A 144,179-nucleotide genomic window follows, 5' to 3' on the forward strand; every position below is an offset into this window, starting at 1 on the left:
CTGCTTTCCCCTCATCCACAGACCCAGTTATCTCCTCATAGAAGGCAATTGGGTTAGTCAGGCATGACTTGCCCTTGGTGAATCTATGCTGACTGTTCCTGATCACTTTCCTCTCCTCTAAGTGTTTCAGAATTGATTCCTTGAGTACCTGCTCCATGATTTTTCCAGGGACTGAGGTGAGGCTGACTGGCCTGTAGTTCCCCAGATCCTCCTCCTTCCCTTTTTTAAAGATGGGCACTATACATTAGCCTTTATCCAGTCATCTGAGACCTCCCCCAATCACCATGAGTTTTCAAAGATAATGGACAATGGCTCTGCAATCACATCCGCCAATTCCTTTAGCACCCTCAGATGCAGCGCATCCGGCCCCATGGACTTGTGCTCGTCCAGTTTTTCTAAATAGTCCCGAACCACTTCTTTCTCCACAGAGGGCTGGTCACCTCCTCCCCATACTGTGCTGCCCAATGCAGCAGTCTGGGAGCTGACCTTGTTTGTGAAGACAGAGGCAAAAAAAGCATTGAGTACATTAGCTTTTTCCACATCCTCTGTCACTAGGTTGCCTCCCTCATTCAGTAAGGGGTCCACACTTTCCTTGACCTTCTTCTTGTTGCTAACATACGTGAAGAAACCCTTCTTGTTACTCTTTACATCTCTTGCTAGCTGCAACTCCAAGTGTGATTTGGCCTTCCTGATTTCACTCCTGCATGCCTGAGCAATATTTTTATACTCCTTCCTGGTCATTTGTCCAATCTTCCACTTCTTGTAAGCTTCTTTTTTGTGTTTAAGATCAGCAAGGATTTCACTGTTAAGCCAAGCTGGTTGCCTGCCATATTTACTATTCTTTCTACACATTGGGATGGTTTGCTCCTGCATGGTCTCTTATATCCTTCTCTGCTAAAAACTATTACCTTTTCCCCCTTCTTCCACCAGAGGGAGCTGTGACTCTCATGCGCTTTTTGAAGCCACAGTACCATTTTAGCGAATAGATTTCATTGTAAGCATGTATTGTTGCTGTTCTCATCAGAAGCAGTCTATTTTTCAACAAAAGTGTAATGTTTTCACTGCACTGAAGCTGATCCCATGCCTGAGAGTTACAGGGATTTATATGAATTATCTTGAGCACAATATTTGTCTTAAGTGGTGATTCTGTCCTGCCTGATGGAACAGACTCAGTTTCTGCTATTGCAGTGCCGGGAGATGAATGAATTTTGTGAACTCCATTGTTTCCTAAGCCATGCTCTTATTTACTGGATGGGTCATAAAGACCTTGAACCAGCAACTAAGGCTCTGGCTTAAGCCCTCTGTTTACAACCAGTTAATTAAAGTGACACATCTCTGGAATCGAATAGTGGTGACTGTTGGAGAGAGTGATCCTAGTATCCAATTTTTTTAGCATGGCGCTATTTCTTTTTTGTTGAAGCAAGTGAGGTTATTGATTTTTTTTATTTGTTCAGAATTGTTCACAGCCCTTCATTAACGAGCAGCATTCATTCTACTGTACAATTTATACTTCAGTGCTTCAGTTCACACTGATGACGTCCAAAACATTTCACTTAGTAAACAAGACCAAATTATCCCTCCTGCCTGCACTGCCCCACATGGTCTTTATAATCAGGACTGTTCCAGCAAACAAGCATGTGCAGCTCTAATTTGAGAGAACAATCATTTTCTTTCAGGCACCTGAAATGGATGAAATCCACTTCAAATTAGGCATAATGTTAATTTCTTTTACGTGCCCCTGCTGTTTACATTCCATGAAGCGTAGTTCCTGCGGTTGGTCAGAACTGCATTTGTAACATGGGAACTAGGTCACAATTTAAAAAACTCATTTACATCATAATGTATGAAGCTGATCAGGCCAGAGAATGAATTACAAAGACTTTGTCAGAGTCAGGGATGGAGGCAAATGACTAGTTTCAATTTAGTTCATCAGCTGTCAGGTGATGAAAAATCTTAATCTCGTAATAGTTTATGAAATCCATATCTACAGTGAAACTCCCATTTATAGTGAAATAGAAGGAAAGTTCCATGTTTTTAATTGTGAATTATAATAATGAATAATTGTTCTTAGCCCTTCATCATTGTACATTGCTATACAAGCACTAAGGATGGTAACTGAACAATGTGCAGCTAGCCAAGTGTTAGAGATGGTACTTTCCCTATATAACATGACACTCGTTAAGTGATTTGCCTAAACCCACTTACTGTCTGTATCAGAAGCATGATGAGCAGTTGGAAATTTACTCCTAGTTCTGTATTCAACTTCCTAGGAAATGAGCCAAGTATGGCAAATAGCATTTCAAATGTAATTATATTGAATGATCCCCAATGACCATGTTCATTGGCATGAGTATCACAGGAAGCAACACAAACATTGTTTGAGCTTAGGGAAGAGCTTGCACCAAAGGAATGTGAAATACCCTCAGGAGGTTTGGCTGGAATCTTGTTTTGGGAGGGCATTGACTCCGGGGACGTGGATTCCATTTTGGAAGGACTCGACCTGAAACTAACTGTGGAGGACCTGGCTAGACTGTTTAATCAGTTTCAAAGAGACAGTTGGCTCTTGACATGGTTTGAGCCTCACCCCATGTGGTTAATGCTGGCTCAGTACCAGTGGTAGCTGATAGTGTTTTACCCTTGAAAGGAGGGCTTTGGAGCAGAGCCTGGAGCAGTGCTGGAGCAGTGGAGTTGCAGGTTTTTGCCTGGAGCTGGAGCACAGCTCCAAGGCCCTGCTTGAAAGCAGCCTACTCTAGCCCAGGGTTTTCTTCTTCTAATGAATTTTGTACACTTTACTGGAGTCATGGCAGAACCCCTATGCTGTAATTGTCTTCTTGGTTTGCCTTCATCCCACTTCAGTTTGGCCTAGCTCATTGTGCATTAACCTCCATTCAGCTCCATAGCTCTAGCTACGCTAGACCCATCTGCGGCAATATGGCCAACTTGTCCCAGAAGGAAATGCTACCACCCCACTCTGGCACTGTGGAGGATGGGACAGTATAACCTATGGTTCAGTTTATGGAAAAAAGCTGCTCTGTGACTACAACTGTTTATAGCCATTGCAGCAGAGGCAAGTGTCACAGCCCACTTACCAGAACCCAGCAAATGAAAGTTTAAAAGTTAAGGGTGACTTGAGCCAACATAGTTACACAGAAGGTCACAGGTTGGAAATTGTGGAGCAGATCAAGCATGGTGGGGAGACAAATCTGGGTTTTCCACAGCCCACGTAAATGGGCTGGCAATTGGGTATTCTGGCCCATCTTTTGTACAGGTAGAGCATGCCTCCTGGCTTAGGCTCCACAAGTGAGATAAGCAATGAGCCATTCTACTTTGCGACTCCACCAGGGCTTAGGTATGAGCTAGACTTCTGAGCAGCTCAATAGTGGTGGGGTAGTGGCAGGCCTTAGGTGGCTTTGTGGAGGCTCACTGGGGCAACTGTAGGCGCGTACAGGGTGAGGCAGCTAAGCGGTTTGGTAAATATCAGTGCGATTTAATATACAGCTAGCGCCCAGATCCTCAAAGGAATTCAAGCACCTAACTCCCCTTCCCTTGAAAAGCCCAATAGGCACCTGAGTGAATCTTTAGGCTCCTCATCGCTTTGAGACTCCATCTGTAAAATGGGGATAATAGCACTGCCCTACCCTCATATGGGTAAAGAAAGGTGATGCTAAAGAAAGCAAGGTGCTCAGCTACTACAGTAATTGTGTGTGTGGGGAGGGGGAAGGAGGTGGAACCCCCCACAGAAAAGCTATTTATTAGAAAGCTGTGCCTTCTTCCTCAGTCCCACAGCCTTTGGGGTGGAGGGGGTGTTTCTTGTCCCTGCTTGAGGGTGGAGATTACAATAGGGTTTAAGCTGTTGTGCATTTAGATCTTTTGCACTCATCAAACTGGTGTGATTAGCATCAACTGTAGCTACACCCTGGGAGGTGTCACAGCCTTATCCAAAACGTGCCACTGTTAGACCGTGAAAATGAGTGAATGAAATGCAAGGTGAAGGGTTTTCTGATTGCAATCGTGATTTAGACCAGTATCCACTTCTGAACATGAACACCTGTACCCCACCCAAAAAAGCACCCCCTAGCTATGCTATGAGCTCCACAAACACAGAAGCTGGCTTTTGTAATGTCATAGTGGTGCCAATTTGGCCAGACCTGTACTGACATTTTTGCATCACATGAGCCCCTAAAATAGTTTCCTCCTTAGTTTTCATGCAGGAATGGGAGCTGTGGTCAGGCTGCATAAGACAGTTAGGGCCACAAACAGGCGTTACTATTTGAAATGTATCATTCCCACAGCTTGGCCATACACTAGCCTATCAAAGGGCAGGTCAGCTTGTCTAAATAGTTACAGTCCCTCTCATCATCATTGTTACTCTGTTTACTTTTACTCCCTTTTCTATTAACTTGGAAATACTGAACTGGGCTCAGCTGTTGACTCCTATGGTATGTACATGCTATTTCTGTATAATGCTCTAAGCAGATGCACCAGTAACTTTACTAGGTAGAAGTTTAGTGACCACACTAGGGCCATATCCTCCCCACTCCCAGCATTGGGCCAACTGCCTCTCATCAGTCTCCTGCTTGCTTGTATTGTTATTGCTGGGCAATCTGCTGTGGATTGGGGGTTGTCTATGCACCTGCCTTTGCAGGCTCAGTCCTGGCCCAGCATTCGAAATAAATTGCCCTGAGTTTCAGAAGTACTGAGAACCCCGGAATTCCCACAGACATCGGGGGAACCGCAGGTGCTCAGCAGCTCTGAAAAGCAGGCCCAGAGTGACACTGACGCCTCTGCCCTGGGCCAGAGCTCTCCGAGTAAGGGGCTTCAGCAGCAATTGGTGTGGGGCAGAGTAAAGCAACCAGGACGGTCATGACGGATGCTGGAACTCTGGCCTCGCCTCACACCTGTGGGGAAGACAGGCCTTCAGACACCCCCCTCCCGCCTGCATTGCACTTTCCAGCCCAGGAGCAAAGAACCATTTCACACCTTAGCGCTGGGGGGAACTGAAGCCCAGAACGGGGAAGTAACTCATCCAGTGAGTTGGTGCCAGGGTGGAGAATGGAAGCCAGATACCGACTTTGCTCTGATCCCCAAAACAGCCCTTTCCAGCTCCATGGGGGGGGAGGAGGGGGCAGGAGGGACTCTAGCCACGTGCAGGAGACCCAAGGCTATTTATTTTCATTAAATATGTAGACTAAATAATGAAATTAATAAATTTTCAAGCCAAACGTGTATTAATTCTAATGAACAATGCCACATTATGCAGTATTCATTTTTGAAAGTTTATAATAAGCGATGCTCTGGGGGGAGGGGTGGGGGTGCCGCAAGGTGGAAGTTTCGCCTAAGGCACAAAATATCCTTGCACCGGTCCTGTAACCAGTGATGTCACAGGGATAACTAGTGGGCATGAAATGACTCGAGGGGATTAGCTACTGCTACAGCTACACTTTGCTCATTGTATTAGTATGGTGCTGTGATTTTTCTGCCCAGCGGTTAGCCTTCCTCAGTGGGCAATAATTCCCGGGGGCAGGCCACTCCCTGGGGACAGCTGAACAAAGCATTCTGCTTGTGCCACCTCCTCAGGCCCTGCTGCCGATGTGCCCCCTGCACCCAGGGCTGTGCTGGCGTTACGCTCACTGGGGAACTCTGCTATGGGCAATGAATCCTGAACAGGGAAGTTAGGGGGTGGTGCACAGCACATGAATGGTGCAAGGGAGCGCAGGAGGGGGATGGGGAAGAGCTTCTGACCCCCACAGCCAGGGGTCAACACATGCTAAAAACATACTGCGCTCCACCACTATCTTACAGCCCAGCAAAGGGTAACCATAGCTGGCCGATGAGTCCATTATGCCACTTGCCTTGTGGGCCAGGCCAGAGGCTAGACTATTTGCCCTGCATGCTCTACCTGCAGGGACGTTATTAAAACAACTCCCCGCACCTCTAGGTTGCCTGCCATACGCACCACTATTGGCCAAAAGGCAAAACTTCAAATGTGTTTGTGTATGCACTGGACCGTGACCGGCAACTATCTGCTGAAGACACCAAACCACTCCTACAACCAAGTCAACAGGGAACTGGAAACAGACATTTGTGAATGGTGCCTTGTGTAGCTTGTCGCACGTTATACCCCGGGTTACAGTTGCTCTGGGTTTTGGCTCAAAGCTAGTGTAACCCCCACACCTTCTGGGTGTGGTGTTCTGGCCCATCTAGTGGCACCGAGACCACTCAAAGAGAGAGAGTTAAATGAGTCTGCTCTATGGCCTTAGCTAAGAGCCAGTTGGCTTTTAGCTCATGCTGTGGAGGTTCATGCACTAAGCTCCAGAGGTGCCCGGTTTGATCCCGCCTGCTGACGACTGGGGTCTGTCGGCTTTACACTAGCACTTCTAGACACAAAACTCCTCCTGATAGCTCCATTGAGCACTGCAGTGCTGGCACCTTGGCAGAGCACAGCTTTTGTCTGGCTGCAAGGCATGCACTGGTGCAGCCAACAGCAGCAGGGAGGCAGTACAAGGAGTCTAGTCTCAGCACATCAGGGCAGAGTTGCCCTCTGGAACATCAGCTGATCGTTACAGGATGACTGACCTCCTGCACCATGGCACCAATGCCACTGCCCTGTAGGAGCCACACAGCCACTGGTCCCCTTTGAACTGCTGCACAAGGAGTCGTGCCAAACCCTGCCCCCTCCTATGCAGAAGAACAGCATCAGAACTGCCATGATTGCGATGAGAGGAAGCCAAGCCTCTGCATCCCTGAGTGTTTTAAGCCTCCTGGAGCCTGAAGAGAGGCTAGTCACTGCACCAGGCTTGGGGTTCCTAGACACCACCTGCTGTCTCCTGCCTGAGAGCTGCCACCTGTTGCTCTCTGGCTGCCTAGCCCCTGGTGCAGTGTTGACCTTTCAGCCATCCCCTGGCACTTAGGGTATGGCTGCATAGCTGCTAGGAGGTGGAATTCCCAGCATGGGCCAACATACACATGCTAGTGCCTAAAAATAGCCGTGGTGGCATGGGGGTGGGGGCTAGCTTGGGCTAGCTGCCCAGGTACATATTGGTGTGACATGGTGACCATCCATACGTTCATGATACAGCAGTTTTCATATGAGCAACTCTGTAATATTACCACAATTTGTACAGCCATCTCCCCCCAAATTCTCACAGAGAACTGGTCCCCTTCTTCGCCTCCCACCCCACCCCAGCCACAAGCCTGGCCCCACCTCCTCTCCTGACTCCCTACTGCTCGGTTCTCACAAATGAGTCATTCAGGAAGATCTCTGCAACCACAGCTTCCACCGATGCTGACAGCCTGCGATTTGCAGAGCTGCAGCAATCCCTGCTCAGCTATTTTTAGTAGTGTCTCTTGGAGCCCTTCAGCATTTCCATTAGAGCAGGGGGCAGGGGGCTGTAAACATCCTCAAGACGAGTTGTTTATGGTGAGAAAAATCAGTGCTGCTGTTTAAATAGGCAGGGGGAAAAAAATCAAAAGGGGATGCCTGGGACCATGCCCCATTTCCAGAGGGAAAAGCAAGTCAAACCAATGAAAATCATTTGTTTGTGCTTTTTCCTGGCACATTTCCTGCCGTTGACTAGCTCGCATGAGCTGTTCAGGGCAAAGTGACAGAGTCAGCAACACAGACCGGAACAGTGGCAGCTGTACTGTCTTGTATGTATTTTCCGCCGCCAAAGGCCTGTTGCAACATTCATATTGGGCCAACGTTGCAGCAGTCAGATAGAATAGCTTAAACCCTGTGGTAAGGACACGGACAGGAACCTTCAGTCTCTAAAAACCATCAGCCATTTGGTACCAAAAGCAGGGGCGGCTCTATGTTTTTTGCTGCCCCATGCACGGCTTTTGGCGGTGCGCCTGCGGACGGTCCGCTGGTCACGCAGATTCGGCGGCATGCCTGCGGGAGGTCCGCCGGTGCCACGCCTTCGGCGCCCCGCCACCAAATTACCGCCGAAACCACAGCACCAGCGGACCTCCCGCTGCCCTCACAGCAACTGGCAGGCCGCTCCCCGCGGCTTGGCGCCTCAGGCACGTGCTTGCTGTGCTGGTGCCTGGAGCTGCCCCTGACCAAAAGCACAGGCCATTACCCCACCGCTCATGGAAGAAGACTGCGCTTGTAAGTACCAGGCTGTTCTAGCCTCTTGCATAACACAGGATTCCCCCAGGATGCCCCTCCATTTAGCAATATGGGAATGCCGGGCTGGTTGCCACAACTGTGTCCCACGCACCCAGTTGAGAACCCCTGCACTAAGCCGACATGGGACATTTTCAGCAGTCACCATGGCTGCAATTGCTTTTTTGGATTTACCTAAATGTAGAGCTCTGCTTATAAGGGTCTAAAACTGATCCATTTATGCTTACAAGAGTTAAAAGCAGGAGCCTCCCAAAAACGCATTTGCTGTAGGGAATGCCAGGGAAATACTGGACGATACTGATATCATATATGCACAACAGTTTTATTTTTTTAATATAAAAAAAGATTCTAAAGACTGCAGAACACCTGGGTCCTAGTTTTTTACACAACTGCTTCCAACACCCCGTTTAAGCTAATTTTCCCCTAAAGACTTGCAATGGCAAGGTCTCCCCTGAATTTGGCCTAGTCACCTCGTCTACTGGTATATGTCTGAAGCTGCAATATGGCACTTGTTTCGCTGAGCTGGAGGGTTTAAGGTCTCCAAAAAGCTGGGGTATGAAGAGTTCCGCACCTCTCAGAGTCAATGAGCCCAGGAGCATGTCTTTGTGTCCAGGAATCATACAGCACATGCCCTGCTGAGCCACTTGTCTTTACTGTGCAAATAACAGCCTTCTGTCAATGATCAGTCTTGCTTTAAAGGTATTCTCCACTGAAAAGGATTCCAGCTTCAATTCAGGAAGCAGCAACAAAGTCAAGCAATTGTCCACAGCACTCCAGTTCTGGTTGCGTCAGATTTCTCATATGCAGTCAATCAATTGTGCCATTATAGGACTTACTTAGCTTGTTGAATGTGAAATCTAAGCTATGCGTAGAAATAGGCTTTCGGTAAAGAGGATTGGATGCCTAAAAAAAAATCAAACAGAAAAGAATATGAATGACAGTAACACTGATACGAAACCACATTTGCTCAGAGATAAATCTCCATTTGGTTTCCTCTGGAATGTGTTATTCAAATACAAAGAGAAACTGGGTTGCTGTGGTGTCTTCATAGGAAACCTGGTAGCAGACTGCACCAGTGTTCCATCTAATTCAGTAGCCTGTCTCCTTATTCTAGGAGAATTTCCTAGAACCTAGAGGAGATAAGGTTCAAAGATAAGGCAAAGCAGCGTGCCCAGGAAAACCTGCAGAAGCCGTTTCCTTATTGACATCTCCAATTGGCAAAGCTAAACAGGATGGGGCAGAATCACCACAAAAACCATCTTATAGTTTCGTCAAAAAGACAATGTAAATTTTAAGTAACAGGATAATCTTCAATGCAACTATAATGGGCTTGCTCAAAGTTAGTACTTCTAGTCTGCAATGGGTAGTTACAATCTAGACTGTAAATTCTGTCTCCTAATGTGTGAGTGTACAAAATCTAAGACAACAGAGCCCTGATCTCAGCTGGGGCATCTACTACTGTAATATCAATATTAAAATTGAAGACTGAACAAAATATTGCTGAGTATTTGGATTATTCCCTTATGCAGGGTGCAGCATTATTCCCTTATAAGGAGCTGCAATTAACCAGAGTAAGAGCACACACAGCTCAATGGGGCCAGACTGCCCCAGCCCCACCCTGCAGCACACCTGCGTGAAGCAGGGCACAGTTTTGCCAATAGCATCTTCATATCAAGTCAGACAAGTCTTCCTTTAAGTCTGACATCCTCATCATGAGCCTCTATGTGCCTTATGGCCCCCCATCCCCAATCCATGAACCTTCTCCTACCCTACCCCATGCAGCCCCCCTCACCATTTCATATCTCGCCCGGGAGCGTTCGCTTTGGAATCTGGCAAACTCCCGTCTGTCGTGAATGGTGACAAGCAGCTTCCAGACAACCAGAAGTACAATTCCTATCAGTAAGATGCTGCCCACCACGGACAGCAAGATGGTCAGGGCGTTGGGTGCAGAGCCACACTCTAGTGAGGAAAAAAAGAAAATTAGCTTTGATGAGGGACATGCCCTAACATGGGCTGTGCACTGGGTAACATTAGACCATTCAGATGCGGGGAGCAGAGAGAGTGAGAACGCCACGGACTCTGATGGAATCGCTCCTGATTTACACTGCTGTCACAAGAGGTTTACCTTGGCGTTGTCCTTTCTAGCTGAAGTTTTAAAGAGATTTTCTCCAACACAAATAGGGGAAATCCTGCCCCATTGACATAAATTACAAAACTCCCATTGACTTCAATGGGGCGAGAATTTCACCCAACATTTGTTTACGATCTACTGCACTGCTGCCAGCAACACCAGCCATGTTTCTGTAATGCAGGAGGACCCAGTGCAAGCACAGAGGGTTAAGGGCTTAGTACAACTGACAAAGTGCCAGGGGCAAGTGGCTATTTCAGCTCCTGGACATCCCTGAGCATGAAAATAGGAGCTCATTAGAATCATTAAGTGAGTCTATTGAATAATGGCTCTGCTATTTCAGTCAGGCATAAGATGCTGCAAGTGCAAAATTTGCAGTCTCTTGAGGCCAGGTCCAGAATGGCTTATGCCACAGGAGACATGTGCAGACTTGCTATTGTGCCAATCTGATCGGTTCATTTCACAACACCACAAGGGTGCTTGTTTGGGAAAATGGCTTGCAGCTTATTAAAGTAATAAACGCTTCACATGCCAGAAACACAGCTGCCTTCAGCCATGGTCTAGAGAGACCAGCAGGATCACATGCTAGTGGACACATATACATTATACGCTACTTGGGCTAGGATCAGTGTTTGGAAATAGAAAAAAAAATCGATAGTTGCTGTGGTTTATGAACAGGAGTTTATGAGCAGGAACACTGAGAATCTCACAATTAATTCAGCTGGCAGGTGACTGTATAGGGCTATATTTGGAAACTCAATACACTGGATGCTTTTTAGATATGACAATAGATATTTCTGATTTCTTCAGCCAGGTTTGTGATAAAGTTTTGCAGTCATCTAATGCCAATATTAGAGAGGAGCACGGGCCATGAAATTCAGCATTTCGATCAGGGGTGTTGGTTCTCTAGCCCAGAAGCGAGTTCCCTGGCCGGGGAGGCTAATCCCCGGCCCCTCCCCTGTTGTCCCTCCTCCCCCGCAGCCTCAGCTCGCTGTGCCGCCAGCGCTCTGGGCAGCGGGGCTGTGAGCTCCTGCCGGGCAGCGCAGCTGTAAGAGCCATAGGCCTGCCCCGGTGCTCTAGACTGCATGGCAGTGTGGCTAGCTCCAGCTGGGCAGCGCGGCTGCCAGTCCCTCTGAACGGCATGGTAAGGGGGCGGGGAGTGCGGGTGTTGGATAAGGGGCAGGGGGTCACGGGAGGCAGTCAGGGGACAGACAGCAGTTGGATGGGGAGGAGGTGCTGGGTGGGAGGGCGGTCAGGGGACGGGGAACGGGGGGTTTGGATAGGCGTGGGAGTCCCAGGGGGCCTGTCAGGGGGCAGGGATGTGGATAGAGGGTGAGGCAGTCAGGGGACAGGGAGATGGGGGGGTTGGATAGGGGGTAGGGTCCCAGGGGGAGTGGTTAGGGGCGGGGAGTCCTGGGAGGGGGTGGTCAGGGGACAAGGAGCAGGGGGGGTTGGATGGGTGGAGGGTTCTGAGGGGGGCAGTCAGGGGGCGGGAAGTGGGAGGGAGCAGATAGGGGGCGGGGGCCAGGCTGTTTGGGGAGGAACAGCCTTCCCTACCTGCCCCTCCATACAGTTTCGGAACCCTGATGGGGCCCTCAGGCCAAAAAGTTTGCCCACCCCTGCTCTAGTCAATGCATTTTAAATCATCCAGATTCCTTTGCTCTCTTCAGGACTGGCTTTCAGCCCAACCAGTTCAAGCAGCTGTTTGGGGACCCACACAGTTAGGGGCTTTGTACCAGCTCGGCTGACAGGTTGCACCAATTTCCTGCCTCTTCCCCCCACACTGTGGAACTAGAGACTGAAGTGACTCACCTCACCTCCACTCTGATACCACAATGGAGTCACTCGCCCAAAATGATTGTGACCCTTCAGTGCTCCTCAACTGTCCCCCACTGCTGTGTCTCCCCTTTCCCTTCACTGTCTCGTGCTCTGTTTCACATTTGGGAGGGAAATCTCTGTCACATGTGCCCTCTCAGACTCCCCCCTCTCCTCAGTGGTGTCTCTCCCAGAACCCACCTCACTCTTCCTTTTGGTGCCATATCTTCCGAGTACCCCTGTTACCCCAGTTCAAAAACACACCCCATCATGTCACAAGGAGGCCGACACTATGTCTAGGGACAGGCAGAAACAAGGCAGCACGCACACACAATGCCACCCTAGAGCCTCTCTCTACCCCATCTTGGTGGCCTTGTGACAGATTTATGTTGTAACAGCCTCCCTACTGTGGGAGAATTTAACAGCAGGACCTGGAAAATGGCCTTATGTGGGACAGTAGAGATATATGGGCTTAGGACCAGAGGCGGCGGCACTGACATCCTGATTTTCCGCTCCCCATCTAACCCAGTTTAGAGTTCCATGAACCGTAAGGTCAGCCCGGACTCAGTTTCCCCAAACATCGATCTTAGTTTCCTTAAAAGCCTGTTTCGGAGGAGGGCTCCAAGCTTTCTCCTTACCCAGAATCTGCTAAGGCCGCAATTACTGGAGAGCGCTTAGCCTTTCTGACGAACAGACACATTCAGCAGCAGCCTAGCACCTCTCAGGAGCTGGCATCTTATATCAAAACAAAAAACAAATGCAGAAACAACCTGGCTTTTTGAGGACGGTGAGATTGGACTTTCCACTGGGAAGTTCCGAGTAGGTGAACTTCATCACACAGTCATTCATGGGGTAGACACACAGGACCGAGTGCTGGTCATCTGTTTCTGGAATGAAATGAAGAACATTCCTGAGGTTCTGTTAGCAGTGTGAGAGAGCCCAGTGCATCTCAAACACACGTTAAACAGTGAAGACATTCTGTAGCATTTGCTGGTATGGCATCTCCACACGGTGATATAATGTTCAGACATTTGTTGTTCAGCTGTTTTCTTTCTGCAGGAAGAAAAGCCTCTACCATTCAAAGATCTGGCCTCAGAGCTGGATGTGTTTTCTGGAATTCTATAACTCTGGGGACTTTGAATTCCTTTAAATACGAGGAGCTTCCTGTTGGTACATATGGTGCACATTACGGAACAATTCAAATAGCTGAAATAGAAGAAACCATTAACACTAGAGGGAAGAAAAAAAACCCACAACCCAACCACGGTACCTTAGCTTTGTATCTATCATCTGGACACTCTTCTATGAATACAAGTAAATGGCAGTGAAGGAAATGTCTGGGTGGGTTTAGCCTACTTCATACAAAGAGAGAAATTAATATGGGTCTCTGAAAGAAGGTCAAGCAAATCAGAACCTTTGAAAAATCCCTTTGCAAGTTCAGCAGCACTTCCCTTCACATACTGGAGGAGTCGGGAGAAAATACAAAACAAAGAGAGCCTGGAAATGAGCGCAATGTGATTATGATTTGTGGGGAAGGCTGAGGTTTAAATAGAACAACAACAGAGCACTAGCAAACATGAAGATCTGGAGAGATGAAAATACTCAGTACTGACATCCTTCAGTGACGGGCAGTCTACAGATACCCAGATCACCACATCAGGGAGCCAGTGTGGTCTGGTGGGCAGGGCACCAGCTTAAGCATCAGGAAAATGGGGTTCTAATCCCCTACCTACTGCATGACTTTGGGCAAGGCACTTCCCCTCCCAGCTTTTGCCCTATTTAGGCTGTAAGAGATGGTCCTTGCCCTGAAGAGCTCACTATGGGTATGTTCACCCTGCAAATCAGAGGTGTGATTGCAGCTCGAGTAGGCATGCCCATGCTAGCTTTAATCTAGCTAGTGTGGCTAAAAAGCAGCAGTGAAGATGCAGAGGCACAGACCCCCGCATGGCTAGGAACACGAGTATATACCCAGGGTTCCAGGCAGGCTTGTACAGCCATGCTGATGCCTCTGCCACCATTCACTCTTTTTAGCCACATTAGCTAGATTAAAGGCAGGGCGCGTATCCCAAGCTGCAATCACACCTCTGACTGCAAGGCAAACATACCCTGGGTGTTTCTACAGTGCTTTGGCTGGGATTTCTAGGCACAAGCGTAACACAAGTAATAATTAACGATCATGCACACGAACATTTTGAAGAGGTTAAACTTGCACTCAGTGGTGCATGTAACAGTAAGATACTCAGGGCAAATATAAACGCTTGTCTTTCGACAGTACCATCCTATGCAGGTCAAAAAGGCAGCCATTTTTCTTTTCCTTTCTCTTGCTCTTAAATTTGGAAAGCTGTGGATAAAGTGATGGATATCGGTCCATTTTATGAGGAAAGCAGTGAACTGTTGACATAAATGAGGATGTTATTAAAACCACAATCCATCGCTCGACTTGCATTCCAAATGTGCTGAATTGTTTTATCTCCGGAAATAATCAGGAGGTTTATTTTTTCAAGACCGAGACGGAAGTGGGGAGTGGGGGAGGAATAAGTTGAGGGAGAAAAGGTGAAAGTGGAGGAGTGGCAGGAAATTAGAAGACTTGTTTGAAGTAGGAATTTGTTTTGTTTTTTGAATGTGCCATAGAAGACAGAGCAAGCTGTTTGTGCTACTGCTGCTGTTCTAACTAAAAGCTCTGTCCGTGGTTTCTTTGGAAATCTTGTCATTGCAGGGAAGTTATAATGTGGGTGCAAAACCATCAGTTTGATTTCAAATGTGCTGCCCTGGCCAGTCTCAGTTCCAAGTAGAGCTTTGTAGCGTTTAAAGCAGAGGGCTGAATTCCATGTAGAATTAAGATCGGTGAGCTGGGGTACAAATTTCAGAGTATTCACGGTTCCCCCTCAATCCCCACTGGGGTCAGTGCGACGTTTGCACCATCATCAAGGGGAGAATACGGCCTTTGTGTACCGACTAAGCTTGTAGGCTGGGATTTGCAAATGAGCCTAAGGGAGTTAGACACCCACATCCCATTAATTTGAAATGAGAGCAGGACAGCTAACTTGCTTAGGCACCTTGAAAATCCAGGCCACAGTTACCATTGCTCGTAGTAGCTGCTGAGTGCCTTACTCAGATTCAGTATCAGTGGGAAAATGATCACATTTATGAGCCTGCTACTTCACCCTATTATTTTTCGTCCTTCTGCATTTCCTCTGTCTCCCTTTTCCTTTCTGACTTTGACCTGGCCTCACTAGAGAAATGATTACCCCTCCGTTACAGTAACTGCTGCTAACCGTGCAGTGATACAGCTGCATCCATGTTAACAACACTAGTGTAAGTAAATCTCAACATTCCAGCCTTTAACAAGCATCTATAATGTGCACTATATAGCGTGAATATACTGTCAGCCAGGTTTTGGTCTCAGTCTTAACAGGCTTCAGATCCTCTAGTACTTGAAATTAAAAAAAACAAAACAAAACAAAACAAAACACAGCTCCCGGCCAAAACAAGAAAGTTTAAAACTAAACCTTGGCTGTTAGTTCCCCTGCCCCATCTTCCAAAACAGCAGGGGAGCTTGCAAACCACAGGCATGATTCTGTGCTTCTACCCAGCGCCATCTCACAGGGTACAAGTCAGCACAAAAATGTGGCCATGTGTGTTGCAAGACTTAGGCTATGTCTACACTACAGAATTAGGTCGGATTTATAGAAGCCGGTTTTATAGAAACCGGTTGTATGCAGCCGATTGTGTGTGTCCCCACCTAAAATGCTCTAAGTGCATGAAGTCGGCGGACCGCGTCCACAGTACCGAGGCTAGCGTCGACTTCCGGCGCATTGCACTATGGTACCTATCCCACAGTTCCCGGAGCCTCCGGCGCCCATTGGAATTATGGGTTGAGATCGCAATGCCCGGATGATGCAAAGCAGTGCCGCGAGGGGTTCTGGGTACATTGCGTCAGGCCCCTCCCCCGCCGTCACAGCAACGGCAGACAATAGATTCGCGCCTTTTTACCTGGGTTACCTGTGCAGACAACATACCACGCCAAGCATTGAGCCCGCTCAGCTCAGCTTACCGTCACCATATCTCTTCCGGGTGCCGGCAAACGTGGGACTGCATTGCTAAACAGCAGCAGCAGCTTACTGCCTTTTGGCGGTAGACGGTGCAGCATGACTGGTAGCCTTCATTGGCGATCTGGGTGCAGGCAGCTGTGGGGCTGGCAGCCGTGGTGCTGCATTGCACCAGCCCCTTGCCTTTTGGTAGAAGATGGTTTATTACGACTGGTATCCGTCGTCGTCGTACTGCAGCGGCTGTCGATCATGGGCACCCGGGCAGACAATGATGGTTATCAGTCGTAGTATGCTATTTTCTGCCAGGCGCCCTGTTGGCTCATTGCACGTTAGCAGAGTCGTAGCATGCTATTTTCTGCCAAGTGCCCAGTATTGTCTGCTAAGCACCCAGAAGAGGCCGATGGCGATCTGGGTGCTGGCAGACATGGGGCTGGCAGACGTGGGGCTAGATTGCTACACAGCAGCAACCCCTTGCCTTTTGGGCAGTAGATAGCATATTACGATTGGTACCCATCATTGTCATATTGCAGTGGGAATCAGATCGTGCAATAGACCTGAAGGCTTACTGCCAAGCGCCCAGTATTTGCTGCCAAGCACCCAGAAAATGCCAAGGGCTATCAGTCATGCTGCACCGTCGTCTTAAGATGTAAAAAATAGATTTATTCTCCATTCATTTGCTTCCCCCCTCCCTCCTGCTAAACCCAGGCTTTTGAGTTCAATCTTGGGGGGGGGGGCATTCTGTGTGCCAGTTGTTTGTGTTTCTCCCTGATGCAAAGCCACCTTTCTTGATTTTAATTCCCTGTACCTGTACGCGGTGTCACTCGCCCCTCCCTCCCTCTCTCCCTCCCTCCCTTCTTCCCCTGGTCCGTCAGATACTACTTTCGCGCCTTTTTTCAGACCAGACGCCATAGCCAGCACTGGGATCATGGAGCCCGCTCAGATCACCGCGGCAATTCTGAGCACTATGAACACCACGCGCATTGTCCTGGAAAACATGCAGAGCCTCCTGGACATGCCAAAGCCAAACCAGGACCAGCTGAGGAGGAGGCGATTGCAGCGCGGCGACGATAGTGATGAGGAAATTGACATGGACCTCTCACAAGGCACAGGCCCCAGCAATGTGGAAATCTTGGTGTTACTGGGGCAGGTTCATGCCGTGGACCGCCGATTCTGGGCCCGGGAAACAAGCACAGAGTGGTGGGACCGCATCGTGTTGCAGGTCTGGGACGATGCCCAGTGGCTGCGAAACTTTCGCATGCGTAAGGGCACTTTCATGGAACTTTGTGACTTGCTTTCCCCTGCCCTGAAGCGCCAGAATACCAGGATGAGAGCAGCCCTCACAGTGGAGAAGCGAGTGGCGATAGCCCTGTGGAAGCTTGCAACGCCAGACAGCTACCGGTCAGTCGGGAATCAATTTGGCGTGGGCAAATCTACTGTGGGGGCTGCTGTGATCCAAGTTGCCAGGGCAATGAGAGACCTGGTGATATCAAGGGTAGTGACTCTGGGAAACGTGCAGACCATAGTGGATGGCTTTGCTGCAATGGGATTCCCAAACTGTGGTGGGGCCATAGACGGAACCCATATCCCTATCTTGGCACCGGCGCACCAAGCCGCCGACTACATAAACCGCAAGGGGTACTTTTCAATGCTGCTGCAAGCCCTGGTGGATCACAAGGGACGTTTCACCGACATCAACGTGGGCTGGCCGGGAAGGGTACATGATGCTCGCGTCTTCAGGCAGTCTCTTCTGTTTCGAAAGCTGGAGGAAGGGACTTTCTTCCCGGACCAGAAAATAACCATTGGGGATGTTGAAATGCCTATCGTGATCCTTGGGGACCCAGCCTACCCCTTAATGCCATGGCTCATGAAGCCGTACACAGGCAGCCTGGACAGTAGTCAGGACCTGTTCAACTACAGGCTGAGCAAGTGCCGAATGGTGGTGGAATGTGCATTTGGCCGTTTAAAAGCGCGCTGGCGCAGCTTACTGACTCGCTCAGACCTTAGCGAAAAGAATCTCCCCATTGTTATTGCCGCTTGCTGTGCGCTCCACAATATATGTGAAAGTAAGGGGGAGACATTTATGGCGGGGTGGGAGGTTGAGGCAAATCGCCTGGCCGCTGATTACGCGCAGCCAGACACCAGGGCGGTTAGAGGAGCACAGCAGGGCGCGGTGCGCATCAGAGAAGCGTTGAAAACCAGTTTTGTGACTGGCCAGGCTACGGAGTGAAACTTCTGTTTGTTGCTCCTTGATGAACCCTCTGACCCTCCCCCACCACCCTGTTAACTCTACTTCCCTGCAAACCAACCACCCCACCCTCCCCTACTACCCTCCCCCCTTCGAGCACCACTTGCAGAGGCAATAAAGTCATTGTTGCTTCACATTCATGCATTCTTTATTACTTCAGCACACAACTAGGGGGATAATTGGAAAGGTAGCCCGGGATGGGTGGGGGAGGAGGGAAGGAACAGGACACACTCCAATTTAAAACTTTAAAACTTATTGCACTGGAAATCATCTAGGGTGGAGTGAGTGGGTGGCCGAAGGCCCCCCCACCGTGTTCTTGGGCGTCTGGGTGAGGAGGCAATGGGACTTGGGGAAGGCTGCTGGTTACAGAGGGGCTGTAGCGGCGTTCTCTGCTCCTGCTGCCTTTCCTGCAGCTCAACCATACGCAGGAGCATATCACTTTGATGCTCCAGCAGCCGGAGCATCGACTCTTGCTTTCTGATTACAAGTTGACGCCACCTCTCCTCTTCAGCCCGCGTTTCAGCACGCAACTTCTCCTCTTGAGCACGCAACTTCTCCTCTTCAGCCCGCGATTCAGCACGCCACCTCTCCTCTCGCTCATATTGGGCTTTTTTAAAATCAGTCATTGACTGCCTCCACGCATTCAGCTGTGCTCTGTCAGCGTGGGAGGCAGTCTGAAGTTCAGTAAACATTTCGTCACGTGTCCTTCGCTTCCTTCTTCGAATATTCACTAGCCTCTGCGAAGGAGTAAGATTTGCAGCTGGTGGAGAAGGGAGAGGTTGTTAAAAAAGATACATTTTAGAGAACAATGGGTAGACTCTTTCACGTTAGATTTTGCTGTTCACAACATCACACAGCACATGTGCTTTCGTTACAAGGTCGCATTTTTCCTCTTATATTGAGAGTCTCCTGGTTTGGTGTGAGAGATCACTCACGCAGTGCCAGGACACAGATTTCAGCTTGCAGGCAGCCATGGTAAGACATATAGTCTTTGGGCTTTTTTAACCTTCTTAACATGTGGGGATGGTTTCAAACAGTTCTGCCCTCATTTCCCATACCAAGCACCCGTGCCATTTAAAATGGGTTTGCAATGTAAAAGGAGGGGCTGCGATTTCAGGTTTAACATGCAGCACAAACCCAACTAACTCCCCTCCCCCTCACACCCAATTCTCTGGGATGGTCACTTCACCCCTCCCCCCCACCGCGTGGTTAACAGCGGGGAATATTTCTGTTCAGCAGAGCAGGAAGGGGCACCTCTGAATGTCCCCTTAATAAAATTGCCCCATTTCAACCAGGTGACCGTGAATGATATCACTCTCCTGAGGATAACAAAGAGCGATAAGGAATGGATGTTGTCTGCATGCCAGCAAACACCGGGACCATACGCTGCCATGCTTTGTTATGCAATGATTCCAGACTACGTGCTACTGGCCTGGCGTGGTAAAGTGTCCTACCATGGCGGACGGGATAAGGCAGCCCTCCCCAGAAACCTTTTGCAAAGGCTTTGGGAGTACATGAAGGAGAGCTTTCTGGAGATGTCCCTGGAGGATTTCCGCTCCATCCCCATACACGTTAACAGACTTTTCCAGTAGCTGTACTGGCCGCGATTGCCAGGGCAAATTAATCATTAATCATTAAACACGCTTGTTTTTAAACCATGTGTAATTTTTGCAAAGGTACACTCACCAGAGGTCCCCTGTGTGCCCTCAGGGTCTTGGGTCAGTTCGGGGGTTACTGTTTCCAGGTCCAGGGTGACAAACATATCCTGGCTGTTGGGGTAACTGGTTTCTCCGCTTCCTTGCTGCTGTGAGCTATCTATGTTCTCTCCATCCTCATCTTCCTCGTCCGCCGAACCCGCTTCCCCGTTTGCAGAGAGGGACTCATAGAACACGCTTGGGCTAGTGGTGGCTGCACGCCCTAGAATGGCATGCAGCTCCGCGTAGTAGCGGCATGTTTGCGGCTCTGCCCCGGACCTTCCGTTTGCGTCTCTGACTTTGTGGTAGGCTTGCCTTAGCTCCTTAATTTTCACGCGGCACTGCCGCGCGTCCCTGTTATGGCCTCTGTCCTTCATGGCCTTGGAGATCTTTTCTAATGTTTTGCCGTTTCTTTTACTGTTTCGGAGTTCGGCGAGCACTGCTTCATCTCCCCAGATGGCGATCAGATCCTGTACCTCCCGTTCGGTCCAGGCTGGAGCTCTTCTGCGATCCTGGGACTGGGACTGGGACTCCATCATGGTTACCTGTGCTGATGGGCTCTGCATGGTCACCTGTGCTCTCCACGCTGAGCAAACAGGAAATGAAATTCAAACGTTCGCGGGGCTTTTCCTGTCTACCTGGCCAGTGCATCTGAGATGAGAGTGCTGTCCAGAGCGGTCACAATGAAGCACTGTGGGATAGCTCCCGGAGGCCAGTAATGTCGAATTCCGTCCACACTAACCCAATTCCGACCCCCTAAGGCCGATTTTATCGCTAATCCCCTTGTCGAGGTGGTGTTAGGAAACCGGTTTAAAGGGCCCTTTAAGTCGACAGAAAGGGCTTCGTAGTGTAAACGTGTCCAGGCTTAAGTCGATTTAACGCGGCTAAAGTCGACCTAAACTCGTAGTGTAGACCAGGCCTTAGGCATGAGAGTGGAACTTCAACCTACACCCCTGCATTTTCAGCCTTCAAACAGACACCAGACTAGTCACGTGAAAGTAGCTTTTTGTGAAGCTCTCTGTGAAGAGGCTGGAGGGATTTAAAGTGGCCTGATGACCTTGCAGCTTTTGCAGTGAGCTGTTATTAAATGTGGTGTCACAGACCCACTGTTTGAATCTCTTGGTGCTTGTAACAAGGCTGGAAATAATACGGGAAAAGGTAGGAACCCCACTGCTCACGTTGTTTAAAACTAGCTCAAAGCATGTGAGAAGGAAATAGACCCCGGATGGCAGATTGGGAGGAAGCTGGAAAAGGACAAGGTTACCTATCACATTTTCACCACAAATTGCTGATTCTACAAGCGGGGTAGGGGGGGAAAGAACAGTAAAAAAAGTTACAAATCTGAAAGGTTAGAGACGACTTAATTTATCTGCGCATTCAGAAAAGGCCGTCCGTTCCACCCCAATGTCCTCATCTTTCTATGCCAAGACCCTCCCTTAAAGCTCACTTCTTCCAAGAGGCCTAGAAAACAGCCCACCTCGATGAAGTGTTCATGTTACAGACACAAGGAGGGAGTGTGCCAGAAAAAAAAAACCAAACACAAAAATGCTGCTCTAACAAGATACTTGCTAACTCTTCCTGCTCAATCACTTTCCATTGGGTTGCATCCTGTTCCCCTTACTTCCTGTATTAACTATAGCCAAAAAGTACATAACATAACTCAGGTGGTCTTCATATTCTTTACTCCTAGGTCATTTGTGCACTAGGGTAGCCCCGGACAGTGTAACTTCATGGCTGCCCTAAATATTGCTGTCTGTTAACAGTTCTTCAGGGCAAGGATCTTGTCTTCTTACCTATCTATAATGGGCCTAGACATCCTTGGTATTATGTATATAAAAATATCTTTTAAAGTAATTTTTGCTTCATTACATGGCCAAAGCTTCTGAATCATGATTAATTTCTCCTGCTGAAGGATTTATTTGACTGGGATCTTGGCAAGTTTTGGCAGTGCAGACTGGTATGGGTGCATCACTTAACCAAGACAGCTTCCTATTAACTCTATGGATCACAATGTAACCAGGCATGCGAGTTTTGCATTGTCCCTGTCGTCATAAACTCTCCCATTTACTCCTGCCTCTGTAACAAAGCAGAGAAAAATCTAGGTGTATCTCTAAGACCTTCTAGAGGGAAGAAAGAGTGTAGACTCCCACAAGGCAATTAATTGAGTATGAAATTTTACTTAATAAAACGTTGATTCAGAAGATAGAGCCAAGATAGCAGCAATCCTCAAAAAGAAAGCTGACAGCAAAAGTGCAACCAGTCTGACTTACATAAATATCTGGAAGAGATAAAACCAAACAGAGAAACCTATTTGATTAACAAAAATGGTTCTTCACTATTAAGAGACTAGGTAGAAAACTGGTTGATTTTACTTTTAAAAACAAATCAGTTGCATGCTCATAACGTACCACGTGAAGTGAAATGTAGTGTTTAGATTCTGAATTCCAGATCTAATCTGAATCTAGTAACATTTACTGTGTCAAGATTACAAGTGTTATGTGTAGCTGATATGGATAAGAGAATAAACCCAGCATATGGTAAATAGTTGGATGTGGGGTGTATGTTGTAACAGTGAAGAGATTATAACCTGGAGGCAGGAAAATGGATTAGCCTTTCTAAATCCAGATTTTTATTTGTGACCTACTTTATGGAAAAGCTTCGATGCCAATCAGGGTAAATACAATTCTTTGCAAAGACCAGTTAAATCTAGCCAGTTGCAACAGCCTCATGCCTGAAGTTCCCATATGATTCTGCTGTACATTACTTACTGAGGACATCCACACGTGTAATGATCTCATCCTTGCAGTGTTTTGGGCAGGTTTGGTTATCAGCCAGTCCTCCTGAGTTATGTAACATGCACTCAATGCAGTCCCTTCAGGAGGGAGACACAAAGAGAAAGACCAAACATCTTTGAAACCACAGGAACATTCAGACTTGCCACACAAACTGTTTGCCAAAGGGAATCTTGACCTGTTAATCCAGAGTCAGGGGCATGCGCAGGAATTTAAATGTTACTGCCTGGGAGTGGGGGGTGGATTGTGTGGGGGCACAGAACTCCTCTGGTTGGGGGAGACAGCAAACTCCCCCTTCTCCTGGGCTGCGGGGGGAGAGCTCCTCAACACAGCCCAGGAGCAGGAGGAGTTCTGCATCCCCCACCAGCTATTGGGGGGGGAGTGCCCCTGCTTGCCCCCCTTGTGCATGCCCCCGCACAGAGTCACACATCTGCATCATAAAAGAAATAGAAACCTTTTGGCCAAGCGTCTCCAAATTAAGGACAGATTAACCCTGGAGGTGGGGCTGAATTGCAAAGTTCCCTGGTTGTCTGGGTGTGTTTGTATTTGAAACTTTGGTGTAATCCGCTACAGAGATGGATGTTGGCTGTTAAATTTGGATCCAGCCCTGAATGTTCTCTCATTTCAGGCATTTGGGGATCTAGATTTCTTGTGTGGGACCATCTCGGAAATGGCTGAAAGCGGAAAAGACAGACATCATAAATATTTGTTGTGGGGCTACAAGCATTTAAATGATCAAAGTGGCTTTTCCAGTGTATTTTCAATCTCTTAAATCATACCCATTCCCTGGCATCCTAGTGCTGTCTCCGTACTACATAGCAAGATGCATTGAAATGAAGCGGATCTGGCTGCCAGTAATTACCCAGTAGAACCTCCATTAGAACAAAGCATGAAATGACCTGTATTGGTCACTTTCTGCCAGGCTCAGACTGGTTTGCAGGAAAATTTCCCAAAGAGGCATCTGGACACCTCCAGCCACATACTAACAATCCCCCAGTGCCTTCCCATAATTCCCTGTGTGTGCCCAAAAGGACAGGCAAATTCTCCCACAATTAATTGGAAAAGACTCACAAGAAGTGCAGCATACTGCTGCACAAAGGACCATGGGAGCCCTCAGACGTCCTAGTGACACACACATGGGGGAACACAGGGCAGACACTGCTCACACCTGGGCTAGGCTAAGCCAGGTGCCATCTCTGCAGTGAAGGCCTACCCTCAGGCAGCCAGTCCAACCTGAAGCAGTGATAGAGGCCCCTTATTTGAAGGACTTCTGAAATCAAACACTATTTCCCTTCATGATGCAGAGTGAGCCATTCATGGGCACGGTTGGTGAGGTACCTTTTAGTGCTGCAGGCACCTGGGCAGGTAGGACATTTCTCGCACGTCTCTCCAAAGGCTCCGGGCTCGGTGCATTGGCATTTCCCACAGACACAGTTGCCTCTGCCGCTGCACATCTGACTGTCATTCGAAATGCAACCGTTAGTCTCCGTCGAGCAGTTGCAGTTGTCTCCGATGTAACCAGCATGGCACTTGCACTCCCCACAGTGACACTCTCCATGGCCTAAAGATAAGCGATAACAAGCACAAACAGGAGACTTCAGTGCAAGTGAACAGACGGGCTAGCTGGGGTTGGGATGCAGTGACAGTGTGCTGGAGGTAAAAAGGAACAGAGACGCATCAGTAACATTCTTGATGTTACCGAGCTGAAGGGAGGGAGGTTAAAAGGATAAAAAGATGAATGCAAGACAAGTGCTTAAGTATCAAGTTACTTGGGGCCTTAGATAGAAAGTTCTTAGTGTCTAGTTATTGTTCTTTCTATTGTAACACACAGACTGACCTGCAGTGGCAAAATCAGTCTGAACTTTTACAGCCCAGTGACAGTACACCTCTACCCCGATATAACGTGACCCGATATAACATGAATTCGGATATAATGCGGTAAAGCAGTGCTTCGGGGGGAGAGGGGGGGAGAGCGGCGCACTCCGGTGGATCAAAGCAAGTTCGATATAACACGGTTTCACCTATAACGCGGTAAGTTTTTTTGGCTCCCGAGGACAGCCTTTTCCAGCTTCCTCCCAATCTGCCATCCGGGGTCTTTTTCTATTATAACCTTCCTCTCCAGCCAACATATGACTGGCTACTACAGATTTTATGCTGCAGCCAGAGCAATCAGAATTTGGCTAAAGCAGGGGTCTCAAATACACGGCCCGTGGGGTTCTTTCGTGCGGCCCGCCAAGCTCCCCAAGGCCCCGCCTACCCCGTGCCGCCGCGAGCCCCGCACTGTTCCCTGAAGCGGCTGAACTACTGCATGTCCCTGCAGCCCCGGGCAGGGGGGTGGGAGGCGAGTAGAGGGCTCCGTGCTCATGCAGCTCCCATTGGCCGGGAACTGGGAACCGCGGCCAATGGGAGCTTTGGGGGAGGTACCTGGAGGAGCAGCAAGAGCAGCACATGGTGCCGTTTCCCCCCCCCACCCCGGGACTCCGGCTGCTTCCTGGAGTGGAGCGGGGCCAGGGCCAGGGCAGGCAGGCAGGGAGCCTGCCCTGGCCGCAGTGCGCAGCGCTGCCACCCTGGATCCGCTCTAGGTAAGCGGCGCCGGGCCAGAACCCATACCCCGCACGCCTTCTGCACCCCAACTCCCTGCCCGGAGCCCCCTGCTGCATCCCACACCCCTCCTGCACCGCAACTCCCTGCCCTGAGCCCCCTGCCACACCCTGCACCCCTCACCCCTCCTGCAACCCAACCCCCTGCCTGGAGCCCCTTGCCACACACTGCACCCCAACCCTCTGCCGCACCCCTCCCACACCCCAACTCCCTGCCCTGAGCCCCCTGCCGCACCCTGCACACCTCCTGCACTCCCTGCCCTGAGCCCCCGCTGCACCCTGCACACTTCTTGCACCCCACACCCCAATTCCCTGCCGTACCCTGCACATCTCCTGCACCTCAACTCCCTGCCCTGAGCCCCCGCCACACCCCACACCCTTCCTGCGCCCCCTGGGGGCAGGGAGGGGGCAAAGTTGGGGTGAGGACTTCAGGGAAGGGGTTGGAATGGGGGCAGGGAAGGGGCGGGGCAGGGGCGGGGCCTCATGGAAGGGGTGGAGTGGGGGCAGGGCCAGAGGCAGCAAGTGGGAGGTGTCAGTGATGCGGCCCTCGGGCCAATGCACTAGTCCTCATGCGGCCCTCGAGGTCATCTGAGTTTGAGACCCCTGGCCTAAAGCATGGTTGCTGTTTTCTCTGGATTAACATTTCGGATTCCTAGAGCCCCTTTAAAGTGTTACTCCACCTATTCTATTGACATTAAAGTGCAAACGAAGCCCTGATAGAACCTTTCAGCAACAACTCATTGCAGGAATAAAATATTCTTCACTGCTGCAAAGGGGTCAATATATACTTTGCTGTGCCCGTTACTATACATTTCAGATATTCAGGATTCAAGGCTTTCAATGCCGTGCAGAATGGGCCTAGCAGATTTCCTCTTTCCTCTTCTATTTTTGTAAGAAAAATTTCAGTAGTAGCCTAAAGTTTGTTGCTGTGTGAAGACTCCAGCCAAGCGAAATGGAGAATTGTTACCCCCTGGTTTAGCATTAGGATTTCTGCTGTTATTGGATCAGTTTAAAAAAAGGGGGGAAAAAACCCTCAGATAATTTAAAGCTGAGGACAGCTAGAGGTGAAGTTCTTTCAGCATGCAGAGTTCTTCATTGTTCCAGCCTGGTAAAAGAAAGATGCTAATAAAGGATACATTTGTTTATATATCTGCAGAGGGCTTTCTAAATGGCCTGAGAATTTCAATGTAAATCCAGCTCTCCCGGTTTACCACAGAGGGAAGCAAAGAAAACCTACCCTGACAGTGATTTAAAGCAGAAGGGCCTGAAAAGTAGCAAAAGAGCAGCTGAGCCTTTGATTCTTCACACCCACCTTCCCTGCTGAAAGCTGGCAAAGGTTCTGAAACAACACCTTTAGGAATATTGCTTTTTAACCCAGATGTGGCTACGTCTCAGCTGCCCAGAAGACGATGTTTAACAGATACATACTGCTGGGTGCTGGAGAGCTACGGTATGGTCAATATAATCTCGATACTCACTGTAGTTAACCAGTGGAAGCTGAAGCAGATACAGAAAAAACAGAGTTTGTGGTCACTTCTCTACAGTCTTCTTAGTATAACATCAGATTTTCCTAATGTACCCAGTGTGGCAATCAATGGAACTGCCCTCGTTGGGTTTTATGCCTGGCCTCCTCTTGTCCACATGGCTCAGAAAGAAGAGCTTTCTCTCTCCACCTTTCCCCAAGCTCCTTCTGTCCCTCAGGTGTAGGACTCAGCTTTATTGTAGAGTGATCAAAAGTTGTTAGAGTGCTTTTTACAGCACTTTCCTGTTTAATGAACAAGGTATGTGCCATAATAATCAGGCTCCCTGATGAACTACTGGACACTCACTTCCTATGCTACCTTTTCTAGGCAGATCCCTAGCTAGATTCAGATGGGTTCCCTACCTCAGAAGGATGTTGGGAGGACAAATGTATTAGATTGTCAGGTGCTCTGATACTCAGGTGAGGGGCGCCCAGATAAATACCACAGATAGAGTCACTGTGTGCATTTTAAAAACCAAACAATTGTTTTACCCTGAAGTTTGGGATGAATTTAGGATTGCTGGAAATTAGTGAGTACAGCATTGGTCCACACCAGGCACAGAGTGGGCAGCTGCTGTTCAAATGCTTCCTCCTCCCCCTAGTCTCTGCAATGGGTTGTGATAAATCCAAATGCCTAGGGTTCAGTCTTTCATGTGACTGGTCCTGGTTTTGAACCTAGGTCTGAGCAGCGAAAGGCTACTGGATTAACCATTTCATAAGCCAGTTCATCATCCCTCCCTCCCCTCTCCTTTAACAGATGGAAATATCTACGGGCTTCTTTGGGAGAGTTTTCCCACACTACAATACACAGAGGGAGGAAATGCATCAGAATAAGCCCTGCCCGCCCCCCAAATAAATCCAGTACCTGAAGATTTATTTGCCAAAAAATTATCCACTTAACTACAAGTTACATTCCTGTTTCTTAGACACTGTCATTGATGGTCCTTTGTCAACTCCAAGGAGAAGCAGCTGCACCTGCCACTGAAAATACCTCTCAGACTCAAAGCACCTTGCTCATCAAACAATGCAGTAGATCTGGCAGCAGTCCCTCGGGTTTGTGGGCATTAGACAAGAGTTCCAATCGTTATCGATAAACGGAGAATGCAATACAGTGGTGCAGCTACTGTAGCTGTGGGACTTGGAGACAGCCTGAAAAGTCAATCATCTCAAAGGCTTTCAGTTATTGAAAGTGGAGCGTCAAGTTGTCAAGTGTGCGGTTTCATGAATCAGCTCCCTGGAAATAACGCTGGGATTCTAAACTACTTCACCCCAGGAGGAGGTCGCTTTCAAATGCATATTTTATAATGCCAAACAGTTTGAGTATATGCTCATCAGCAAATTAATTACAGCTTCAGTCTCCCCACTGGAAACAGTCTCATGTTTCTCAGACAAGACTGCTAAAAAAATATATGCAGATTCTTCTCTTCACCACAAGCACTCTGATTTCTCTGGCTTTCCACGACTCCTGCATTGGCAGAGGTGCCACAGCACATCTCAAATACAGGCGCGGGAAAACAGGAATGTCTTTTATTTTACTAGCCACCTCATTTGCCCCAAAGCCTCATAAGGAGCATTCACACAGCCCCATCATTTCCTTGGGACCAAACTTGCTACTTCAAACTATTACAAGCCATAGGGTGTTCGCACGTTTATACTCTCTCCAAATGCAACCTTCTTCCTCTCCTGTACCTGATATTGATAAGTAATCTGTTATCCAGGAAGGGCAGAATTTCTGAAACCTTGGAATTCTGCATGGTATTTGCATTTCATAGGAAAAAGGTTTGTATGCTTCCAGCCTTATCTGCCTCACTGACATAGGTTAAGTGGCCAAGGAGTTATTACTGTACATAAGATAATGTCTATGGCAAATTATTCCAGGACCCCGGCTCTAAAGATAAACCAAGGAATGGTACTGCTCATCAGGAAAGGGTCTCACTTCCAAACTGGGAATGTAATCTCAGACTAAGAGAGGAAGGTGTATTTTAATACACCTCCGAGCTAATCAAGTATCATGGTGAGTTTTAATGTGTACAGTATTTTAAAAAAATCTTTGTTTGGTTTTGAATGTAATCTACTAGGGCTGGTCTGTATAGCCAAAGAGATTAATTGGATTTTCCAGACATAAAAAGATAATTTTCCTCTGTTCCATCCCTGAAATTAAATTATCTTAGACTCTTTAAGTCTCCAGATAAGACTAGGAAATGAAATGTTCTCTCTGAATTTGCCCTTAAACACCAGAGATTATTAACTGGAAACCTCCATTAAATGTCCCTGAATAAAGCTGTCTAGCTGATCCGTGTGCTTGACAAACCCCGCTGCAGTCGAAAGAGAAATCCAGACAAATAAAAGTCTTTAACTTGTCAAAATACCCCTATTCTGCATCTCTGTAGGATTCAGCACCAGCTCCTGTCAAGCTGTGTCATAGATCGGAGACTGGGAACAGAACAGCATAGGCAGTTTGTTAGAGAGGAGACGCGGTGCACAGTGCTGTTTAGGGAACCCCAGCATGCTTCACTTAATGCTGCAAAGAGGCAAGTTGTACGGCCTGATCTTTAAAGATGCTGAGCACCCACAGCTCTCAGGAAAGTCTAAGATGCAGGTGCTCTGCACTTCTGAAAGCCATCCAGTCCTGCTTTGTGTGTGCTGCACTAACATCAGCCATGCTCAGATCGGGGTTGCACAGTCGTCTCCTGCTGTTACTTAAACTTTTGGCAGAACATCTATTTGTCCTCATTTCACCCACCCACCCCCTTTCTGGGATTCTTGATGAGCAAACAAGGGCCATCCAGAAGGCTCCCCCACCCCCACCCCTGGCTTCTCCTTTTCACGCTGGTGGCAAGAGCACAGAACAAATTAGAAGAATTGGCAGGGTGAGGCTCGGGTCTCTGTGCTGCTGCTGCTTTGGGCTGCAAAGTAACATGTTCACAGGAACACATGCCGTTCTTCTTTGGAGAGTGTCTGGGTTGTACAAGAGACCCCTGAAGGGGTTGTAGCAATTAGATTAACAGATATTAGAGATCAAAAAGACTTCCTGGGTCATCTAGGATATGCAAACACACATGCATATGGAGGCCAGTGCAGGATTGTTCCCTTCCCTACATCAGATTTTCCTGTACTTTGTTCAGTTTAATGTTAGAAGCTTCCACCATTTCCCATGGGAAGTTATTCCACCAATCAAGTACCTCTCTGCAGGACCTTTCGCCCAAAATCCATCCTATATTTTCCTTTGATTAATTTCATCCCATGATTCCTAGTAACACTCCCCCTCATACTCTAGTTGCCACCATTTACAATTCTCCAAAAGGTTGTGGTAACTCATAGACTTTAAGGCTAGAAGAGACCATCATGATCATCTAGTCTGACTTCCGGCACATCGCAGGCCACAGAACCTCGCCCACCCGCTCCTATAATAGACCCATAACCTCTGGCTGAGATACTGAAGTCCTCAAATCGTGATTTAAAGACTTCAAGTTACAGAGAATCTGCCATTTACACTAGTTTAAACCTGCAAGTGACCCATGCCCCTTGCTGCAGAGGAAAGCAAAAAAACCCCCCATGGTTTCTGCCAATCTGACATTGGGGAATATTTCTTCCCGACCCTAAACATGGCAGTCATTTGGACCCTGAGGATTTCAGTAAGACCCCACAGCCAAACACCTAGGAAAGAATTCTCTGTAGTAACTCAGAGCCCTTCCCATCTAGTGTTCCATCACCGGCCTTTGGGGATATTGTAGGCAGTTTCATCATACCATCATCCCCTCCATAAATTTATCAAGCTCAATCTTGAAGACAGGTTTAATGTGTCCACATTGGCGCTTAACTTAAATAACTCCTCTCCCTCGCTGGTATTTATCCCTCTGACTGATGTATTTATAGAGAGAAATCATATCTCCCCTCAGCCTTCTTTTGGTTAGGCTAAACAAGCCAAGCTCTGAGAGTCTCTTCTCCGAAGGTAGGTTTTCCATTCCTCTCATCCTAGTAGCCCTTCTCTGCACCTGTTCCTGTTTGAATTAATCTTTCTTAAATATGGGAGAACAGAATTGCACACAGTATTCCAGATGAGGTTACACCTGTTGTATAAAATACTGTATACACCTTCCAGAAGAACTTTCAGTTCTTTCTAATGGCTGTATTGATTATCAGGGCCTCAAAAGGTTTGGGGTTCAGATAAGCATCTGGAAGGTTGGTCAGTCTTCCTCATGAGGCCCATCACCTCCAAACAAACTCTGTCAAAAGGGTGTTCTCACCTACAGTTGCCTTGATAGTGTAGGGTGGTTGCTCTCAGAGTCTAGTTACACCACAGAGCTTCTCTAGAAAAATCTGGGATGTGGGAGTGGGTAGGAAGTGCAAGTCCCAATGTCTCAGTACAGAATGGCTGGACATGCCAATGTCAGATTTCAGAGAAGGTTTCTTCTATTAACCAGAATTTTTGTCCAACTATCAAACCCGTCATTTCTCAGCATTGTTTTCCCCATAAAACCTACCCTTTGGGCAGCTAGAACAAATTAATGTTGACAACTCTCAAGTTTTTGCCACAAGTCTCGTGATATTAAGTTTGTTTCTTCACCCTCCCAGATCCTGGAGTCACATGATTATATGAGAATCTCAGCTTTCCCTTAAAATAAATTAACAGTAAGTTTCTAGCCCTCTTGGCTGCAGAGAAAATCTTGAACGCGTGAACCCTAAAGGCTCTAACACCAAAAAGGAAATAAAATGAACCCAAAATGTATTTACTTTTTAAAAGAGCTAATATTTTTAAGCCAATTTCATGATTTTGGGGGCCTGATTTATTTCTTTTGAATGCTTAGGGCTGGCACTGGCATTACTGTGGATTAAAGAGGGTTGGTTATTTTTTTAAGGCAGTACTACATTTAGTTCCTGACAAATCCAGGTGTGTGCTCCTGTGCTGCTATCATAGTGCACATGCACAAACTTTGTCCTTCATAGAATCATAGAAGTGCAGGCCTGGAAGGGACCCTCAAGAGCTCCTCTAAGCCATTCCCCCCCACACCGAGGCAGAATTAAATATACCTAGACCATCCCTGACAGGTGTTTATTCAACCTCCAGAGATGGGGATTTCACAACCTTGCTAAGTAACCTGTTCCAGTGCTTAACTCTCCTTATAGTTAGAATTCCTCACCTGAATCTCCCTTGCTGTAAACTCCTTGTCCTAGAATTGATCACAGTCCTCTTTATAAAAACCTTTTACATATTTGAAGACTGTTTTCAGGTCCCTCCTCAGTCTTCTTTTCTCAAGACTAAACATGCCCAGTTTTTTTAACCTTTCCGTATCCAGGTCAGATTTTTATCATTTTTGTTGCTCTCCTCTGAACTTTCTCCAGTTTGTTCCCATCTTTCTTAAAGTGTGCTGCCCAAAACTGGACACAATATTCCCTCTGAGGCCTCACCAGTGCCAAGTGGGGCAGAATTACCTCCCCTCCCTTACATACGATGCTCCTATTAATACATCCCTGAATGACAACTGCCTTTTTCACAGCAGCACCACACTGTGGACTCAGATTCTATTTGTGATCCACTGTAACCCTCAGATCATTTTTGGCAGCATTTCTGCCTACTTAGTTACTCCCCATTTTGTATATGGGCATTTGATTTTTCCTTCCAAATGTAGTACTTTGCATATGTCTTTATTGAATTTCTATTTACCTTTGTATCTCGCTGGCCTAATTTTCCACCAGCTGATGTTTCGGTGACAAGCAGCTGATGTCCAGGCTGGAAACTAGATCCTTAGGACTATGAAGTGTAAATAAATAGATCATGGGGGCTCCAGGAGATGAATAGTTGAAGGGGAAGAAACGAGGGTGGTGGAAGACGCTCTGAGGCTTTGAACACTTGGAAAACATAGACCTCTATGTTTGGAAAAGAGTTATGGTTAGAAACAGTGTCTGCTTAGGCAAATAAATGAAACCACTTCCCGCTAAACAATTTCCATGACTCAGATGAGCCACAAACTTTAGCTTTTGTCTGAGTTCCAAGGGTGCAGATAACTGAGTTTTATGCAACGCAAGTCAACTAGCGTGCACTGTACTTTGGGTAACAGCAGTCGCTCTGCCAGATGTTTCGCATTGGTCAGAGAGGCAGGGAGAGCTCAGAAGCAGAGGAAGTTTTCAAAAGGAGGAGGGGATTAGTGTTCACTCCCATGAGCACACAATACTACTGGTGCTGCTCCAAAATGGCCTGGCAAAGGGAACATGTAAGGAAGGCTGGCATGAACATTCCAACGGGCTACAAGAGGCTAATGGGAACAGCGGCTTACCTGTTTGATGAAGGTTACTATGTAACCAGCAAATTAAGAGTCAGGGGGTCAAAATTCTCTGCTGGCGTAAATGGGTACAGATCCTTGACTTCAGTGGACTTTTTCCCATTTACACCAGCAGAGAATTTGGCTCATCTTTGCTCATCCACAAGATAGTACTGAAAAAACAAGGCATTAAAAGGCAAATTGTAGGGCATGCGTTTGGTGAAATTAACATAGTCCCCAGGTATATTATAACTTCTAGGAGAGACACCTTCCAGGCATCCTGCCTTTGCACTGATTTCAATGGATTATCAGATCTAAAGAGGCAGCAGAGAGAGGAGATGAGCCCCTCAGTGGTTGTCATTTCAAGACAAGTCACTCATTTCAGTCCCAAAGTTAACTACATTCTGCATAAATATGATGTCCCCTCATTTTTATGTTTGAAAATTATTTACCTCAGAAAGAGTCATATACACTAAAGGAATTAATCCCACAGCCTTCTAAGTTTACAGCATGAATGCTTTGCGTCTCCTCCCTCTTTCTGGGTCTTTATCCCAGGTGTCCCGCATTTGGGTATTGAGAGAGACGCAGCTAATTCTGCACTGTTTTCAAGATCCCAGCTACCAGACACCTGTGGCTGTGAAAGTGACACACTCACCCCATTTCCTCACTTGTTTGGATGCTTTCAGGGGAAATGAGGACTTCACCTAACGCATGTGGCTTCAGAAAATGCTGTCCCATAAAGCCAACTAAGACTTACCTCAGGGCATAGTGGATTGCCATAGCTCCTGCAACAGCTACAACCAGACCTTTCTCATTTTACTTCTCTATCCTCATATGTAACTGAAATTGAAACACTAAATAGCACGTGTGTTCATTCTAACATGCGGCACTTGATAAGCAGAAAGCCAAAACGGACAGGTAGGCTAGATTTCTTAAAATAAAATCCTTTAATAAACTCTTACCACCCTACAGCTCTCCTGACTTTAGCTGACATTCTCTGCTAAGTGAATAGTGTCTCAGCCTAGCCTTGATCTGAACATGGTCTGTTGGTGACAGGTTTAGTGGAGGGGCCTGGGAGCTAGGACTCCTTGGTTCTATTCCTGGCTCTGCTATTGACTCACTGAGTGATCTATGTCTTTGTGCTTCACTTTACTGGTCTGTTTCCTACCCAGGGCCGGCTCCAGGCACCAGCTTCTCAAGCAGGTGCTTGGGGCGGCCGCTCCGGAGAGGGGCGGCAGGTCCGGGTATTCGACGGCAATTCGGCGGACGGTCCCTCACTCCGCCTGGGAGTGAAGGACCTCCCGCCGAATTGCCGCAGCAGATCGCGATCGGGGCTTTTTTGGGGGGGGGGGGGGGTTTGGCTGCTTGGGGCGGCCAAAACCCTGGAGCCGGCCCTGTTCCTACCCTGGTGTGTTTGGGGCTTAATCATTAATGCTTGAAAGCACTTTGAGAACCATACATGGAAGACATTATCCAAGTGCTCACAAGCATTAATATTTTAGCTTTAACCCTTTTGAGGATGGCATAATCTCTCTCCTGGGGGAAGGAGGGGACCCACTTCCTCCCCCGATTTCCTTATCCCTCAATTCCCTGTACACTGAAAAGGGCTCTGTGTCATCGCAGTCCTTCTTATGTAGGTCCATCCTCATTAATGGAGGATTTTCTAACGTGCAATCAGAGAGCCTCAAACTCATCCACATCGCTCCTCAGCTCATCCGGAAGGGGCTGATAGAGAAGCATAAGTGATTCCTAGAGCTCAGGAGTCTGCCTCCATTAGGTGGGTAAATGTCAAATACATTCCCCATGCAGTTCTCCAGCTCCTCCCCCATAATCTTTCCTCTTCATCAGCTCTGAAGGGGAGTCAAGACTGAAGAATAGTTTTATAACTGAAGGTGACCCACACTTTAAAATTAGGGGGACAGACCTCTTACTTAGATCTCAGGCTTCTTTGGTAACCATTTTATGACATTGACTTGGAAATGATTAGTTGCAAAAAGACAATATATGTGCAAAAATTCTTGGGGAGTATGTTGTGCATATGACACCTGCAAAGGTATCTTTTGTGTGTGTGTGTGTGTGTGTGTGTGTGTGTGTGTGTGTGTGTGTGTGTGTGTGTATATATATATATATATATATATAAATATAAAAGGAACCATCTATAAAGAAAGCAGAGGGAACTATCTGCCTACAAAATTCCAGTCTCTTGTAGGGACCATTCGCAAGGAAGCAGAGGGGATTGTCTGCCTGCAAAATTCCAGTCTCTTGCACACTTCATTTTCGAGTGTTGACAAAAGCCAATCCTCTAACCTGGCAGGAGCATTGAAGAATTCCATCTGCAAACACCTAATGAACATGATCCAAAAGGAACTCAGTCTCAGTCACTGAAGCTCACCCCATTTTTTCTTGTACTCCAGTCAGCATGACAAGAAGGCTGCTTGGCAAAGAGCCATTTACATTTGGCTCTTACAGACCCTTCCAAATACAGTGAAACTTCTATGGGGCAATTACAAGTTGTCTCCCCCCTACTTACTCCCTTCCCCACCCCTACCTAGCTCCATTTAGGCTGGCAATAAATTTAATCTTCGCATTGTTGTCATGATCAAGAAACATCTACATTTATGCAGCCAGGACCCTGGGACATATGGTGAACACTCAGTTAGATGAAAGACAGATTGTGGGGCTTGGGAGAGACTACAGAGTTTTAACCCTTTCATTACCACTTATCATGCCATGCCGGTTGGAAGGAAATGCACCTTCACCTTTGTCCAATGTTTGACTGGACTAGCAATGGAACGTCATGGCACAGCCATGGGAAGCTGGCACAGCAGAGATACAGCAATGCAGGGCCATCAGTGATGCTGTTAAATGGGTTAGCTTGAGCGTGCATAGAAAGGGGTAGTTCTCGGTCCCATTCTTTAGCCAAAAGAAGATGCAATTCCAAAGCAAGACTCCAGATCCCAACATCCCTGAACTTGAGGGTCCAAACTTTGTGGCTCAAGCCCATCTTTAATAAAAAAAAAAAGAAGTCAGGAGGAACACTGCTCTCCCAAGGCAGAGGCACTTCATGCCCCCTGGCTGGACCTCATTACGAAGGATCATCCCTAGAGCAGAGAGATTCTTTCTGTGAGAAATCGCAAACCATGGGACACTCACCTGCTTCCACATTTTGATATAAACACAAGAGTCTGGGCCAAGTTTGCAAAAGATTCACAAGGTTTGGCATGGCTCTTGGAATGAGTTAAGGTTTTCATTAAAAAAACAAGACAAACTCCGCAGCTTGGGCTGCACCACTTTAAAAACCAGAGACCAATTGACAGAATGCTTCCACCACTACTGTGGCCAAGCATTTCACCCCTTTTCTCTTTAATCTGCGATGGCGTTTAATGCCTCATTAGCATGCCTTATCGATAACGAAAGGTCTGCTGGAGGACAAGAGGGGGACACCTATGAAAAAGAGGCAGCTGGGGCAGCATTTTCTGCAGCTGGGTTTCCTAGGGAAGGCTGCCAGATTTCAGAAAGGTTACAAGTGGCATCTATACAGATAAGGGTCTGTATGGGGTAAAAGAAAGGATAAACAGGGGAAAGTTTCCCTTCCACACAGGGAGTGGAAACCCTGCCAAGTAAGCTTTGGTCCATTTGGGAAAGAACAAGCAGTCGACTACTGTTCTGTTTTGACAATGAGGAGTCCTTGTGACACTTTAGAGACTAACAAATTTATTTGGGCATAAGCCAAGATCATGCCATTTCAGAGAGCAATGGTGAGATGTTATTCTTCTAGACACACAGAGGACCAGTTAAAAATGAATAAATTATGAACTGAAACAAGGGCAGAAATATGATTAGTTTCCCAGTGGAGACACCATGGAGACACCATGCAAAAGCAATGATAACTATGATATTTATGGCATAGTTCATTTAACCTGAAAGGAAACCTAAGCACTTTATAACCTAACATACAAAACTATATCCAAGATTAATTTTTCCCACCAGTACAATGCAGTCACTTCTGGGGTGAAACATAGCAACTGTTCAACCGAATGCAGCTATACCGCATTCATCTTTGGCCAGAAAGTGAAGACTCCTGGACCCAGCTGAAACTGCAGGTGGAGTAATCACCAGAGGAGTTGAAATACCCTATTTCTGAGAAAAGGTAACATAGGTTCTTTAACGGCCACAGGCGGTGTCTAGGACTGTAAGGTTTACATTTCATCAGAAAGACGATACCTCTAGCAAATCCAGTGATCACATGACGTTTATCATATGTTCAAGGAAAAGATCTATAGAAGCAAAAAAACCATATTGTGACAATTTTGGGTTAGTTAGTCCCATTAAACTCTCCACACGAAGCACAGGAAAATAAAACTGTGTGCTAGTAAAGCAGCATTTGAGTAATTGCACTGTCTGTTTTCAGGGCTAGTCCTCAGCCAAGTTGTCAACCATAATTGTTAGAAGTCAGATAAAGCTGACCTTGACCCACTCTACTGCTGGACTGACAGACAAGCTACTGCCATTCTCTGCTGGGGAAAGAAGCTGGGGGTTGCTAGCTGGCATTCCAGATATGTAAAAAGACCCTGGGAACAAAGGATGAAAAGCTGGAAACTTTGGTTGAATGGGGGAGGCACCATACTAAAACAGAAGGTAGGAGGGTTAAAGGGGAAAAATCCTTCAAGCTGTCATTTCAGTGTACAGTTGCAGGGAGCAAGGCAAGGAGGGTAGCAAGCTGTACTGCCAAAGGATACAAAGTGAATTTGTGACAGAAGGGCCTCTCAGGGTTCAGTTTGGTTAGTTGCCCAAGCTTCTGAGTTCTGCAAAGTTGGGCTGCAAATATTTATCATTCTCATCAATTTAAGCATTTCTGCATATTTAATATTTAGTGCTTCCTCATTCATTTAATTCAATCCCCATTAATCTCTGGAGAACAGGCCCCTGAGATTCCCAGTGCTTCTGTTTCCAGCTGGAAATCCTGGGGGAAAGGGCCTCTTGTGGTACTTCCAGGTCTGGTACAGGCCAAACTCATCGGAACATTTTAGTCTTTTCACAGAGGCCTGTAGTTATGGGGCAGCTGGTCACAAGTTTGAGCCTCTGTGATGCCTGGATGCAGTCGAGCAGACGACCAGGTATACAGGCCAATGTGGGAGGTGAGTATGGGGCCTTGGCCCTGTCATCTGCCCAGTGCCCTTTCCAAGTCCTGTTATTGAAGGGAGAGCAACAGCAAGGAGTCCATGCTCTTCCTAGAGCAGAGGTTGCTGTTGTGAATGTACCCTGCATATCCACATGTGGGGAAGCTTATTGTCCACCCCTCGATGGCTGCACCAGGGCCTCTGCCAGTTGTGTAACCGGGGGAAGCGTCTCCAGTCAGCGAAGCTGTCCATGGACAACCTGACGCCAGCCCAGAGCTAAACGTGATTCATTTTCTTCCTGTGCACAATTCCAGCATGAGACTAATTAAAAAAAAATAAAAATCCACAATCATTTTTATTTCTGAAGCCACTTTGCTGCAAACCGGAGAGGAGGAGCCCCTGGCAGCATGCAGCTGCCAAACCCAGAGGTGCATATTTGTTCTATTTAACACAGAGGCTAGGGCTAGAGAAAGGGAGGTGTCTGATTTGTGCTGCACTGCATTGAACATCCCTGGGCTAAATTAATTCCAGTCGTCCCGTCGCACATACAAAGAAACAAAGGACAGAGGAAGCAAAACTGAGAGGGAGAATGAGGGAGAGAAAACCTTATGTTGTTATTCTACCAATCCAGAGTACGTGCATTGCACAGGAACACACAATGCTGTCAAGCACAAGAGGAGAGACCGAACAAGTTTGCAGAGACAGACTCAGAGGAGGAAAGGTTAAGGGGTAAATAGGAAAAAGAAAAACAAAAATAGGGAGGAGATGTGAAGAGCCAAGAAAATGCTGCTGGATTTTTACTGCACCTTATTCAAACTGGTCTCTGTTAGCCAGGCGGTGCAAGAGCTACAGATCACCATTCCCCAAAGTGGAAATTCTGGCATGACATATTCCTTGATTTTCTTTACTGTGTGAAGCTGCAAACCTCTATGAAGTGTCGTAAGCCACACAGAGCACATGCACCAGCGTAATCAGGCAGGATGCCCTATGCTGCTAGCCCTCTTCATGCAGGATCTCAGCTCAGGAATCCCTTGGGCCTACATGACTTGCAGTCTGAAAGGCTGCAAAAGGACATAAAGCAGAACTGTGCAAATACCCGATTTTTCAGTTCATTAGCGGTTAAAAAAAAATTCATTTCAGATCAACCAAAACGTTTTGTTCAACCCAAAACTAAATGTTTCATTTTTGAGCTTTTAAATTTTTTTTATAAAATTGAAATAATTTTGAAAAATGATGTCACTTTGAATCAAAAAGTTCTGATTTTTTTCAAATCCCCTTCCCCCCAAACCAATTTGACAAAATCAGTATGAATTCACAAAACATTTCAATTAACCCAACTGTATTTTGTGGCAAAAAGAGTACCAGACAAAAAATTCTGCCCAGCACGAATATAAAGCAAAAAGGTGGAGGAAAAGGAAACATGCACTCAGTTACCATTGTGACGAATGCAGTAAAAATACCTGAATTAGATAAGGACAGATTAGATGGATGAAATGTTTCTAAAGGCTGGTTCTTGTGCCCCCAGCAATAAAGACCTTTACCTCAAATTCCCTGTTCAGGTTAAAAAAAATATGTATAGTTGGGAAGCTGACTCCAGACCCATTTTCCTTCACTCTTTTCTTCAACCCAAGAAGCCCAAGAGAGTGACAGCAGCATCCCAAGACACCATCGGCCTGATTACATCAGGAATAAATGTCACCCTACAGATGAAGAGACTTTACCATACGTTAGGCTGAAGCTGCAAAACACATTATACACACCCTTGAGAGGTGTACACTGAATATACAACAAAAGGAAGAGTGGTCAGTGCTATCTGAAAGGCTCTCAGTTGAAGAGTAAGAAAATAGCAACAGCTCTAAAACAGGTTGAGGTCCTACTGCACTGCAACCGCCACCATGTTTTTGTAACACACTCATCTGACTCAATTACACCAATCACAGTTGAGTTGTGTCCCCACAGTAGCCCATCTACCATCACAGTTACATGTTAACCACACATACAGGTCCACACCTCCCCCTGTTGTCCAACTACGGAACATTTCAATCCAAGAAATGAATGTTTTGCAAAGTTATGAGCATATAAAATGGGATTTGCAACAGAGATTGCTTTGCAACCTTAACTACAGTAGGTGCTACTACGGGATGACAACCACAAACAACAGAACAACACTCATCACTACGCAGTTAAGTTGTGTCTCCAGATCTTCTGCAGTTGATAAATCTGCACACCTTGCAGATCAAGTCTGCTACAAAGAGGACTATAGTGAAGTGCAAGCTATACTTGATTTGCTCTACAGCAGCTACAAATAGTGAGAATGAAAATGGAGCAGGTTTGTCAACTGTCTTCCCAAAGCTGGAATTTGAGCATGTTACCCAGTGGGTTGCTCCAGCTTCCTCTTGGGTTGTGGTTCTTTTGTAACATTGCTGAAGACAATCCCATATGGTATTTGTAAACAGCATATTCAATACCAACTAATAAATATTTTAGTGGGAAGAAAATATGTGTCATTGTCTAGACTCTTTGCTTACTATTTTAATAAAACACGTGTTATTTTAAGGATAAATGGTTAACGACTTTCCAAAAAGGCACAAGAGGCACATACAGCAGCCAGAGAAGTTAGCTACCTAAGAGTTGTGAAATTGGAACAGATCTGTAGTCCAACTAGTCCAGTGCCTCTCTTTTACCCTGGCCAGCACCAGATGCTTCAGAAGAAGGTACAAGAAAAGCTCATGGTAAGTAGATATAAGATAATCCGCCCCTCGGGAAGTTCTCTTCCTAATACAGTAATTACAGATTGACTTAAATCCAGAAGAATGAGGTTATATATCTTTTCCAATACTCTTTTGTTAGCACCAATTATCACAACTCTGGCTATTCTTGTTATCCAAAAAAAAATGTCCAATCCCACTTTGCATCTTGCTAAATTCTTGACCTCAACAACATCCCGTGGCAGTAAGTTCCAAAGTCTAATTGCACAGGACGTGAAAATAGATTTCCTTTTACCAGTTTTGTCACTTCTCAATTTTATAGAGCAACCCCTTTCTTTCTGTGTTATGAGAGACTGAGAACAAGCTCCTGATCTACTTTTTCTAGGTAAGAGGAAGAAATTTTTTTCCCCAGCTGAATCTTAAATTGGCTTTATTCTGTGCCACTGAGTACTGCTATTTTCCTGAATCTGAGGAGACTGTTTTGTAAACCTATTGCATGTTGGGTGAGCTCTGCAATAATCTGTTTCAAGAAAGTAGAAATGAATTAGGAAAATATCCCTACTGACATGTGACTCAAGTTTCCCCCTGTATTTAAACACATATACAAAATGTAAAAGTAGAGATGGGGTCACATCACTAATTTTGATACTGACTTTCCTAAAAAAAGTTTGGAGCTGTTTGGAACTGGGATCTTGATTCAGACCTTTGGTTCAAGTCCATCTCAATTTTGATTTTTTCTTAAATTTTGCTTTCTGGGTTTTCTTCCCCTCCCAAAAGGTACATATGTTAGCACTAAAAACACATATATTTTGATAACTCATTCTTCTAGTGAAGGTGAGGTGAATAGGAGGAAAGCAGAGACATCCATATCTAGTTATGACTGTCCCACATCTACTGCTGCAATAAGATGAACCAAGGATTCATTCCAGAGGGAGAGAGAGGATCTAAATCTAATACTATCAAAGTCTGGATGTGAGGGGGGATTTGATAGCAGCCTTCAACTACCTGAAGGGGGGTTCCAAAGAGGATGGAGCTCGGCTGTTCTCAGTGGTGGCAGATGATGGAACAAGAAGCAATGGTCTCAAGCTGCGGTGGGGGAGATCTAGGTTGGATATCAGGAAAAACTATTTCACTAGGAGGGTGGTGAAGCACTGGAATGGGTTACCTAGGGAGGTGGTGGAATCTCCATCCTTAGAGGTTTTTAAGGCCCAGTTTGACAAAGCCTTGGCTGGGATGATTTAGTTGGTGTTGGTCCTGCTTTGAGCAGGGGATTGGACTAGATGACCTCCTGAGGTCTCTTCCAACACTAATATTCTATGATATGCTTAATATTTAGCATTCTCTGTCCCACCCAGATCGTGTTGGCAGGATCTACTTTAATAAGATAAAAGAAATAAATGGACAATTACATGGATGCCAATGGTATCTTTGGGTTCAAATGGGATAAGATGCTTAATTACTGCCATTCCTGTTCACATGAATCATCGATTGCTAAACTGGGGACTGGGGATATATTCATCGACTTTCTCCCCCAGACATATTGGAGGGACCCTCTCTGCTTTATTTTGGCCTTTGCCTGGACACATCATGTAGGGATTGCTCTTTGCAATTATGTGGGTGTCCTCATGTGCTCGATTATGTGCAACAGCTGGAGATTGGGCACCGATGGGTTTTGATCCTTTTCATCTTCTAGATCTATATTTTTCTGTTAAATATTTAGAAGTGTCCCAGAATGTACATCCTTTTTTTTTTTTTTTTTCCAACAAGAAGAAACCAGACGGACCAGGAGTAAACCATAAACAGAACAGAAACCAGATTGAGGAAAAATAAAAACAGAAGAAAATAGAGATATACCTGAGAAAAAACTGACTGTCAAAGAAAGAGGAAATGAACCTTTAAGAGGGCTCTTGTACTTTAGAAAGACTAATGTAAGCAAAACACAGAGTACCTCTAAACATTCCCTAAAAGTCTCAACATAGAAAGAGCATACTTAGTCTGAGTGTCCTCAGAAACTTAAACAGAACTTATAGAGTACCTCTCATACAATATGCATATTGACAGCTATACACTGGACCTGTAAGAATTATTGTATGGAAGGAAAATAAAAGAAGTTTGTAAAAATGAATCTCAGAAATTGCCCAATGTCCACACATATTTGTGCACCTATGCAGCTACAACAGGCATTTAAGACTGGTGAATGGATATCCAGGTATGAATCAAAATAGAATTTGCTGTCATAAGAGCAAGACTTGTAATATAATTAAACTTGACATCCTTGTGGGATGACAATACCAAAGAAGCCCACCAAAGTAGCATTTAACTTCAGAAATGGGAACTATACAAAAATGAGGAATCTAGTTAAAAAGAAATTAAAAGTTACAGTCACAAAAGTGAAATGCCTGCTAGCTGCATGGAAACGTTTTAAAAACACCATAATAGCTCAAATTAAATGTATACCCCCAAATTAAAAAATAGTTAGAGGACCAAAAAAAGTGCCTCCGTGGCTAAACAACAAAGAAAAAGAAGCAATCAGAGGCAAAAATGCATCCTTTAAAAACTGGAAGTCAAATACTACTGAGGAAAATAGAGAGGAACATAAACTCTGGCAAATTAGGTGTAAAAGTATAATTGGGCAGGCCAAAAAAAGAATTTGAAGAGCAAAGGACTCAAAAACGAAACACAAAAATGTTGTTAAACACATCAGGAGCAGGAAGCCTGCCAAACAACCAGTGGGGCCACTGGACAATCGAGGTGCTAAAGGAGCACTCCAGGAAAATAAGGCCATTGTGGAGAAGCTGAATTAATTCTTTGCATTGGTCTTCACTGCAGAGGATATGAGGGAGATGCCCACATCTGAGCTATTCTTTTTAGGTGACAAATCTAATAAACTGCCCCAGATCAAAGTGTCATGACAGACGGCTGCTGCTTCCCACCCCTGAAGTAGCTGCATTTCAGTGATCAATGAAATTAAGCCTATATCTAGGATGTTTGCCAAAGACAGTGGCAACGCTGGTCTGTACTTATTTAAAGTCAATCTCTACTAGAAAACACACATGAAAAAGGGCTACAGAGTAAATGGCAGCTGCACCTGATCTGAGATCGGAGTGTTCTTCTGCAGACAGATCAGCCCAAATGCATGGTCAAACAAGGATCCACAGTTAAACCGGCTACAAATAGAAAGAGCAACCTCACTATGAGTGAAACTAATAATTGGCTGCTGCTTACTCCTGTTCAAATCAGTCCTCATTACATTGGCAAGACCTGTCTGCTCCAGTTGACCTCAACCTTACATTTCCTTACACTAATCCGTGTGACAACAGTAAATGGAACATGCTTAGCCTAATGGTTCTAACTCACTTAGCAAGGGAACAAGACAGGGTTAGTAGGCCCCAAGTTTGGCTCACTTTCTCATCAAATATGTATGCAGAGTGCATGTGAATCCTTATTGGAGCCAAAACATTTCATGAATCAGGGGGAAAAAAATAAAGCTTAAGCATACAAAGATGTAATACCTATAAAAGCTGACGCACGGGGTTAGCCTTTTAAATGGTCATGTCAAACAAGACACAGAGCCCCTCATTCCTTCATTCAGAGCTCACGTGTGTGTAGTCTATGAATCCGAGATTAGGATAGAAGAAGTCTCAATGGGGTTTTGTTTAACTTAATTGGTTTCCTAATCTATTTCTTGTCCTTATTCAGCTAAATTGTTTTTGATTTAACATATGAAATGCTTTGAATCAGGGTTTTGGTTGCTGGGTTTTAGCAGCAATAAAAATTAACATAAAATGGAATTGTGTAGCTGAATTAAGGTTAATATAAACTTATCGACTTATGGACTTTAAGGCCAGAAGGGACCATAATGATTATATAGTCTGACCTCCTGGACATCGCAAGCCACAGAACCTCACCCACCCACTCCTGTAATAGGCCCATAACCTCTGGCTGAGGTACTGAAGTCCTCAAGTCGTGATTTAAAGACTTCAAGTTACAGAGAATCCGCCATTTACACTAGTTTAAACCTGCAAGTGATCCATGTCCCACACTGCAGAGGAAGGCGAAAACCCCCAGGGTCTCTATAGAACTTTAGGAAAATGTGTAGCCTGAACAGAAGGGCTCTCAACTTTTTCAGTGTGGACCACAACTTAATAGAGAGATCCTCACGTGGACGCATCCCCCTGCCTTTACACTTGCATAACATCCCTCTGGCAAACACAGCCATTGCTTACATGGAAAAGTATTAAATTTCATTGAGTCAGGGAGGGATAGCTCAGTGGTTTGAGCATTGGCCTGCTAAACCCAGGGTTGTGAGTTCAATCCTTGAGGGGGCCACTTAGGAATCTGGGGCAAAATCAGTACTTGGTCCTGCTAGTGAAGGCAGGGGGCTGGACTTGATGACCTTTCAAGATCCCTTCCAGTTCTAGGAGATAGGATATCTCCATTAATTTATTTATTTAATTTAGCTAAAATAGATTAAGCAGCTGGAAACAAGGTGGAGGAGCCAGAATCATTAGGACTAGCCATCTCCCTAGCAACTGGCACGGACCACAGTCTGAGACTTGCCACCTTAACAGGAATTGAACGCCATACTTTTAAAATATAAAGACAGATGTTTTATCCACGAGGCCACACAATATTAAATTTGCATCCAGAAGAAGTTAGAAGTTTTTTGGCCACTGGTTTCCTCTCACATTTATCCATACGTCCAACATGAATAAATTGAGAACATACAAATAAAAAGAGGTAATTTTTAAAAGCACTGTAGAATTCAAAGTGTGCTAGAGTTCATGCCAAGATCTCCAAAAATGGAAACTTTCACTAAGTCAGACCTAGCTTACTGCATCTTTATTTGTTGAACAAAAATGTAAGACAGATGAAGGAGAACAGGAATTTTCTCTATGCTGGTTCTATATTTCTCCATACAGAAGGAACTTGCTATCTTTGTATATGATCTTCACAAAGTAACACTGCGACGCTTGGTTTAGTAAATTCAGATTCCACCACCAATTTCAGCCCTGTTTGGAAAATAACAGGACTGTACTTTTTCTACCTTAACACAAGTTGCTGTCACCATTTTCAATTTAGATTTTTTTTTTCATCCCCCAAAAAATTCTCATAACAACATTTTTCTTTAGAACAATTCATGTCTGAAGCTCAAAAGTGAAAAGTACATTTTAAAAGTGGGGAAAGGAAATAAGTTTTTATACAGCACATGATTTGTTTGTGGAACTCATTGTGACAAGGTGTTAATGAAGATTCAAAAAAGGGCTTGGCATTTATAAGGTAAACAAGACTATCTAGAGTGATGATAATAATAACCATTAAAAAATCCCAAGAGCTCTGAAATGGATATAAAGCCTTATGTTTTGAATAGCCTAAGCCAACCTCTCACTACTGGGAGTTAGGAAACAACTGTCCCTGGAGGTAGATTATCCCATAACTGCTACTGCAGGGTTCCTTGCACCTTCCTCTGAGGCCTTTGGTGCCGGCCACTGTCAGAGACAGGACACTGGACTAGATGGAGCTTTAGTCTGATCCACGATGTCAGTTCCTATACTATAGCCTTCAAGAGTAACCCTATCTGAATCAACCAGCAGGCTTGCATGATGAAGAAGGGGAGAAGAGAGGTGCTGCTAGTGGAGGAATCAGTAAGGAAAGCATCTTCCAAGCATATACCACCGTAACGGTGATCTGAATCTAGCTCCTCATCTTCACTTTGCAACCCACATTTCCCATTGTCTCCTGCTGCCATTTGTGGTTCTGCAGCTCAGGGCAGGAGAGAGAGAGAGATCTAGAGAAACCCACAGTACTATAAACCTCCCTAATAAATGCACATCTGACCCAGAGAGTGTTTGAGTTCAACCTTCCCCAACTGCCCTCCCTTCCCCCTAACCCTTATAACCACCACAAACAACCACTGTTTGAATGGCACATCAGGAGCCTTCAAACTGCTGCTAATGATTTGGGCTGTGATCTCTAACCGAACAGCTGGTGTCAAAGGATTGCTCAATAGTCTTGTGACAGTTTAGGAACAACAGTACAGTGACTCTCAGCTTTAATCATCAAACTGAGCCTCAAAAGATTTCATATCATTTGGGTGCTCCTGCTCAGCACTCTATCTTCAACCTCCTGTAATTGCTGCAGAATTACACATAATGTGAAAGTATAGGCTACATATGAACTTCAGTAGCAGCAATTAAAGAGACAGGGCACTTTTTACCCCACAGCTGCATGATTCATCTTTATAGCATGGCATCTGCAGCCACAGCACAATCATAACATTTCGGAATACTTTAAACAATATTCTGTCCGAATCAAAAGACTATTTTTAACTTCTACACCCATGTCTCTAGTAGCCTTTTTGTCTTTCCCAGTTATCTCCAGGTTTTCCATTCAATGCACTGCATTAACCTTGGGACTTTGCTTATACTCTTTTGCAAGAACGAAAAAGGAAAAAAAAAAATGTTGACATGACAAAAACATTAAAAGTGTGGTTTAGGCTTCATTCCCTTATGAATGCCTCTTTCATACACAGGGCGCAGTGTCCCGTTCTGACATGCCCTAAATTGGCTTTGGAAAGCTCCCAAACATCGGAGTCATCAGACGCAAAGTATAAACAAGCTCTCTTGCTTTCCCCTCAAAAATCCCAAACTCATAACCCACACCCTACAAGTTATTACATACAATGTTTACAGTGGCTGTGATTCCTTTTTAAGCCTACCAGAATTCTAGGCTGAAATTTTCAAACTTAATTTTCAAACTAAAATTAGGCCCCTCAGCAAAAGTGGCCTCATTTTCAGAGGTATTGGACACCCAGAGCTGTCAGGAATGAACACGTGTTATTTAGGTAACTTACTTTCAGTGCATGTGCTTAACTTTACACACCCGTGTTTAAAGTATTTAGGTAAAAATAGTCTGAAGCAGGAGTTCTCAATCTTTTTCTTTCTGAGCCCCCCCCCACTTGTGCCACAACTGTTTTTCAGTAGATTAAAAACCAGGGGGTAGCAAGCAGAGCAACTGCCCAGGACCCTATGCCACAGGGGGCTCTGCGAAGCTAAATTGCTTGGGCTTGGGCTTCAGCCCTGGGCAGGAGTGAGTCTAACGCTGGCCCTCCTCTCTGGTTTATTTTGGCAGAACCCCTGAAACCTGCTTGCGGCTCCCCAGGGGCCCCCGGACTCCTGGTTGAGGACTGCTGGTCTGAAGGTTCATTCTGCTTTAGCGAAGAGGTGTGAACATAGGGCAGATGAACTGCCGTCCTGTCTGTATTAATGGAAGCCAATTGTCTGGAATGTCAGAGCTTGGTACCACCTATGTCTTCGCTGATAAAAATGCTGTGCTTTTTTACCTCAGGGTAACTAATGTGCATGAGCTATCCTGGGGTTAAAACACAGTGAGGACAAAGCACTCTAGGTTTATTGTGAAGTAATCTAGGGGTTTGTCTACACTAGGGAGCTTGCAGTGGCACAGCTGTACTGACGGAGCTGCACCCCTGTAAGATCGCTTGTGTCTCTATGCCACCAGGAGAGAGCTCTCCCATCGACATAATAAAACCACCTCCACAAGTGATGGTAGCTACGTCGGTGGGAGAAACACCCCCGCACCCTCCCCCCGTGACATAGCGCTGTCCACACCGGCGCTTCTGTCGATGTAGCTCATGTCGCTCAGGGGTGTGGTTTTTTCATATCCCTGAGCGACATATTATACCAACAAAAGTGGCATTGTAAACAAGCCATGGTGAGGTCAGCCCTATATCCCCGCCTAGGACTGAGCTTGCCTAACTTATCTCACAGTCAACTCACAGAGCCTTGCCTTCACTGTGTTTTTACCTCAGGAAAGCTCACATGCATACATTAGTTATCTTGAGGTAAAAGACACACCCTTGTTAGCAGTGAAGGCAAAGGTCTACAAAAATGCTTATCAAGAGATGTCACTGGAGTTGGGAGTGGGAGTTTGGCAGCTTATATCCAGGATAATTAAGAAGCCTTTCTAAGAGGGAGCCCTGCACTGGAAAATGTATAATGGCATGTTTGAAATTGCAGACTCTGATTTGTAACAGAATGCAGGTTTGGTTTTGACCCAGTAAATCAATGACCTAAAATCAGTGGAATTGCACTATGGTACTTGGATTGTCAGGTCTTTAGAACAGGGAACTTTTTGTTGCTTGTACAGTGCATAGCACAATGGGGTCTTGATGCATGACTGGGGCTCCTAGTGCAACCTCAATACAAATAACCACCCACACCACAATGGATGAATAAGGCTATAGGAAGTGTCTAGGATTGTGGTAATTAGCATGATAGCAGGCCTCACTGCTGGTATCACAATGCCTGCTCCAGGGAAGAAATGCCACCCACAATATCAGTGCCAAGAGCTGGTATTGCAGTGTTTGGCCAACACCTTACCCTCTCTATTGCATAACCAAGGTACCAGGGATAACTGGGATCCCATTCCGAGCTAAGCAGTGCACCTTCCTGTTGGATCTCCTGGAAGGGCCGGGTTAACAAATATCATGGAGCCAGGGATTAGGGCACCAGAAACTGAATTACAGCAACTAGGAGTTAGATTTCTAATTGAAGAGTTTGTTTAAAAACAAAAAATTTGCTTTGCCTGGTTTAAAATGTCTGGGTCACTTCCAGTTCTTCCCTTTTTAATAAAATAAAAAAGAACTCAAAACAAAACATTGCCAAGGATCTGCTGATTCTCAGCACCTCTAAGGATCTAGTCCTTGGGTAGGTGGCTATTGCTGCATCACACACAAAGCCAGCCCCTGTTAGTGGCTAAATACACATGTAATCTGCTGACTTGGATTCCTAAATCACTATTGAAAATGGACCTTTAAGGGCTTTTACATATTTTACCCATGGTGCTTTATTCCCACATACATGGTATCTTCTCACATTGCATCTGCTCTTGAGAGGCAGTGTGGTCTAGTGGTTAGCACACAGAAGTAGAAGTCAGGATTCCTAGTTCGATCCACAGATATATCATTTAACTTCTTTGTGCCTCAGGTTATCAACAATAGTTACAATAATTAAGTTTCACAATAGTTAGGATGGTGTCACCATGATTAATTAATATTAGCAAAATGCTTGATAAACCACAGAGTCTGCTCGACTTTTTTAAAAGGACAGGCTAGACTATAAATTCCTGATCCCACAGGCCCACTAATTCCTCATACGAGTAAGTTCTATGTCAGGTTGTGGGAGAACCAGTTTAGAGTTTATATCAACATTATTCTTCTTCATTTGTACTACATTCCTGCTTAGAGGCGCCGCCCTGTTGTGATAGGCACAGTACAAAGATAACAAAAGAGACGGCCCTTGTCCTGACGGGTTTACAAACTATGTATAAGGTTACAGACAACAGGAAGCTACAACAAACAGACCGGGAGCACGGGATAGCAAGGAACTGATTAAACAGCATGAGTTTGAAGTGATTTTCCATAAAGCTACTACTAAAATACAGCAGACACTGCAAGTAACAGATTAGCGTGGCTATTTAAAAAATCATAGGAATATTCTTTTTCCTTCCCCACATAGCAATCAAAACGTTACAGATCTGAAGAGAGTTGTGCATTTCCCAGCATGATGTGCACCACCGTGCTGTTTTCAGAAAGCTTGTCTATTTTCAGCATCCAGTGACAGATGTCTGTCTAAATCTGTCAGGGCAATATGATGCTCTTTCAAGAGAAGAGCACAAGCAGACCATCAGTGGATTTAGGAAACAGCAACTTCCTGTTTAATCTAGGTGTGGTACATTCCTCATTTCAATAATCAACTGATTCATTTTTCAAGGGAAAAAACAGACTTCCAGTGAAATATTGTTTGTCTGTCTCTTGTGTTTTGGGGACAGCGGCAGTTATACAAAGCATTCTATGCCTCCTCTCCAGGAATCATTCAACTGTGGTTTAAAACAGCTATTCTTGGACTCAGGAAACAGTGGAACAATGTCGCTGGTTTGTAAATAGCTGGAAGCAATCTTAGTCAACAGTTATAGTGCATCATAATGCCAGTGAATTATTTTCGCAGCCATTCTTCAGGGAGACACAGTACTGAACTGCCTCTCAATGGTCTGGCTATTTACAGGAATAGGCATAATATCTTGGGTAATCACATGACTGTCACCTTGTTTAGTGGGGGACATATATTCAGATGCATGAGACAAGCCAGCCTATGATGTTCCAGTTCTACATCTAGAGTAGTGACGTTCTTGTTTCCCTTTAAAATGGGTCCCATCCAACCTCCATATAACTCATCCACTCATTTTGCTGCATGGAAAGAGAACCTACATACACTTCTGTGCCCAGCAGTTTCTGCACTGGAAACGGTGAAAAGAACAGGAGGTGCAACATAGCTCTTTGTAATGACTGAGGAGGAAGCTAAGGGTGTTTCTTAAAGTGAGTTATCCATAGGGAATGAGGCTTTGGCATGCAGGCTCATGGAAGATACTTACAAATGGAGACAGGAGAGAGCTCCCCCACTGACCACAGTATTGAGCTCCGTGCTGTGCAGCTCCCAATCGTCTCAAACTGAGAGACTAAAAGGTCATTTCTTACTAATAGATCCCATTAAAATCTTTGCTGTTTTGTTTACTAGTCATTATTCTATTAAAGTAATAATGAGGAGGAGAGGTGGGCCCAAGCCACAAAGTTTAGATCAAGACATTCATTACCTGAAAGAGTTTGGGGATGTTAGATCCAGGGATACCAGAGATTGTCCCACCGCAAAACTGGGCTGTGACTTCCCCAAAGGTCGGACCTGTTCATTCAAGACTGGGGTTTTCAATCAGGCCCATCCACAGTTTAAAGCGAAAAAGATGTAGAAGTGTCCCAGATTAGTTGCTGGTTGGGATACAGTACTGGAGGGCAGGCAAGTCAGTGAACAGGCCAGTGGAATGGGACTTGACAGACATGGGCTCTATTTCCAGCTCTGCCACTGAACAGGTGTGTGACCTTGAGCAGGTCTCTTCACCTCTCTGCCTCTATTTTCCCTGGTCTTCAGGGCAGGAACTGTCTTTTATTATGTATATGAACAGTGTGTAGCACAATGGGATCCTGATCTCAGTTAGAGCTTTAGACATTACAGCAATACAAATATAATAAAGGTCTGAAGATTTTTATATTTTTAAATCTGTTTTTAGAACTGTTTAAAACCCCACAATCCAAAACCACTTGGCTGCTGGTCGAGATGCCAGAAGCACTTTATAGGCCCATCTCCCTTTGATCTTGTGGTACTTCCTATGGTGCACAAGGGTGCAAAGGATTCCAGAGAGTATGACAGGAGATGACTAAACTGCTGATTGGGGTGAGCCAATATGAGCAAAGCCTGTGAACACAAATATTGGTGGGGGGGGCGGGAACAACCTTTTTTTCCCATTTATCTTTTTAACTTCATTTTTCTAGAGGAAGGTGCCAATGACTCTAATACAAGCACAGGAAAATCTAATAAAAACATAGATTCATAGATTCTAAGGCCAGAAGGAACCAATGTGATCATCTAGTATGACTTCCTGTACAACACAGGGCAGAGAACTTCTCCAAAATAATTCCTGTTTAAACTGGAGCAAGCCTTTTAGAAAAACATCCAATCTTAATTTAAGAATTGCCAGTAATGGAAAATTCACCACAGCCCGTGGTAAATTTTTCCCTTGGTTAATTCCCCTTACTGTTAAAAATGTACGCCTTATTTCCAGTCTGAATTTGTCTGGCTTCAACTTCTTGCCATTGGATCTTGTTATAACTTTGTCTGCTAGACTAAAGAGCCCATTATTAAATATTTGTTCCTCAGGTAGGTATTTACAGACTGTAACCGAGTCTCCAGTTAACCCAGTGTTTCCCAAACGGTGGGTCCTAACCCACCAGTGGATTGCAGTATATATCTAGGCAAGTTCCCTGTCACTGACCCCCCCATGTCACTTTCACACTGTGCATGCTCCGGGAGCGCTCCTGCCCACCAGGGCTGCTTGGGGGAAAGGGTATTGATCCAGCTGCCCCTCCATCATGATGGAGGAGCAGTCGGGCCAAATATGAGTGAATGGTGTTGCGTCCTGGCACGTTGCAGCTCTACTCAGGTTTGGCCCAGCCACCCCTTCATCATGACAGAGAGGCAGCTGGGCCAATCCTGAGTGGTGCTGAGACCCTGTGTGGTAGGTCGCAATGCCTGGAGTGGGGAGCCGGGTTTCAGTTAGGCCTCTCAAACATGAAAGGATCTTTGACTGGCTAATTCTCTCCAGGACAGAGAGAGCCCGGAGGCTCTGTGTTTTCTGGTGTTTTGTTGTAGCCTGTCTTCCACTCTCACTTAAAGGAGTGATGACCTCAAACTACCGGGGAGCAGCAGGCATCAGAGCTCTCTATTCACAGGGGCTGGGAAAGTGAGAACAAGGGCGCTGGAGGGAACTGGGCAGAGGACTTGGGCTGGAGTGCTAGCACTGTGGAAAGCACATAATTTTGTGTTTTTCTTTTTTTCTTTGGTGTTAGAATAAAAAAAAAAAAGTAAATGGTAGTTACACACGCATGCACAATATATAGGTAATGGTGGGTCCCCCCAAAAAGAAAAATGCAATGGGTGGGTCACCTTAGTAAAAAGTTTGGGAACCATTGCCTTGACCTTCTCTTTCCTAAACTACATAGATAGAGTTCTTTGAGTCTAACACTATACAGCATGTTCTCCAATCCAACAAATTGCTAAAAGATCCAAATAACAGTCACGGTCTGAACAGAGTAAAGTGCTGAGCTATCCCGACAATTCAGTGGTTAGACATACAAAGGCATTGGTATGTGAGTTAAAAACCCAAACAAATCCAAGATCCCCAAAGGTGACTGAGCAGAATATGGGGCAGAGTCCATTTTAGAGGCACCAAATTTATTTGCAAACCGCAACGTAAGCTGCGTGCCTTGCATATTCGTAGCCTGCCAATAGTATTGGATCCTGCCACAGGAATAAGTAAGACACCACATGGAAAAACTCAAAGCCAGCTTTCACGCTCCGATCTGAGAAAGCTGCCCAAGAGACTATACACTTCCCACTCAGCCTTTAAATAGCAACCTTAGTCAAAAACAGCAGCGTAAAGACATGATTGCTAGCTAGTTTAGTTTAGCAAGGGAGTCCTGGCTCTACAGCTGAGCCAGATCAGGGAAGCTCTGTGCACTGGAGAAGACCCAGAATAGCATTAGCATAGCCTACAAATAAATAAAGTATGGTAACACTTTGCATTATAGGCTTAATGTGGTGCTGGTGATTGGAACATACATCATGAATGGAGAAAAGCCCCAGCATGATTCTATGGAGGACAGTGTATGCTAATGAAGGTGCTATCTTTTAGAACCAAGACCCCCACACACACACTTTTTGGGGGGGGGGGGGCAGGAAAAGAACATGAGCTACAGTGTCCTGACCAGCTTCTCTGCAATATTGCTAACCCCAAATGTTCAAAAATCATGAGTCAGGCTCACCAAAAATCATGAGGTTGGCTTTAAAATCATGAGGTTGTGTAAAAGAATAGATTTGGTGTTCTTTTCATTTACCTTCCACTTTTTGAGTCATTAGGGTGGACTGGAGTCACATTTTGAAGCTTTTTCCACAGCCATGAGGGCACTTTTTTTTTTTAAAAGACTAAAGGCTCAAATCAGCACATATCTACTTGACTCCAGGAGCTGGAGCTTTAAGGAAAACAATAATTAGCATGAGTCTCATGACAAAACCATGAGAATTGGCAAGACTCTTCTGTTTGGACAATTGTATTCTTCCTATTTAAAACTCCCACTTCAGTTTTGATTGGATACTGTATTCATCTTCCCCGTTGCAGCTGGCAAGATCCCTGAGGCAGGATACTCGGGGGAATAAGTGATTCTCTTTGCGTTGTTTTGTTCTATTCAATAGCAGCTGTGTTCTGATCCAGAGGTAGCTGCATTTCAGTGGAGGATGCCAGGCCCCCAATTGTATATGATACAGTTTGTGAAGTCTTGGGGGCTCCTTTAGGATGAAGATGCCATTGTACACATTGTAGTCAGTAGTCAGCTGAATGGCATGAAGTCGTACCGATTTTTAAAAAATCATAAAGTTAACAGCAATACACAGAGAGATTCATATGAGCTGCTTCTGCTTCTCCCTGCAAAGGGTCTTAACTAAAGAATTCCAGAATGAGAGCAAAGGTCTATAAGCAGAATGTTTCTGTGACAGGGTGAGAGTAGCCTAAGGCTGACTCAACACTCTGTGCACTGTGCAAGGTCCTCATTTGGCCCAGCTGAGGATATAATTAGCAGGCTGATTCAAGCTCCTCAGCTAAGGACAATGAAAAGAGAGACAGGAAGAGATGAGAGAAGCCAGGCTCTCAGGGAGGTGAGATCTCTCACTCTGTGCCTAACTGAACCTCTCACACCAGGTGTGATTCACTGTCTGCAAGAACCGTGTGTAGACATGCACAGAATAGAAGCAATTGCTGATTGCAGTCATAAAGGGGACAGAGCATTTCAAAGACAAAAGGCTGTGCAGGAGAGGAAGTCAAAATGGCTTCTGCTAACCCTCTGGACTAATAAGGGAAAGGCTCAGCTAATCAAAGATGCAAAACCAGCAACAGATGGCCAATCAAAACCAACCCAACTCAACCAACCCAGACTTCTGATTCCCCAGGGATCTTGGAGAAAGTCCCAATTTGGAGAGTACAGTTCGTTCTACCTTCTTTGCCAGTGCCAATGAAAGCCCAGTTCTTATAGACAACACATTCTATTCATTATCACAGTGAGAGTTTCTTTCTAGATCTCATTTTTTAAACAAACCTAGAAGCAGAGATGGCATGATATTTACCAGAGGTCATTTTTACCAGCTAAAACAATGGTTTATGCTGCCCCCGGAAAAACTACGGTACTTAGTCCCAGTTTAAGACAGCTTCTATTTTAAAAACTGTTTTGTTAATACACACCACCTTACACTTAGTTTTAGTTACATATTCAAATTGTGGTTACATACGACAGTTACATATTCAAATTACATACGACAGTAGATTCAGAGATTAATTTAGGGCAGTCCAAACAAAAAGTAAAACTGCGGAATACTAATATATGTAATTATAATACTGAATGTCTGTATACATTTTGGTTTGGTATTTTCTCAAGGAAGTTATATATGTCATGACTCATATCTCGGTTTTCATAATTATATAAGTGAAAGTCGAAAACATTCAATGATATGAAATGGACAATAATGCAGAGTTGTAGGCTTGAAGCATTAAGCAATAAGAGGCATGCAGGGTTTCAGACTATCAGTCCCGGGCCATTTGGCCGTGCAGCATTCTGTAGCAAGAGACCAATTTTGAGGTAGTTGACAGACCGAGTTAATGCTTCAGTTCTGAATGACTACACCTCTACCTCGATATAACGCTGTCCTCGGGAGCCAAAAAAATCTTACCGCATTATAGGTGAAACTGTGTTATATTGAAATTGCTTTGATCCACCAGAGTGCGCAGCCCCGCCCCCCCGGAGCACTGCTTTACCGCGTTATATCCAAATTTGTGTTATATCGGGTGGCGTTATATTGAGGTAGCGGTGTATATCCAAAGTTTGAAAAGATTCATTCTATGCTTGCTAAACAGTGATGCAATTATTTTTTCCAGTTTAAACTGGGTTTAAGCCGGTATTTACCTGCACCCTGTCCTAAACTAGTTTTTCCTGGGAAATTGTCAATCCTGTGTAGAAGGAAGAGCACAAATCTCAACATGGAAAGAACACATGGCAATTTGCAAGTACCAGCCTACGAAGCATGCTGGGGTAATCTAAAATCATTTCTCAGCCAATCAATCACAGGAGATTCAGTAGATGGTAACAGCTTTTGAATGAGAAGAAGTGCAGAGAGGGATGCACACTCACCTGAACAGAGGACACCCTTGTATCTGGCACAGGAGAAGTCATTGCACTCACAGAACAACCCGTAGATCCTTCCAAACTCACTCTTGTAGCAGATGCACTGGTTGCAGCTGCATTCCCCCCTGCCACTGCAGACAGGTTTGCCTTCAGCCTCCCGGCACATGTTCTGATACATGTTCCCGCTCTCTCCCTCTTCACATTCACACTTGGATCCCAAATAGCCTGAGTCACATTCACATAATCCACATGTGTAAGTCCCATTCCCACTGCACTTGCTGCTGTTCCGTTCCATCTGCTTCATACATCCACAAGTGCAGTTGTAAGCAACCTCCACCTCCAGAGTGTCCCGGAACCCAGCTGGCTTTATGGTGAAAGTGTGCGAGGTGTTCTCGGCAGGGCAGCTCCGAGCTTCGACAGACACCTCAAAGGAAACCTAAAGAGGAATATTGAGACATTTAACAAAATAAATAAATAAATAAAAGAATGAATGGGGAGCTTAAATTGTAGCTTTTGAAACATCAAACGGCAGCATGGTCCAGTGGGAGGGGTAGTGGCTTGAAATACTTGAGACCTGGGGTCCCAGCTCTGCCGTGCAACCTTGGGCAAATCACCTCTCCACTGTTTCCCTTTCCAACTCTTTGGTGCTCTTGTCTAGTTAGACTGTACACTTTTCAAGGCAGGGACTGTCTTTTGCCATGTGTATGTACATTGCCTAGTGCAGAGGGGCCCTGATGTTAATTGAGGCCTCTAGATGCTATTGTAATACAAATAATTAACAATTAAAGAGACTAAGAATTTCATGGGTTCTAGAATTCAAAAAACTTTTCAGAACTTAAAAGCAAGATTCTACTTGAAATAAGGACAACCTGGGGAATTACAGACCAGTCAGCTTAACTTCAGTACCATGAAAGATAATGGTGCAAATAATTAAGCAATCAATTTGCAAACATCTAGAAGATAAGAAGATGATGAGTAACAGTCTGCAGGGATTTGTCAAGAACAAATTGTGTCAAACCAACCTAATACTAATAGCTTTCTTTGACAGGGTAACAAGCCTTGTGAATGGGGGGAAGTGGTTGATGTGGTATATCTTGACTTTAGTAAGGCTTTTGATATGGTCTCGCATGATCTCATAAACAAATTTGGGAAATACAACCTAGATGGAGCTACTATAAGGTGGGTGCATAACTGGTTGGAAAACCATTCCCAGAGAGTAGTTATCAGTGGTTCACAGTCAAGCCGGAAGGGCATATGAGGTGGGGTCCTGCAGCAATCAGTTCTGGATCCAATTCTGTTCAATATTTTCATCAATGATTTAGATAATGGCATACAGACTACACTTATAAAATTTACGGACAATACCAAGCTGGGATGGGTTGCAAGTGCTTTGGAGAATAGGATTAAAATTCAAAATGATCTGGACAAGCTGGAGAAATGGTCTGAAGTAAAATAGGATGAAATTCAATAAGGACAAATGCAAAGTACTGTATTTAGGAAGGAACAATCAGTTGTACACATACAACATGGGAAATGACTGCCTAGGAAGGAGTACCGTGTAAAGGGATCTGGGGGTCATAGTGGATCACAAGCTAAATATGAGTCAACAGTGTAACACTGCTGCAAAAAAAAGCAAACATCATTCTGGGATGTATTAGCAGAAGTGTTGTAAGCAAGACATGACAAGTAATTCTTCCACTCTACTCCGTGCTGATTACTCCTCAGCTGGAGTATTGTGTCCAGTTCTGGGCACCACATTTCAGGAAAGATGTGGACAAATTAGAGAAAGTCCAGAGAAGAGCAACAAAAATGATTAACGGTCTAGAAAACATGACCTATGAGGGAAGATTGAAAAAATTGGGTTTGTTTAGTCTGGAGAAGAGAAAACTGAGAGGGGACATGATAACAGTTTTCAAGAACATAAAAGTTTGTTACAAGGAGGAGGGAGAAAAATTGTTCTCCTTAACCTCTGAGGATAGGACAAGAAGCAATGGGCTTAACTTGCAGAAAGGACAGTTTAGGTTGGACATTAGGAAAAACTTCCTAACTGTCAGGGTGGTTAAGCACTGGAATAAATTGCCTAGGGGAGGTTGTGGAATCTCTGTCATTGGAGATTTTTAAGAGCAGGTTACACAAATGCCTGTCAGAGATGGTCTAGATATAATCATACTTAGTCCTCCCACGAGTGCAGGGGACTGGACTAGATGACCTCTCAAGGTCCCTTCCAGTCCTACAGTTCTATGATTCTATCTGAAGACAGAGGATTAAAAACTGGCTTTGAATGGTCCTGTTTATTGTCTGAGTGATTCTGTGTCCAATGTGCTCAAAAGAGGGTTTGTTTTGTTTTTTTAATTTCCAGCCCTGAAACATAATATAGGACAGGGGTAGGCAACCTATCTCACGCGTGCCAAAGGCAGCGTGTAAGCTGATTTTCAGTGGCACTCACACTGCCCAGGTTCTGGCCACTGGTCCGGGGGGCTCTGCATTTTAATTTAATTTTAAATGAAGCTTCTTAAACATTTTGAAAACCTTATTTACTTTACATACAACAATAGTTTAGTTATATCTTATAGACTTATAGAAAGAGACCTTCTAAAAATGTTAAAATGTATGACTGGCATGCGAAACCTTAAATTAGAGTGAATAAATGAAGACTTGGCACACCACTTTTGAAAGGTTGTTGACCCCGATATAGGATCTGAAAGTCCAGCTGGGATCTTTCTGGCTTGTTCATCTAACCAGTTTTAAGATGGATCTTTATAAATGTATGAATGGGATTATATGACAGGATTGCCTTCCACAGCAGGGAATGAACTCAATGACCCAGGAGGTCCCTTCGAGTCCTATGTTCTCATGTTCTTCATCATCACCAGTAATAAAAATACCACCGGCCAAATGCTGCCTTCTCTTACACCTATTCAATCCCACTGCCTTCACTGTGGCCTCGCAGGTGTAACACATGGCAGAATCTGGCCCTGCAATGGGATCCTAGTTAACAATTCTTTTGCTGGAGCATGAGCCAGAACAGACTCAAGCTCTCACTCTCTCATGGTATTGTAGGGTGAACACAGCTAATAGGGGCACAAACCTATTTTTGTCCTGAAGTAAGCAGTTCTGAATTCACACAGGGGCCAGATTAGTTGAGCAAGAAGGTGCAGTTTGTAGATAGTTCCTTTGTCAGGCAGATCTGCACTTTGGGTTTCATTCCAGTGGAGGTAGAAAAGATGTTTGTTTTTATGCCTTTGAAACAGTATTGCAGGTTTCAGTTTTAAAGAGTTTAGTGAGAACACCTGGAGCTGAGAATTGTGATATTGCCAAAGTCCTCTGGGTTCTTGCATCCTGAAATACCATAAACGTCATTCTAGCTTGGTGAGGGAGGTTAAACATATCGTATGATCCAGGTGAAAGGAGCACAAGGATAAAACAGAAATTTAATCTTAGCAAGCTGCACAATATAGATCCCCACAGTAATGTCTATTTTTATTTTAAAAACTCTCCACATGTTTGGGGGACGACAAATAGCTACACCACATTAGCATGTATTGCATTGCCAAAAAAATAAGCTAAAGCCTAACTGCGGAGTGTTTCAGTCTCCTGATAAGTATACAGGTGTCCCTGGGAAGCAACATGCGGTTTAAATATCTTGTTTGCATTACTGTTTGTAACAAAGCAATTTTAAATCTGAACTGAAGCCAGCTCTAACTTCACCTGTTTATCCTGCATTTAGATACAAGAAACGTCACCCACTAACCAAAATGTTTATTTTTTGTGGACAGCTCCTTCTAAAAGAAGCCACAAGTATAAAAGAGAAGATTTGCAATAATATTAAAGTCACCAGCAGTTAGTGGTAATTTTCTTCATTATTGCTCACTCTGGTTTCTGTGAAGTGGGAAGGAGTTTTAACTGGAGCAGCCATTCTATTCTATTTAAAGAATCAATGTAACAATCTGGCAACGGTTAACAAATATTCAGGAATCCAGGGTTGGAGTCAAAACTGCACAGATTCATAATTAATTTGTATTTATAATGTCCACAACTGCATATGGAAATTGGGTATAACAGGTCAGTTGTGAACACAAATTCCTGATTTGCACATGGAATCATGATAGCTGTATATGCAAATTTAGCAAGCATCATATGGCCCAAACTCCTGAGGTTTTGAGAAATCGGTCCTACAATTTTATCAAAGTCTCCACAATGTTATTGGTATTTAGATGTATACTTCTATTATAATTTGTTTCTCTCTCTCTCTCTCTCTATGTAGCACCTCATCATCCCGATTCATTCTGTGATGCTGCAGTCAATGCGAGGGATTTTCTCCTTGAGAACCAAGAAAACCTTACAGCCAATGACTTGGACTATGAAGATTGAAGAAGTCTTGCCCTTTTATAGGCGGCAGGGAGCTGCTATTGTTACTAACAAACACAGAGTGCTGCTTCACATCTCGCAGTCCAGATGGATGCAAGCAGGTGAGGAAAAAATACTTTGAGATCTTTGCATGGAAGGCATTATGTTAGTACAAAGTATTTTCATTCCAGGCCTCTGAATAAACCCTTCTCTTATCTACTACAGTCTCTTGGGTTTATTTTGAAGACACACAACAAAAAGAGAGGGAAAAAAAAGATCCTTCTCCTTTAAAGAGTCACCTTGAGTTCTCGCTGCTATTGGAATACATCTGCTCTGGTCTGTTCTTATTTGCCAAACGGCAGCATGCAAAATGGAATTTCAGCACCCAGTTCCACCTAATGGAAACAGCAGCAATACTGTCCCTTCTTTGGAAAAAGGGGATCGGGGGTGGGAGACTGATTTCCAAGACCTGTAATGATTACAGAGACTAGAAAAAATGCTAAATTACAGAGGAAATCAGATCAGAGAGACTGAGCTAAAGGGATCAGTGAAAAGCCAGCAGGATTACATGGATTGACACCAGTGCTTCTAGGATTAAACCATAGCAGATTAGGACCCCAATACCAGCGTTATCCTCTTTTAAGAAAGTTTCCCTACAGCTTTAAGAGCCAGATCCTGCTGCCTTTGAAGTCAATGGGAATTTTACCATTGACTTTAACTGGGGCAGGATGTAGCCCCAAACATGAATTGAGGGAAATTCCACTGCTACAAAGACCGTTGTTCCCTTTCAAGTTTTCTGCAGAGAGGCAAACTTTACAGCACTAATGGGTCATTGAGAGAAGGCAGAGAAGCATGAAAATTAAAGGTGGCAGAGACCTACCAGCTTATATCCAATCCAACACAGAATTGTGCCTTACAGCAGACCCATTAGTGCTCTGTTCACGTCAGGGGGGCTTCTCATTACTAATCTGCCTGACTCGCTGTCCAGGGTAGGAAATGCTCATGCTGTGCTGCCTGCCGTTTGTAGCTTATCCCCAAAATTATGATGCTTTCTCCTAGTTTCTCTCTCACTTCCTGGGCCAGCAAGGGCTAGCATCTCTGCAGAGAGGTTGTGCACTCAATCGGCAGGGAAGAGAGACCATGTCCACAACCTATGGCTGATACATGGAGCAACCCTGACCATCTCCCCAGAGAGTCACACTCAGCTGGAAACGGACAGTTATTCACTACTTATACACCACTAGACTGCTTACAGGAATTAGCCAGTGCATTGCATTAAGATTGCCAACCCCTGTGCCAAGACAGAGCAACCTTAGTAGTGGCACCATAAAACAGACCCTGGCACACTGCAAACATATACAAATGTATGCCTCAGAGGGTTTTCCTGCCTTTAAGAGTTTACAAGATAAATCCAAAACAAGACACAGGGCAGCAGTTCAAGAAAGGGAGGACATGAAGATTATTGAGGAGGAGGAAGGATTGCTTGAAGGAGTGGGCTTTATGGAGGGTTTCAAGGAGATGACAGAGGGCAGTTGTTGGATGCAGACAAGGAGAGAGTTCTGTGGCAAGGGGCAACAGGAGATAAAAGAAACAGTAAAACGGGAGCAGTGGGAAGACAGAAGGCCACAGTGTGTAGCTGGAGGGTATCAGGAGGTGGAGGGATGAACAGAGGAAAACTTGATGATTCAGAAGACCCCTTCCTGCCTCCCAACTATACTTTGCTGTGAAGTATGTCACTTTCAGACCCAAATGTACGTCCTTGCACAGAAGCCTGGTGTTACCATTCTAACATGCTGCTCTAAAAGCAGGTGCCAGAAAATCCTGTAAATGGCAAAGAAAGGAATCCCACACACCACTGAAAGCTGCGTCCCCTAATGTTTGGAACTCTGTCGCTCACTAAGTCTCAGCAAGTTGAGTGTTATTACTTTCCTTTTACCTTCCTGCACTTATCCAACAAGTCATAACCCATAATGCAAAATGCTTTCTGCAGAGTACTCTGGGGATGAGATGGCAGCTGAAGGGACCTTAACATATGTGCCAAACCATAGTGAGCGTGATCAAGCGTAGTATCAGATGATACACTGGGAGCTCTATCCTTAGCTCTATCTTTGCTAGAGGATGGATTAGATGATCTGATTATCCCATCTCTAACTACCACAATCCGAATAGTTGTCTTCCTGGGTAGCTCCCTACCCAGGAAGACAAGACTATTGATCAGTTTTTCATTTCCCCAGAAAGCCACTAGGTTTGAAAAGGCCCATGTCTCAAGATCCTTAAAATGCCTCAAGAGGTCTTTCCAGGGGTCCTCTTTTGTCTTTCCCAGACTCAATAATGTGCCAACTGTCATGGGCTGGGTGGCAGCAGCTCCATGCCAACTTCTTTAGCTGGGTAACACAAAAGGGAATGGCTGGAGATTGGTACAAAGATGGTATGTGACCTTTTCACAAAAATAATTGGCAAAACAAAAAAACAACTCCAACAAATGGAACAACTTGTTTCTGCCCTTTGCTATGTTTTGACAGTGTTGCGTCTCATATGCAGCTTCAAATTAAAGAGGGAATATTCTCTGTACCTCCCCATCCCTCACTACCCCGTTCTTACAACAGAAATGCCAGTCTGAGTTTGACTACACAGATTTTAGTCACAATGGGCTAAATCCATCTCAGTGTAACTCAGCTGATATTGGCGGAGTTGAATCGGAGATGAATTTTGTCCATTGATTAAAAAAAACAGGTAAATAAGCTAGAAATGCTGAAACTATCCTTTTCATTAACAGTCCAAGTCCCCAAGATTCTTATTTTTTGTAACATCATTCCTGTTTCAAAGCATTTTAACATTCCAAGCACTGATTTACTCTTAACCTCAGGAAAAATCTGTAATTCTTCTAAAATAAGGAAAATAGAGTAATGGCATTCAGCTACTCCATGCATCAGTGCAACAAACATATCACTGAGAGCAAGATTTTCTGCTGGTGTAAGCTGGCCTGGCTCCATTGCCTTCAATGGCTCCATGATGATTTATACCCACTGACAATCTGGCTGTCTGAAGTTCAGCCTTCTGTTTTGCATGCAAGATAGAAATAGACTAATATAGAGTAGCGAGTCCAAGACAACACATGTCTTAAGGGCTGTTTATCCCTTGAAATTTGTGTAGCACGGTACTGAGTCTATCATGTCCAAACAGTATCATAGAATCACAGAAGATTAGGGTTAGAAGAGACCTCAGGAGGTCATCTAGTCCAACCCCCTGCTCAAAGCAGGACCAACCCCAACTAAATCATCCCAGCCAGTGCTTGGTAAAGCCGGGCCTTAACCTCTAAGGATGGAGATTCCACCACCTCCCTAGGTAACCCATTCCAGTGCTTCACCACCCTCCTAGTGAAATAGTGTTTCCTAATATCCAACCTAGTTCTCCCCCACTGCAGCTTGAGACCATTGCTCCTTGTTCTGTCAAGTCATTCTTGGAAAGAATCCAAGAACAATCTCTCGCTACCAGAGGACAATCATTTCCTCAGGAGATGCCATGCTGCAGGCCTTACTGTCCACCCAGGGGATTGTCAATAGGAAAGAAAAAGACCAAAGACCCAACCACTAAATCCTCCTAGGAGAACTGAAAGCTGAAAACAAAACCATCTTCCTGATCTTATCCTGATTTTGGCCCAAAAGTTTCATCCTTTGTCTTTTCTAGTAATTTATCATGTTGCAACATTTCCCTAAATGTCCTGAAAACAGACTTGACATAGTTGATCAACTCATTTATCTTACAAACGTGCAACTTTAAGACAAGCAGAGCTAAACTTTCCTATTTATTAATTAGCGCACAACAGATTCCAATATGGGATAATGTTAGCATTTAGGGGCAAGCTGTGTTTTTACCCTACAGTGTCGTCTTGAGTTATATCTCAGATTCACCAAATGACATAAAAGTGCCATCCACGCGTGAGTAGCTTTTTGTACGCTTCTCACTTTTTGAAATACTGCAGAAGGTTGTTGAAACGGAATACTGGTAGGTGAGTGCGTTTTGGGAGAGACAGAAGACTAAGGATCTCAGATATGATCGCAATAAAATTTGTAATACCTAAGAGATAGAGAGATTTGAGGAAATAAAAGGTAAGAAGATGACACAGATGCCTGGGATCAGAGTCTAATCCTGCCTTTCACAGTCCATAAAATGCTCAAGAAAACTCCATGCATGTGATTGAAAACAAGATGCCTGTTTTCCCCCATTCCAAGGTCAGAGCTGACCTTGAATTGATTTACTTCTCACAAAGCCACCATCTCTTAGCACTTTTGTGGTACTGTCATCAGAGGATTTCAACATTAACTAGGTCTTAATATGTTGCCCAAAGGAGGAAGGCAAGTATTATTATCCACTTAATAGAGGGCAACATTAGGCAAAGAAGAGTGAAGTGACTCCCACAAGATCACAGAGTATCATAACAACCCATCTAATGGAGATGCAAAAATCAAACTTACTGTGTCTCCGATCTGGAGATCTGCACACTTCCTGAGTCCAGGATACAACAAACCGTCTTGGCACGTAGCTGTGAAGGTCAGGCTGACATCCTCAGGATTGTCCCAAACGGTCAGTTCTACTTTAGACCGAATACTCTAGAAATCAGCAGAAAAGAAACCCATCAGATTACTAAAATCAGCAGGAATCTTTCTTGTGCATGTGGTTCTTCTTAGTCTATTGAGGTTCTTATACTGTGCTCAGTGTGGCTGGGCATCTATATATATAATTTTTTTTAAAGAAAACCACGCGTGCAGACACATGTGTAAGTAGCATTATATCAGCTCAGTGTGCTTTTGACCAGCACAGCTAGAATTGTGGGCAGCTATCCATTCACACACATGCACCCACTCCTTCACAGAAAGGCTAGTCATCGTCAAACAGTCACAAAAGGTATTTTCTCCATTGGAAAGTAAAGGACTAATAAAACATGGCTCGTATCCCAAAGTTGGAAGTTTTATGGTGGATCAAGGACAGTACTGTGCATGTGTCCATAATGCTGCATATTCAAATCACAGACTAATATACCTGAGGATTGTTTGTGCACAATGTGACTGGAAGACAGAGATGTGTAATTAGATCTTAAAACAGATATTTCTGTGCCAGGAAGAAAAACTGATCTAGAGTATGAATGGGCTCTGTTATCTACCTCTGAGGAGAAGGTCAGCATCTGCCTGAACATCCATAACTCTCCTGTATAAAATTACTGTTATGAAAATACAGGGCCTGATTCTTCACTCTCTTGCACCCTGAGACGTCATTTACATCTGTGGAAAGGGTGTGGAAAACTTTACCAAGTCAGAATTATCATGCCAGCAATTGTACTGTATTAGCTCACTGATTAACAATGCCGGTCAGAAAACCAACAGTTTTCCAGAGAAAATATTTCTCAGAGGGAAGGGGGGGAAAACAGACAAGCTTTAAAATTTTTCTGTTGAAAGTTGTCAGGTTTTCTATGGGAATTTTTGTTGAGAACTAAAAAGAAAATTTTCATTTTGTTTCATTTCAGAACATTTCAGACTGAAGAACTGTGTTTCTTTTCCATTTTCAGTTTTGAGAGGTTGGCGGAGGGTTCCTCATCCCTCTCTTATACTCTTCTTCCTGCCCTTTCTCCCCCTTTTAAGTCAAACTGAAACCAAACTGTTCATTTCATTTTGAAATACTAATTTGAAACCAAGTTTCTTGTTTTTTTCTGAACAGAAAAAATCTAAATAAAAAAATGTTGTCAAGGAGGTATATTTTGGTGCATACATTTTTTTTTTTTTTTTGATCAGCTCTACTAATGCTCTGGTAGGTTCTCCAACCCAGTCTGGCTTAACACCATGTCCAATCAGTCTGCTAATGAACCCAGTGTTCACACTGAAAGGCAATGCTAGCAAAAGGCTAATACTTTTGGAAAGCATCAGGGAAAAAACTGGTTTAGACCATGCAAATCTAAACAACCCAAGACAAAAAACCCTCACTTCCCATATCTATGTTGTAATACAGGAAACTATTTCCTGTCTGGAGTCTGGATTGTGCTGTCAGGTTCATGGGTTCACATTACAGCCCCTGCAGAGGTTCTACTACTTGGAGTCTGAACACAGTATGTTTCTATAAAGTTCAAATGCACTCCCCCCACATCTGCCAACCCACTCCCCCTAAAACTAATCTCACAAAAATTAACATTGACCTGTCAGAATAATGTGCTCTCTCTTCCTGGTCTGGGCAAATTTCAGCAGCCAGCTGTATCCTAGAAGGGAGACTAACTATCAGTAATGTAAATACACTGAGTTATCACTTGATCAAGACTGAGTCTATTTAATGAGCTGGAGAAAAGCTGTCTTGGCATTTTTCTATCAGCACTTGGAATACTCCAGCCAGCATCCTTTACTAACTATCATTTAACCACTTGGTGCTATCTTACGTACCCAAAAAGCCAGGAAAAGTATACGCTCTATGGTGCCCCCATAGCTACTAGACTCTGATCGTCTCTGAGGATATGTCTACACACTGAGGAGAAAAAAAGTCTATTCTTAGATTAGCTAACTTGGGTTAGAAGAGCAGTGAAGATATGGCAAGTTTGTTTTTAACTTGGGTTAGCAGTTCCAGTTAAAGCCTATAAATGAGCTTGGAGCTCCTAACTCAAGCTACTAACCCCAGTTAAATGCAGAGTTGCCTTGTCTGCACGGCTATTTTAACCCAAGTTAGCTAATGTGGGTTAGCTAAATCGAGTTAAGAACACACCTTTTATTTGCAGTGGAGACATACCCATAAGGGACTGGTGGGAACTCTCAACAGTGTACTCATTTAAAACCAGACTGAACAGAGCACTGAAGTGCAGACTGGGGAGAACAACCCCGCGCTGCTCACAAGATAGCTTAGGGGGTCTTTTCTCTTATTTCTAGGATTCTATGATATCCTTCATCCATCCCCCCTTTTACTATGTATCGTTGTACTGGGGAAACCTCATGGGATATAACTGAGAACTTTTTCAAAGGAAAGTCTTCATCAGACAGGAGACACTGCAACACAAAGGTTTCTAAGAGATTGCCAAGTGAAAACCATCAGGGCTAACAGTAGAAGCATGTTTGAGATACAGCTAGACTTTACCATGATGTTTAGGAAAGTGACTAAAAATAGCGCCTTGTTGCTGTTACTGTTGGGTCACATTCTATCATGTGTATAATTCCTATTGATGTTCATGCTGCATAAACAAGGCTAGAACCTAACACTGTCGATTTTTCCAAGCATGTATCTGTTCAGCTTACCGACAAAGGCATGTTGTTGTTTTTTAAATCAGCAACACTACATAGCTGCTATGGCTATAGAAGAGCCAGCCAAGTTCTATTACACCTCATGCTTCATCAAGGTAACAGACAGATGTGATGGCTGGAGGTGACGTGCAAGGCAGAAAGAACACAGCTGGATTGTGAGACGCCAGATTGAGAGTAGGAAAAGCAGAGCAAGAGGTGGAGGGAATCCAGTTGTGGGAATCCAGTGAGAAATTTTGATATGGAAAATAAACAGGGAAGCACCAGAGAGGGAGAAAGAATTGAGGGAAATCTCACTAATCTTCCTTCTTCCTAGCCATGGCTGACTTTCCCTCAGTTAGGACAGAAGTGCAAGATGCTGGCTTCCCTGGTCTTCCTACTCGAAAGAACTTTGCCTACGCAGGTTTCTCACCTATATTCAGTTCCCAAAGATGTCAACCCCCTCTTGGTTGAAGGACTTATCTTTCTCAGCTCTGTTCCCTTGTGTCTGTCTAATGATAGATGTCAAAATGGCCTTCTGTCTCTGCTTATATCTTCCAAAGTTCAATGACCTTGTTTCAAGTGGCAGGATGACCTCATATTGTTTTTCCCTTCCTGTGGGTTTCCCATCCCCCTGTACGCACATGGGGCTTCCATGGTTTTGATTCTAGGAAGCTTAATTTACATAGGAGACAGGTGTGATGTTCCCTCCTGTCTGGGAGAGACCCATTTCCCCCTTTGTTTGGGCACAGACTGACAAGCCTAATATCCATGAGTATCCATAATTACTGGGATCTACAACCTATCCTGAAGGACGATCCCTCACTCTCACAGACCTTGGGAGACAGGCCAGTCCTCGCTTACAGACAGCCCCTGAAGCAAATACTCACCAGCTACTACACACCACACAACAAAAATACTAACCTGGGAACCAAACCCTGCAACAAACCCCAATGCCAACTCTGTCCGCATATCTATTCAAGGGACACCATCATAGGACCTAACCACATCAGCCACACCATCAGGGGCTCGTTCACCTGCACATCTACCAATGTGATATATGCCATCATGTGCCAGCCACCAAACCGGACAGTCTCTACGCAAAAGAATAAATGGACACAAATCTGACATCAGGAATTATAACATTCAAAAACCAGTTGGAGAACACTTCAATCTCCCTGGTCACTCAATAACAGACTTAAAAGTGGCAATTCTTCAACAAAAAAACTTCTAAAACAGACTCCAATGTGAAACTGCAGAACTGGAATTAATTTGCAAACTGGACATCATCAAATTAGGCCTGAATAAAGACTGGGAGTGGATGGGTCATTACAAAAACTAATTTCCCCATGCTAATTTCCCCCTATTGTTACTCACACCTTCTTGTCAACTGTTTGAAATGGGCCACCCTCATTACCATTACAAAAGTGATTTTTCCTCCTCTACTGTTAATTGAATTGTCTCGTTAGACTGACCCCCCCACTTGGTAAGGCAACTCCCATCTTTTCATGTACTATGTATATATACCTGCTACTGTATTTTCCACTCCATGCATCCCATGAAGTGGGTTCTAGCCCACGAAAGCTTATGCCCAAATAAATGTGTTAGTCTCTAAGGTGCCACAAGGACTCCTCATAATTACTTATGTAGTGTTAATACATACAATTCACAATGACATTAATCACCAGTGTGTCATAGGCATTCATAAAACACCTCACTCGTTATACTTTTATAATACAGAAATATTGTCTACAATCAGTTGATTCAATTGCTCATCACTTGAGGTTCAGGCCCCCTTCCCCCACCTCTTTACAGACCAGTAAAACTTTGCAATGTATTCTTTGAAAAGTAAAACCCAGACCAAGGTGTAGATGCCATGCTATCTCCTCCCCACTGGTTAGCTTGACAGGTTTCGTTTACCTAATATCTAAATGGATCCTCATCGTCTCTGCCTGACAGCTAGGCTGGTCAGAGAAGCAAATACACATTCCTTTGTCTAGGGCAGACTTGTTTATCAACTCCCCCTGACATGCCTGGCTTAAACACAGTTTAGTCAGCATTCCAGCATATATCCATAAAACTCTTAATACACTCCGCCAGGGCTTAAATTCAGCTGGAGCTGTCCGGAGCAGAGCTCTGGTAAATATTTTCAAACCTCTGGGGGGGCCGTGAGCCAGTTTCAGGGGGGCTGCGGGGCTGAAGCCCTGAGCCCTGGGGCTCCGGGAAATACTCTGAGAATTTAAGCCCTGCACACCACATACATACATCACACAAGAATATTAATGATCAGGGAAATATTGGTTTTCCAATGACATGTTACATGACATCTTTTAGATACAAATTGTAACCACAGTGAGTTGGGGCACACTGAATTGGTCAGGCCAGCTGAAACTCATTACCTGATACCAGTGAGCCCTTTGCCCTCTGGCACTAGGATGCTCTGAGCGTCACGGAGCTGGATCAGGCCCACAGTGAGCTGCCTGACAAAGACACACTAGCTAAGATATCACTGGCTTTACCACCATCAGGGTGCTCTGATTTAGGGATAGCAATACTCAGGAAGAGAGAAAGCATGGTCCAGTAGTTAGGAGGCTAGCTTGGTACTTAGGAGATCCAGATTCAATTTCCTGCTCTGCTACAGACTTCCTGTGTGACCTTAGACAAGTTCCTTAGGGCTTGTCTACATGAGTATTTATTTCATGGCAAGCTAGGCTGGGACTTTAGCTTGCTGTGCACTGGCTGTCCATGTTGACCCTGCTGACACATGTTAACAGTTCATTAATGTGCTTTGATTAGTCCTTTTTCAAAGAGCACTAGAATTAGATCAAAGCGCATTAACAAAGTGTTAATGCATGTCAGCAGGGTCAACACGGAGAGTTAGTGCATGGCAGGCTAGTGCGGAGTACAGTCACAGCCCAGCCACGTTCGGGTAGACAAGCCCTTAGTCCCACTGTGCCTCAGTTCTCCATCTGTAAAATGGGGATAAGAGCAGTTCCCTGTCTCACAGGGGTGTTAAGAGGATAAATACATTCAAGATTGTAAGGGGATCAGATACTACAGTAAGGGGCACTGTATAAGTATCTAAGATAGACAGACAGGGCATGAAATCAGCACAAACTACCTCATCCTGAGTCTGACCCAGACACCACAATCCCTGCAGGGTGGGAGGCAGGAGACGGTTCAGAAGAAACCAATTATGGGTGGAGACCACAAGGGAGGAATAAGCAAGTTGAACTGAACTCAGTTTTTACTACACATCAGTTGAAATGTTTAAGTAAAAGAAACTTACATTGTATGCCTTGACTATCAGCTGGATAATGTTGTTGGAGTCTTGATGTAAAATCTCCACTGTCGTTCCGGGAATTAGTGCTGTAAAATTCTTAAAAACAAACACACAAAGATTCATACACTGAAATACAGAGTGTGGGTTAAATTGTGCTCTCAGTTCCACCTGTGCAGCCATTAACGTCAATTGTTGCTTGCATGGGATGGAGGAGACTGTTTTGCCCAGACTCTATTAATTAGAGTACATGATACAGTGTAATTTTAATCTGGAGCGCTTGACAAAGGAAATAGGAGCATTATGGGTCCATAAAATGCTAGTCGAAATCCATAGCCAAAGAAACTGGCCAAATAATGATCAGTAACCCACGCTCAACCAACCAAGACCCACATCCATTAGATGGAGCAAGATCCAGTGGATTTGCACTTGTGTAAATGAGAGCAGAATTTGGCACAAATTCCTGCCATACAGGAAGCCAGCCTTGGATTCCATCAGAGACCGCTCTGGTGGGGATGCTAGTTTGCACTGAAAAGGGTGTGGAGAACGAGATAATAAGCCATTTAGCTCTCCACTGGGTTACTAGAATGATTTTGAAATTACCAACATTTGCTTTAGTGCAAGGGATGAGTTTCTGGGATAAGGTGTTTTTTTTTAAACCTGGATGCAAACATTTATGAGAGCACCTTCCATGCAACCATTTCCCTTCTCCACTTTATTTTTTATGATGAACAGCATGATTTCCTTCTTTAAAAAATAAAAATTAAAAAGGCAGCAGTGGTGGCGGGGACCCACACCCAGTTTGGGTGTGTTTCTAGAAATACTTGAGACTGAGAATAGAAACTCTACAGGTGTTTTAGCCCAGATACTATTTGAAATCCCTCAGAAAAAAATAGTTTTTGCTTCAAAGCTCTGGATTTAGTGATGGAAAAATACAGCTGGGCAGAAATACGGTGCGTTCCTAGGTAATGGGATTAAGTAATAGCAGTGGGATGAACAGGTGTCTGCTCTCTCAGATGGTGAATCGTTGGCAACTTTCCTAAAATCAAGATCAGGCCAGAGTCTATTTTGGGTATTCACATGATCGTAAACGTTTATCTATTTACTTTAAGAAGCTTACGTGCTTTTCACTGAAACGACACTTTGTAAATGAACTGGAAAACTGCAGAGACACAACTGGGTGAGTTCAACTTGTGCAAGAATTTTCATGCTTTCCAGCACAGCATGCATCAGATGCTCTCTCACTCACACAATTAAATTCAGAGTTGTTCCTCCTTTCTTCCCACACCAGCCTGCTTCATTCTATTCATGTAGGAAGGGAGACTATTCCAAGTGGCACTAACGTCTCTTTCCCCCGCAATAAATTCTTGATCACATAAAACCCATCTCCCTGCTGGGTGGTTCAACAGCGCTTACCTTGTAAAGGATATAATGAGCTTTTGTCACAGCAAAAATGAGGTGAATGTTGTTTTCAGCCAGTTTCTCCCCAAGAAGTGCCAGGGAAGGATAATCCTAGGAAAACAGATCCGAAAGACTCATTTGTGACACAGAAACAAAGAGCAATTTAATTTTTATTCTAACTAGAGTAGCAAAATTCCCTATGGAAATGCAGCATGTTTTATTGTTATGCAGCGTCCTTATTGTGTAGTTATAGCCAGAAAAGTGACATCTTCTCTCTTTATATGTATTTCTTACACACCCATCACATTCACGTGCCAACAAAATCAGCTACAGCAAACAACCCGTCTGAAACACTGAACTCCTCACTCTACTTTGCCATCAGTGAGTGCATGGATTTAAATTAGTTGCTATCTTCGAGAAAGGGAGATGAGGCCATTATTTGGGGTTGTCGTCATGGGAAATCTACTGCAGAGAGAGAGATCTGACATTATTTTGCCCTGAAAGTGATGAAATCCATTGTCTGCTCCTTGCGTCTTAGAGTAATGACAAGAAAATAAGCAGATTAACATCAGAGTCTTCACTTTAGACCTGCAAAGCCCACGCAGATGTGGGGAAGTGAGAGGGATTCTATCTGGCCCTGCACACCGTCAGCAGACCATTTGCAGGATCTTCATTGTGTTGATTAAATGAAGAAGGCAGAAAGAGATTGGCTGGAATTTCAGATCCCAGGCTGAGTTTGCAGTTAGGGGGGAAAAACCCACCATCTTTTTACTTGCAAACTGATCAAGTTTAATTTGGAGCCACTGAGATGGAAAACATGGAAGCCCATGGATTCCTTTTTTGCCAATTTCACAACATAACGCCACACCAATACATAGAAAGTAGGAGTGACCAACGGAAATGTAATTTTATTTGTTAAAATTCAAACAGGCAAAACAAAAATTAGTTTGCTTTGAGGACTCCAGCCTATTGTCATGAGACAGCCAGCCAGGAAAGCCTGGCATAATGAGGGTGGGGAACCTTCTATGTACATTCAGGAACACAACAATAATTAGGGTTTGTAAGCAGCAGAATAAAGTGTAGATCTGCAGAACAACTTGATAATTACACAGCAGACAAGGACTCATTCACCCAGGAAGTAACCTGCAGTCTCCTCTGCTGACTCACTTGTAATTTCTGAAAAAAGAAAGGTTAGTTTGTCTATTATCATTTAATATTTATATAACGATCAGACCCAGAAGCCCCAGTCAGGAACAGGGCCACATTGTGCTAGATACTGTACACACAGTCCCTGCACTGAAGAGATGACAGACAATCTATTGCGCATATATTAGAAGAGGAGTACAACATTTTACGTTTTCTTTACACTCTCTGGACGAATCTTGCCATGATTTGGGGTGTCAAATACACCTTTCCTGTGTGCAACTAACCCTGAGGGGTCTGCAAGCTTGAAAGTCTGTTTAGCCATTTTTGGATGCTACAGGAAACAAGGAGGGGACTGGATGGCTCAGGGACTTGGCAGTGCAAGAGGAGTCTTTCACCCGTAGACTGCCGGCTCAAATGAAGCCCCCAGGGTGGTAGGGAGTGAAAGTTGTTGACATATGTCAAAGGGTCCTACAACCTGCAAGAACAGCTCTTTTAATAGGGGTATTTTGAAACCAAATAAATAAATGCAAGGAATTCGCTGACAGTCAAAGGTTCCGAAGCGCCAATAAAAGGGAACCCCAGCACACAGGAGACACTGTGGTTTATTCTCACCAGCTGGTTGGACGCACTGTATTCATTCGCCTCATTCAGGTGACACTGGCCATCATGTGGCTGGACCAGCCCACCTAACTTCCCATCCAGTGCTACGTGTGGCACATCATCCGTCGTGAAGACCAGCAAGTGAGAGGCCTCTTTCCGCCAGCCAATCTTTTCCTGGGTGGAAACAAAACCAGGAGAGAGTCATCAGTCTCCTCTTCTGAGCCAAGTGCTTCTCAGGTTGTGCTGTGTATTGTCCCATCCTCACTCCCATACAACAGAGGAGTCTCTGTTATCACTAATTAAAAGGATACTGCAGGCCTGTCCGCCAACTCCTGACCAGGGGTAAAACTCAGGTGCCATTTTCCAACATTTCTTTCAAGTAAGGTTATTTAAAAAGGCATGAGGAGGTATGTACATAAGTGAACTGTCCACCAGACCCTCTCTGTGCTCCAAGAATAAGTGTTTCAGCTGCTTTTATAGTCAAAGGAGACCTGCCAAATTCCTCCAAACACAGTAAATCTGACCTTGTTTCCTGAGCAACATGGAATTGCCATGCTGCTGCAAACAGCGTGGAGTGATAGTGAGAGCTATGGCATTTTCATTAAATACTGGTCATAAAAAGCTATACTGAGGTGCAATACACTAGATGAGGTCTCTGCCCACGAAGGTATATAGTGCGCGCGCACACACACACACACACACACACACACAAAAACTCAGCGTAGGTTTTCACTTCAGACTTAATCTGGCCTCTTACTTGGTGTTATCTTGGGGCTACAACTTTGTCACAGAGGTCATGGTGGTCAGAGAAATCATGAATTTGAGCAACATTCATGAAATCTTGGCAGTGGCTGTAAAAACACATTTGATTAGGCCCCCAAGCCAAGTGGCGTGGTGATCCTGTGTGCCAGGTCGCAATGTCTGGGGTGGGGAGCCCGGTCCAGCCCCTGGGACAGGAGCGGTCATTATGGGGTGAGTGTGGTACAGGCTTGCTCTCCAGTCCCCTGGCAAACCCAATCCCAGACCTCGCCTGTTGTGTCTGTAGATGTAGTGGAAACTACATTATTTGGTGACCTTTCCATGACTGATCCTTTTCTTCCTGCACCTGTGCTATGAAATTAACTAAAAATGTCCCTGCCAAAATCAGAGCCTTATTTATCCCTAACTGTTATGGACCAGGATGTAGGCGGTCTGGCCTAGTAGTTAGAGCAGGAGTCTGGTCTAGTGGGCAGTGCAGGCAGCCAGGTTGGGGAATAAAGCCAAGGCTCAGCACCAGAGTCAACTGCCAGTTACCAGAGCCAGGGGTCAAACCAGATCAGAATCAGGAATCAAAGTGGAGGGTCAGAGCCAAGGTCAGATGCCAAATGCCAGAGACAAAGGTCAAGCCAAACTCAGGGACAGAAATCAGAGGCCAAGGTTGGAGCCAGGACTGCTCGCTGAAGACTGGAGTCGAGGCATAAGGGCAGGAAGAGAGGCAAGGATTAAGCATGGTGCAGAAGCACGGTGGAAATAGGAGTGAAGATGGGGTAAGGCAGGAGCCAGAAGCAGACCAGGAAAGGGCTGGGTGCAAGAGGCGGACACAAGCATGGTCCAATGGAGCACAGCAGGAAACCACCTTGTTACTCAAACTTCCTATTCCTCCTCCTGGCTTAAATAGCGTACTTGGACCAATCGATGGAGCTGGGTGATCCTCCAATCACAGCTCCTGTGGGTGGTGGCTTGGCTGGGGTATAGCTCTAGTAGCTTCTCAGCCCACCTGGTTCCAGCTGCCATTAGATGGAGGCTAGGATGTGGCAGCTGTCTGGGGATTTTCTTGAACCCAGGCCATCACACTGGGGGGAGGGATAGCTCAGTTGTTTGAGCATTGGCCTGCTAAACCCAGGGTTGTGAGTTCAATCCTTGAGGGAGCCATTTAGGGATCTGGGACAAAAATCTGTCTGGGGATTGGTCCTGCTTTGAGCAGGGGGTTGGACTAGATGACCTCCTGAGGTCCCTTCCAACCCTGGCGCTCTATGAAGTTCTATGAAGTAACTCCTCCTGTCTGCACACAAAACCCTCCCACCCAAGTTTGGTGGTGCTTTACACCCAGGTTAGCTGGCTCATCTGGGGCTGTGGGCTAAAACCCAAGTGATGCTTTCACTTGGGCGGATAACCTGCCCACTTTGCAGTAAGGACAGGGGTCTGGGCTAAACCACCAAGCACTGATAGTCCTCCAGTGCCTTCCCACAATTCCCCCATGTGCCCAAAAGGACAGACATGTTCTCCCACAATTCACAGGGAAAGAATCATAAAGCAGCTCAGCTTACTGTTGCACAAAGGACCATGGGATAGGCCCCCAGAAGCCCTAGTGACACACAGGGGAGAGTGCAGCACTAGTGAAGACACAATAACTTGAGTGGGGCTGTGCAGTGAGCCTGCTCACTACCAGGCTGGGCTATCCCCAGAGGCCAATCATGCACAATCACTCTGCAATGAAGGCACACCCTTCAACAGAGAAATCCTCCTAGCTAGCTAGCTAGCTTCTGGAGAGAATGCTCACTCAGGCCCATACGCTGACTGGCCCAGCTGAGAGCCTGCAGTATGGGCTGGGGAACAGTGCCAGGAGTATCCCTTGCTTCTTATGCATAACGTCCAGGCACAATTACAGTCTGTGCTCAGGAAAGCACAGGGACTGCTCCCTCTGCACTCCCACATGGAGGCAGGGCACTGGGTGGGGAAGTGCTCTACCCTACACGCTCCCATCCTTTGGAGCTCCATGAGGCATCCTTCCTTCATGATGTAAAATGCTTCCCAGTCCTCTCCTAAGGCACTCCAGCTCTGCACTACCCACAAAAGCACCGCTGTGCTTTAAAAAGCACAATCAATGCTTAGATCCCCTTTTTGGGGCACCTGTAAGGCCAGGATGGCATTTTCAAAATTCACTGTTGCTGGTTGTTAATCCATAATGTTACAGCACATTCCACCAATGCTCCAGGATTGCATGGACCCCAGGTTACACGTAGGTGCAATTCAAAGCCCAGATGATTGCACTAACAAGCCCCAGATACACATGATGGGGCAGAACAGTCCCAGAATAGGGCCCTCCACTCTTAGGTTCTCCCTTTGGTGCAGTGGAGTCCAAGGCTGGGATTTTCAAATGCACCTGAGTAGTTTGGGAGCACAAGTTCCCTTGACTTTCATGGACATGTGTTTTCATGAGTGATTTAGGCACTTCTGAAAACCGCAATCCAACTTTGGTGAGCTTCCTGGTAATTTAAATATTTCAATTCAAATCAATCAAAGAAACGATTTCCCAGTTTATATTTCTCCTTTTTGACATGGTTGCTAACCCGAAGTTTCCATAATGGCATTTCTAAAGAGCCACACAATGGATATAAGATTGTAGGAACAAATACTTGCCATTCATGTGACTAATACACCAGTCTCACTCATTCTCTCTCCCATCCCCATTGTCCCAGCACAGGCACATTACATTCCAGCTCATTTTGCAATGTGCATTTTTGATCTGGCAAGCACAAGGCATTGACAGACCTGATCTCTTGGACAAATGGCAAAAAACTTCTCAGCAACATGCAACTCCTCACGTACTGGAGTGAAAAAAACCACTTTAATGTTAAACCATATCAAGAATTGGATATGCAAGCACTTTGCGATACCTCCCTTCTCTATCCCTTTGGGAGGACAAAAGCTGACATAGTTTGTAGGACTGAGTCCAAAACAACCCCAATGAGGTTAGAAGGATTAAGCTAGAGTTTCATTAGCTGTGAAACGTGTGTGCATAGACAGACCTGGCTGCATTTAAAAAGTGGTTCTGAGGCCATTCGAAAGGATGCTGCTTCTATTCATTGGACTATTGAGACCACCTTTAAATCAAGAGCCGACTATCTTTTAACGTATTTTCCCTTATTCTTGTCCTTAAGCCAAATACACGGAAACTTTAAAAAATGACTTTTCTTTAAAAAGGAAAAGAGATTTTGTATTAAGCCAGACAAATCAGACTGGAGATTTCTGGTCCAATTAATAATAAGCAGAGTCCCCTAGAAGAAGAAAACTGGCCCAAGATTTTGTTTGAAGAAAAAAACCAAATGTTGATATTTAACCATTTACCGGTTGCCTTTGTTAGCTAAGGAGAAAAATCTATCACCTGAAAGGGTAGGAGGCTGGGTTAATTTTCAGGCTCACTCATTTTTGTAATTGCAAAAAGCAGGGCTCTGAACAAGTGCCCTCTAGACAACACTAAAGTTTGGCATTGATTTCCCTTCCCTGGCTGCTATCACCTACCCCACCAATTCACCCATCCTTCTCCTGCCAGCTCTTCCTTCAAAAGGACACCATTTTCAGCCTGGTGTGCAGCATCCACAAAGGGCCAAATCCTGAGCAGTATTAAACACCTTCTGGCTCCCACCAATTTCAGTGGCAGTTGAAGGTGCCCAGAACTACTCAAGATGGTGGTTTGGCTCACCATTCACTGGATAGAGAGGACATCTGGGAAAAGTGCAACTCTTGTAGCTACCTACCAGATCTGGCTTTAGTAGCCACGTGCTTCCCAGTTATTCCGGGAATGAAACTAAAGCGTCTCTTTTTAATATATGACTTGTGGTACGGACAGGCAGGGCTAGACCCAAGGTTTGAGGAAGGAAGCCATCAAATACTCCCCAAAGTAGAGGAAGGTCAGGGGAAGTTTAAGCATTGCATATATTAATTTAATATGTTTATTTTGGCACTAACCTTTGACTAAGTTAATGGTGGCAAGGGCATGTGTGGAGCAGAAGAGGAGACTTTCAGGGTGGGGAACGCATAGGAGGGGGATGGAGTGGAAAAACAAATTGCGGCAGGGCTGCCAATACATTGGGTGGAATTACTAGGAACCAGGGAGGACATGTGAAACCTGCACAAGGCCAGCCAACCAAGTGTATGTAACCAGTTCCGAGGAAACCAGCATTTCACACAGCCATAAGCAACTACATCATAAAAGTGCTGAAATATGCAGCCAGTCATTCTTCGGTAGTTAATTTCCATCATGAAATGCAGAACACACTGCTCCGTTTATGATCATAAAAACATCCAACCAGGCTTTAGTTTATTTCTACCCAGCTAAAACTTTGAACAAAAACTTGGAGCTCTATTTGTGGTCCCTCCCTTCCCCCCCCACCTTTAAAAAAAAAAATCTATATCCGCAAGACAGAAGGTGTCCTTACGAAAGACAGGGATACTGGGTCTGATCCCAAGCCAAGTGATGTCAATAGGAACTTTTCCATTGGTTTCAATGGGGTTTGCATCAGGCCCATAACTCCATGAGTAAATAACATTAATAATAATAATATATGGAGATCTACCTATCTCATAGAACTGGAAGGGACCCCGAAAGGTCATTGAGTCCAGCCCCCTGCCTTCACTAGCAGGACCAAGTACTGATTTTTGCTGCAGATCCCTAAGTGGCCCCCTCAAGGATTGAGCTCACAACCCTGGGTTTAGCAGGCCAATGCTCAAACCACTGAGTTATACCTCCCCCCCCCCCCCCCCCTCTTTTTTTTTTTTTCCTTCTAGCAGAACCAAGTACTGTCCTATTTAGGCACCCAAATAAAAGGGGCCTGATTTTCAGATGCAGTGGGCACTCTGAGCCCCCGTGAACACGTGTCGAAAAACAGGCCATTTTATTATTGTAATGTAGGATTTTTAGAAGCACCTATATGATTTAGGAGCACACATCCCAGTGGCTCTCAATGGGACTTGTGCTCCTAAGTCACTTAGGCACTTCTGAAAATATTGCCCTAAAAGTTAGATACCTACAGTGGGATTTTCAGATTATGTGCCAAATGTATAGGCATGAATTGGAGGAGGAATGGAAAGCAATGAGTTGGGGGTTTGTTTCTAAATGATTTGCACTTTGTACTGCTCGAGTGAAAATTTCCAAAGGATATTTTATAACCAAGCAATCTGGACTAATCACTTATTTTCTGCAGCTCACTTCATCGGACGTAGGATTCACAAACTTCTTAGGCATTGACAATATTTGTACTTTTAAAATTAAACACAGCAGGAAGCCAAAAAGCTGCAAGTGGAAAATGTAATTACAGAAGACTGGTTAATATTCCTGTCTAGCCAGTTTAGCCTCAGTATAAAAGCTCTTTGTGCCTGGCTTTTTCATTGCCTAAGACATTTAGCCCATCAGTGTTGATTTTTACCATTATATCTTTCAAAAAGGAGCCAAATGTCGGTACGGTTATTAGTTTGTATTAATTGTACAAATCTTTCCCACTCTAAAAAAAAAAAGAGACAGGCCAAAAGATCAGGGATACAGAACTTCTCAGACAGCTAACTCAGAAAAGCAGCAGTGTACTAAGTATTGAATACACTCAAATATTTAGACAAATTAGATATTCAAAAAGACTAGCATTGCCTCCAAATTTGGGTGTCCAACTTGAAAAAGGGGTCTGATTTTCAGAAATGCCCTTCAGGAAAATTCAGACCCTTTAAAGGTGTTTCAAGTTGGGCACCCAAAAATCAAGGCACCTAAAATCTCTAGTCACTTTTGAAAATCTTGCCCATGTAACTGGGACAACGTTAAGGGAAACACGGGAAGGGCAGGAACCAGAGGCCAAGCAAAACGCCCGCATAAGACATGAAGATACCCATACCGACTGCCAAAGCGACTGCTGATATTGTCTGTATTGTGTCCCTTCACTGTGAGCAGTGGAGGTGCCCTGGAAATCCCAGCCACATAGTGGGAACTTGGCCACTAACACCACAATTTAAGACGGTGCAATGTGTATTGACTTCCCTGGTTGACCTGGTCTCCTGGCTGGCGTGGAAGGGGTTGTCAGTGCCATGCCCCTTCTGTCCCACCTCCAGAAGCAGCCAGTAGTTCCCTTCCCCTTACTCAGGAGGATCTGCAAAGAGCTATCCTTTCCATATGGGGGGGAATAAATATTATCATATTTTAAACAATCATAACAAAACCCCACCTGGGGTCACCAGTGGGAAGTGAAACTGAGGCCATAAGCACCAAAAACACACGCCTCCACTGCTTGAACTAAAGGAAAAAACTCCTTTACCTGTTAGGAATAGTATGCTCTTATCATCTATGTAAACAAATTCCTAGAGGAACGTAACACAGTTACCTAACATGCTACATACTCTCCACATCAGAAGTTTGTTCCAAACCTCAGAGATCCCACAGCAAGTGTCATTACCACTAACCTGACACACTAGTGCCCTGTGGAGGCAGGGATGTAGTGATATTCAGAGGAAATCAGGGTTACAGAATTAAAAACAACAATAAAATATTAGAAAGGAACCAGTCTCATGAGCACTGCAAGCAATGGGTCTCTGGACTATTTGCTAAAACTGGAGAACACACATGGCCTGGGTTATTACAGCTGTTGCATCTCTAACAGTCTGTCTATTCTGCAGCCACTAGGTGTGACTGCAGCTCAAACAGACATACCCAACCTAGCTTGAATCTAGCTAACTCAGGTACCAGAGCAGTGAAGCTGTAGTAACATACTTCACTGTTGGCTCCACAAGCCTGCCCAGAACCCTGGGTAATTACTGGGACTAGCCTGCGATGAAACATGAGCTACATTAGAGCTACCCCAGGTATGTCTACTTAAGCTGCAATCAGGCCTTGTTATTGCAGCATAGACATGCCCCTAGAGTTCAAGTTCCTTGGAGCAGTTGTTGTGTCTCCCTCTACATTTTGTACAGTGTTGAAAGTGTTGTTGGAGCACAACAAATAATACACTATTGTTGGGGTTACTAGGCCTATATATATGAACCAGAGTTCTTCCATGTTTAAACTCTGTCCTTCCATGTTTAACTCTAGTCGACCTCAAGAGCCAAGGACAGGAATTGGAATGTGTAAATAGCCAGTTACCTATTACGACCTTGCTCATAACCAGGTCCTAAGCAATAATGATGAGGTTTGCATGTTTCTAGCTGGAGGAGGGGTGGTAAACTAAGGGTAAATAGAACCAAATGATTGTTTAGAGGAATGTTACTAACAAGCTAGATGTATAGCCCTAGAATGATTTAACGGCTTAAATGTATAAACATGTCTTCGGTAGAGAAGGGAGGGGGAGTAGGGGGTGGTGGTACAGGGGGAGAGAAGGGGGGGCTTAGTTGTAAAGTATAAGAGGAAAGAAGCTGTTTTTACTGATGTGCTCGATTTGAGACTTGCCTGTCTCCTTGCACCACTTTGAGATCTCAAATAAACTTTGATTGTTTCTCCACCCCGGTATGTTTATTGGCGCGAAGCACGCCGGGCAACGAACCCCCCGACTGTTGCTGTCCTCGGGCCTCTGTGCCTGCAACACTATTGATATAATTAATACACTACATTGTTCAGAACTTTAAGCATCTAAAGCACAGGATTTTAACAGCTTGAGTTAAAGGAGTTATGCCATTAGCTAGTAACACTAATTGGCTGTTATCCTCAATGTAGGCCAGGCATTATAAGAAGATATGATTCACTCACACTCAGCAGGTGTGTTACGCACAGATATATATTGCTGGCACTTTAAAGAATTCCATCACTTCACTCAAGCATACAAAATGCAGATTTCTTCCAAGATACTCAATAGGGGCACCCACAGAACTGACAATGGAATCAACTCTTACAGCTCTAAATTCACATCTGCAAGGACTCACATTCTTTATCCCTTTGAACTATGCAAGATACTAATGGTTGTTTTCCATACATAAAGATCTATCAAATAATAATAAAAAACCAACCTCCCCTTTCCACTGTATCTTCGTTAGGTGTAAAAGTTAATGGTGATTTCCAAAAAATCACCACATGCTGGAGGTCTTTTTTCTATTGCAAGAATAGAGTTGAGGAAAGCTCCTGGACCTCCTTTTTGTTGTGCTTTAAAACACAAGCAGCATAAGCAACTAGTGACTCACCTTGCACACAGCAGCCTGCAGGATTGCATCAAAGCCACCTTCTGGAGCATCTCTGTTCCGGGAAACCTTCTGTTTCTGAACTTCTTCATTGAAACGGTCCACTTTATCCGTGAGGGACAAGAGATGGCGGAATCCAAAGGATGGGACACAGTGTGGAAATAACTTGTAACTGGAAGCAGAAATGGAGAAATAGAAATGAAAGGGGTGTGCTTAAGTGGCCTGAGGACAGAATGAGGAGCCAGGAATTGCCAAGTTCTGTTCCCAGGTCTAACACAAGTCCCTCTGGACAAGTCACCCAAACCCAAGCGTTCCAATGCAGCTTCTCAATTTGATAGCCTCCAATTCTGAATGCTCAACTAGAAACACTTCCCAAAGAGCCTGATTTTCTGAGGTGCCAAGCACCTACAGTTCCCAGCAGGAATTGTGATTGCTCAGCACTCCTGGAAAAAGTCAAAAGTTGAGGCACCCAACGTCAGAGGCCACTTTTGAAAACATGGGCTTAGCAGTTAAGTTTTGGCTCCTGCATAATAGGCCTAGGATTGCTTTATCACTTAGGACTGTTTGAATCCACAGCACACTAGCTGCTGCATCATGTAAGTGATATTAGAAAGACAAAACAAAGCCTTAAATGGCTATATTGCAAGCAACGAACCAGAGCTCTGAGCATGATAAACCAGACGGCTCAGGGCTCTGGATCAGCTGAGGTCACAGATTAGCATGATGTCTAGGAAACATTGTGGACTCTTGGTTGAGAACTTCCACCCTGGTGTCTAACATGCTTACAGTACGTGACATTCGTGACACCTAAGCAGTTTTCCAAATTGATAAGCATCCTTATTAGTGATATTGCACTTAAAGCACCACACAGATATGAACTAATTCATCCCTACAGCACCAATGTGAGGCAGGTGAGTAACTATTATCTCGGTTTTCCAGTCCCAGGGTGAGTCAGTGGCAGAGTTGGGATTAGAATGCCCTTCAGCCCCTGTGCCAATTCTACCATGTCACTCTGCTCTTGGCTCCAGCACTAGGCTCTGATTGGAGTTAATGTCTTCAGCCCAGTTGATTGTGTCTCACAAACACATCACGTGTGTGTAAGCACTGCAGTTTTAGCTCTCAACCTCTTTTGCTGGGGTAGGAGATTTTTCACAGTTTAACAACTTCAAACCCAATTAGCTAACATTCTGCAGGCTAAACAGAGTCTTTCTTTTAGTGGTAGGTTAATTAAGTGGAAAAAAACAGTGAATGCACGGGGGCTTGGGAGGGGAGGAAAAAAACCAATGAGTTTAAAGTAAGTGAGGCTAGAGAGTAAGACTTTTACTGATTCATTATTAACTTGTAAAATAACCCAGGAGAACAATTAAAGGCCTTTGATGACAGCTTTATATTCAGGGCACCATTTGGCTTAACATAGCTTAAAAGATTCTTTTAAGAGGCCGAAGATTCTATTTTAACACAACCCACTGAGAATTCAGATTCCTTACTCGCCAGTCATGTACGCAGGTATACAATGTTCAGTCTCTAGGGACCAAGCATAAGCTCGTTTAATTGAACTTCAGGTATTTTTCACACTGCTATGTACATATCCATATAGTAGTGCACTTTATAGCAGTGATTGTATTGTGTGCAATGTCATCTACCTTGGGTACGCTACATACAGAAGGGAACAAATCATCCAGTGCGGTTTCTAGCTACGCTGGGGTTAAAAAAAAAGAACTAGATAAGTTCATGGACGATTGGTCCATCAATGGCTATTAGCCAGGATGGGCAGGGATGGTGTCCATAGCCTCTGTTTGCCAGAAGCTGGGAATGGGTGACAGGAGATGATCACTTGATGACTACCTGTTCTGTTCATTCCCTCTGGGGCACCTGGCATTGGTCACGGTCAGAAGACAGTATATTGGGCTAGATGGACCTTTGGTCTGACCCAGTATGGCGATTCTTATGTTCCTATGTACACATTTGCCTTCTGATTTAAAATGCATGATGGAGAACAAGAAGGATGAAGAAAAGAAAGAGGATATGAACAACAGCTCAGAGGGGCCTGCTACCTGTGGAGGGGATGGCACGGTGTGATCGCTTATGATCAAGCCTTTGCTCAGGGTTCCTATTCACTTATAGGGGCAACTCAAGGTGTTTGTGCTCTTCAAAGTCCTGACTTATCTGTGGCTCAGCAAGAGGCTCCTATTGCTGGCTCTGAGTAAAATGCCTGGGGGGCTGGAAGTCAGATTCTATCAGCTGAGGACCCTCTCACCTTTGAGATCTGCTCGTCTTGGCACTTCACCAGACCCCCAGACTAGTGCACATCAGGGCAGGGAATAGATGCTGATTTAGCACTGGGTGTGTTCGTTCCCCCCCCAACCCACAGTTTTATGGAAATTTACCATATTCACTTGTTGACATGAACCTGACTGATCCAGTGATATGGGCTCTGGACAGCAGCAAAATAAGAAACAGACCATGGAAACAGAAATAAATAGCATATATTCATCATCACAGCATGCTCCTCTAACCTTTACATTGTACATGTCAAGAAATTGTACATGCCAGCTGCATAAAGATGATAGTTTCCTAGGTCCTGTTTTTTTAATACCATCCCTGTGACAATTCAAATCTTCAGGTGAGTGATGCTGGGTTTTTGTTCATAGTCTTAGAGGCCAAATCCTGGATCTTGGGATGTAACCCAAAAGGCGGCACACATTAACACTGCAAAAGCACCAGAGCTTGGACTAGCTCAGGAGAAACGAACAGGAGTACTTGTGGCCCCTTACAGACTAACAAATTTATTAGAGCATAAGCTTTCTCAGGAGCTTACTTACTTACTTACTGACCTACACACACGATCAGAGTTTGGGGGGATTCAGAGCTCATACCCAGCTCAGCACAGTAAGCGCTGAAAGAAACGGGCCACCCACATCAGCTGCAATCTCTAAATCCTGCTCCAGAAACCATCTGCAACTCAGGATCCAGAGAGCCTGCAGAGTGGGAACTCTACTGCTTTTGGGAAGCTAGGAATGGGGCAAAACAGTTGTGCTCCCAGGGTTTCACTCCTGGCTGCAGTTTTTTGGGTGCAGGCAGGCAGAGAGCTCGGGAGCTTTTACATGTGTCTAAAAACAACCAACCAAAAAGACCTAACTCCCTAATAAGCAAACAACCTCTGCTCTGCAAAGCAAACATGGCAATGCAATCCACTTCTATGGCAGCAATCAGGGTACAATGGCGATCCAGAGGAAAACAAATTAATAGACAGAGGAGAAAGAACAACCCTGAAGCAGGCATTCCAGCCAAACCACTCATTTCTCAATTCCTCTTAAATATCTTCCCAACCCCACAGCTGCTGAGGACACCTCATAAAGGCGAAGACCTGGCTAAACCCAAAAGGCATCTGTGTGTGGAGAATGTTATGATATAAAGATAGTCCGATCTAACAGGAATGTGCGCACAATAGGAAAGAAGATGGCAACGGCTTTAGACTGATTTAATTAAAGGACTGCAACAATTTCCAACTTCTCACTGCACACTTAGTTCCCCTTCCTCTTATTCCCCCTTCACCCTCCCAATGTATTTTTCATTTGCACTGCATTTCACTGGATACAATTAATTTAATCGTATCTTATCTGTACCGCAACAAGATCTTGCAGATCTGATTTAAATCCCTTCCCCAGCCTGCCAGAAATGTGAGACAATGGCAGTGAAGATGACTGAGCATGTACGCTCGAGGCAGTGCTCAAATTGCAGGGGGAAAGTAGAAAGCACTGAGTATCCCATATCATCGTGGCAATAAGCCATCCCTATACTCTGGTGCCTTGTCGACTGCAGCAGGTGAGCACAGCATTCAGAAGAATGGGCTTTGACCGAACGACACAGGACAGCCTTCAGAGTGAAAATATTCATCCCCAGAGCCAAGCATTCATCCTTAGCCAGCGTGGTTTTCGCTGCATCAGCATGCCAAAGTTGGCAACACAGGATACTTTACTTTAAGCTAAATTGAATTAAGGCCACTTTAATTCTGAATAAGTGCCTCCACACAGGGGTTTAATGCGGTTTAACTAATCCACTTTAAATTCACATCTTTAGTTAATTTGGATTAATTTTCCAAAGTGTCTCCCTACAGACAAATCTTAAATCTGGTCTAAGGATATTGATGTCAATGGAGTTACACCAACGTTAAATGGGCATGAGAACCAACCTGTCATGGGGTGTATATACCCTATTCTGGCCTGGCAACCCAGGGGCTAATGCAGGAACTGCCAGCCAACCCTGATTGGCAGCCTCACAGCACTTGAGAGAATAAAAGATCTGGAGTGCAGAGAGGTGGGGTGGCTGCCAGAGGGGCAAGCAGGCTGAAGAAGGAAGTTCCAGTCTGCAGGCTACTGAAAAGCTGCCCAGAGAAGGGACAATCACATCTACAGGCTGGAAAAGCGCTACTGAAACCAAGGGAGGTAGGAAGGAGCTCAGGGCACAGTGCGAGGAGTTGCTGAGGCCTGATTCTGCCTGCCTAGTTTAAGGGCCCTGAGCTGGAACCCAGTGGAATTGTCAGGCCTGGTCCCTAACCGATCCTTGGGAGACATAAGAACGGAAGGGGTTTCCAGCTGATCCCACCAATTATAAGGGGGAAACCCACACACCCCAGCAGGCCTGAGGCTAAGACCCTCCATTGACCAAATGGGACTACCACAGAGACTCAGGCAAGAGGAGATGACTGACTGTCCCGCCAGATTGAGTGAACTCTGGTGCAGTGCTCCATCTGGACAAAGGGGGCGCTGTTGCATCGGCACACCCACTCACACAAGCCCATTCAACATGCCTTCAATGACCATCTGACATTACTCCCCCCGAAAGTTTCACTGTTAGAGGCCAGCCAAAACATCTCATCTCATCTTTGAATTGAGGATTGCTGTTCACATTCGAACCCACAGTTCTGAAGCCAGACCTATAATTTTGGTTCCAAATCAAACCAAAAATAGATGGCGACTGTTTTTCAGTTAAGAGTTGGATGGTGCCAAAATCTCACAAGAAATGTTATTCTTTTATGGTCTTTGGCCTAAGATGGCAGAAGCTCATAAGAACAGTTCACCCACTTTGAGTCAACTCCTGGCGCTGAGTGAGATAATCCAGATGTGAACAGCACATCCTCAGACCATCACAATTAATTTGGAAGCTACACATATGAAAACATGTCTACTAATGTAAGGCATTAACCAACCACAAGTTTCCCCAGACGTTGCTGACTCCAGGAACATTTTCATGGTCAAAGGGTCAAGAGTTGCCGTGGGTGGGATTTTCAGAAGTGCTCTGAATTGATCTAACACTACTCCCACTGAAGTAAACAGGAGTTTTATCATTGAGTTTAATGGGAGAGTGTTAGTTTAATGCTGAGCACTTTTGAAAATCTCACCCCACATCTCTAAAGCAGAAGCTTCTGGCCTCTTTCACAATAGCACAACACCACATGTAGCTGGTGCCCCCAAAACAAATGGGGTGGGGGGTTGATGGACAGGGAGCGTTCACATGTCCAGCAAATAAACAAAACTCCTGTGAGAGAATTCACTAACATGCCCCTCCTTTTCTGCCAAGCCAGACTCTCAGGGCCTGATTCTCCTCTCACTTAGACCAGTCTCCCTCTGGTATAATTCTACAGATTTACTCCTAATTTACATTGGTGTAGATGGAGAGGTATCAGGCCCAGAGTCTCTAGGCAGAGCACACCAGAGTGAGGAAGCCTCTGAAATGACTGCAGAGCTAACAACTGAGCTGTATGGATGATGAGCAATAGCTTCTGGAATCCATCCATGCTCTCTCCACCCGCTCCATACCCAGCATCATTAAAGAATGAAAAAAAAAAATAGCAACAGTTTCTAGCCTATTATCTTCAAAATACTTCAGAAGCATATGTTAGTCCTCCTAAGACCAGTACTCCAAATACCCCAGTAAGGTAGGCAAGTATTAATGTGGTCTCCATTTTAAAAATAAGAAAGCTGAGGCAAAGAAGCTGAAGTGATTTGTTCAGGGCCACAGTGAGAGTCAGTGTCAGGGCCGGATTAGAATTCAGAAGTTCCTGCCTCCTGGTCCTTTGCTCCAACCACACCTATGTCTGCTCCTTCACCCAAGCATCCAGCTGCACCAAAGATTCTGTTATAAAGTGGGGGGTTTGCACATCTTGATGTTCTGCTGCTCCTGGGCTGTAAAAAGCTGTCCTGCTTTGTCTAGCACTAGAGCATTACAACAGTGTGGCTGTGGGTGCTCAGCACCTCTGAAAATCTGGACATAAATGTGTGTAATCCAGCTGACTCTAAAACAGCAACAACAAATCAAAGCTTTCAATAATGGTCCAGGAGAACACCACTGAACCTGCAGTGAGAATTATGTAGGTGGGCAACGCACAGAATATTTTTTGGTGGAATTACATAGGGCCTGAGACAAAAAAACGCTCATCAAAGCCAATGGAAAGACTCCTTATATTGTACTTTTCCATAATTGGAGATGTGCCTGAAAGAACGACAGAGCTTAACCACCATGAGGTTGGAGAGGAAGAGGGTGAGTTAAAATCCATATTGGAATTTTGCTGATTGGACCGAGTGCTATCCCTGAATATAAATGCATTGTAAAGAAAAACAATGAGCTGTGTTTGCTTGCTCAGTTCGTAAACAATGCTCAGTATTGTAACCCAAATGGAAAGAAAGGGTGTTATGGAACCATTGTCAAAGAAAAGACAGCAAGAAAACGGCAGCTAGCAACTGATGCATGCTGGTTGAGCAGTTGCCTGCAGTAGTCCCATAATCACCCATAGTAGGCACATCATTTCATCCAGCATGATCACTAACATAGTGCATGCAGCTAGCCAGAGAGCTGTGGCAGGGTGTTATCAATCTTGCAAATGTGAAAGATCACGCAAGTCACCATAAAAAAGGATGCTGCCAACAAGGAAGAAAACTGCCTGGCATCTCTACTCTAGATGACATATGCCAGCCTAATAATAATAAATAATAATACCAACTAGCTCTTATATAGCACTTTTCATCAGTAGAGCTCAAACTGAGGTATGTATTACTACCCCTGTTTTACAGATGGGGAATCTGAGGCACACAGAGGGGGAGTGACTTGCCCTAGGCACCCAGCAAACCAGTAGCAGAGCCAGGAATAGATCCAGGTCTCCCAAGATATAGTCCAGTGCTCTATCCACTGGGAAACACTGCCTCCCCCAGCCTGCATCCTCCCCCCAAAGCCCCACTGAAGCATGCTTCACAACTGGTCAGTGGGGCTCCAGAGAACACTTACCCAATGCAGGGATTGTTTTGATATCGCGGAGCCGTGTAGGAGAAAGGAGAAATATTTTTGTCCACAAATGACCCAAACCCCAGCCGGAAATTGCTGGTGAGCTTCCTCATCTCCTCAGCCAGCTTGGTTCCCAGATTCCGAATGTTATCCAGGTCATCCTTCATGGATAGCGAGAGATCCATCAAGTAATACAAATCCACAGGATAGTCTTCTACCTGACGAACCTGCACTCGGAAGGAGGTCTTGTCACCTGCAGGAGCAGAAGATTAGGAGGCAGTGAAAAGAATTGCATTCTAGAAAGAGTCCCCCACCACAACACACACCCTTTTGAATCTGGGTCCATATTTATTCTGCTTCTAATACCATCAACAGCAATAGACATAAGTATTCATGTTGAAAAGATGAACTGTTCTGCAAAGTTTCCTGTTGCAACGTGAAATTCATATATGCAAAATCCAGACAGCACACTTTTCTTGCTGTAGCCCATTCCTACATGTATACCATTCCTTCCCTAAACTGACCACAGAAATAGCTGGAGATGTGCAAGAAAGGGGAGAGGGAAAGGAGGCTAAACATGTCTTTTTGTAAATCCATTCCCATGTCTGTAAACTGAGAAATGTTACTCTAGTCTGTATCTACATCTAGTTTTGGAGAGGAAGGTGAGGAGTCCTTCATTTTTAGTTTAGGTAGCACCTAAGTATATGCAGCACTGTATATACTGTGTCAAACAAACAACAAAATGCTTATAATCTAGATACACACTTGGGTCCAAAATAATACAGAAAGAAAAGGAAGTAGCGTGGATCACAGAATACATCATGGAATAGAGCAGATTTTTAGAAGGCTATCGAAAGAGGGACCTTGGCAAACCTTGCTTGGCGGTCGGTTCAAAATAGAATGTGCATAGTCAATGAAGGTACAAGGTGGGTATGGACAAAAGAGACAAACAGAATGGTCCAGAAAGAATCTTCGGTGGAGCAGAAGAAGTGAGAAGAGTGTGGGAGGAAAGGAGGGCAAGAGATGTGGACAAGGAGGAGAAAACAAGTCTGGACTTTATGCAGAAGACGAGTCTATAAAGAGATTAAAGAAAGGAGGAGACCTTGCCAGTCTCTCGGATCATGAGAAGGGATCTTGTCAGCAGCATTTTGGATAGACTGGGAGTGGAGGAGAGATGAATTAGAGAGAAGATTGCTGTAAGTCATAAGAGAAACGTATTTACCTGTGGTAACTGGAAGTTCTTCAAGATGTGTGGCCCCTATCTGTATTCCACTGTGGGTGTGTGCATGCACTCCATGCACCCGAAGTTGTAGAATTCTTGCAAGTGGTGTCCGTTGGATCGTGCATGCACTTTTGCCGTCCTCAATGTTGAGGGCATAAAGGGCAGAGCACACCAACCACCTCCCCAGTTAAATCCAATAAAGATCCGAAGCAGAGGAAAAGGAGGGCGGGAAATAGAATACAGACAGGGACCACACATCTCAAAGAACCTCCAGTTGTCACAAGGTAAGTAACTTCCTCTTCTTCTTTGAGTGCTTGTCCCTGTGTGTATTCCACTGTGGATGACTGACAGGCAGTACTCAAGTAGGAGGAGGATGTGAGGATGTAGACAGCAGAGTCATTTGGAGGACCTCTGTCCCAAAGAACGCATCAGTGAAGGAGTTAGGTTGTAGTGCAGAACGTCTCGCAAACATGTGGATGGAACTCCACTTGGTTGCCCTGCAAATGTCGAGTAAAGGTACTTCCTGAAGCAATGCCATTGAAGTTGCTTGAGTTCTTGTAGAATAAGCCCTCAATTCATGACGGGGAGGAAGATGCAACAATTGGGTAACAGAGCAGGATACAGCCCAAGATCCATTTAGAGATCCTCTGGGAGACTACAGCTTGACCTCGGACTCGTTCTGCTATAGTGAAATACAGCCTACATGATTTTCTGATTGCTTTTGTCCTTTGCAGGCAAGAGCACAACATACACTGAGGGAATGAAGTCTCCTCTCCTACTCAGATGAATGTGGCTTTGGAAAAAACACAGGTAAGTGGATTAGCTGGTTTATGTGAAACTCCAAAACTACTTTGGGGGTGAATTTCGGATGTAGTCGTAAAGAGACTTTGTCCTTATGGAATACGGTGTATGGAGGATCTGCCATCAGGGCTACCAGCTCATCAACCCTCCTGGCTGAAGTAATAGCCATAAGGAATGCAACTTTCATTGACAACTGAGACATGGAACATGTAGCTAATGGTTCAAAGTGAGGCTGAGTGAGTGCTGAAAGTACAAAGTTTAGGTCGCACTGAGGAGTAGGTTTCCTTACTGGCAAGAAGGTTCTGATTAGGCCCTTCAATAATCTGTTAATTAACAGCTTAGTGAAAATTGAATTACCATCTGATGGTGGATGGAACACACTCATTACTGCCCAGTGGACTCGTATAGAACTGAGGGAAAGCCCAGCCATTTTGAGAGAAAGATGATAGTCCAAAATAAGGGGCATATCTGCTGACTCAGGAGATAAGTATTTCTTCTGTGCCCAAATGGAAAAATGCTTCTATTTCCTAGTAGAACCTTTTCTTCTATTCTTAAGGATGGTTTGGTACAGCTTCAGAGCAAGAATGTTCTGGTGTTGATGCCTATTCAAAAACCAAGCCATGAGATGAAGCGCTTTACGGTTGGAATGCTTGATCCTGCTCTTCTTGTGGGTCAAGAGATTGGGAAAGGACTTGATGCTGATTGGAAGGAGATTCGGGAACTAAAATTATCTGGGCCAAATAGGGGTGATGAAAATGACTCGTGCCCTATCCTGATGAATTTTCCCTATGACCTGAAGTAGGAGTGGTAAGAGAAGAAAGGCATAGCTCAGATGGTCGGACTGAGAGAGAAGGACAGCATCATCTTGGGAGTGTAATCCTAGAGATCGTCTGGAAAAGTGCATGTTGCATTTCTTGTTTGTTTGGGAGGCAAATAGATCCCAGTTGGGTTTCTACTATTGAGCGAAGATACTGTTCACTACGGAATTGCATTATTCCTACTTGTGCTTGGTGAAATGCCTGCTGAGGGTGTCCACCAACACATTCGGAGTACCTGGAAGGTAAGCTGCCAAGAGGGTGGGTGATTTGATTCCTGTCGCACCATAGGAGGGCTTCTTGACTTTGAAAACAAATATAAAATTTTTGAGGACATAAGGAAATGCTCAAAGACTTTGGGGTATCCATTACATATGGAACAAAAGGGAGCAGCACCCTTGGAGTTCTTGAAACATGGATTTTCTTGGCTTGGGAGTCAAGAGTAAATTGAAATTCACTATAGATGAGAAACCTCCTTAGACAAAGATTGTAACTTGCTGAAAATAAGTTTAAGTCACTAGGAAGCGTATTTTGTTTTGTTTTACTTGTAACCAGACCTGCCTCTTCTAGATTTACTCTTTATCACTTAAATATCTGTTCTTCTGTTAATAAACTTAGTCCTGTTTTATCACAAAATCATTTCAGTGCTGTGTATTAAACTGAAGGGTAAAAGAGGCCGTGAACTTGATAACTTCTATAAGGGCTGGTCTACACTTACCCCCCAAATCGAAGTAAGGTACGCAAATTCAGCTACGTGAATAACGTAGCTGAATTCGACATACCTTACTTCGACCTTACCGCGGTTCAGACGCGGTCCACACGCGGCAGGCAGGCTCCCCGTCGACTTCGCGGTACTCCTCTCGCTGAGCTGGAGTACCGCAGTCGACGGGGATCACTTCCTGGTTCGATTTATCGCGTCCAGACCAGACGCGATAAATCGAACTCGGAACTTCGATCCGCAGCCGTCGAACTAACCGGTAAGTGTAGACTAGCCCTAAGGGTCCAGTGAGAGGGACTGGACACTGCAGGTAGGATGGTTTTGGGGAGACTCAGGTAACCAGGTTGGTGGAAGCCAGGATGAGGCCACTGTGCTGTGAGCAGGGCTCTGAGCCAAAACTGCACAACACAGAAGCACCCCGGGTTACAAAGCAGGCAGTGGCAGAACCCCTTACTGGTCTGGGTGAACCCCCAAAGCATCAGAGTTACTCTGGAAGGAATTGTTACCACAGTATTCATGCTGTGTTTGGTTGGTGAATACACTGTTTGGAGCCATGCCTGAAGGCAACGTAGGTAGAGTCTGGCAAATGGGGTAAAGCAAGTGCATGAAGTCATGTTCCCAAAGAGGGAAAGACAAGTTCTGACCAGAGCTCAAGGATTGCGTGTAACCTGATCTATCAGGTTGTTCATGATGTGAAACCTGTCCCTCAATAAATAAGCTCTTGCCATGACCAAATCTGTGGTGGCCCCTATGTGGCCTATAGTTTGCACTGGAGTGAGGATAGACTTTTCCAAGTTCACAATGACTCCTAGGGAAGAAAAAAGTTGAAGCATTAATGATATCAATTCATAGGCTTCCTGACATGTTCTGGCAACGAGAAGCCAATTGTCGAGATAGGGGAAGATGGTGAGGCTGTTCTGTCTGAAATGAGCTGCTACTATCACAAAGACCATGGTAAAGACCCTGAGGGGTTAGGCCGAATGGGAGCACCCTGTACTGGAAGTGGTCAGGGCCCAACATGTATCTGAGAAAACACCTGTGGGTGGGTTGAATATCCATGAGAAAGTAAGCTTCCTTCATACCTAGAGCTGTAAACCAGATGTACTTCTCCAGAGATGGGATTATTGAAGCCAGAGAAATCTCAGTTTGCAAATAAAACAGTTGAGATGGCAGAGATTGAGAATAGATCTCCAACCTTCCTTCTTTTTGGGTACTAGGAAGTAGGTAGAGTAAAAACCTTTTTCTTGATGTTGAAGAGGTACGTGCTGTAATGCTCCTCACTGGAAGAGATATTCCACTTCCTGCCTCAAAATCTTCTCATGAGAACAGTCCCTAAGGAGGGATGTTGGGTTTTGGGGGGTTTGGAGGAGGTAGGGAAGTAAACTCCATCGAACAGCCAGACTGGATGATATCTAACACCCATTTGTCTGTTGTTATGGAACTCCAATTGTGAAAATAGTGCATTAAACAACCCCCAAAGGATATGTGGGGATCAGGTAGCAGTGACATCACAAATAATTTGCAGCTGTCAAACTCCTGTCAAAAATATCTTTTCAGCAGGGGTTGGGGTTCAGATGGTGCTGTAGATATGGGAGGTGCAGGAAAATGAGACTTCTATACACTTTGTCTCTTACGAGGATGGTCATAAGATTGCTGATGATAAAACTATTGAGATGCTGGGTTAGGTTTACAAGTATTCTACACAGCCCAGGGCAGCGAACTTCCCAGCCCAGGTCGACATTTTTATTTTTAGTGTGCTAGTGCAAGCCCGAGTCTGCCAACCTGCTATGGGCTGCGTAGACATACCCTCAGTGTCTTATCACTGGGGGGCAATCACATGTGGAGCTGCACAAAACCTGGCAGCTATGCTTGTTATGAAGCATCACTGTCAAGCAGTGTGGATCCTAGGTTCTCCCCTCTTCCATTGGACTAACTCCATTTAATTCAATGGGTAAAACAAGGAGGAGATTCACACTTAGCAGCTTGGTTTAGAAGCCACAGCTATTTAAATTATTTCCCTACAGGTCTAGTTCAAGAGATACTTCCAAAGCAGGGCCCCTTTTATTACATGTAACTGCTTTGCCCTGGGGCTTGCATAGGAAGGAGTTCCTGATAAAGGCATGGCTATTAAAGGAGGGCAGTTTCTATATTAACAATTGCACAGTAGGTTGTGGCTACTAGATAGCAGCTTCTAAAGCAAAGGGTTTGTCTACACTGGCACACTGGCACTTCCTCAGCAAAACTTTTGTCGTTCAGGGGCATTAAAAAAAAAATACACCGAAAAAAAGCACCAGTGTGAACAGCGCTTTAACAAAGCCGCTGTCACTCGTGGGGGGTGGAAATCTTTTTTCGGTGGGAGAGCTCAATCCTGCCGACAAACAGCAGTTACACTGTGCGCCTTTTAGCGGCACAGCTGTAGCGGCACAGCCGTGTCACTAAAAGCCTCGTAGTGTAGCCATAGCCAAAGAGTATCAAAGAAGCTACATGCCATACTAGCAACTACTCCCCCACATCCTATCCAAGTTCCAGTTTAAATACAATTTTCTTTCTGTAGTGCTGGAAAGCCATTACACCATGGGGCATGAATTAGCATAGGGCCTCCAAGTGAACAAAGTTATCAGGATGGCTAAATGTGAACAGCTAATCAAAACATGCTACCCAAAATATATATTGGTGGGGAGAGGTGATAAAGGGAGAACGATATGTGTGCAATACCTATTAACACTGAAGGGGTGGGTGGGAGAACAGATGCCCCCAATTGCAGATGTGGGTGTTGAATTTAGTGCTGTAAGAAACAGTTTTAAATAGGAAAAAATAGGAACATGTAAGTGAGAATCAGAACGAATTTCCTGCTGAAATGTTCAGCCTTTTCAGAAACAAAGTTTTGGACCTAACCAATTTGAATGAAACCTTTTAAACTCAGCTACAAAAATGATCCCACCATTCTAGCATCTTCAACTGCTGCAGGAAGAAGCGGTTCTGTACATGGAAGGGAAGGGGAATACTGCACAATCAGTGAGGTGGCATTTGACCAGTTGATCCTGGGGTTCTCGACTCTCTTGTTAAAGAGAAGCACACAAACTGAAGGCACTTTAATTATATGCATTTAATTTTACATCATCAGCTATGATCATTTAAGATCTGTCACGGCTGCTGTACATTAAACACACAGTACCACTCAGTCCATGTCTGTTTAATCTTCAGACACATTAATGGCTTCCATCTCTTCCCTAGAGAGCAAGAGTTGTTTTAATCACTAACATTTATTTAAAGCTACAATCTTTCCTTATTCCCTGCACTGAGCGAGATTCTTCTGAGTAACGATTTCACCTGCAGCACTAAATATGCATTCAGTGGAAGTGATTGATGTGACAGGAGGCTTAGCTACAGAATAGCCTTTCCCCCACTCCTCCCTAAAACTGTTAACAAGCAGGTTTTTTCTTTCCAGTTAGTAAAGGGATTTCCCTTTGTGCATGAAGAGCAGTTTTCACATGGTGTTCTTCACTCTTCTAGAGAAGCATCTGGACTTTACAGTCATAGGGTGAAATTCTATCTCCGCTGAAATCAGTGGGAGCTTTGGGATTGATTTCCATGGGACCAAGATTTCACCCCGGGTGTTTATAACCCAAATAACTGAAGAATAAGCCTCATAACTGTAAGATCTCAAGGCAGGGAACAAGTCTTCTCTATGGCTACAATCCTACTAACATTTACCCATGTGCTTAAACTTTACACTGTGCAAGCAGTCCCATTGAAGTCCTGTTGTGGTCTGCAAACTCAGCATGTCATTGCTTGCAAGATCAGGGGCTGTATTTCTAAAGCACCACCTGCATAACAACAATCTGTGGAAGTATTTTAATAACAACCCGCACATGCAATTGCTTTCATCCATTCAGCTGGGACTAACATAGTGCTAGCTGCTTCCACTCCCCACCCAGTGTCACCCCACCACTAACAACGTCTTGCACTAATATGACCCCTTTCATCCTAAGACCTCAAAACCCTTTACAAACTCTACTTAAAGCTCATAGGAACACGATGGTAAGGTGACATTAGGGGCCCAGATTTTGAATTGAATCCAAATAAGAGGGAAGAATCTGGCCCAGGGAAACAGATTTTAAGTGACAAGTTCAACAATCCACAGCAAGTCAGGGAAAGCACCTTTAAGTATAAGCACTTTTAAGTTTTGACGCCCAGTCACCAGCTCTTTCTTTAGACCATACTGCCACACTTTTATGTTTTAAAGAACTTATTCAAATCCCCAATCAAAAATTGAGGAACACAGAAGTTGCAGTATAGGATCAGATGATTAGTCTATTATATCAGGTGTCCTGTCCTCTGCAGTGGTCACTGAGAAAGGAGAAAACCCCTTTAAAGATACCTAGCCACTTGAACAATGCTGTCTGTACATGAAGGAACAACACTTCTTCTTGACCCTTGCAACCTACACCTTTGAACATGGAGATGCAATTACCTTTCTGATCTCAGTTTGCAAACCACACTTCCTCTCAAGAAGAGGGTCAATACAGCAGTAATTGGATGAAATTCTATGGCCTGGGGTTATGCTGGAGGTCAGACTAGATGATTTAATGGTCACTTTTCACCTTAAAATATAGGAATCAATCTATGAAAGACTTGAATTGAGAAGAAGTGAGATACTGGGTCCAAATCTCCTCTCACTCTAATAAATCCATTGATTTCAATGGAGTTACTGCTGATGCACACGAGTGAAGAATCAGGTCCATCATTTCCACTCCATTACTCCTAGACACTTTCACCCCCAGGAATAATCCACAACCCCCAGAGCTTTGATTTTAAACTTTCCCTAAACCTGAATTAAGGAACACTGCTGATACATTGTCTCAAACAGTTCATTTGAGAACTAGAAAGACTGCTTTTACCTGACTTAAGAATGAAACCTCAGCAATTATTTTCTGAGTCACTGCTGTAAAAATGGGCAGAGGAAGATTTATATACACTGGACTATAATGTGGAGAAAGCATCTATCTTGTTTATTTAGCACATGACAATCTTTCTAGGTACCCTGAAATACAATTATTCTCCCAAAAGCGCTCTTATTCCTATTTTGTAATGCTTAGAGCTAAATGGCCAATAAAACATGTATTCTATTTTATATTTTTAATTCCATTCACATTTCTGATAGCCAACCAGGACACTGTGCATTAATGCTATAGACAAGCTTTAAACCATGGTATTAAAAACTGCACACCTGACTTTGATGTCCCTTATATGTCTGTAAATCTGGAGTGACTCCCATAAAGTCAGTAGAGTTATACCACTTTGAACTAGGAGCCTGCCTCAAGATTTAAGAGTCTAACTTTACACACTGAGATTTGAAAATTTGGTATTAGGACATTAGAAATACCTTGAGAGAGTCAGAAGGATAGATCAGATTGGAGATTGGTACCTCCCAACTATCTACTCTGTTATGCTTCTAGTTACTAGTCAAAGATGCAGACACGTTGATTCATCTTCAAAGTATTAAGACACTTATGCAAAGTTTCCTGATGTAACACAAAATTGGGAGCACATGCAAAGTCCAGACAATGCGGTTTCCCTTCTGTTTCATATTTATTGTCCTGCCATTAAGTGAAACAATCAGAACTCAAATTCTTACATAAGGATTAATACGTAATTTCCACAGGAGATGCTAACCGACACGATTAGGAAATCATTAGTCCTAAATAAGATGGAATCCTGCTCAACATTAACGGAAAAGAATGAAAGTGAAAGATCCCATTACAAACATCCAGAATTATTCCTCCCTGCAATGGTCCCTATACCTCGCTGTGCCAGCATACAGGTGCTGAGAAAGTCCTGTAGCTGGCTGGGGAAGAATTTCCTCAGCTCAGACACTGGGTAGGCACCACTACACAAGCCCCCTGGAGGGTGCACCAATGGCTAGGGAAGTCCCTATAGCACTGAAAACTATGTGGATTCTGGACAGTTCAGGTAACACAGGTGCCCATAAGCAGCCCAGGTAGAGCAGGTTTAACTTAGAGCAACCCCTGGGGTAGCTAGTTTACATCAGGGGCTCCACTGGCCTCCAGCCAGCCCAGAATTGAGAGAGCACAAAGATGGACTAAAATCATTTTTACCTCCCACTGTGCTGTGGGCTGTGCCTCCTGGAGATGCAGTGCACATGCTACCCTAAATCTCTATTTTGGAATGCTGATTTCTATTGATCTGCCATGTAAAAAAAACAGAGACCAGTTCACAGAACCCCAAAGACACATTATATGTAGTATATCTATCTAGCATAGGTGTTTCTAAAGCACTCTTCGCCTAAGAGTTGTACAAGTAAAGACAGCACCAAGTGGATTCCAAATGGCAACATTCCCACCATCTCTTTCCCTTGCAAACCTCCCTCATCTCCTCTCTCCAATAAAGAAGGCCTTATCTAGGCATGGGATCTTACATTTTGATCCTAAAAAGGCCAGTCTGCATTGCACATCTAGTCAGAACTGAAGCCTGCCCTCCATTCTGCACAAAACTGTACCTCCAGAGTACCTATCAAACAGGAGAACTGCTCTCGTTTCTGAAGGCTACTGACCAGTAGCTAAAAGGCCAGCCTGGGGGGAGTTTCACCACCTTCTCTCTAGCTACAGTACAAAAAGGTCAATTTACATGTTGAAAACTGTGCAGAACTGTCCTGGGAAGCTCTGGAATTTGCTGGTTACAAGAAGTTTCATGGTAGGGAGGGTCTTGGGGAGTCAGGGTTTGATAGCAATGCTTTGCTGATACAGTGTTTTCTGCCAGCAATTGAGTCAGGAAACTCTTTAGCATAAACGAATTAGAGCTGGTCTTTTGCGGCAGTAAATCTATTTGGTATACAGCACTAAGTCCCAGAAACCATCTGCATGGCGATTCCTTGCCAGCAGCAATTCCGTGCATGCCTGTGATTTGTCTACTATAGTATCAGCGCTCTCTCTCTCAAGAGCAGACCATGGCTTTGTCTACACTGCCAATTGAATGACAAAACTTTTGTTGTTCACAGGTGCTTTAAAAAGCCCCTCCGCCCCCCCAAAGACAAAAGTTTTGCAGTGACAAGTGGCAGTGTAAACGGCCCACTCGTTGTCGGCAGAGCACTCTCCCTGTGGACAACAAGAACCCCGTTCGTAGGGGGTGGAAGTATTTTGTCGGCAAAAGTGCTGACAAACCGCATTTACACTGCCCGACTTTTAGCGACACTGCCATGTTGCTAAAAGCTATGTAGTGTAGACAAAGCCCACGCTTCCCTCCCTGCTCCTGGGCTGCTTAGTCTTTATCACCGCAGCCAAAAGAGTGATTGGAGAGGCTCTGTCCTGGGATGGAAGAGAGGGGTTTGATCTGCATTTTCAGAAGCATCCACTAATTTTGGGTGCCCAATTTAAAACAGTATTGGCCTTGAGACTGCTGCTGCTTTGCAGAATAAGGTACTTCCCAATGTAAAAAGAACGAGGAGTACCTGTGGCACTTTATAGACTAACATATTTATTTGGGCATAAGCTTTCGTGGGCTAAAAACCACTTCATCGGATGAAGTGGGTTTTAGCCCATCCGATGAAGTGGGTTTTAGCCCATGAAAGCTTATGCCCAAATAAATCTGTTAGTCTATAAGGTGCCACAGGTACTCCTCGTTCTTTTTGCTGATACAGACTAACACGGCTACCACTCTGAAACCTTTCCAGTGTAAGTGGCCCTAAGAGAGCACTGCATTGATTCATGTTGGGAAGATTTTATTCAGAACCATAAGGGCTAGAATATTTGTAAAGTTAAAGCTTGCATCGTGCAGAAACTGATGGAAGCCCTAGAGCAGCATTGGTACTGGAAGCCACCAAGTACCAGCTCAATCTTCCCCCTCTTCATGGGAAAAGAAGACATACTTCATCTTTATCTGGAGCAAAACCACCAATCCCAGACTCACACCACACACACTTTCTTTTTATGAATCAAGCTTTTATATTTGCTTTTAGCTTTGCTATAAAGGGTCTTTTTTGTCTTACATACCAAATGCCAAATATTTTTGTAAGAATGCTGAACCCACACTACAGCTTTTTTTCCTTCGCAAGAAACTTTAGATAACAAACATGCTTCCATAGCTCAGTACCGGCTCTTTCAATTACAAATGCTTTGCTTTTTAATTGGAAGTTTCAGGGGAAGGGATGGCTTAGGGTCACAAGTTCAAACCTCCTATGTCAGTAACACCCAAAGCCCCGATCTTGCAATTTGTGTTTTTCTGGGTCTTTCACACAGCAACAAGGAACAGATAAGCATTTTTAAAATTTGTTTAATTAGAACATTATGATTGTAAACCACAACAATGGTCAGGCTGGGGGTTACGTGTAGGATCTGAGGCCATTTTTAACTCCTTCTTTTTAATTGACTAATTTTGAAGTTGAGAATGTCCCTTTACGTACTTATAAAGGATTAAGACTAATACTTATAAGGGTTTGATAAAGAATTAACTGATCTGGAGGTCAACATAACACCCTCTCAAGTGAGCAGAAATACTGAGGCCCTTACTCCACAAAGAACAGATGGACTGAAGTCAATAGGACTGCGTGGGTTTAGCAGTTTACCTTTGTGTTGTAAGTTACAGGATCAGGGCCTGACATCTCAAATCTACTCAGAATTTCACACACACATACACACACACACAGGGCTGGCGCAACCCATTAGACGACCTAGGCGGTCGCCTAGGGCACTAGAATTTGGGGGACGGCGACCGCGGCGGTATTTCGGAGGCGGGACCTTCCGCTGCCTCTGTGGGGGGCGGCATTTCGGGGCGGGACCTTCCGCCTCCTAGGTCGGCAGAAAAGCTGGCGGCGCTCCTGCACACACACACACCCCTCAAATATCTTCTAATCCAGAACAAAGGTCAGCATCATTGTTAACTCACCAGGCCGCAGATTCAACGAGATCTTCTGAGGCATTATTTGTGTAACATCCGAAAGGGTCAAGCTAGAGCCCTTGCTACTTAGAGGAAGATTCTCCACTATGTTAATGCTGCTTTTGGGAGTCTCAAGTTCCCCTGCACAGCCATTCGTAATCAGGTTTTCTACGAAGTCGCACCTCGATGTGATGAATTTTGTGCTGCCAAATTCCTAGGAGTTGGAGAAGGAACAAAAGGGAAAATAAATCAATTCCGCAGTTGGAGCCTTGTTTTGACATGCAACGATCTGCAGCAAGAGTGAGGTGAGAAGAAGAGGACAGTGTCATCTAGATTGGCTGCACCACCAATGCATCCAGCACCTAGAGGGACTGAACCTTTCAGATCAAAGTACTGCAACAGTGAGAATGCAGGGGGGATATGGGAGAGGACAATCCTTTGGAAATGCTGTGAAAGCTGGAGTGTATGCTGATAACTAGGGCTCCATATCTGTCGCACAAGTCACCGTGAGAAAGACAAGCTTTCAAGTCTCACAGAGCTCTTCTTCAAGTCTGGGAAATGTACTGCCAGGATCACAGTAAAATGCAAGGTGGAACAGATTAGCATAAATTGTTAGCACATATTGTAAGGGACCATTCAAGGTAGAGTTGCCTGTTAACACCTCTGCAGTCTTAGGACAAAAAGAGGGGGTTAGTGGGTTACAGATTGTCGTAATAAGCCATAAATTTTGTCTCTCTAATATCCGGGGACTGACACAGCTACAACACTGCATACAACAATGGAAGATATCGAATTTAGCCATCTGAAATGAAGAAAAAAGAAGAAAAACTTAACAGCAACATGCTTTGGGAGCAAATGCAAGAAACAAAACATCATCCCTCGCCATCTATAACTCTCTGACCACTACACACAACTCCATATAGGCTGAACAGCTCTGCACAGACACTAAAAATCATGGCCTGAACAGAGACACTGGATTTTTGGCTTATAACAACAATTGGTAAACCTCTTTTTTGTCCTATGACTGCAGAGGTGTTAACAGGCCACTCTATCTTGAATGGTCCCTTACAATATTGCCGTGATGCTGGGAGTACCTTTCCAAGACTTGAGGAAGAGTTGTGTGTGGCTAGAAGGCTTGTCTCTCTCTCAGCAACAGAAGTTGGTCCAATAAAAGATATTACCTCACCCACCTTGTCTCTCTAATACAAGGAAGAGTGAGGAGAGATTCTGGGATCGCTGGGAGGGAGTGGGAGCAGAATTAGGTGGGAATGGAATGTTTTAAAGGGGTAGGGGAGAAATAAGCTGTATATGTTGAGGAAGATGTTAAAACCTAATATGGGCTTGTAGATAAATGGACTCAACCTCCAACTTGCCCTCATGTATATCTGGCGATTAATGTTGAACCAAACTACAGCAAATGTGTATCCTATTGTACGTGGACGGAAGCGTGCTGGGGTGTAGGCCACAACTGAGAACAGTCGTTTGTTGCCCCAGAGCAAGATATAGTCAGAGGGAGTTTACCAACTGCATTGAGATGGCCCTCAGCCCTAGCAACAAAGAAACTTAATCCAAACACACAGCATTCCCTGGGGGCAGTGGCTTTGTAACATCCAGGCACATAAAGAGGCCAAATATTTTTCTAAAAGGAAGGAGGCTCTGCTGACTAAAGCCCCCTCTGGGAGTCAGGAGACCCATGGCCTGATTCTTGATCTCATTTACACTGGCTTTACACTCGCACAGCCCCATGGATTTCAGTGGTGTTGCTCCTGACTTAGCTGAGACCAGAATCAGGCCCCGGGGTTCTACCGCCAGTTTTGCTACAGTCTGCCTCTGTGATCACAACCTCTCTATGCCTCCAAATTCCCATCTGGAAAATGGGAATAATATGTTATTAATCATGTTTATTACCGTAGTGCCTAGGGACCAAGCAAGATCAGGGCCCCAGTGTGCTAGGCACTGTACAAACTCAGAGGAGCAGATAGCCCCTGCCTCTAAGAACTTACAGTATCAACTGCCAGATTGTGCAACCCTTACTCACACTGGCAGGCACTTACTCAAGCAAGTAGTCTCCCTGAAATCAATGGAACTAGTTGAATGAGTAAGTTCACCGGGGGAGCACGGGCTCCACAGTCTAGACTATAGTGTTTATAAAGCATTTTGCAGAGGTGTCAGCTCTTTGAGGCAGGGAATGTGTTTGTACAGCTCCTAGCATAATAGGGTCCTGTCCATGACCAGCACCTCTAGGTGCTACTACAATACAAATAATAATCATTTGAAAACCAATCAGGGAAGGCACTACGGAAATGTGAAGTACTATAACAATCCTGATTGTATCAGAGAAATTTCCTGCGGCCTACGCGCTATAGTTGACATTGACCTGGCTGGGTGGCTTTATTTGCGTTGGTTGCCCACCAGCATGTTAGAAAAAGCGCTATCACTGCACTAAAGTAACCTACACAAGAGCAACAGAAAGTTTCAACCACTCGCATAGCCGTGCATGATTATCCCTAAAGGACTAATACTGGGCAAAGCTTTTGTAACAGAAACTCCAAACCAGGTGACATTTGGGGTTCATCACTAACCTGAAATGCAGGCCGACCTTGATCCAAAGCCCATGAATATTAACAGTAAGGCTAGGGCTACTCAAGAGATCCTATAGCCGTGCAGCTGCACCAAGGGAGAGAACTGTCCCATCGGCTTAATTACTCCAGCCTCCTCTCCGAGTAGCAGGAGCTATGTTGGCGGGAGAAGTTCTCTTGTCGACATAGCGCTGTCCACACCGGTGCTTAAATCGGCATAAATTATATCGCTTCGGGGTGGCTAATTCACACTCCTGTCGACTTAAGCTGTAGTGAAGCCATAGACAAAGACTCTCACTGACTTCAATGAGCTTTGCATCTGGCTGCGGGGGTGGCGCTTGGGGCGGGGGCAGCATGAGGAGCCCTCTGGCTGCCCCTACGTGTAGGAGCCAGAGGGGGGACATGTCGGCTGCTTCCCGGGAGCCTCACGGTGCGGAGGCTAGCAGGGAGCCTAACAGCCCCACTGCGTAGTGCTGCCAACCGGACAGTGAATGGCTGGGTCAGCAGTGCTGACCGGAGCCACCAGGATCCCTTTTCAACTGGGTGTTCCGGTTGAAAACTGGACACCTGATCACTCTAATATTGAGTAGTTTTGATTCATCTACAAATTTTGCCACCTCACTGTTTACCCCTTTTTCCAGATCATTTATGAATACGTTGAATTGGTCCCAGTACAGACCCCTGCAGGGGGACACCACTATTTACCTCTCTCCATTCTGAAAACTGACCATTTATTCCTACTCTTTGTCTCCTATCTTTTAACCGGTTACAAATCCATGAGAGGACCTTCCTTTTTATCCCATGACAGCTTACTTTCCTTAAGAGCCTTTGGTGAGGGACCTTGTCAAAGGCTTTCTGAAAATCTAAGTCGGGGGTAGGCAACCGGTGGCACGCGTGCCAAAGGCGGCACGCGAGCTGATTTTGAGTGGCACACACACTGCCCGGGTCCTGGCCACCGGTCTGGGGGCTCTGCATTTTAATTTAATTTTAAATTAAGCTTCTTAAACATTTTTAAAACCTTATTTATTTTCCATACAACAATAGTTTAGATATATATTATAGACTTATAGAAAGAGACTTTCTAAAAACATTAAAATGTATTACTGGCACACAAAACCTTAAAATAGAGCGAATAAATGAAGACTTGGCACACCACTTCTGAAAGGTTGCCGACCCCTGATCTAAGTACATTATATCCACTGGATGCCCCTTGTCCACATGCTTGTTGACCCCCTCAAAGAATTCTAGTAGATTGGTGAGGCATGATTTCCCTTCACAAAAACTATGTTGACTCTTCCCCAACAAATTATGTTCATCTATGTGTCTGACAATTTTGTTCTTTACTATAGTTTCAACCAGTTTGCCTGGTACTGAAATCAGGTTTACCGGCAATAGGTATGCTAATCTGCACACACACATAATTAACTACAGAAACAACATTGCAAGTTACCCCTACCATGGCATCAGTGACTTACTATCAGCAAACATCTATTTACACCTCCCTGTGGCATAACAGAAACACTTCGGAGAGTTTCCAGTGTACAGTGACCATGTGTGAAAGGAAAGGAGTACGTGGACTTCATCTGGGACAGCTAAGGGCTCCGGAATGATTGATGCATGCTTACATAAGCTCTGGCCTGCTACCCGTTGGCAGACACATGCAAAGGAGCAGAATACCACACACCAGCCTCAATACAAGATCAGCAGGTTTTAGCTCATTCATGCAGTGGTTTTTGAAGCTTTATCAATTTGCTGCACCTGGGTTTCTCTGTGGAATCTACAGAATGTCAAGTAGCAACTTCCCATGCTTCTTTTTCAGATATTTCTGTCCCTTCCGCACTCATCCCACCCTAGTTTGCCTACTTCCTAGGATGTTTGGCACTAAATCAAAGAATTAAAAAAAAAATCAAGCTGATGTGCAGATGTTTTATTTATGTTATGAAATTATAAAATCTATAGTATCTCACTGATCTACCTCATACCTTGCAGGAGCAATGAACAAACAGTCCATCAGGAAACAAAACAAAAAAGAGTCACTAAATTATCTCACTCCTACACTATCAATAAAGCGCCATGTGCACTTTTGGCACCAGATCCATAACAAACACTAAAGCCAAGTCTTCAATGACAGACAAGGGAGATGCTCCCAAAGATTATACGGGAAGAAGCAGGAGGAGGAAGGGAAAGAGAAGAGGATACTATACAGGCCACAATAGTTTAGAAGCAATAAAAGAAAAACAGAACCTAGGGATGAACTGAAACCAAGCTCCCTGACCCAAACTTTACGACAGCTGAGCTTCAGACCCAGACTTTGCAGCTTGCTCCCATTTGTAAATTGACATAGAAACACCCAAATAAGCACCATGTATGTAAGAATACGAATGCAATCTTGCCAATAAGTTGCCTGTCTGCCTATCCTACAAAGAAACCCATTAAATATCCACCAGAGGTTAGTAACCAAACATGTTGTTTGTTCTAGAGCAAAGCTAATCTGGCTAGAAAGTGCCTGTGGTGTTTAGATGCTGCGTGTGATTATTAGAACTGGGAGCACTGGCTGTTGGGAGTCTGAAAGGACAGGAAACAGGAAGCAGGGGGGAGGAGTTGAGGAGGCTGGGAGAGTTACAGAGTGTGCAGCTGCAACGTGGAAAAGAGATTTCCACTGTAAATAAAGTTCTGTTGAAGTTTGTTAATACCTTGCCTGGTTAATACAACATTTTGGCAACGAGGATGGATCTTCTGCCTCTGAACCCACCTGCACCCTTTCTGCAAAGCCCAGGTGAGCCTCCAATTGCTTTTACTGTCTGGAACCATATGTTTGAGACTTATCTGCTTGCAATCAGTGCTACAGAGATTTCTGAAGTAAGAAAGCGTGCTCTGCTAATCCACTGCCTTGGAGCAGAAGGGCAGCGTATATTTTACACTTTTCCCCTTGCAGATGATAAAGATGAGACTGCACTCACTGCATTAAATAACTTTTTTGTGCCAAAAGTGAATGTAGTAGCTAATCGCTACAGATTTCGCCAGCGTGAGCAGAAACCAGGGGAGACTATAATGCAGTATATTGCTTCCCTGAGGAGTCTGATTGTAACTTGTGACTTTGGGAATATGGCAGATGACTCCTTCAGAGAAGCACACCTACCAAACTTCTTTGAAAAATACAATAGTTTGCCAAGTCCTCAAGAAGCCAGCACTCAACCCTGATGTCTTCTGGTTGGATGGGGGAAAACGCTTTGAAGAAGTAGCCAATAGACTATTCCCACCTTCCTATGAAAGTGTACAGCCCCCATGCAAAGTGGTCACGTTTGACTCCTCACTAAACTTGGATAACCAGTGTCTAAAAATGCCTTCTTTCATCTCCAGGTTGCTAGGAAACTTTTCTCCCTCTTCCCAGAAGAGGCCTGGCCACAGCGATCTGTGCATTTCTCACCTCTAGGCAGAATCACTGTAATTCACTTAATCTGAAACTGAATGTGAAGACAGGCTCCAGTTAGTACAGAACGCATATGCCCACTTCCTCCATGGCTTAGTGCCCCAGAAGCACATCAGGCCCATGCTCAAATTCTTCCAATGGCTTCCGGTCAGTTTCAGGTGTCAATTTAAAGCCTTGTTCCTAATTTCAAAGCAATTAATGCAGGGGTTCTCAAACTCAGGGTCAGCCTGCTGTCAGCCTCTACCCCAAACCCCACTTTGCCTCCAGCATTTATAATAGTGTTAAATATAGAAAAAAGTGTTTTTAATTTATAAGGGGGGTCGCACTCAGAGGCTTGCTGTGTGAAAGGGGTCACCAGTACAAAAGTTTGAGAACCACTGAATTAATGGATTAAGACCCCAGCTACACTAGAGACTGAATTTCAGTCTATGAATGGCTGACACAGCTATGCTCCTTGGGACAAAGCAGATCACAAAACCTGGGATGAAGCACATGGGAGCAAAGCATTCTCAGTTGAGAGAAGATCTGGCTATGGAGAAAATTTCCAGAGGAGATCAGATGAATCCAAAGCCTGTCTGTCTTCAGGGAATGATGTACTACCTCCCTCTTTAAAAAGCAGCAAAATGGCAATCACAACATTGGCAGCCCGATCTATCCTCCCAGCCCACCATCTCCAAAAACACCCAACCACCATGTAACAAACAAAGCAACCAATCAAAACAAAAACCAAAACTACTCCAAGCAGTGTTATTAGCTCAAATAGGGAAGAGAGCCAGAGATTCCATGAAGTCTGCTAGGCACTTGGCTATTGATTTCACATGGAAGGCACTCAGATACTATGGAGCTGGGCGGTGGTGTAAAACCCTAAAGCCACGTCTACACTACAGGGATTCTACCAGCATAGCCACGGCGCCACAGGTATGCCAGCATAACCGTGTAGCATAGATGCAGCCTACACTGACAGAAGGGGTTTTTCTGTTGGTGTAGGAACACCACCTCCCCGAACGAGGGTAGCTAAGTCAATGCAAGCATTCTTCCACCAGCCTAGCTGCGTCTACACCAGGGGCTAGGTTGCCACAGCTGTGTCACTCAGGGGTGTGGATTTTTCACATCTCTGAGCAATGTAGCTACGTCGACCTACATTTTAATTGTAGACGAGGCCTAAGACAAGGAGAACTCACACTGGGCAATGAACTGGAATTGCTTGCTGGGAGCCCCTCAGTACACACACTGAAGCAAAATGTCTTTAAAGTGCACAATCACAACGAAAGGAGGTAGGATCCAAACTGTTAATCAGATTTAAAAGAGTCCCTTGTTCCATCTTGTCACATAAGAAGAGGGAAAAGGTTATTACAGCACTTTCAATGATCTAACCACAAGCCACCAGCTGCATGCAGGGAAAGTTCAGCTAGAGCCAGCTGTGTGATAGTTCTCATCAGAGCCAACACCCTGAACATGCAGTTCTGCTCTGAAAAGGGACTGTCAAAATAGCATCATTGGCTTCCATGTTTATTGGGTCTTAGTGATTGCTATTCTGACTGGGCTAACACAATACCACGGAGTAATTAAAACACCAAAAGCTATCCATTTCTGAGGGCTCTTTTTCAATATTGGAGTTCATTAAGTTAGTACTATATACATAAATATTTCATGGTTTTTAGGAGCTGACACAAGTGAACCATAAAGATCACTGGTCAGAAAATTATTTGGGAGAGTACAAACTGAGCAGTGAGAGGGATAGCTCAGTGGTTTGAGCATTGGCCTGCTAACCCCAGGGTTGTGAGTTCAATCCTTGAGGGGGCCACTCAGGGGTCTAGGGCAAAATCAGTACTTGGTCCTGCTATTGAAGGCAGTGGGCTGGACTCAATGACCTTTCAAGGTCCCGTCCAGTTCTATGAGATGGATATATCTCCATATATTATTATACTGATACCATTTTAACACCCAAATTACTTACATTTTGTAAAAACATCCATCTACAAAATTTAAACTCATGGAGATATTTCCCATGTCTAAAGTTCCAATGGAACCATATTTGGTTTAAAACTTGCATTCCCTGGCAGAATAACATTACAATGCTTGGGCTGTAAATGCTAATTAATGAAAATATGAAAGTGAGATTATCTAGAAATCCACGATCAGAAAATATAACTGATTAGACTACTATGTTTTCATTGTTCGAGTTGAAGAGAAATAGATAAAAGTGACATGCAAACCAAGAACGTTTTTAGATTTTCAGAATTAATAATCCAAGGCGGCATTTATAATACAGTTAAAAACACCGTCTTTTAGAAATACATGGTTCTTAACTGGCCAGTTTATTATTTCATTATTATGACTGGTATTTGCAAAGAAAGGCTTGAAATGGATATTTAAATAGCCGACCCAACCTAGATCTAAGAATGTATTTCTCTCTTGTAAATAGATTTCTTTCCGCTTTTTGCCCCACATTCCATTTAGAAATCATTAAAAAAAAAAATTTTTTTTTTAAATCTATGGCTTGCTATGCAACCTCCCAACACTAGTGCCAAAAACTGACCTACAATTAACAGTCACGACGACTACCAGACAAACATTTGCATTGGCAGAATTGTTCAAAAATTGCCTTTCTATGCCAAGAAAAAAAGCCTATTGGATACCCACAGCTTAATAGACAACATTCCTGTATTCTAAAATCACCACCACCGATTACTTGGCTGAAATAGTTTCTTGCAGCTGTATACAAGATGTCTCAAAAGCAGAGGCTTTTGCTGCATTCCTTCTCCCTATACACACTCTTTTGCAACGGCATGAAAACTATTACAATTTTAGGTAACACGGTAATACAGTCTTAACAGCACAATTTAGGATACTACATAAGTAATAATTTAAGGCTATCATTTTATGAGGTAGGGTATATATTATAAACAGACACTGTAAATCTGGACACAAGACAGTGTGGTGGTACATTTTTATGGGCTACACTGCCAGTTTGCAATCTGTCCTGTGAAAAGGGCAGCACATAGCTACAGTGCCTCAGGAACAGATCATGCAGGGAATTGCCACAATTCTCTCCCTGATTCCACCCTTGCTCTGGGGGAAAAACAAGCCTATATTTAATGTAGATTACTTCCTCCTCCATGTTGGCTCAGTTATAGGGAACAGCACATGGCAAGGGTAGATCAAAGGCCCTCTCCCAGTCCCTGCCTGCCCACCTGCGTGGCAGAGGAGAGTAGCAGCCTAGCCATGACTGCTCTTCTCCCTGCTCTGTAACCTCGCCGAGCATTTAGCCTATGCAAGGGTGTAAGGGGGTATAATCTTCCCTTATATTTCCAAACCCAGTCCCTAACCTTTGAGCACTCTGCAACCCTCCTCTATTTGGATACTATTTAAGGAAGAGATCCAGTCATTTCTGCCCACACCGGAAGTTTGGAAGCTGAATATTCCCAGATCTGACCATCAGGTCCTGGCATTGTGCAAACATTATGAAAAGTATGGCCAAGTAAACAATCAGATTCTTTCCAGGCTTTGCAGAAATGGTAGCTAGTTTATAAAACATGAAGTCAAATGCCAGTGACTAGAATTCCAGTAAAACTGACTAAGGATGTGAAAATCGTACAACGTTCAGTGAAAAGGAATTCTTATAGTGCAACATTCAGCAACACACAGTGGTCTGAAAATACGACGTATGGGATTAATTCAGCAAAACATGCCGACCCAGCAAGGTTATTGCACTGAGCAAATGCTAGAGTGCAAGTATATTTAGGATGCATAAAAAGGGAAAAGCAGATCCACTTCTCGGTTTGTCAAAGAGCTTATAGACTATGTGTGTGTGACAGTCTAAACAGATGGGGCGTGGAGGAACTCCCCTTGTCTTTACCAATCTTTTTTGGTGGGGAATGGTTCTGGGAAGAGGCAGAGGAAAGGAAAGGAAAGGAAAGCCTGTCTCTCTGTTTTGCAGTAAGCAGTTTATATTGACCCACTAAACGCCCACAAGAGGAACAGAAAAGCAAGACCAAGTACATACCTCTTTGGAGCACCAAGCGCATTTTGGATGAATGAGCAGGCACTCTTCACAGGAAGTAGCACTTCCACTTGTGCAAATATTGAGACCTTCAGCAATAAAAAACAACAGAGAATGGGGTCATCTTACGGGTGAAATAGCTGGAAATTGGTAGCTTAGTGCTCATCGCAATACACTTTATGTAACAATTAATGTAAGATTAAACATTTCACAGGCCTTTGGAGCTTGAACCACTGAAAATTAGGACTCTAGTGATTTCCTTTCCTCCCTGCTCAGATCAATTAATTTTGGAAGAGTTAGTCAATTGATCAATCCAATTAAATATTTCCAAGACTTCTGCTAGAACACAAGTCATTACTTTGATATTAATGTTGCTCCTTGCAAATCCTAGATAACATTGACTTTTAAAAACTGGCAAAACAAGTCATAGTAGGCTTTTTTTATTATTATTATTCCTTTTCATCTGAATGAACTAGTAGGGTAAAATATTAATACATCTGTTTCATCTTAAATTAGCCTTTAATTATCTCCTATCCCCACTTCCCACACGAGTGATTTACATAATTGAGTCACCTCCTTACTCTAAATTGCTTTAATTTATTAAGAGTCATTTCCATAGGATATCCAGGTTAAGCAGGACAGCTTGTTTATTTTGGGTAATGTCCAGTGCATCTTAGAATGGAACATGTTGCTCCACACTGTATGGTAATACAGTGCTAATGCAAAACACACATTGACGCAGGCATACACAACTTGCAATGTTATCTGCACCCTTAAATTATTAGCGTCATACAGAGTAAAGACAACCAACAAGGTTTTATATGCACAATCGAGTATGGAGGTTCTGATCACATTAAATTAGTGCTGAGTTGCCATCACTATGGTTAAATCGTACTAAACAGCAAAAGTATTAGGTTTGAATGCAACCGCTTACATTTAATGGTGTCTGTAGCTATGATGAAAATAACATTTGAAGCCACTGATGTCTCTATGCTCCAGTGTGCAGCTATTAACGTCAACTGTCGATAACTAATTAGACAAAATTCCAACAGAGGAGTCTATGTGGATGCTGCACAGTCTAAAAGGAAATGCCCCGGGCTTGAATTCTGAGCCTACTTATTTTTTCCATACTGAATGTCAATGAAAGCATTTCAGGCCTCGTGCTACAGTTCATCAATTTGCAGACAATTATATCCACAGACACTATTGCACTACGCTAGCGAAGGCTGAGCAGACTTGGTGATGTCTGGAAAAGGGCTGATTAAAGTTTTGCTCTTTAGGGGGAACTTTTTGTTGTAATGTCGGCGTATGAGGCCCAACTGCTGCCTTCCTTGAATGCATTTATATTTAAAAATTGTAAATGTTGGATTTGGCTGTATGAGTCACTCAAGTCTGAGGGATGTATCGAAGAGGAAGGAAGTAGTGAATCAAGCTGGACAGCTGTATAAGGGCATGCCATGCTCTAGGTTAGAAGCTAGTAAAGGGTAAGCTATTCCATCACAATTTTTAAGTCATGATTGTGCCCTGACTGTTTATGTCAATGCCTCACACTGACAATTATCTATAACCCACAGGATGATTCATTTTAACTCACTCTCCCTAAATCAAGGGAGCTAGGACCTGTATTTTTTCAATGGTTTTCATTCAAGGATACCGTCTGGTTTTGTTTTCATTTAACATTAGGCTTATTATAATGTGATTTAATTGATTGCTTATTATATACACGCAATTTACTCCTTAAACCAAGCCCAATTTCTGGACTTTTCAAGAATTCAAAAAATGAAACAAAATATTGATTATAAAGCTTTCCCCACTCACAAGAAGCCTTGTAACAATGGGTTTTGTAGTCTAGCAAAACTGCTGTGTTTTATTTTCCTTATAAATGAATTCAGGGGGTAAAGGAGGGGACTAGTTGGAGAGAAAACAAACTGTTATAGAAATTAGCATTCCTGTTGCAGGTACAACCAGCACCACTGCTCTAAATGCCCAAGATGGGTCTCTGATACCCGTTTTGAAAAGCCAAATCTCTCACTAACAATATTTTGTGAAGTTTACCAAGTAATATGGTTAAGAGGACATTTCTAGAAGCCAACAGTGGCTGAGTTCTAATCCTGGCTTTCCCATTGACACTTAGACATCACTTGATCTTCTGTCTGGAAAAGGAGGATAATATTTACCTACCTTCTTTACAAAATATTGTAAATGAGTTATCCTCATTTACAGGTGGGACTGTGAGGATTTACGTATTAATAGAGTTTAAGGCCAGAAGCAACCACAAGATCATCTAATCTTAATGTGATTATTAAAACCAAGAGTTCCCTTCATTGGGCCATTCCCACTCTGTAAAATGGCTAATGCCTCCTCCGCAGCACCCTCCTCAAGTCACTCAGCAAGGTGCAGGGATCAGAGCTGGCCAGAGGCGACAATTCCATTTCATGGCAGCTTTTGAAGTTTCGACATTTGTTTTCATTACACACTGGAATAAAACCAAACCTTTCAAACGTTGCCGGAAAAAAAAGGGATTTGTGTCACAATGGCCATTTTTGGATCAAAACCTGAGCTTTTTGATTTGGGTGGTGTGTATCACCCCTGGCCTGGGAAACCCAGATTCAAGTCCCTGCTCTGCCCAAGTCAGTGCTGAATTTTTCGTCTCAAATTATGCTAAACCAGGTGGAGCGGAGACATGGACCTAGATTTCCTACATCCCAGGCCAGTGCCCTAACCACCAAGCTTAAGAGCAGGGGTGGGCAAACTTTTTAGCCCAAGGACCACATCTGGGAATAGAAATTGCATGGCGGGCCATGGCTGCTCACAAAATTGGGGTTGGGGTGCAGGAGGGGGATCAGGGCTGGGGCAGGGAGTTGGGGTGCAGGAAGGGGTGCAGGCTCCAGCTGGGGGTGCAGGCTCTGGGGTGGGGCGGGAGATGAGGGGTTTGGGGTGCAGGAGGGTGCTCCAGGCTGGAATTGAGGGATTCAGAGGGCAGGAGGGGGATCAGGGCTGGGGCGTGGGGAGAGGCTCAGGGGTGCAGGCTCCGGGCAGCACTTACCTCGAGTGGCTCCTGGAAGCAGCGGCATGTCCCTTCTCCGGCTCCTATTTGGATATGCGGCCAGGCAGTTCTGCACGCTGCCCCATCCACAGGCACCTGTCTCTTGCAGCTCGGCCATTGGAGTGTGTAGGAGTCGGAGCGGGGCCATGCGGCTGCTTCCAGGAGCCGTGTGCAGCGGCCCCCTACTCTGTGCCCCTGCTGGAGCGCCAGAGCGGGGCAAGCCCCAGACCCCGCTCCCCAGCGGGAACTCGAGGGCCAGCTTAAAACGGCTGGCGGGCCGTATCCGGCCCGCAGGCCATAGTTTGCCCACCCGTGCTTTAGAGTGTGAGTCTTAGGCGCTCTCTAACTCGATTTAAAATCAATACACCTCGACGTAACACATTTCAGCTTCATCAAAACAGCATACTTTGACAAAAAGGTTCGGACCAGCTCTAGCTGGGAAAGGAATCCACCCCTCCTAGGCCACAGATGTCCACAGCTGCTATCATGCCATCCTACTACAGCAGCCTCTGGCATAACCTAAGCTTGCATGCCACCAACCACAAGAGGCTGGAGGATCTGCACCCATTCTCCATATTGCTCTGCCCTATATCTAGTTCCACCCTGCTCAAGCACCCAGCAGGCTCTGAGTGGCTTCCTCAAATCATGCCGTTTCCTTGGCACAGCAGAACTGCACTGGTTCCAATGCAAGAGGGACCTCTTGCACCCAGGAGGATAACTCAGCTATGATCCCAAAATTCTGATGATGCAGCGTGAGCTACACCAGACAGCAACTTTGTGAGAGGTGCTCAGGGAGGCCACCAAACCGCCATGCAAATAGCTGTGACCTTATTTTAAACCAGTTCTGCCATAAAGCTCAATATTGCCAGCTCCTTAGTACATAACACATTTTATGTACCAGCTTGCCCGAAACAGAGATACATAGTTAGCTCTGTATCCATGTAGTTAGGTGCGAGATTACATCCACCTTAATTAGGTAGGGGCTGAAACATCTATGTGGCCCACTGAAGTCAGTGGGAGTTATGAGTGCTCAGCATCTCTTAGGATTAGTCCCATCGGATGGAAGAAAATCTACACTGAAAATCTGTTGAGTTTTACGGCCCCATGCCATAGCACTCTCCACAGGATGAAGAGCTTGTAAATGTAGCTAGTTAATAATGTAAACACAAAGGGTAAATAAGTGAATAGTGGACTCAAAGCAGTTTATTGGTCTCACTTTATAAGAGACCAGCACTACACTAATAAAGAGAGTGGCCATTTCCAGTATTATCAGAGCACAATCATAAATTGCTGCTGTTTTAATAGGTGTCCAGGAGCCATAAAAGCATCCCTGCTGAGGAGAACAATGACAGCTCTCTGGATTAAGTACATCCTTCACATTAGGGCTGAACCTGAGCCAGGAGCAATATAAGGAAAGGAGGCCTAGATATCAACAAATAATAAAATGAATGTTTTAGACTTTATGATTATTAATGCTGCCACTCTCCATCTAGATCACTGAAGACCTGTAACCCAAACACTCAGGGAGTCTAACCAATATTCCAGGGAGGAATATTTCTTCAGTTGAAGTTGATTATAATCAAACTTTATTCCCTTTTCACGCCAAGTGGCTTGAGTTGTAAAATCCAGACCCACAAAGTTTAAGTCAGTTCACATCCAGGGATGTGGTCTAGGTCACATTCAATAGCAAGTCTCTACCAACTCTGAACGTAAGGCATCGCATTAAAAAGAAAAACTTTGAAGTGGGGACCTTGGAGAATATCTATGAGCAAAAACGTGCCTGTTCTTTGTGCTAAGGAGCGAAATCCAAAATTGTTCAGAAAGCAGTGGAAATCAAAACTGAGCCCTTCGTACAAATGGTTCTAGTCAATATGACTGCTGGCTGGCTAGCTCTCTACTAGCCTCTCAGGGCACTTAGAGAAAGATAATCAGGCCTGTTCAGATAACTACTACTTCTTGTACTATCATTACAATTTTTGCTGCGCCTGGACACAGAGATCTGGTACTTTTGAGAAACAGCAAAAAGCAATAGTATATATGGAAACCTGGGCACATGCAATTCCAGGCTTAGCTGAAGACAACTAACTCAAGTGTGACTTCTTAAAAATACAGATGTTTTGAGTACCAAGGTAAATGTGGCTGTTATTTACCACTGCGATATTTGGCAACTTGGTAAACATTTTGGAATATAAAACACAATCAAAACACAGGAAGAAAAATCAAGAGAACCTTTGGGCTGATTAACTGCGCTATTTAATTGGGACTAACTGTTGATTTTCATGCACTGCATTTTTATTTTCAATTGTAATAATGATATGTAGTCTCTGGGGGAAAAAAAATTATTTGGATTGCTAGTAAAAAGGGATACCTGTCCAAAAACTCTTGAGCACCCTGACACCACTTACAAAAATAAAATTTAACAGCCTGTCCCCAAATATGATGGAGTTTGTTGTTGTCTGAAGCACATGTAGAATGAACTGGCGCTTTCATTGTTTGGCCTAAAATGAGGAGAACCAAGGACTGTAATATGATGCATATGTGTGGACTTTGTGAGGTCTACTCCTTTCCTGATACGGATATCTCACTTCTGTAGGTGCGTCAGCGTCATTTCAGGCAGTATCATGAACCATATACCAGCTACTGCACTACATTCCGCCTTGAAACTAATTCAACTCCTTTATAAAGAGGCCCTTATAACCTGGCCAAACCCAGCATTAAAAACACCTCCTCACAACATGCACATTTTTCCTTGGTTCAGATGGGGGACCCTACCACAGAGACCTCTTTTGTGCTTCCGGATAAACAACCCCAATCATTGGTGGCTGCGCCTCAGTGGTGGGCAAAGTGAGCTCTGTGATATATAGTGCCTGTACAGAGCTTTGAGTCCAAAGGCCCTGGAGGAAACCTACAGGATCAAGGTTATGGAATAAAATAAAATAAAAAAAAAACAGGTTATTTATAACCTTGAAACCAGAAAGCGTTTCAAGGAGTCTTTTGTGCTGGGGGGCGGGATGGGGAGAGATCACCTGCCCCTCTAAGAGGGTGGGGAGGGAAGAAATCCAGACCCCAGTTTCCCCCAGAATTTGGAACATCAATGGGGCACTTCGTCTGTCTTTAGCCGTTTCAGGGGAAGACCGCCCCCCTTAAGCACTTGGCAAGGGGATGCTTACCAGGAAGAAACCGACCCCAGCTAGTCACTTCCCCCCCTTCCCCGTCCAGCCCCAGAAAGCAACTACAGAGCTGACTGTTGGTTTTATTATTCCTGCAAGGCAATCTTCGCGATCGCTACTCAAAACAACCGCCCAACTCCCCCCAGTTCGGGTGAGACTTGAAAAGCCAGCTTACCCCTGAGGTGGTGGAGCAGGGAGGAGAGGATGAAGAGGCAGGCGGCGCTGGGGGAAGAGAGCCCCCGTCTCCGGGGCATAGTGCCTGCAGCTGGAGGTGGGGTTGTGCTACAGCTGGGGGCGGCAGAGGAGCCCGCCGAGCTAGCAGCGGCCGCAGCTGCCTGGCCGGCGGGAGGCAGCGAGCCCGGGCTGCCGGGCGCGCATTACTGCCCCGGCGAACAGGTCACGGCGGCCGGCCGGGCGCAGAGCATGCCCCGCGCCCCGGGGGACCATGCAGCGAGCCCTGCCGCGCCTCAGGGGATCCCCTCCCCTGCCATCAGCAGCGGGGCACCGGCCTGGAGTGCAGCGCCACGGGCTCAGAGAGTGCGTGGCGGGACCTCCCTGGTCGCAGCCAAGTTTCCCAAGCCTCGGATTAATCCCTTCATTTCTCCCTCGCTGGGTCTGCCCCACTCGCTCTGTCCCCTCCCTCCCTGGGCCTGGCTCCCGCTGTCCCCTCCCTCCCCGGGTCTGCCCCGCTCCCTCTGTCTGTCCCCTCCCCCTGGGTCCGTCCCCCCGTGCTCCAAGGTTCAGCCACTTTCTTCCCGCAGGAGGGTGCGAATAGGAAATCTCCGCCCAGCCTGTCCAGTGAGCACGCAGGGATCCTTAACACTTAACTGCCCGCTGGGGATTCCTCTCTCAAGTCAAACACACACATGCCACAGACATCGCGCCAATAGACACACATAAACACCGCCCCCCCCCCCACAGATATACCCGCTCCCAGACTCCACACAAACAGCTGACAGGCACACTCATACTCTTCACACACCCGGCACACAAATCCCATACTTCCCCCCGATACACTGCACGCACAAACCTTCGAACCACACACACACACACACCTCTCCAAGTGAGTATAGTTTTGTAACCTGTTCATAGGCTTAGCAGAATTCACTTTTTATTTTTTCGTAATTTCAATGGTTAACATCACTGTTTATTCTTAAGCATTTTCTATTTTTATCAATTTAAATGTTCAGAGTTGTGAGAAATTGCGGGAGGAGTGCTCAGCCAAGAAGAACGCCAGACAATCGTCATTTAATGACAGTATGTGCTGAGATTCAAAAATTAAAGTTTTATAACCATTTCAACATAAATTGTCAACATCAAAGGTAAAAATATACAAAGTTACAATACAAATATACAATATCCTTCAGTCAAACTGGTAAGTTTTCAAACCACATTTTTCTTTGTTTGGCTATCTGTAAATGTTTATCATCAATATAAGTATTTTTTCATCAGTTGTGTATGCACTGTGAAATCAACATTATCCAACGTATACTAATAAAAACCTAGTTCTTTAAAGCCTGCCCATCCATTTGCTTACATTAATGTTTTGTAATACAGACATACTTAATGCATTTCTGGAAAAGAAAAGTAAAGAACAATCCAAATCAACTGAATTGCCTGGCCTCTGTTAACTCCAAATGGAAGAATTATTTAAATATCACTGATAATTCCCTTAATTTCCTCCCTGCCGTCTACAGTTTCAGAAGCAGGTTCCAAAAAACATATTTTCTATCCAATTGTTACAGAGTGAGAGAACCAACATTTCAGATCTAGAGGATGATTGTGGATTTATGAGGGTGTTTCAGTTGCTGTTTGGATTTACTCGTTTTTTCTGTTTTCATGGATTATAGCTCAGTTATGCAATATTAAAGGAAAATTCCAGTAATTAGTTATACTAGTTTAGGCTTGGATCCTGAAAAGCTTTACCACTCATGGTGCCTACATGTTTGCTGGATTGGGGCATTAAAGTTTGAGCCTAAGAGATACTGATCACACACATCTCTATTCCTAATATAATATTTACATTATTCACATACACAAAATAATATTAACTGTAATATTTGCTCTATTTCCATTAATTTTCATAGTTATTTTTTACAAATATGGCTAATTGTTTCAGTATTATCATGGAACTGGTTTTAATTTAACTAATTATTTGTTATCTGTGTTCAAGCCCTCTGTTAGGAATTGTCACACACAAAAGTTGTGCCACTTTCACTATACCAATATTGTTAAAGCAGTACAATCCCCTTGAGCACAGTTATATCAGTATACATGTATAGCTTTTTCTCACGTGGAATGGGGAATAAGCAGTATTATCAACTCTGAAGGTTAAAAAACCATCAATCAGACCTCCAGCAATCATGGGATTGGCCCCAAATCATGGTGGTTTGGGTTTTGTTTCTTTAAGATTATATTGTATTTTTGGCCTGTCTTTTGATTTCTGTACTCCCCCCGTCAACCCCTAGTCTGTGTGTGTGTGAGAGAGACAATTAGATTGCCAACATTCCCAATGCAGGAGCTTTTACCCCCACATCTGCCCAACCCCCTGCCAAGCAATCAGTTCTACCCCACAGCCCCCAATCAATTCTGCCCCCCTAGCCTCACCCCTGCTCCTCCTGCAGCTCCTGGACCTTCACCCCTTGTCCCAGACCAGAGTTGTGTGAGGATGCAACAGGGTTCTTTTCTTCCTCTTCCAGGCTGGGGGGAGGGGCAACTCCAGGGGTTCTTCACCCCTGTCTCTGCCCCTTCCCAGTATTATACAGCTGCCCTGAGCACCTGGGCACTTTCTGCTCCTAGTCCCTGCTCCCCCTCCCCTTCTGTGAGAAAGGGGTCTGCTCCTGAGAATAGGGGGAGAGAGCTGTGCCCACTTCCGGCAGCAGCTCTGATTGGCTGCTTTCCCCCAGGAGGCAGAACTGGAAAAGCAGCTAATCAGAGGAGGGGCCACTCTCCCACTCCCCGAGCTGAAATTCTGAGGTAACTAGTTCTGAGTCATTTCTTTGCCAGACTAGTTCTGCTCTGCCAAAGGGCGGTGACTCCTGAGCTAATTGGGGGAGTTGGCAGCACTGAATCAGCAATGCCAGTAGAAGGGCAGATAAAGGTGCTGAATTTGTGCCGAGGCTTGGCAGGGCTGAGCCCCAGAACCATTGGGCTTGCCACATCAGTTATGAAAGTAAAAAACTTGCTCAAGCCCAGGCACCTCTTTCCTTACAAATTAAGCACTGCCTCTATCCCAGTACAACCGTGCCCATACGAGGACATAGTCATACTGCTATTTTGGTAAAAACAAAAATTAAAAAAAGTCACACTCCAAACGGACGTCGTTATTCTGAAACAAAACTGTGCATAGACCAAGCTTAACTGCCATATTGAAAAGAAAAGAGCCACCATTAGCTGGCCAATTTGGTGCAGGTATCACAGCCGAAGGGGGTGGGGAGGTTCTTGAGGAGAGATCTGAAGGAAGAGAACATGTGTAGTGTTCATTCAAAGTGCAATGTGCAAAGCATGCCTGAAACAAGTTGACCCCTGCTGTAATTTCAGCCATGTCAAGTTGCACCAGGGAGGAATATGTCCCAAAGGTTTGGTAACTGAGAGGAGAATTTACCTTGTTATGTGTGTATATCCATCCGCTCTACAAAACTGAGCCAAATTCATTCCTGTATTTACAGTGCAGATCCACCTGGCCCACAGAGTGCTATGTTGCTGACATGCCTCTAGAATAAAAGTCACGCCTTTGTGGGGAGCCTGGATAAAGGATCTCTGTGCCACAGAGCCCTGTGAAGGTGTAATGAGATAGGTAAAGCAGCAGTGCAGGGGGTTCTCTACCCTTTGCATGCTATGGTAGTGAGCTCTGTCCAAACTCCGAATAAACCAGCCTAGAGTGGACAGTAAGGGTATAGCTACACTGCAATAAGCCACCCGCGGCTGGCCCGGCTTGTGGGGCTCAGGCTTGCAAGGCCATAAAATTGCAGAAGTGGTGGGGCCCAGGCTCTTGGAACCTGGTGTCCTGAGACATCATCATGCTCTAGGTACTCCAGTATTCTGAATAAAGAATGATATTGAATATACCCTATAAGCAGGCTGCAGTACCTGAGTGCTTTAAACACTCTGCTTGTCAAGTGTTAGGGGTCACCAAATGAAATTAATAGGCAGCAGGTTTAAAACAAATACAAGGAAGTTCTTCACGCAGCGCACAGTCAACTTGTGGAACTCCTTACCTGAGGAGCTTGTAAAGGCTAGGACTATAACAGCGTTTAAAAGAGAACTGGATAAATTCATGGTGGTTATGTCCATTAATGGCTATTAGCCAGGATGGGTAAGGAATGGTGTCCCTAGACTCTGTTTGTCAGAGGATAGAGATGGATGGCAGGAGAGAGATCACTTGATCATTGCCTGTTAGGTCCACTCCCTCTGGGGCACCTGGCATTGGCCACTGTCGGTAGACAGGATACTGGGATAGATGGACCTTTGGTCTGACCCGGTACGGCCGTTCTTATGTTCTCAAGAAAAGAAACTATCAGGAGCTCCCTGTGCTGGCCCAGCTCACCCATACAACTCCCTCCTCTTGCTACACAGGAAAACAATGGGGAGAACAATAAAAAAAAAAACAGATGTACAAGGGAGAGCTGAAGAATGCTAAATAAGTAGCACAGACTTTGCTTTGAGAGTTCCACTTAGCCATGGAGGGGAATCAGCAGGGTATTAACCCTGCTTTAAGCAGCATTAACACAGGGTCACATTTTCAATGGGAAATCTATGGGGTCTTGAGGGGAACAGGGTATGGAGCGTGATTGCGCCTTGATTCCACGGCTCCTGCCCGGCTCTCCAGTTCCTGTAGAGGAATAACCCTGCAGAGCTTTAGTGGAGGAAGTTCTCTGGGTTCCTTGGGGAGAGCATGGTGCAAAGTCAGTGGTCTCCCATCTGGTCACATGCAGAAGCAGCAGAGAGGATATTGCCCTAGATATTTATAGAGCAGCAGTGAAGTCAAGAGAAGGACTTTTTCATAGTTTTCATTAAATGTGAGGAATCCACCCACAAGAGTGAGGACAGCCACTGAGTCCATGAGGTTGGCTACACGGCCAGGAAATAATCCACTAAAGGAGATTATATGCGGCCTGAACTGAAGCTCCTAGACTAGTCTTTATCTAATCCTTTCTAACTGCCTGCTATGGTGGGCTCGGAGCTGCATGCCTATTGCTGACACTCTGGAGGATTCAGGGACAAGCTGAGAGCAGCTGCCAGCATAGGGCAAAGTCAGAGAATGAAGATTACATCCTGCATTCCTATGTGTGACCGTATTTAATGAGCCACATATCTTTTCCCTAGAATTCCCTTATACAAAAGAAGAGACCAAGACCAGAAAGATGCAAGCGTAATCTGTGGAGACAGAGTTATTCAATATAAAGTGCAGTGCAAAGTGATGAGGAAATGGCATTTTGGGAAGCAGTGTGGTGCTGGGCTTAGAGCGCAGCATCAGGAGATTTGTGTTCCATTCCCAGCTCTGACACATTCACTTTGTGATCATGGCGGGACAAGTTGCATAAGGGCCAATCCTGCTCTACTGAAGTCAAGGAAAGTTTTGCCATTAACTTCAATAGTGCAGGATCAGGCCCTTAAGGAACTTGAGGCTCAGAGAGGTTATCTATAAAATAAGAATAATACCGCCTCTCATAGGACTATTCTGAGGCTCAGTTGATTAATGGTAGCAAAGTGCACTGGGATCCTTGAATGTGAAATGTTAAGTATTACACTTACTGTATTGTGAGGTCTTGCGGCTCAATCCTGTCAGGTGCTGAGCACCTGCTCAATGGTGCAGAGAACCTTCACCTCCCACTGAAACCACTGAGGACATTCAGTACCTTGCTGGATAAGGCCCTTGAACTGTCCAAACAAAATACCTGACTTGTAGTTAAGTGTCACAGTGCATTTCCTCTGGAAAGGAAACAAGAAGAGCACTTGGACTCTGAGGGGGCTCATCTTTTTTCTTTGCTTCATCTGGCACACTTTAAAGCTACCGTTAAGGCAGGACTTTCACCCAAGAGAGACCTCTCCAATACATCTGAGTTTAAGATCCGTTTACATGGGACATGGTTTTGAACTCAGTTCTCTTGATCCCCAATTATCAGTAGAGAGGAACAAACTCAATGGGATTAATTTGGGTTTTGCAAAACCTTATCAGGTATATTTTGTTTTGCAAAAGCCAAATCAGAGATTATTTGGATTGGAGTTCCAAATATCTGAATCCCTGGATTTTGCTAGGGGCAAGGAGGGTAGATAATAAGCGCTGGCACATCTCTAGATACCAAGTGAGTCATTTTATAGGCCCTAGTTGAGATTTTTAATATGGCACCTATCTTTATAAGGATTGACGCAAAACTCTGGTCTCACATATGCTCTAACCTTGTTCAGATCTGAATACTGGGATGTGAGTCCAGCTCTAATTTAAAACAGAAGTTGCATCTCTCACAGCCCATTGCTTTGCCCCTACTTGACACTGCAATGAAATCCTAGTCCTGAAATTGTGACATCTCAATCCTTCCCGTGATAACAGGCTGTAAAGTCATAAACGTAGGGTTGTAATGTACAGTGAGAGCCAAAAGGAGGAGAAGCCAGGTGGTGAGAGTTTGGAACAACTAAAATAATCCCCTCCTGGTCAGGGGGGGTTGTGAATTCTGTGAATTCTGGGTTAGGATCCAAGAATTTAGATTGCATTAGAGGGATGCCAATATAGTGTAGATATGACTATTGAAGCTTATAGGTGCTGCATAAATCATTATTAATTATTTACATCTAGGAGCCTAGTCGTGGATCAGAAGCCCATCGTACTAGGTGCTGTACAAACACAGAACAAGACAGTCCCTGCCCCAAGGAGCTTACACTTCAAATTGTAAGATGAGGAGACAACAGATGGATACAGACACATAGGAAAGTACAAGGAAACAATTAAACGAATATGGTTAACATGATAGGCAGTGGACTCAGCACATCAGCAGCCTAAACACTGCCAATTTTTTATAGGAATCAATGCAAAAAGAGAGAGTTTTCAGGAAAGAGATTTGAAAGTGGATAATGAGGTAGCTTTATAGATGTTTATCCAGAACTTCTTTTGGGTGTGTGGGGCAGCATGGCAGAAAGCATGAAGGTGTTTGTTTGAAAGTTTAACAAGTGAATGATGGAGGCTGATATCATGGGCCAATCAGTGGCGAGCATGTCCAGCTAGATCGTGAGTGAGAAATGCTAGATTGATAGAGCGGAGATTGACTGTGAATACAAGCACAATATGTTTGACGTGATAAAGAAGGGGGAGCCAGCAAAGGGATGCAAAAGAGAGGAGTGACATGGTCAAATTGATGGATAGAGAAATGATCTTTGCAATAGCATTCTGAATGGTTATGAGTTTGGCAACATTGCATCTGTGAAGGCCAGACAGAAGGATGTTGCAATAATCCAGATGTGATATGATGAGACGAGAGTTATAGCTGCATGGATGGATCAGAAAGGCCATATCTACTTAGAGATGTGATGCACAAAGAATTGGCGAGAGTCAAATGTAGGCCTGTAAACTGGATATAATCTTCAACTCAGACCTTTCTAGGTCCTCACATCCAGGCTGCATGACAAGCAGGATGATAGTGTTATCCACAGTTATTGGAAAAGGAGGTAGCAGGGAGGGCTTGTCTGGGGGAGAAGAAGTTTAGGAGCTTTGTTATAGCCATGTTTAGCTTCAGCTGATGGGTGGACATCCACGAGATGATGGCAAAGAGACAGGCTGAGATTTTAGTTTGGGCAGGTCTGGAATAGCGAGGTAGATCTGTAAATCATCAGCCTAGGAATAGTAGTTAAATGGTTTGCAGATGAGATTACCCAGAGATAAGGTGTAGAGTGAGAAAAAAAGGACAGAGAGCTGGAGGAGGATTCTCTGAAGGACATGCTGAAGGAACAACTAGAGAGGTAGGGGGAGAACCAGGAGAGGACACGGTCACGGAAGCCAAGGGAGGACAAGATTTCAAGAAGAGGAGCACGGTAGATTGTGCCAGAAGCAGCTGACAGGTCAAGGAGGAGGAGCATGTACCTCAGTATCAAATCAATCTTTTGATTTAAGCAGCTCTTAGTTAAATGGAAGACAGCACAAACCTGGGCTCAGATTGAACAACCTGGATTGATTTATGATTTTCCAAAAATATCCCCCAAAAGGGAGATGTGCTGGTTTCAGGTGAGATTAGCTTGGAGTTTTTCTGGAGTTGGTTTGAACCCAAAGCTCAAAGTCAGAGAGAATGAAGCCCAGTGAAATGAAACAAATGAAAAAGCAAATGTGTGTGAATCCTGGTGCCCAAAACCACATTATGGAAAGCTCTGATATTAATACACCTTCTCACCAGCTTCTCATCTGAGCTGTTGCCAGACTTCCTTAAGCATCAGGAAGTAGACACAGCTGTAGGCAGGATATGGGACTTGACAGATCAGTTTTCTTGACCAGGTTGATAACCAATTCTCTGTTTTCTTCTCTTTCCAAAGATCTTCAAAGAAATGCCATTGGGTGAGACACTATTTCTCCCAGACCTCACCACCTCATTTATTCACCCGGGGCTAGATCCTTATCACTATCCCAGATCACAGCTCAAGTAATCAGCAAGGAATCCCCTCCAGGCCATGGAACCATTCTGTGGTGGCCACTAATGCTTCAGAGCTGCAGTAGCCTCCACTTCTACTGCATCCCCATGGATTGCTATAGTTACAGCTCCACCTCCCCTGCCCACTCTTTTCCTTCCCCCAATTTTTTGCTGTGAGCTAGGACACAGGAAGGCCATGCAGACAGCACACAGGGAGTCAAGATCCCCCATGTGATGGGTCGGGCCCTTTGAGGGGTCACCTGATGTGCTGGTAGGGTGACCAGATGTCCCGATTTTATAGGGACAGTCCCGATTTTTGGGTCTTTTTCTTATATAGGCTCCTATTACCCCCCACCCCCGTCCCGATTTTTCACATTTGCTGTCTGGTCACCCTATGTGCTGGGATGCCACTGAGTCAGCCTATTTTGCCAGCCTGGGTCCCCTTTACCTGGCCTTGCTGGGTTAGGCTCACAAGCCTCTTCCAGCCAAGCACACAGGCAGGGCCTCATCCAGGCTGGCAGAATAGGCTGACTCAGTGGCATCCCAAACCCAGTTTATGTAATTTCTAACTGGGGGTGGGGGCAAGAAGTTGTGCATATCTCCCTCTACATTGAAGGAGGGGGTAAATTTCATAAAACCTTTGGGTTTGTATCTCTTACAGGGAGTGGACACCAGAGTGTTGGGGCAAACCCATAAGGCGGAATCTTTCCAGAGCCGATCTCTGTCTCTCTGTGCAGCTGGATATGGTCCTGTCTGCCAGAATAGCACTTGTTCCTATGTGGACAATGTAATGTACAGGCTGTGTGTGATTCTGCCTTTTAGTGGCTGGGCCCACAGAGAGGATCTCAGACCTGCTACAGCTACAACCTGAGGGAACATTCTTCTAGCCCAAGTGTTAGATACCTGTATTTTTGGAGATGGAGGACCAGGCGCGTGTTTGATTATGCATAGTAATTGTCTCTGTTATTGATTGATTGACAGTTTTCAGAAGTGATGTAGGCACTTTACAGGAGCATATGAAAATATCATTCCTGGGAACACAGTCCATGGATTATTTACATCAGAGCCATGCACATCCTTGCTCCCAAATCATCTCAGATAAAACCAGAAGGATTTTTGTTTGGTTGTCAAATTATTCCAGATTTAATTTTTAGAATCTAAACAAATTGTGGATTGGCCGGTGTGTTGTATTAAAAACTGTGTTAAAATTGTAGGCTGTCACTTTACATTTCAGGATATTTTTCTGGTCCTGCTTGCAGGCTAGGGGATTCTGTGGGCTAGAGGGCTCTGTAGGGACATGTGCAGACTTGACTGCTGTTAGGCCCTGATGCAGCCAGCCAGCCCATAGTAAGGGTGGGGGAATTGTGCCTCTCTGTTCGGGAGGAGCCTGTTTTGGGGTTCTTGTATGTTATCATGCTGAATTCTAAGAAAGAAAGTGGAGTTACGTTCCAGCAAGAGTATTTATATTTTTCTCTAACTTCTGTGTGTGTGTGCCATGAACATAACAGCTGGAAAGCAGACCATGGTGGGCTACATCGTTAATTTCAGCAGTGTGGTTAATTAAAATGTCAAGATACAAGATACAAGAGGACAGAGGATATGTGTCTCAAATGAAGGGTCACACCTGTGACCCTGATAACTGTGCCCCGATCTGTGAAAATAATAAGAATACCATCAAAGGGATAGAGCCATGGTTGCATGAGGTTATGACACAGAAGGAGGTTAAAAATTAACTCCAAGCCAATGGGAAATTGTTTACCATCTGTGTTATTGGTTGACTCAGAACTAGAGTGAATGCATTAAGGGTTCTTTGGTTTCTAAAGGATATTCCTGCTGTTGAGAAGTGACAGTACCACCTTGTGGCTGAACAAAGACTTTGCCGAGTAGAATAAATGAAAGTCACTGCGCAACACTGTAAAAGAGCAACATAAAACAAGTATGACAATTTATAACACAGATTTAATAGAGTCTATCAAAAGAGTAAATGGAATGGAAACAGCGAAGAGGTTTCCTTGGTGGAAATCATCATTGGGTGGTATTTCATTTTGCTTTGGTATGTCAGAGAATCAGGGAAATCCTGGCTACACCGAAGTCAATGGCAAAACTCCCATTGACTTCAATGGAGCGGGGATTTCAAGTGAGTGAAATGCTATGAAAGCGTGAAGGCTGAGATTTGCAAAGCTGCCTAAACAAATTCTCACTAAAGTTAATGGGTGTTAGCCTCCAAATCCCCTATGCAGCTTTTTAAAATCTTATCTGAAACTTTTAAGACATTAGCAGATTATTGTTCTAAGCAAATCATTACACATTTTCTTTTGCCCTTTTTCACCACGAAACATCCAGAATTTTAAATCTGATTACCTTCTAGATACATACAAGGAAGCTTATGCAACTTTTGAAAGATAAAATCCTTTACAACTGGAAGGAATGAAAATCCTAAAAAGAAAGTCCTTGTCTTGTAAAATCATTTAACCTACAATGACTAGAGGTGGAACACATGCATTGTTTGATTTATAGTTAGTTAAGTTACACACTCTCTTTTCATATTTATTACATTTAACAAAATAACATGAAGGGTTAAAAAAACAACAACAACTAACAGCTAATCTGAAAAGTAAGGAATTCCTGCAAGGGTCTCTGTAAAGGTAGCTCAGAGCTCCGGTTTAGTCACCTTGTAAAATTAACCAGTTATATAAAATATTTCTCAAGGGACTGTCAGACATTTTCCAGAGATTCATCCATGCAATTCACTTCCTCTTCCTGGTTACACCTCAGATTTATTTGTAGGGTAACTGCAGGAATGATCTTATTTTTTAATCAGTCTCACTTCAGAGGAGACAAGGTGAGGAGAATGGACATCTAATAAACTGTGCAGTAAAACAATTGCTCTTTGAGACAGGTGGGGATTGGCTCTAAAAACGGGTTTGAGTGTCTTCCCCCTCCCACTCTCCAAAAAATGTAACAAGCACTATGTTGGGAAACTATTAATGTCCCATTAGAAAATTTATTACAGCACTCATTCTTTACTGCAGTGCTTTGTCCATGCTGTGCTTACTAAATAATGGTACCGATCTTTATTGCAGTGTGATCTGTTTAGCACGGGAATAGCAACTTCAAGCTGCTTTTCACCAGGGCCAGGCAAAACCCCATTTTTAACTATAGTTGTGCTTAACACGGTTAAATTAAAAAACACCAGGTATAACACAGATTGCATAGGGATTTGATGCAATTGGGGAATAATACTAACTAAAAATTTTGCTTGTTCTTTAATCCAAAGGCCCAAGTACGCATGGGGGAAAAACAGAATAACCATGTGCCAGTATCCTTTTACCCTGTGGTGGAAGGTAAATTTCTGCCATTGGCTTTTAAAAGTGTGTGTATGTTTTTAAATGTTTTTTAATAAGTTTTAATGTTTAAATTGTGAGTTAGGGGTCTGTGCAAGACATAGGTGTGGAGTTTCTTAAAGTATATGGTTGAAAACTGTTGGTTTGGTGTGTTTCAAACTAACAGGGTTTTTTACTCTGCAAAATGTGATGTGTTTTTTAAAATGGGTTGTTTTAAAATTAGTGTTTAAATTGTTGTTGGCGATTCAGGGGGCCTATGCTAGAGATAACTGTGGGGTTTTACAGTATTTTGTTTCAGAACAGTTTGGTTTTTATTCTGCAAAATGTGATGTGTTTTTAAAATGGGTTGTTTTAAAATTAGTTAGTGTTTAAATTGTTGTTGGTGCTTTAGGGGGCCTATGCAAGACATAGTTATAATGCGGGATTTTAAAAGTATTTTATTGCACACTTTGTTTTTGGGTGCATGGTGGAAACACGTGCTTGTATTAAAAAATGCCTAGGTTTTAGAGAAACACTAGTGGAAGAAATAAACCAAAACCTGTGTTTGTTGTACAGCCTGAAATGGATTTTTTTGTTTTAAAGCTCTGACTTTTTAAATAGAAAAACACCCAAATGGAGTATTTTATTTTTTAAGTTTACAAGACAGTTTCATGTGTTTTATAATAATAATAATGTTGTCTGCTCCACAGTACGTTCAAAACATGAGAGATCTTTAGACCAGAGGGTAAACAACCTCAAAAGAAAAAGGAAAGAGACAGCTGGAAAGGAAAATTCACCAGCATCAACGGCTGATGGATGGATGAAGCCCAGTAGATATATTTTGCTCATTGGTTTGGTTATTTTATGAGGTTTTGTATTTTAAGCAAATACATAGGTATGGGTGAGAAAGATGGTAAAGTTAAGTTTTGTAAAATGTTTATTTGATGCTAAATCGGAACATCTGTTTTTCTTAATCAGGCATGGGCAGCTCTCCTGATAATGTTATAGTCAGAGTACAGGGACACCTCCACCAGAACTGCCAAAGAACCAGAAATCTGCTCTGAGACCTTTAACAACAGCAAGAACAACAACGCCAATGCAAAACAGCACAAGACCGCAGACGAAGCATCAGGACAGTCCAAAGCTTGTATACGTCAAACCCAAGGACAAAACAAAAGACTCTGGTAAAAAGCAACCGCGCAACTACAACTCCAGTTCCTCAGCGGTCAACACCACACCAAACCCTGAGAAAACGGTGAGTGAAAACACACATTTACAAACCCGGAGCGTGCACTTTAGGGGTTGTGAATAAAAAACCAAGGACTGAAAGCTCCTGCAATGCTGGGGTATCTGAAAATTATTACAAACCATTCTCCCAACACAATAAGCTCGGTACAGCTCTTTGGTATTCTAAAAAGGTTTGGGAAAAATGTGACGCTTCGTTCAGAAAGCTGATGAACGCTGTATCTTCAGGGAAAGAAAGGAGGACTGGAAACTACATCAAAAATCCAAAAGCTCTTGGGGGTGATTTTTTGAAAAATACTTCGTTTTTTCCAGAGGGTGGCTCTGAACAGGCGTGACTAGTCGTGGAAAGGGGTAAAAGGGGCCTCCTCAAGGGTACACATCAGCTCAGGCATAAACAGAAGGGGGGACAGCATTTGGGGGATAAACGGATGGCTGCCCAAAAGTTATGGGCCAGGGTCGCTGTAAAATTTTTTTAAAAGGCTAAAGAGGTGATGAGAAGAAAAAAAACCAAAAAGAGATGCCCCCTATTGGAGGCTCTTAGACTGCTGTGTCTGAGAATGGGGGTGGGGGGGTGGAATCTGACCTGTGAGGTGGTGGTGACTCTCACACAGAGTCTGATTTAGAAAATTCCCCAGAAGGATCTCTAGACAGGTCCCTGTCTACTCCTGATGATCCTCCTGGTGGCCCCTTGGAGTCTGACTCTCAAATAGAGTCTGACATAGAAGACGCAGCTGATGGTCCCATAGAGGAACCCCCAAGTAACCCTGAAAATGCAGATGCAGACCCCCAAACAGACGTGTATATGGAGTGAGTGAGAAGTTGGCAAAAGGAATTACCTAGATTTGGGGGTTTGGTGTATTGTGAGGAATTTTGTTTTGTCAGTCTTGAACTAATAAATTCAGCTCAGCAGGTCATTGAAGGCATACACAGGGGGATACAGTTCGTTCTCAATGACGTTAACAGTAGGGTAGCCCCTGACAATTACATTCAGTTACGTTTAGAGAGTCGTAATTTAACCAACCCTTTATTTTCGGTAAGAAGAACTAGGGATGAGCTGTCTGCTGAAGACTTCTTAAATCAGACCTCAAAGCTGTAATAGAGTAGTAGAGAAATGCATGTCGATGGGACGTTGTGCCTCATTGTGACAGTTGTAAAAAACACAGGCGGGGGTGGCCGTAGAGTTTTAAATTCTATCCTCAGTAGTCAAATCATCCATAAAAAGAGACAGTGTTTAGTAGACCTGACATACATCGATACCAATCTGTGTTTTGCGGGCGGATTCTTGGCCGTCGTGTCTGACTGTAAACCCACAGATGCGGAACTGTTAGACGGGGCAAGAAAGTTGCATGAGAAACTGGGGTGGTCAGATAAAAAAAAAAGATTCTGCTCAGTGACATAGTAGCGTTTGAACAGCATTTAGGAGTCAACATACAGGTGGTGCTTTATGTGGCGAAAGGTGAGTAGGGTTTTTTTAAAACGGGAGGCCCGGGGTACCACAAGACTTTTTTCATCCTGTTGCACAATGAGCATTATTATGGGATTCTGCATGTGAAAAAGTTGCTTGGTGTGAAAAATTATTGTGAGTTTTGCCACACAGTGTAGTCACGACCCCTCTTGCAGGTATCGTTGCTGCCTCTGCTTGAGCGTGACATGCTCAGACAGTGTGGGCGTGCAGCTGAGGTGTCCTAGCTGTAGACTGTATTGTCGCTCCAAAGAGTGTTTAGACAGACATGTCGACTGTGCATCGAAAAAACAAGTCGAATGCCTGTCTAAAACTGTGTGGTAAGTGTCAATCTTACGTGGACAAGGGGCACAGGTGTAAAGGGAGCCATTGTAAGCAGTGTCAGAGTTTGATCACCGGTGATGTAGACATAGGGTGACCAGACGTCCCGATAAAATCGGGACTGTCCCAATATTTAGGTGTTTGTCCCGCATCCCGATATTTCGCGGGACTCCGCTTTTTTTTTGCTCCTCCGGCGACTCCCCACCCCATGTGTCCCGATATTTTCTTCCTCTCATCTGGTCACCCTATGTAGACAGCCCGAATAATTGGAAAAGTATATTTTTTACGATTTTGAATGCACGCAGGAGACGGGGTTGCATAGCCCAATTACATTTTTGCTATGTCCCTAAAGCTGGAGAAATCCTGGGAATTTAAGGGCGGTGACTGTCTTTCTACTTTTGTTAAGACCTTTATTGGCAAAAAGTTCCAGGACTACATGTTCCTAGTGAACAATTCCAAGGTTATGATGCATATTTTGTCATTAGACAGTTGCTGAAGGAAAAGATGTGCATAGAACTGATAACTCAGGGTAGTAAACAAATGGGTGTAGAAGTTAAGGCCCTGGGCATTCATTTTATAGACGCTTTAAACTTCTTGCCCATGAAGCTTAGCAAGCTCCCGCAGGCAATGGGGTTTGAAGGTTGCAAAGGGTATTTCCCACATTTTTTTAACACTTTAGAAAACCAAAATTACGTGGGGCCTATGTCCGGGGAGGAGCACTATGGTGTAGACAGCATGATGCCCAGGGAGAAAGCAGAATTTCTTGACTAGTATTGGGAAAACAGATATGAGATGTTTGACTTGTAGAAAGAGCTCGCGTATTATTGTCAGCAGGATGTCAAAATTTTGAGACGGACCTGTATCCTTTACAGAGAAGAGATCATGAAGGTGGGAGAAAATGACAGAGACAGGAGATATTGTAGAGAGAGGCCCTGGTAAATTCACAGAGGTAAAATTGTGTATAGATCCTTTCCGGTACATAACGCTGGGATCTGTCTGCATGGCTATATATAGGTTTATGTTTTTGCAGCCTAACACAGTAGCTCTTCTTCCTCCAGACAACTATCATGGGCAGAAAAAGAGATATCTGACCCCCTCTATTCAGTGGCTGTTGTATACCACTCACAAATAAAATATACAGATACGGCATGCTTTACAGGGTGGGGAATTACAGGTAGGCCCCTACTTTCTAGACGGTTATGCCGTCGTTGATGGAGTACGTACAGTCTTTGAGTTTAACGAGTGTTTTTTCCATGGCTGTGTCACCTGGGACGGGACAACTTTTGGGTTTCTTTATTACAAGATGCAGCTCAAGACTGACTATATGAAAAGACTTGGTTATGTAGTGAGGACCCTCTGGGAGCACGAGTGGGAGGTGATGATAGAAACAGACAGGGAGCTTGCAGATTTCTTAAACAAAGCCCAGCTTTCTCAGCCTCTCGTGCTTCCGAGGCTTCCGGGGGTGGTGCTGTGCTCTGATTGGAAGAGGGCGGTAGGGGAAGCTCTTAGAGGGGTAACATGACTCTCTTCTGGGCGGGTCACCCTGCCCTGGAACTCCCCGATTGGTCAAATCTGCTCTCAGGGAGGTCCTCTGTGGCTGAAACCTATCCTGATTGGTATAGGGCAGTGGGAGGAGTTTTTAGAGGGGTCACAGAACCCACTTCTGGATGGATCATCCTGCCCCAGAACACCCCCTGATTAATAAAATCTCCTCTCACCCTACGGGGGGGGGGGGGTGAAACCCATCCTGATTGGTAGAGAGTGGTGGGAGAAGTTCTTAGAGGGGTCACATGACACCCTTTGCTTCTGGCCATGTGTCCGTCTTGACCCCAGAAGTAATAACCCGGGGGGGGGGTGGGCTCAGGGTGATAGGAGGGCGGGGGCTGAGAGGTCAGGGGGCGGGGCCTATGTTTGATTGATGGTAGGCCCCGTATACTACTTATATTGATATCTGTATTTACATTTGGTTACCGTAGTAAAGTTTGCAAAGGTCTTTGAGATGTAAGAAGCTATATAAATGCAATATAATGTCATTATAAGTGAAGTTTAAATTCCATTCGCTCTATTTTAAGTAGCATTAAATTTTTTAAAATATCAAAATGTAAAGGAAGTATGGGAGAGGAGAAAATTACTGTGTATGTCATAGAGATGAGCCTGACTCAAATTCTAAGACACCAGGTCTGGATCTCAACTTTCTAATGTCTCCAGTCTGAACACCAAATGCAAGCTCCCTAATCCAAATATTGCACCCCTATATTATGGAGTGTTTTGGTGCAGGGTATTGTTTGTTCTGATGCCTTCGTTTGGGAGTGTGGGCTTTCTCAGGTCCATTACTATAACGTAGACGAGTATTTTTAAATAAATTAAGAGCTGTATATTTTTAACTTACCCGACTACAATGGCTCCATGTAAATATACATGTGCATAATGGGGCAAATTCCAAGGTGAGGCATAAGATCAATTAGACCCCCTTATTATATCTACTCTACCAAATGTGGAAGGAAGTCTATGTTAGTGTAACTTACATGTTGAGGTCAGAAGAAGGTGCAAGTTAAAGGAGTCTCCATCCTTCTAGCTCCTCAGAAGGTGACTTACACCAGACCCCCTTACACATTAGTAGAGTGGATGAATGAAGCTGGTGTCACTGAAGGCATAGTCTTGCTGCAGTGGGATTCCACAGGTATCACTAGTGGGGGTCTATACTTTTGCCTGCAGAATCTCAGTTACTGGCAAAAATAGAAGAGGACTGCATCCAGATTCATTCTCAGATCCCAGGCTGATTTGGCAGGCTGGGCAGCTAGAATAACCTTTCGAACTAAAAGCCAATAATCACAAAACCCCTCAATGCGGTTTTCCCAGACACATACTTTAAAATAGCCAAACAGAAAACAAATCCCTCCCAATTTGCCTTTTATAACTACACACACAGTTGCAGCCTAGATCAGATGTTTATGGCTGAGTCTGAAATCCTGAAGAATAGGGGGTTTAAAAGAAACTCTGACAGACCCTTCTAGCACAAGTAGTGGATGCTGTTGCTGCTGCTATGAAAGTTAACTTTGAACTGCAATTAAAATTCTTCGTGTTCAAATGACAGGAACATCTGACAGCTCTTGCAGACTGTCTTGTCATTGACCCTCAAATATCTGTTGTATTGTAATGCTCAGTAAGTTTTCATTAAAGAGTAACTCATGATTCAGCCTTCAAATATATAGTTCAAATTCCTATGATTTGCTTTGCAAGAAAAAGAGGATTTTCATAATTATTTACATTAATGTTTTTAACAGCCAACAGCTGTATGTATATTTAAAAAATTCATTGACATTAGGAGGTAGAACTGGAGAACTCACTTAGGTTAGAAACCTCAATGGACAGTCTTTTGCTTTACTTACCAGAAGACATAATTTTTTTTTTAAAAAAATCACACACTCTGAAAAGACTTTAAACTAAATTAAAATAATACATCTGTTCACTGAGACTTTGGCAGAGAGAATGAAGGCATCCATAGATATTGACTGCATAGATCAATAAGTTCATTTATAGGTCTTCAAGATGCAGACTGATAGATCTGAAGATATAATCCCTATGAGTCCTAAAGTTATTAACCAGAATAGTTTGGAGTATTATTTATCTCCTAAGTACTATTTCTGCTATTTATTTATTCTGTTATTCTTAGGTATAGCCCAGCACTTCCATACAGCCATAATACTAACTAGAATATGGAATACCCATGGAAAGGTCTAAAAACCTACTGTCATGTCTGAACTTCAAATAGTTCATCAGTTCAGTATAGGACCATTGTTTCCTAAGCTTCTCTGAACCTCTTTGGTCTAGACATCAGGCTCGAAAGCTTGCAAGATCAGTCTGCGTTGGCAAGGTTTCCAGCACATCTTGGATTTAACTGGGTCAGAACAGTATGGTCAAGATATTCTGGACCAGTGGTTCTCAAACTTGGGTCGACGCTTGTTCAGGGAAAGCCCCTGGCAGGCCGGGCCAGTTTGTTTACCTGCCGTGTTCGCAGATTCGGCCAATTGCGGCTTCCACTGTCCGCGGTTCGTCGCTCCAGGCCAATGGGGGCGGCGGGAAGCAGTGACCAGCACATCCCTCGGCCCGTGCCGCTTCCCGCAGCCCCCATTGGCCTGGAGCGGCGAACCGCTGAACAAGCAGCGGCCCTAATTTGAGAACCACTGTTCTGGACCATCTACATATGGTCCTATTGAAGAACAGGAGATGAAGCAGCAACAAAAGATGAAAAGTGTTCAGCTTCTGGTTAAGGTACATTTTTTTTAATTGGAACCTGTCCACAGGTCTCTACCAAACCACCACTCAGTGTTGCTTGTGTTTCATGGTTTAAATATGACCTGCATTGTGAGTAGAACAGTGTTGAAGGTTCAGTCCCTGGCTGATGTTGGAGCCCATCCATCTGTGTCACTCCCTTCCTGCAGCTACTTGGGCCATTCTGTGTATGCCTACACAGCAAAAAAAACCCACAGCTGGCCCATGCCAGCTGACTTGGGCTCAGGCTGTGGGGCTATTTCACTGATGTGTAGGCTTCTGGGTTCAGGCTAGAGCTTGAGCTCTGGGACCCTCCCACCTCACAGGGTGCTAGAGCCTGGGCTCCAGCCGGACACAGCAGTGAAACAGCCTCAGATCTCTACCAAACCACCCCTCCGCCTGAGGCCCACAAGCCCAAGTCAGCTGGCACAGGCCAGCCGCAGGTATCTGGTTTCTGTAGATATGCCCTCTGTGGTCTGGTCCTTCTTATGACTCATCCAGAGAGCTGAGAGGCTGAGAGCCTCACCCCTCCTAGGGAAACAAGAAGTATAAACAAAAACCTAAAGCCTTAGTGACCCTGAACCAGGTCTTCAGCCCCATTGTAGGCTCAGTAGTCCTTGCTCCTTTCCTCTTGAGGCTTACACTGCCTCTCCTGTAGGGGGGTTGCAAGGGAACCCAGGCCCACCCTCTCCTCTGGGTGATAAGCAGCTAGGGTCTGTTTCTTATGACCTTTGCTAGTTCCCTTGGCTGTTTCCTACCTTTGCCTGTTTGCAGGTGTCTCTCCTGGAGCTGTGCTCGCCACTCCTCTCTCCTTGGAGCTTCTTCTCTCTGTGCAGCTTTTCCCAGTTTGTTGCTGAGTTTTCTTCTCAGGATGGCTCCCCTCTGGCAACCACCTGGAACCCCTGTTAGCCTCTCCTTTCAGGACCAGTTCCAGGGTAAAAGCTCACTGCTGTAGCTCTCTTCTCTCAGTGTTCTGCTCTTGGCCCCGCACTCCTTCCTTGATAGAAACCACCCAGTCTGGCTATCCCCAGATGGGTCTAATCCTTAATTTCCTGTCTCCCCGTCCAGGTGTCACAAAATGGACTAATTGGGATCTCAGCTGCCTTTAACCCTGTCATTGCCAGTGTGGGGTCAACCCCAGATGGCCAGTTGTCTGGTGTGACTTTATCAGAGGACATGAAGTGAAACTAAAGAATAATCATTCAAATATTGAAGCTTATCAGAGAGGCCCTGTGAAAAATACAAGAACCACTTGGCACATCTTCTGTTCCTCACAACTGCCTGGCATCCTTCCAGTCACATATTGGTTGCTTTAGAACATTTAAAGTATTGAGGAAGTGCAAGTTGGCATACAAGTGTCATAGGTATCAGCAGGAGCAAACCTGTGACCTGTAGTCCCCAAACCAAAAGCCTCTACACTCTGAGCTAATGGAGAACTTCCTTACCTGGGAGAAAGTAGCAGACTGTTACGGGCATAGGGGCCAGCCAGAAGAAGGATAGATGATCATATACCCAGGGCTGGTATATCACAGAAACATTAAGAATCCAGGCTGGAATTTTCAGAGGCCTATGGGAGTTAGGCACCCAACTCCCATTGAAAGTCAATGGCATTGGGTACAAACCCCCTAAGAAGCATCACTACATTAAGATTTAACCAATATTTCTAATTTGATCATCTGAATGTGAGGTGGGCACAAACCAAACTCCTGGATCCAACCCCTCTCTGCCTTTTGGGGTGTTCAGAAGCTGTACTCAGATGCCTACAGCTAATTATACTGCATTCATCAGTGTAGTATCTGAGCATCTTCAGTTGCGCATTAAGTAACGTGACTAACATCTGTCCTGTGTTTGTTCTCTTCTCCCTTCCCCGGGGGAGAAGTATGTGCGGTGGAGTGTTTTGTTTTGATTTTTTTTAAATAACACACACTGCTATGTATTTATATTAGAGAGAGCAGATAAAAGAAATGTGCCTTTCACTTAAAGTGGAAGGGGTGGGGTTTGTGGTGGTCCTTAGTTCTTGTGGGAGCTCATTCAGCGTCTCGCACCAGCTCCTGAGAAAACTGTCTCCTGCACAGATGAGTTTTACCCTTACTGTAAAGAGCTCCATCATGGCAGAGTTCCATCATGGTCTTCATTCTGTGGCTTTAGTCAATCTTTTAGGTACCCTGACCTCACACCATTGAGTGCCTGGAAGAGAAGGACTGAAACCTTGAACTTGATTTGACATTCTATGGGAGCCAGTGTAGGGTGCAGAGGACAGTTCTGATGTGTGCAAGGGAACCCCACATCTCCCTGAACAACATTATATGAAAGTTTATTGAGCAGGTGCTGTGTTTAATAGAACACAAGTTAGTTCGTATGTCCCAAGAACACAAATCACAAACCATAACATTGTAATTAAATTAAATTCTACTTTATAGGCGCCTAACCTATTTAAATATATATACAGAGTTTGAAATGCTAGCGCTAATCACTAGAGTCATTAATTATCTGATAAATTACACAGTAAAATATGAATTAGGTATCATTTTTTAAAAGATTTACTGAACGTCAAAAGACAGTGAAATCGCATGATAAACTAAAAATAATAAGGGGGGGAAAAGCCAAGTAACAATTCTTTTCAGGAAGCTTAGTAGAAATATGCTTTATGCCAGCCTGAGGTCCAGAGAAGCTGAAAGTGATCACAAACTGCATGTGATGGGAAGCTATAGCTTTGGTAAAAGGCACCATTGGGAGGTATTGGCCCTGCCATTGTATGGGGAGGGAAGTGTAAACGGGTTCAAACCAAAGCCCTTGCTCTGGCCACCAGACTCTGGCCTCGACCTGGGTCTCATGGAACTGAAGACCTTCCAACATGAAGGGGATGTGGCAAGCAAGAGTTGGAATCTGAAACCAGATCTTTTATTTTTTGTTTTATAGTAACACTTAGGGGCTCCAGTTGAGATTGGAGTTCGTCTGTTTGAATGTTCCCAAGACAGCGCTATCTATTTGGAACCCAAAGCAGTATGAAATCTGGGAGACTGTTCTTTGTAGCCTGGACTCACACTACTTTTTTTGTGTGGCAGTTTTCCATGATGTTAACACATCTTTGCCCATGGTAGCAATGGCAAGAGTGTTGGTGCAGACCAGCACAGATGGCTGTCATCATCATGTCATCTGGACCTTCTCTGAACAGGGTTAGACAACACGGTGCTTAAAATGCTGGTGCCCTGTACATGCTAGCTCTCCCACCACTGCTGCCACTGCTAGAGCTGCACTGGTGGGAGGCTTCCTGAAAAAATCTTGTGTACACACAATCTGTGAAGGACAAGCCCATAGGGTCCTTAAATACATCTCGTCCCCATTTTAATTTTCACTTATTTAAGCAGATTAGTTATACAGTCTCCTTCAGATTGTCGTCTTCATTTAAAAAGTCGTCGGCGGAATTTGTCGTCATTTTAAGCATTCTAATTGCCACCCAACCGAAATCCTCTGCTAGGTGATGAAGCTGCAGAACCCATCTACCATGGTCTGTTGTCATGGCTCTCCTATCTCTTCAAGCTGCCGGTCTCTTGTTCTGCTTAAATTCAGTATTTGCGCTGAAGCCTGAAGCCATCACCCCTGGATGACATTTCATACTAGAAAAAGCAATATGAACACGTTGATGGGACAGGAAATACAGTTCAGTGTTCATGTGTTCTACCGAAGTAGCCCTTCCTCAGCCTAACTTGAGCTTTGATGGAAAACAGAGAGTTTTGGGGCAATTATTTTTCAAGATAAGTGAAAAGTTAATATTCTTGATAAGCTAGGAAAGTCTGACAAAATCACTATGTGGCTAAATCAGATCAAGGGATTGTTACCTGAAGTAATTAGATACTTTTTATCAGCAGTTTTTGTATATTACACAATGTAAAACTTACCATGTTTCTCAGATTCAGGGAGAAGGCCTCAATTCAGCACAAGCATGTGCTTAAAATTAAAGCCCTTGTGCAAGTTCTTTACTAAATAGGGACAGTTTGCTGCACCAGGGCCTTACTGAGGTGGATCTAAAATACTTTTTTAAAAGGCTTTGAATATTCAAGGTCCGATTCTGCACCCTGTATCCAGACAAAACTCCCAGTCACTTCACGTGGGTGTTTTCCCTAAGCCAGGACTGCAAAATTGGGACGCCAAACAGTTAAAAAAATATTTCCCCCCTAAAAGGGGTGTGTGTGTGTGTGTGTGTGTGTGTGTGTGTGTGTGTGTGTGTAAATGTTCAAGGACTGCAAGGCTCCAAATGAAATTGAATCTGATGGAAAAAATCTAAAACCCGGGAAAATTAACATTCGATACAAATTATTGGGGGTGGGGGGGAAATGACACACAAAGCATAGAGACTCTGAAATTACACATCTGCCTGTACTACTGATGGGTTATTTATGGGGCGCACGCAGGATACAGCACATGACTTTTATTGATCGCTATGTTCTTAATGTGTTTAAAACTGCCCCACCAAGTGCCACGGTGCAGAGCAGTTCTACTGCTCAGTATAAAGAGCCAAAATGCTTCTGAATAAAATCCAGACAGTGCATCCCAACGTGTCAGAAAACACCCTCTAGCATAACACGTCTGTGCTGGTTGGGCTCCCCTGGTGAGGTTCTCTGCTATGCCTCTTACGGCCCTTTAAGCCCCCTTCATGCCCTCCAAACCCTGGGCTGCTCTGGGGGGCTGGAGTGGGGGGCTGGAGTGTCCCCCAGTATAAATTAGACAGTTCTGAAAGCTTGTTTAAGTTTCAGCAGCCTCTCTGGGCAGCAGCACTGCATGCTGTGGCCTCCCCCCGACACCCTTTCCCACCACCGCAGCTCTACCCACAGCACAAAGGCACCAGGGCTTTTAAGGGGGTCCTCAGAAGACAGCCTACAGCTGTCTTCTCCAGCTCCTGTGATGGGGTATGTTCCCAGGGCTCGATCAAGGGCTTTCAGATCCACCACTCCATCCCTTTTACCCACTATACAGGGGCTGGAGTAGAGGTGAGGATCTCACACTTTCCCTACATTACTAGGGTTAAAATATACCATTCAGTTAGTCATGTATGAATCACCTACCTCATCATCATCATAATCCCTCTCAGGAAGTTTCCTTGCTGGTGGTCCCATCTCATAACGGTTGCTTATCTCAAACCCTTGGTTGACTTGAGCAGCATTG

The 144,179-nt window shown here is 44.5% G+C and overlaps 2 protein-coding genes across 2 annotated transcripts in view; both read right to left on the minus strand.

Annotated features, from left to right (window-relative positions):
- Nucleotides 1–8,436: 8,436 nt before the first annotated feature.
- Nucleotides 8,437–120,398, minus strand: ITGB5 (integrin subunit beta 5). Its single transcript, XM_024215832.2, has 15 exons — nucleotides 119,960–120,398; nucleotides 113,572–113,657; nucleotides 103,566–103,770; nucleotides 91,112–91,361; nucleotides 83,834–84,002; nucleotides 74,942–75,103; nucleotides 73,199–73,294; nucleotides 71,792–71,881; nucleotides 65,734–65,868; nucleotides 56,918–57,347; nucleotides 24,190–24,412; nucleotides 22,828–22,931; nucleotides 12,842–12,958; nucleotides 9,921–10,087; nucleotides 8,437–9,031 (listed from the first exon to the last, which is right to left on the minus strand). Exons 1-15 carry the CDS (start codon nucleotides 120,036–120,038, stop codon nucleotides 8,936–8,938), a joined length of 2,409 nt encoding a protein of 802 aa, XP_024071600.1. The 5' UTR covers nucleotides 120,039–120,398; the 3' UTR covers nucleotides 8,437–8,935.
- A 21,087-nt stretch (nucleotides 120,399–141,485) lies between these two features.
- Nucleotides 141,486–144,179, minus strand: part of MUC13 (mucin 13, cell surface associated) — a 21,586-nt gene continuing 18,892 nt past the window's right edge. Inside the window, exons 11-12 of the mRNA XM_029910507.1 lie at nucleotides 144,080–144,179; nucleotides 141,486–142,633 (exon numbers count right to left, since the gene is read on the minus strand). The exon at nucleotides 144,080–144,179 is cut by the window's right edge and continues 138 nt beyond it. Coding sequence (XP_029766367.1) covers nucleotides 142,583–142,633; nucleotides 144,080–144,179 — 151 coding nt within the window. The 3' untranslated portion in view covers nucleotides 141,486–142,582. The remainder of the gene's footprint in view (nucleotides 142,634–144,079) is intronic.

This window comes from Terrapene carolina, unplaced genomic scaffold, assembly GCF_002925995.2.
Source record: "Terrapene carolina triunguis isolate 2854851 unplaced genomic scaffold, T_m_triunguis-2.0 Scaffold62, whole genome shotgun sequence".
Classification (NCBI taxonomy): domain Eukaryota; kingdom Metazoa; phylum Chordata; order Testudines; family Emydidae; genus Terrapene; species Terrapene triunguis.

Bases quoted from the DNA above. Each gene is read 5' to 3' on its own strand.
- ITGB5 (XM_024215832.2), bottom strand. From the start codon at position 120,038: ATGCCCCGGAGACGGGGGCTCTCTTCCCCCAGCGCCGCCTGCCTCTTC. The intron at 73,295-74,941 runs GTGAGAATAAAC...CTGTTTTCCTAG, and splicing joins ACAGTGCGTCCAACCAGCTG to GATTATCCTTCCCTGGCACT. The intron at 71,882-73,198 runs GTAAGCGCTGTT...TTTGTTTTTAAG, and splicing joins CTCATTATATCCTTTACAAG to AATTTTACAGCACTAATTCC.